At 38.8% G+C, this 131,095-nt stretch overlaps 3 protein-coding genes across 13 annotated transcripts; 1 reads left to right on the forward strand and 2 right to left on the reverse strand.

The window, feature by feature from the left end:
• Positions 1–38,452: 38,452 nt before the first annotated feature.
• On the forward strand, positions 38,453–64,286 carry BMAL1 (basic helix-loop-helix ARNT like 1; the record flags this gene model as incomplete). 9 transcript variants are annotated; one of them, XM_082000057.1, is made up of 17 exons in its annotated part: positions 38,453–38,595; positions 41,873–41,893; positions 42,891–42,929; positions 43,275–43,316; positions 44,260–44,417; positions 45,876–45,955; positions 46,983–47,075; positions 48,019–48,136; positions 50,319–50,468; positions 51,872–52,118; positions 56,397–56,503; positions 56,841–56,991; positions 57,580–57,668; positions 59,607–59,715; positions 61,501–61,594; positions 63,424–63,526; positions 64,126–64,286. In XM_082000057.1, 17 exons carry the CDS (start codon positions 38,456–38,458, stop codon positions 64,284–64,286), a joined length of 1,902 nt encoding a protein of 633 aa, XP_081856183.1. The 9 variants fall into 9 exon arrangements, with proteins under 9 accessions (XP_081856183.1, XP_081856178.1, XP_081856175.1 ...); XM_082000052.1 differs by having other exon boundaries at positions 38,456–38,595; positions 51,875–52,118; XM_082000049.1 differs by lacking the exon at positions 41,873–41,893 and having other exon boundaries at positions 38,456–38,595; positions 57,580–57,677.
• A 1,678-nt stretch (positions 64,287–65,964) lies between these two features.
• On the reverse strand, positions 65,965–88,704 carry BTBD10 (BTB domain containing 10; the record flags this gene model as incomplete). Of its 3 annotated transcripts, XM_082000756.1 has the most annotated exons (9): positions 65,965–66,275; positions 67,764–67,874; positions 69,308–69,505; positions 70,249–70,369; positions 71,113–71,215; positions 73,500–73,785; positions 74,461–74,654; positions 80,782–80,937; positions 88,510–88,704. In XM_082000756.1, the coding sequence occupies 9 exons, from the start codon at positions 88,608–88,610 to the stop codon at positions 65,965–65,967; spliced, it is 1,581 nt and encodes a 526-aa protein (XP_081856882.1). The 3 variants fall into 3 exon arrangements, with proteins under 3 accessions (XP_081856882.1, XP_081856884.1, XP_081856883.1); XM_082000758.1 differs by lacking the exon at positions 80,782–80,937; XM_082000757.1 differs by lacking the exons at positions 80,782–80,937; positions 88,510–88,704 and adding an exon at positions 80,397–80,521.
• Positions 88,705–101,088: 12,384 nt separating this feature from the next.
• On the reverse strand, positions 101,089–102,705 carry PTH (parathyroid hormone; the record flags this gene model as incomplete). Its single annotated transcript, XM_082000124.1, has 2 exons — positions 101,089–101,832; positions 102,620–102,705. 2 exons carry the CDS (start codon positions 102,703–102,705, stop codon positions 101,559–101,561), a joined length of 360 nt encoding a protein of 119 aa, XP_081856250.1. The 3' UTR covers positions 101,089–101,558.
• Between the last annotated feature and the right edge of the window lie 28,390 nt (positions 102,706–131,095).

The raw sequence follows: 131,095 nt of genomic DNA on the forward strand, positions 1-131,095 counted from the left end.
GTTAAGGATACATTAATTACTTAAATTATTTTAAATTTCATTATTATGTCTATGGAAACATCCAAGTACTTAAACTGTAACATTTTAACCAGTATAAAATTCGAAGAAATCCCATTGCTCCATTCTTGAAATGAATTATACAGATAAAACACTATGCATTATGGACTTTCAATAAAACAGCAGTTTCCAAGTGACTAAATATTTTATTTTTAAAATTGGAACAGGTTCCTATGCTGCTTAAACACTTTCAAAAATACTACATCTTTATCTATTTTGCTGGTACAGTATCTGGCTACTAGAACCCACTCCTAATGAGTTACTACTGCACTATGCTAATTACTGCAATACCAGAAATATATTAGAAATATTTCACAAAAATATGGTTTATTACAAAATCCAAATGGATTCCATAGGGATATATGAGATGTAACTTATTGCAGAATGCACTTCTAAGTGTTCCAAGAGAGTCTTGGCTACACTTTATATTTGCATTTTGTGTGTGATGATTTTTTTTTTTTGGTGGTATTTGGGAACTCACTAATTCAATGTTAAGGAGAAACACTGAATGCAATAGGTAGAAATGTTTGACCAGAAGCCAAGTAATAGAAGTCTGGGGTTTTTAATTAGTGACAAATCTTCATATTGTCTAATTAATATAATTACTGATTACCTTAAATTATTATTTGTGGCATTTTAGCCTTTTATCCTCTGAAACCTTAAGCTAGTACCTAATATCACAAACAAAAAGACAACATAAAAAAGAATTAGGTGTACCACAACAGAACACTGGCAAAAAAAGCTTAACAATGATTTGAATTTTTATCTTGTATTTCAGTGGAGAATCTTGAGAGACTTTAAAAATATTAAAAAGGATGCATTGAAGCAATACCCAAAGTAAAGTAATATTCTCCCCATTTAACTACAAACAAACAAAAGGTCAGTGACCCAGATTCAGAAATGTTTAAGTAATTCACTTTGAAAAGAAAGGGCTTGGTCTAAAGTAACTTCATGAGTCTGTGGATCTCTTCTTCTGTGTTCTAGGCATAAGATCACCCTGTAACTTTTAGCATGGGTAGCGAATATTTGTTTACTACGTAGGTATGTACTACTAAAATACAAAAGGAACGTAATTGTGCCTTGTAAATGACAAGCTAGGAACATTGGCAATCTTTCAGCTCTTTTTGTGGACTGCATTTCATTACTCACTAATAACTTGATCTGCATACTTACAGATACCATCTTTGGCTTGAACAAGAGCTTTGTATCCAGTTCCCAATACAACACATAAAAACCTGAAAGAAACACAGAACAACATTTCTTTCTTTCACTAAAGACCTGATCCAAAGATCACTTAGGGGAGACTGTCAATTGACTTAAAGAGATGTAGATCAGATTTCTAAAAAGCAAACGTCCAATTCATGATTTCAGCAACGTGTATGCTGTAATGAATGTATTTATCCACCTTTACTAATCCTTCCATGCTTGGCATTTACACATGCAGTATGTCTTTTATTTTTTTCATAGATTTTAAAGTCATGTAACCAATAGCTGATATTAAACCATAAACAATATATTAGGCAACAGTCATTAAAATCTGGAGTAAAAGGAGCCTGATGAAAGTGGTTGTATTATATTTAAGTAAAATTATACTAGAGATGACATAGGTCTTATTTATGACAGGCTTAGCATTTTCCAAGACAAAATTAAAAGAATTATGTAGGAAAAACTGTACACTACTTTATGCCATCAACATAATTAAGTATGACACAACATAAGGATTATGGGAGCAAACCAAGGAAATTCAAAATACTTGGCTACCCAAGCTGCTACTTCCAACTTGGAGTTTGAATTAATTAAAAGATCAAGCCTAAAATAACAGTAGAAAACCACATACCTAAAAAGATGATTACTCTCCTAAAAAGTCAGAAAAGATTTTTAGCATAGAATTTCTTTTCACAGAAAGAAAAGAGTTCTAGGTATCATACCAACTTTTACACGGAGGCAGGCTCAGCTTGGTTCAGCTCTCTGAGCCAGACAGCCTGCAGGAGGAGCATGTGAAGAACCACTGAATAGGATTTTATTTTGTTGGGTGTTGCAAGTTTGTCTGTCATTAAGTTGTTAAGACTCTCCTATAATCTCATGCACTGCTTCTCAGTCTCTGGTCCATGTGTTGATCCGTAGGACACCTGAAGATGATACAAACCTTTTAAATAAATATAGACAACTTCCCACACATCCAAGTAAGCAAAGAAATGGTAAGGGAAATAAACGTAAATGAGTACGCAGAGTATCCTAAATTTCATTAGCTTTATGTGAAAATCATTGAAGTAATACCGGGCAAGAAGTACAACCAACCACTAGCATTCTTTGATTTAAAAAAGGCAAGTTTTTTGTTTGTTTATTAAAATGTGCTGAGTAACATATCCTGGAGAAACTGGTAGCACTCAGAGCAGGTCATAACCATCTGCTTAGACTGTACCACCTGCAGTGGTCTGGGCCTGTGAAGCAGCCTCCCAGCCCCTTATTCATCTGGCAACAATGAGGCATGCTCCCTCCACTCACTCTGACTGACTCCATGCTCAAGCTCCACTATCACACTTCCAAGAACCTTCAACAGGACTGACTCAAGAACAGTATGAGTATTACCCAGACTCGTCCTCCTATGTCTCCAAACACATGTTCATGGATAGGTCAATGCTCTAAGATGAATAGTGTAACAGGTCACTTTCGTGTTCTTTCTGATCCCACACTGTTGAAGAATATCTTTTTGCTCTTCATGCTGTCTGAAAACTAGTGTTCTTTTCAGAAGTTAAAAGAAAAACTAATTGCTCATAGAGAATAGAAAAATAATTTATATTAGTAGAAATAATTTTACAAAGGCCCTAATTTTCAGCTTTGTGGTCAGATACAGAAATATAAACATCAGATGGATATCAAAGAAGTGCAATATACAATAATAGTTAAAATTTAAACCACTCCCAGTGACATGCACATAATTAAGAATCATATTTCTGAAGTCACTGAAGTGGGTGTGGAGAGGGTGGGACCTGTATCAGATGTGGTAGCTTTGCTTCAAGTACAAATTTACTGCAACACAATAAGGTCAAGATATATGTTTGGAAAGACTCACGGCAAGCTTCATCTCATGTGGCTTGCAGACTCAGAAGCACATACTATACACAGGAAAAAGCAGGCTGGAACTCTGGGCTCGCTCTTCAAGATCAGTCAGTCCAGATTGTTCTGGGGCTGCAGCTGTTTGGGCAACTGCAGGAGAAACAAGTGGCCAATGCAAGTCCAGCATGACACTGGAGCTGAATGACTGGGTGAACGCACTATGAGTCATATGATGCAGAACCTCCTGGCTACCACTAATGGTGAAGAAGTGGAGATTAAAGTCCCCTTGTTTTCCTTCATTAAATCCCTCCCATTAACACCCAAGAGACTGTAGCAACAGTCCTGGTGAGAATTTGTTTAGTATGACATTAGTGCTTAAGATTTCAACAACCAAGGTCAGCTAAACATACAAAGCACAAGGGATGCCAATTCACTCATGCATGAAATAAAATGTTTAAAGAAAAGTAGTTTTCTACCTTTCCTAGCCAAGTTTTTCTGCTGAGAAAAGACTCATATTACCCTTAGAGCACCTGCACTTATCAGTGTAATTATTCTAGTACCTCCCAGCTTCAATTCCCACTCTTCACGTAACACTAGTGCATAGGTCCTGAGCATGCAAGTGAGGCAGCTACACCAGGGCTCAAGGGCTGGTGGGGCCCAGGGATGGTCTATGAAGACCAGGAAGACAGGAAGACAGAAGCATTGCAAGCTGGCTGGACTCATATTGTGGACAAGGGTCCAATGCCTGCCATACCTTAACAGTGCCCGTATTTTGTCCTTTCTTCTCATCAGTCTTTTTCCCAAGACACCTTCAGGAACAGGTGTCTTCAACTTCTGTCATGCCTATTTTGTCATTTGTTTAGAGCTGACTGGGATTCAAAATCCACAAAGATGGAAAAGAATTTCCTCTTTGCATGAACAGATAGATGAAGTCCTAAGACCTTATGGCAACAGGCAAACTACTTTATAGTTGATAGATTCTGGAATAAGGTTGCAACTTGGCATGCGTCTCATATTTATGCAATGTAAATATTTCCAAGTGAATTTAAATCATGTATGTAGCTTGTCTTTGTATATAATTAATTAACACATACTGTCTTTTCTGTTATTTGTGCTAGTTGCTGGAATTTATCCCCCAACATACGTTACTATGGATTCCTTTCTGTTGCCTTTTTCAGTCACTGAAATGGCACATCCATTTTATGGCATATGCTCTCTGTGTGTATGTGTATATATATATACACATATATATATAACATCACAAGAAAACTTTACTGTGGACTAACTTCAATGCTGTTCATACACTGACCTTTTTTTAACATGAAATGGACAGAAAATGTACATGGGAAAAGACAGGGCAGTAAGCTGGAATATGAGTGACTAAGCACAACTATAAGAATAGATTTTACAGGATTATGTTAAGTATCCTTGAGATTGTAAAGATACCAGCTAATGTAAAACTCTAACGTACCCGCTGCTGCCCAAATAGATCACAGGATGAAACTCCCCATGCTGAGCAGGGCTTAAAACCATGCATCTGATGATGCTTGATTTTATATAAACTTCATATAGGTTTTTTATATAATTTTAATATAATCTTTATATAAACTCTTATATAAACTTCACATTTCATGCACTAAGACTTTGCTTTGTCAAATATTCCTGGGGTTGCTATTTTCTGTGAAAAATCTGCAACAGAACAAAAGCACCAAATTGTTTGATTTCTCACGCTTTAAAATGCAGTTGTTATTTTCATGCCACACTCAGAAACTCCCTTCTAGTCTGCTTTGTGATTCATGTGTTTGGCTGAATAACTTTCCTGGAACTCAGAACAAGAGGGAAACCTTCCCTAAGTACTTCCTGTCTTTCTACATGCACTAATAACGAGAGGGAGTCCTCCCACCTTTCCCATTTACAACACACCAGGCACACCTACTGGCTGATATACCAGTAAGTCTCAAAAATAGTCTGGTTTTGCTCTTTTTTAAAAATAGGATGCATTTTCTCTGTTGTTTCTCTAACAATATATATCAAAGCAATATTAATAGACTACTAGTTGTCTGTAGTCAATGGAGAAATCATAGCTCACTGTGAACATAAAAGATGCACTACCCTTTCTCTTTAAAAGATGGTTCCTGTCTATAGCTAATCAAAATGTTGAAAGCATGTTACCTTAAAACAGTCAGGAGTATAGAAACGTGATGTTGAGGGGAATTACAACCTATGTCATGTGCTTAGCCTTGCAGGCTTTACTCTAAATGCATAACGGCATCAGTATGAAAACAATACTGAATTTTGACTGCGTAAGAATTAATAAAAACTTCATAATAAGTTCTAGTACATTTACAAGATGAAATGCAAAAAAAACCCAACCACTGTCCCACTGTCATATTACAGCCTGTCAATCTGGAAATCCTAAAGGAATGGATTCAAATTACACCATCCTCTAAGAAAAACATGGATTGTTAAGTGATCTGCTTTTATTAGAGCCATCAGCACTAACCGTAAATAGAATCAAGTCCCTAGTTTTTAAATATTTCATAGCTTCTTTTCAGAATATGAGTCTTAACCACCATGTTCTCCTTGTATTTAGAAAACAGCTAAAATGTTTTGTGTAACTGATATAGAAAAATAACTAGAGGTGCTGAGTGGCTTACCAAACTCTTTAGAAGGCTGCCAGCGAGGTACTCCAGTTCTAATTGTGGCTTTGCATCTGTCTTAGTATGTGGGTGTAACCCTGGCCAACTCACTTAATCTCCAGGCCTGTTTTTCCAATCTGTAAAAGGGGCGATATTACACTTCTTGAATTAATACAGTCTGTGGCTGTTAAATATTTTAAAAAAAATTACTCTTCAAATATTTAAATGACATTTACAATTCCAGCTATCTCTTTCTGTTCAACTGACTCTGCTTCTTATTAATCCCTTACAACAACCAAATCAAGGCTGGCTGAAATGTTTTCTCTGTTCATTTCGTTACCAACAGGAAAGTCATATTATTGTTTTTTTTCCTTATTCTTACCCTCATTTCAAGTCAAAGCTGCACATGTACTGCCTTGCTCTGGCTATTCTGTGAAACTTAGCTTATAGATTTGATAGATTTTGCTATTCTTAAGTGAAGCTTTAGTCCAATAATAAATTAAGCTTTACCTTACCATAGGAGTGTTGTTACTGTCCTGAAATGCAGCAACTAATGACTAACAGATTTTTTTTCAGTGTTCCAAGACGAAGATTATTTTTTTCATACCACTGTTCAAGTGAAGCTGCCACCTCTCTTACAAGGATGCAAGACAGATAAGAAAAAAAAAGAGCCATAAAAGCTATAGCTTTCCTCACTAGTAAGAAACAGGTTAGTCTTCCTCAAAGATGCAGTTGCCGACAGACCATACAAAACTGTAACACCCCCTCCCAAGAAAAAGTAGTAAAACTCCATCCTGGATCTTAGTATCATCAACAAATCTTGAAGAAGTGCAGACAGCAATTTGAAGAGTGTCTTTGGTCCAATTTTCTCTTAACAAAATGACTTCTAGAATTTTTTTTTTTTTTGTGTGGGGAGGCAAGAATCTCACACCAGCTAACTCTAAGTTTATAAACAATGTGTAAAGAAAGATAAAGTAATATGGAGCTGAATTAAAATTACTCCAGGAATGGGTACAGATTTTTTTTAACCAATAAAAATGGTAAATAAAACTTCAATAAATATTTTTATAACATTTTAGAAAAATGAGAAAAAAAGTAGGAAGACAAGCCCCTAACGGAAAAATGCTGTGATTTGAAAAGGCTGTAATCTTCAAGATTTTTCATTTAAAATATTTTATTCACTAGAATTGTATTAACATATTTAAAATTTGCCATCTCTCCTTCAAGTTCAGACTTCCAGTCTCTGAAAACCTAATTAAATGCCATATATTTTTAATGAAGTAAAAACTCTGAAAGTGCTTCAATCACCATTAAGTTTGAATCCAAAGATAGAAATTCTTCCTCCTGAGCCTTCCATAAAGAGTGAAAAAATATTGCAGAGAAGTACTTAGAATTTCTTAACTCCCTGGCTTTAAGCCTCATTTTCCTCATTAGATTCTTTTTCCCATTCTTGTTATGCTGCCAGATATTGAATTGGCAACTCTTGTGAGTTCCTATTGAGTCTCAGAATATTAATTGGTGTTCTTAAAGACCACAGGGCTGAAATCAATGGATTGTATAAGAATCTTCTCTTTTTTTCTGAAACAAACTTCTAGCCCTTGAAATTATGACAAAGGTTGTGAGGATGAAGAATGGATTTTTAAAAGCTCAGAAGGAAACAGGCATATGAAAAAGTTAACATTTACTGCTTTGTATTTATGATTTTTAATGCTCAAATTTGGAAATATTGTGGTAGGAGTAAGTATACACTCTTTAAAGTAACAAGTGTTTATATAAACAAAAGCAGCACCACCAAATATTCCCCTGGCTTAGGTGCTGTAATGTCTCAAGAACCATGAAAAGAATGAGTAAATAATAGATCATTAAGACAAAACTTTTGTTTTGAAGAGTTTAAGCCAGCCACATGTGAGCTGTGACAGACTACAGCAAATAGACCATCACTGTGGGATTTTTTGCATCGGTGTGCACACAGTACCAAGCCATAGTTTCCAGTTTCTTCTGCCTTCATAACTGGGTTGAAGCATGGCACCAGCTTTGAGTAACAGGATGAGAAATATGGCTCAGTATGTCTCTGGGTTTTTTAAAGTATAGACAGAACAAGAAATCCAGGTATTTGAGTTACTAAGTTTTGCTAATTTTCTGTGAGCTACAAATACTCCTGCTGCAGGTAAGACCACAGTTTGTATGTCAAGAGTCAAATGGAGGAAGAGATTGGATAAAAGGGTAAGACAGGCAAGTTAATATTGCATGTCTGAAAGCCTATAAACAAAAAGGATGTTTAAAATGCTGTAAAGCAGCCGGATCCAGTTAGGTGCTAAAATATATAGCACATCTTGGACATATTTTGGAAGACATTGAAAAATAAACATGTAAAATACCATCTCCAAACTATTTTACAAAAGTTTGTGCTCCAAAGACTCAGAGATTTGTGTCCCTCTGTATCTCTAATTGGGGTCATGAATCATGTTTCAGAGAAAACACAACTAAAACATCAAAGGACTAATTTGGCAGGTTACTTCTGAACATCTGTTGCTGTTCCAGAGATATATCAAGGACTGTTTGAAGACAACCCCCCAAAACAGCCCCCCCAAAAAACTCTATCAGTTGTGGGGTTATCATTTGAGAAACCAGACTCACAGAATCACAGAATCACACAGAATCACTAGGTTGGAAAGGACCTTCAAGATCATCAAGTCCAACCATTAATCCAGCGCCACCATGTCCCCTAAACCATGTCCTGAAGTGCCACATCCACACGTTTTTTGAACACTTCCAGAGATGGTGACTCCACCACCTCCCTGGGCAGCCTGTTCCAATGCCTGACCACCCTCTCAGTGAAGAAATTTTTCCTAATATCCAATCTAAATCTCCCCTGGTGCAACTTGAGGCCATTTCCTCTTGTCCTATCACTAGTTACTTGGGAGAAGAGGCCAACACCCTCATCGCCACAACCCCCTTTCAGGTAGTTGTAGAGAGCGATAAGGTCTCCCCTCAGCCTCCTCTTCTCCAGACTAAACAACCCCAGTTCCCTCAGCCGCTCCTCAGAAGACTTGTGCTCCAGACCCCTCACCAGCTTCATTGCCCTTCTCTGGACACGCTCCAGCACCTCAACATCCTTCTTGTAGTGAGGGGCCCAAAACTGAACACAGTACTCAAGCTGCGGCCTCACCAGTGCCGAGTACAGGGGCACAATCACTTCCCTACTCCTGCTGGCCACACTATTTCTGATACAGACTCCTTTCTGTCCATGTAACTAGATATCTAGATTAAAAAAAAAGAAAAATTGCAGATTCTGAAGTGAAACCACTGACACATAGCTTTATTATACCTTAGGTTGGCTGCATTTAAGACAGATCATACCTGCTGCTCTCCTTGACACAAAGTCAAAATCCTAAGACTAGGAAAATGGTTACTGTACATTCAGATGTGAATACAGTAAAGAAAATCAATCAGTTGGGACGTAGGCTAGTTGTTCCAATATTCTATTAAGAAACACAATTTGCAGTACAATCACCACATAGCACACTCTCTTCCTGTTTTTAAATCATAATTCTAAGCCAGAAATGAGTCAAAATTCTGGTGTTTAAACATGGTGTAACCATTAACATATTAACATAGTTAAGAAGGCAGCTAAATTTCTGCTCAAGACCTAATTTACTACCTTCTTTAAAAAAAGCATAAAATCTGAAAATTAATCAGGTCAGAGTCGATTGTATGAGGAAATGTTTTCGCTATTGTATCAGACACACCTGTGCACAGTGCCCTGAGTAGAGCACACAACTAAGCCGGTCTTTCTAGCACGTTCCACAGTTTGTGGTGTGATCTCAGTTTCAAGTGCTCCTTCAAGTACTACCCGTTAAGGAGACAGTACTCTAGCTTTGTTCAAGCCCTACCTCTTCTATTTGCTTGTTGTGTTTAGAAATGCATGGTAGAAGGGTGATGCAAACTCTTTTCTGGCAACAGAAGCTGAACTTGGATCTCAACTTCAAACTGTCATTTCTTAGATGTTCAGTGATTAATTTTGCACCCTTAAAATTTTAAGATATAATAGACACCTATAAGATGCCTTATTGCTCTTATTACAGAGACAGTCCCGTGCACTGAACTTAAAGAGAAAATCTATTTTAAAGAAAGTAGCAGAATAGGATTGATATATATCATCATATGCTGAAAATCACAATTTGATTAACCAGATGCTGTTATTTTCTTTAATATCTCATGAATAGAAACTACAGTATAAACACAATTCAAAACAATCATTTACTGGGAAATATGACATATGGCCTGCTAAGCTGCTTTCCTACAGAAATAGCTAAAGATCATTACTCTTGGCATCATTCCCTACAACAGTCACTGTTCTCATTGAAACAGACAGTATGTGATTGAGTCCATAAGGACGATTATTTCCACAGGTGGGTAGAAACAATGATGGAAACTAGAAAGACTTGTGAGAAAGAAGTAGTCAAGGAGACTTCTCCACCTCCATAACTTCTGTGCGCTAAAACAAATCAAAGCAGCACCACTAAAACGGTGGAAGAAAAAAGATGCATTTTCTCCCTTTTCTTCATGGTATACATTTCCATCTTGCTAATGTATGGTATTTCATTTAACTTGTTCTGCTGGAGGGTTTTTCCCTGAGTAAGAATATCCTGATGTGAACACAAAGTTTGCATCCAGCAGGGGCCACTTGCTGCCTGTGTTTAGTCCCCATTAAATTAGGTGGAAACCAAACCTTAATGCTGTCATAGGATGAGTTCACATTCTGCCGTAGTGGATTGGAATGACCACCACCACGCTGTGGTGTGATAATACTGCAATGCAAACTTTTCTGGTGATGTTATACTAGTAAATGTAAACCAAACATTTGTGATGTGGCATCACAGGACAGGAAATGTTAAGACAATTATAAGGTGGCAATGATAATCTGATGTAGCAATAATACAATCACACTCAGCAAATTTGAAAGCAGCTATGCTGTGATTATGTTCTTGCACCACATCCCCTCTACATGCCAGCCCTGTTGCGTGGATTATCTAAATTTAGACTGTAACATGGAACAGTAGATGCCTTTACTATGTTCCATCACTGGCCTTTTTCACGTACTGAATAAAATTACTGCTGCTTAGAGCATCAGCATTACATGATCACACTGGGAAATGGCGCATTTATGGTAGTGAAACTGATGGCAGTATTACACACATGCTTCCGAGACATGCTGAAGGGTGCGGTGAGGCTATTGTGTGAGAACACACAAGACATGGTGCACAATGCAACACCAACTTACTGAACGCAGTATTGCATACAGGCATGCATACATACAACACACGAGGCAGACAAAAGGCTGGGATGCGCCAAGGCGGGTTAACATCGGGAGCAACACTGCACCCTGCGCATGCAGCTGAGGTGGTGGTGGGCTAAAAGACACGCACCACCACAAGGCGACGATGGTGACCCCACGGCAAGGAAAGGCGAGCGCAGGGAGCCCATGCCGATGGGGCAAGGCCAGGCAACACGGTCCCCGGCAGACCGAGAGCGGCGCCCGGCTCCCTGAGGCGACCAGGGAGGCCCTCAAGCCCGTGTCTTTGCCACAGAGAGAGGGGGACGTGGCGAGGCCTAAGCACAGGCAGCCACATTGCCGCCTAGGGCACTGACGTCATGGCTGCTGCGCTGACCTTAACGCCTCAAGAGCTGACGTCAAAGCTCAGGCCGCTGTCACACGAATGACGCAGAAGCACGGGCGACCCCAGCGGCGGTACCGAGGCAGGGAAGCGGGAGCTGCTGACAGCGCTCCACCCGCCGCGCCGCCGAGAGATGCCACCGGCAAACCGACGGCGACGCGGGTCACATCCGGGTCCCGCGCGGCAACTAACGGCCCCCAACGGCCCCCCACGCCCCGCCACCGCGCACGCGCCTCTCCCTCCGCCCATCAGCTCCACCCTCGGCCGGGGGGCAGGATCAAAACTAACAGCCGCCTTTCTGATTGGCTCCCACGCCAGGGAGGCCCGGGGATTAGCTGCGGTTCAGGAGGGCGGGCGTTGCCCGCCTGCTGGTCGGCCATTGGGCAAGGCCGCCGGGGAGCCGCTCGCCCGTTGGCGGGCGGGCGCGTCCGGTCTGGGGCCGGAGGAGGGTGCCATTGGCTGGAAAGTAGGTTAGTGGTGCGCCGTTGGGTGGCAAGCCAGGCGGAAAGTAGGTCAGGGACGGGGGCTGCCTGCGCCGGGCGCCGCTCCGGGCGTGCAGCGCGTTGCCGCGGGACGGCGACCCCCTCCCTGCCTCCCCCGGCGAGGTGTGGTGAGAGTGCGCGCGGAGCTCGCGGTGAGCCGCTAACGGGCAGTGAGTGACCGGGGCGGGGGGGCGCTAACGGGCGGGGGGCTGCAGGGTGAGGGCGGTCCGCGTCCCCGGCTGAGGAGGCGGCGCCCCCCCACCACCCCGGAGATTGGGGGGAGGCCGGTGAGGGGCCGCCACGTCGCCGGAGCTGCCGCCTCCGGCAGGCCGTGCGGAGGCTGCCTGCCCCGCGAGGGGTTGGGGGCTGTGGCTTCCGCGACAGGGGGGACGGTGGCGGCGGTGGGACCCTTCCGGCGCCCGCGGCGGCAGTGCCGGGCTGTGTCCCTTGGAGCTGGGACCCCGGTACGGGCTGTCTCGGCGGCGTGACGGGACCCGGAGGTGACGGGGCGGACGCGAGTCGCGGCCGTTTGCAACCGGGCCCGGGCCCGCTGCAGGCGCGGCAGCTCGTCTGGACCCCGGGGGTAGAGCTGGGGCCGGGGGTCGTCTGTCGGTGCTTCCTCGGCGCGGTGGAGGGGGAGGGAAGGGGCAGAACCGGGGCTCCAGGAGCTCAGTGGAGGCAGTGCCAGGCTTGTTCCTCTTGCCGGGTTTGAGTTAGCCACCTCGGGGATATGGAGGCTGAGGCAGAGATGTTGGTGCCCCTTCCTCTGCAACAGGAATGGGTCCCTTCCGCCTCCGTCCCGCAGCTGATCCCTTGGGTCTTCTTCAGTAAACCAGGTGCCTTGTGATACAGCCCGCTTTAGGTGAGGCCCAAGGAGTTTGTGTGTGAAACGCTAAAATGATGGCAGGAGTTGTAAATTTCTATGTGTCGTGCCTCTGTGGCACAGAGGCCAGTCCTCCCTGTAGACACCCAGAGCCAACCCGCCAGTCCCACGCCTGTGGGGTTCTTCGCTTCCTAACAGCGCAGCTGGGAAACCTCCTGAGTGGTTACGGGGAACCCTCGGCTCCCGGGGCTGGCCTCCCTGGTGCGGTCACTTCTCGGGCTGTTTCTGACAGCTGCGTGTGTGTCTTTGCTGTCAACAGGAGAATGAACGTTGTTCTTTGGCAGTGAATGTAGATTACTGGGAACGCTAAGGTGGCTTCCTTCCCGAGGTCGGGATTTTGCGCTTGGGGAGGCAGGGGAATCAGTTTGCATTTTTAATTGCTGAGGTTTCTGTTACTCCGGTGGCTCAATTATAACAGCTTTGGAAAGATTTTAGTACTTGAAAATAACGGTGAAGAAACAAGTGGGTGTGTTTTCATGCTTTTGAAGCAAGCATGCTTACAGCAATTCTTAAGTGTTTTCTTAGTATCCGAGGTAGAAGGGGTCAACTGCAGAGAGCAATTATCTTTTTAAACAGTTTTGAATCTAATATCTTTACAAAATTCATTCAGTCTTTAAGTAGAATTTTTTTCAAAATGCTGATCCTTGAACATTCAAAATAAAACTACATACTCTTCTTTTTTATGTAGGTTAGTATTAAAGTACCTGTCTTGCCTGTTTTAACCTTTTATCAAAAAGACTTTTTAAATGTGAGCGACTGATAATGCACAGGCAAGTTTGTAGGGGAAAAAGGAAAGGTTGTTTGGTTTAATTAACTATTAATACCGGCTCACTGTCTCTGTACATGAACCTGCAGAAGGCTGAGGTTAAACTGTGCCCTCGAAAGAATGTATGTTTTGTATGCTCTAGGAATATGCAAATGTAAATTGCTGTTTGAAGTGCCAGAAACTATAGACCTCTCATCTGAATATTCTAAACCACAGTTGCCTATTAAGGGGAAAGTCTTTACTACTACTGAGTTTTGTGGGTTTGTATGTCTCATGACCATTCATGGTTTTGTATGCCTACTTGTAGAAGTGGAGAGTATAAAATAACCCAATAAAATATTGTGGTTATAGATTAATATGTTGTTTTATCCTGTCTTCACTTTCACACTGTGCATTTCCATTGCCCGTGTGTGACAGTTGTGGTGTATGGTGCTGTGCAGACTCCAGGTCTGTAAGAGAAGTACTTTGGGAGACTGCCTAGACAAGAAGAAAAGTACCTCAGAGAACCTAAAGATAGCTTTTTATGTCTTGTTCTTCCCTACAAGGTCCTTTGGAGGGACATGGGGCTGTCAGTAAATTAACTTAGCTGTGGCTGGGTATCCACAGAGCCAGAGCTGAAGTTAGGGCCTGCTACAAGTCACTGTCACCACCTGCTACCAAGAGACCTGCTGTTTTCGGGTACCGCTGCTAAGGATGTATTAGGAAGGCAATGTTTGTAGGGGGAGTTTATTGGAGATTTTTTTTTTTTCTTCAAATACTTAGTCTCGAAGATTCTTTTGGGAAACCAGGAGTAGGAACAAGTGAACATTCATAGGATTTATTTGGCAGAGCATAAAGTTACACACAGTTCCTTAACACTATGCAAGACTATGATGACAAAGCTGAGACCTAATGTGAAAGCATCAGCCTGCATGCTGCGGGTGAGCAAGACCGTTTTTCAGAGTGACTTGATATCAAGCACACTGGAAATGCCAAGAGACGTGTAGGTTAATTAATTAGATGAATACAGAAGCGCTGTTTTCATGCTGAAATTCAATGTTTTAAGCTGTTCTCCGCACAGAGCCACTTGTCTGTGTGGTTACACTTTGACAGGAGGTACAGGAAAACCTGAAAGAATACATTGTTGTTAAGTAAAACAAAGTGAATTTGTGCATCCCTTAGTGGCTTTCTGTTTTAGTTCTGTAACTTGTACGCGTTTCATTTTTAACCGTTATCATCAGCTTTGTCCATAGTTCTGCTTTTGAAAGAGACCAGAAAAGCAGTAAAAAGCAGCTACCTATATCCCAAAGTATTAGAAAGTTTAAAGTTCTCTAAAGGCAGTTGTCTACTACCTTTAGAGTACTAGAGTACTAGTTCTAGTACTACTACTAGAAAAAGATGTGTGAAGGCATGTAATATGCAAATGATTGCAGAGAAGCCCAAAATAATTACATATTTTTAAGCTTGCATAGCTTCCTTATTCTCAGTAAGTTTACAGAATGCAAAGAATATTTAAGGTTTCTCTGTTTATTATATTAATCGTGGTTTGAAACTTTCATTTTTGGCTGTCATCATACTTAGAAAACTTCAGGCTAAAAATATTTGGTTTTGATGAATGTAGTAGCTGAGATGATATTGACTGGAACTCAGCACTGACTTTTGCACTTAGTTGTTGAAAGCTCTGCTTGATCAGCCTATAGAAATTAGGGTCTGTGTTTTAGAGGTGCTTGAAGATGCAAATAAGGTGTTTAGTGGCATTTTCAAAAGCAGTGAAAGAGCTTTCAATCTGAGTCTTTCAGTCTTTGTAGGAATTGGTGTCTGTTTTAGATAATGGACTAATAATGGACTGAAAAAGTAAAGCAAAGGTATACTCTGCCTGGTGTGTGTAAATAGATATGTATGCATATCTATATATGTGGTGGTCTTGCATTGCCGTAGTAAATATGTTCCAGATTTAGTTAGATCAAATGCAGACTGGTGATTTTTGTATAGTCCTGTTGTGTTATGTAGGTGAAACTCAAGACGCTGAAAGAACAATTTAGAAAGCCTATTTAAGTTTTGTTTGCGATCTTTTTTCTTTTTTTATTTTGTGGGAGGAAGAGATCCTGGTTGTGATTACGAAATTGTTTTTATTTGTATTTAAGGACTTTGAATATTGTCAAATAACCTGTGGTGTATATTTACATGGACTTTACATTGAATGAGATAGATATCAAGGTGAGTGACTTGCTGGCATGAACTGCATAGTGCATATGCCTTTTTTTACCTCAATTTGTTGGAAAAATGAAGTAAGGCTACTTATCCAAGGTCCAGACTTCATCTCCTTGGAAACCTGATCTTTCACCAGACGTTGAGAAATGTACTTTCTTTTTTAATCCATTCTGCAGAAGAACACAGATCAAAATGGCATCTTCAGGCTTTGGTAGGCTGGAATATCCATTAACTAAAAAAACAGTCTGACATTTCAGTCTTTGTCCCAAAGAAGATTGATAGTTTCTGTTGCATTTGATATTATTTCAAATTTATTTTAGCTGTTGCTAAAATTCCTGTGGTTGTATAGTTTAATTCAATTCAAGAACTGGCTGATAATGTTGTCTTCGTGTGTACGGTGCAGGACTGTCTGTGTTCCCTGGCCCTTCCTTACCTGCAAGGATTCATCTTTCTTTTCTATGTTCAGGTCATCTTTTCTCCCTTGCAGCTCAAAAAGATATTTCTTAGCCAAGGCATACAGAATTTGTAACCTTTTCAGTCTCCTGCCATTTGAGAAGCTGTTATTCAATGTCTCTGATGTCAGACACACTTCTAGGTCAGCTGCTGGTGTCAGAACAACTTGTGACCCTGAGCTGAAGCCATGCTATAGTTTAGTAGGTTGGTCTTCTGTAGGAATGGTGCCAGTAGGCTACTTACAGAGCAAGAAATATTGTTGGCAGGATTTTAGAATGGTGAAATAACAAGCCACATTTCTTGTGGTCTCAGATGTTGGCATTCTCTGACTTTAAAGAAACCCATTCATAGTAATATAAGCAGTTGAGGAAGGTGGTTGTAGCTTTCATGTTTGTTTTGGCAGTATTTTCTTTGCAAATGTTAGTAGGCTCTATTTTCCATAGGAACAAGGCAATTTAGTGGCACCGTGTGTAAAGGAAGCAGCAAACATTGCTAAATCCTTAACGGTCCTTACTTAGTGTGGCTGTGATGGAAATACATCGTCCAGCGTGCAGTTGGTATAACACTGGGAAGGGTATGTTTGGCAATTCCTAAGCAGTGTGTATTGGCATGGTGTCTCACAAATCACTTTAATAGGAAGGCATTTTATAGCAAGTTGTATACGCATATGCAATTACAGCCATTTGCCTTACTTCCTTTCTGTGTCAGCTAAAAATAGGCTAATGGAATCCATGTATTTTGAAGATTTGATGTGGTCTTGATACAAGACTACTCAGAAAACTCTAAAGTTAGTCTTACCCATTTGGGGTTGATGTAGGTTTTGGAGGGAGAATGAAATAAGACTATCAGAACTCAGAAATTAGTATTATTTCTGATCTGAAGTTCTTTTTATCTTGCAATCTTCCTTAAAATGGCTTTGCTTTTTCTAATTTGCCTAACAAAAAAGGACAAGATCAGAAAGACTTTAGTAGAAATTGCTAAATAATGCTGTACTGCAGAATATTAATGATGTGAGAAGGAAAAATTACTTCCTGGAAAAAACTCCTTCTCCCCAAAAAAGGAGAAAATAAAACGAATATACTTTTAACTTTTTTTGAATAATGTTTTTTGTGTCTTTAAAACTGTTAGTTTTACAGGTTCCTTGAACTGGTTTGGCTGGTTTTTTTTCTTGAATTGTTATGAATGGATTTCTCTGTGTTATCTAAGGATTTTTTTTTGAGTGTTATGAAATTTAGGGCTCCTGTTCCAATTTGAAGCAAAACTATATAGTAGAAAGTAATAAAACTTTGACCCTTTGTTGCATGTGTGTGTTGTAGTTGTATTCAGAGTGACAGCAAAATGGCTTTGGTTTGAGTTTTACTTTTATTCCTGCCCTTCACTGAAGAACCTCTGATAATTGTATTTTAAATCCCCCTGAGATTTGGAATTTATGCTGCAGTTTGGCTGCGTATTAGTTTTAGTATAACCTTTTAAAATAGTATTTATTTCGCCTGTAGACTTGAATGGCCTAGTCATTTTTCAGCGATAAATTCTGGAGTCCAGAATGCAATGCAAAAAAAAAAAATTAGATGTTAGCTTTGAGGCTTGCGTTAGAATGTGTTTTCTGACCTTGTCTTGACCATGTTGCGTTTTCCAGTTTGCAGTTCTAGAATTGTTGACTGAGAAACAGGATGCATCTATTTATTCCTCTGTTCCCTTTCCCAATGTTTTGTTGCTAAGCCATTTCATGTAATCTTTGAATTTGTGTTTACAAATTGGTATGTTATAAATTAAATTAATTCACTGAGTTAAGGAAAAAACTGTCAGTGTTAACACTGTGCTGTCAACATACTTAAGAGTATTTTTATGTTATACTCGGGATATGGCCCAAATTCATAAATCCGGAAACTTACTTAAGTTTGACCTTAGTAGGCTCTGGTATCTACATTTTTTTTTTTCCGTAGTGATCTGATAAAGCCTCAGAACATTAGGCAAACTTACAGGCCTAGAGTAATGTTATACTCTAGCTTTAGTCTGTACCCAGTTTACTATAGCTTTGTGAGTTTTGAAAAGTCTTCCTCACCTTAATTTTTAACATCTAAGTGAAGTTTTATGATGTTAGATGCCATAAAAGTTCTGTAAACATAAATTTTTTATTTCAATTAACAGTTTTTTACATAGTATTTAATTTGTAGTGATCTTGTGTGAAACTAGGAAATTTTAAATTATGTCTGTTATATCCTTTCATTCTCACAGTGCCATTTTTAGTGGAAAAGTCATATGTGAAGAGGAGTTATGCATTAGCTTAGAAGTTTTTTACTACAAATAGTGTAGTTTCTCCCTATTGTTTTTTTTAAGAATTTATCTTATTTCTCTTATTTGAAAATCTTCTTTTGCTGAATGACCAAATTAGCCACTGAAAATTACAGTTTTAAAATAAACCTGTCAAGTCAGTTCAGTGATTTCTTAGAGGGACTTGTCATGTAAAAACATTAGAGTTGCTGGAAGTGCTTTCCAATTGTTAAAGAAAAATCTGTTCAAAATGTTGTCAAATGCTTGCCATGCAGTTTGGGTCCAAATTCTAGAAGTTATTTGTATTTTAGAAGTATAAAGCCAGAGCTTGAATATTCCTATTTTTGATAGGAAGAGAGGAATAAGAGAAATAAGTTTATGCTAGTTTGGGTTTATTCTGAAATTTTGTGTTTCACCCATGTTAGATGTGGGATAAAAAAGATTATATATAAGCCCTAGAATTTCTAAGACACATGCAACGTGGTCAGCCTCTCTGGCCTGGGAACAGTCTGAAGAAAGATGGGTATTACCCTATTACAGTATTAAAAAACCTAGTTCAGTCTGTTTAAGTTATCCCAGCTGGCAATAAAGAGTTCTCAATTACTGTATTTGGCATTATTTGTTGAATGAAGTAATTCCTGTCCTAATTTATCTGACTTGAGCGTGAGATTCTTCCATAGCAAATGCCGCCTTTATTTTCTTAGCTGGAGTAGTTCTTTATTCGTCTTACTCTAATGCTGTTGTCATTGTCAAGAATAAGGTGATGGGAGGGTGGGGAATAGAGGAGAACATTACAGCAGTTGGCTGTTGTAGCAACTGATGTTTCTGCGTTCCCGGTAGAGGTGAGGTTCTCAACAGCTCAGAGCAAATTTTAACAATTATCCTATACAGCTGATGCCACTGTGTGTTTTCTGACTGTGTCCTTTATATATATGTACCTTCCAAGAATTCTAGTCTGATGAATTTTTGGAGACTTTCAAGGACCTGTGTGGGTAATGTTGTTCCGGGCAGTATCACCAGGGCTGTGCTCAGGTACTTGGAAAGGACAAAAAGAATGCTCTGGTTTTGGTGCCCAGCGGTGTGGTCTATAGTGATACCTGAATCCTTTGCAACATCCATTGGCAGTTGAATGTACTTGGACAGTAGTTTTGATGATCATTTGAACTGGATTCCTATGGACTAGGTCCCATCAATGCTGCAACTCCTTCCTGGCTAACCATTTCCATCCATGTATCCTATCCCTCTGCTCTGTGGTGGCATATGTGTTTGGGTGAGGATTTATGGCAGAATATCTTTGGTTTAAACTGTGTTGGGTCATTTCTTTCATAAAGCTACATAAAAATTAAAAAAAAAAAAAAAAATCTGGTTTTGATACTGATACCCGGAAGCCAGAAAAATAAACAACTCTTTACTTTCATTACTGGATCTACACAGTGGAGCTTTCACTCTTTTTTGTGCCATTTTAAAAATTCTTTTTCATAGCAAGAAAGAGTAACTCAGCTAGACCTCTGACTCTTTGCGCTTTCCCCTTACTGGCCCATGTGCTTCTGGGTTTCCAGATGGACAAATATAGAAGTCTTTCAGATACACAAATCTCTCAAGAGCTCATTCACCACGATCACTTGACTTTACTGGTGCTGCGCACTCACACGTCCAAGTTGTTGTCAAATTGATAATTTATCTAAAAATGGCAGAGACTGAGCAGTACCTCCAGTTAGGCTTGCCAGGATATCTGGTGCAAATGGAATATAGGAAGGAGACTAAAAGGAAGAAATTTTTCTATTCCACCAAGACAATACATGGTTTGGACTTCAGTCCACTAATTGCGCACACCTCTGCTCTCTTTTAGGGAGGGGAGCTGTCTGTTTAAAAAGAACTTTAAAAAACCCTTGAATTGCTCTTCCAGAATGATTCTCTAACTTGGCACAGATCTCATCTTGCTGTCGCTTTGTCTATATATGTTTTCTGGAAGGAAGACTTTCTAAAACCTCCTCAGGCTTCCCTTTAGAGAAATATTGGCACCTTAGTTTGTTCTTGATGTTCTTATAAAATAGCCATTCAGGACAATTGTCCTTGTATTCAGTGACATGAAAATCTGTTTTCTATATGGCTGTGATGTACACTTTTAAAAAAGATTTACTAAAACCTTTGAACTTAATTTGGAATACAAATAGAATGTAAGGAAGGGTTTAAGTCAGCAGATAACAGGAGCATCTGTACAGCCTTCTACTGGAAATGAATTAATAACTTTTTTCTTTTTCCTAGAGCATATGAACACTAGCAAGGACCAAATAGTTGCACATCTCAGAAGCAGGACAAAAAAAAAAAAAAAATCCTCCGTGCAACAAAAAAGCGAGGAAAAAATGCCTATTAGTATCTCATTAGAGACCTAGTTGGCATTGTAGCATATCGATGATCTTCTGTCTCTAGGTCAATTGATCATTCTCCAGCCTTACAAAACTTTTGAGGTTCCTTTAAATGCTTGTGTTTGCCTAAAAAGCACTCGGAACTCCACTAGACTAAATTAATGTGCCTTTTAGATCAGGATTTGCTCAGGCAAGTAGTTAAGCCTCCATGGATTCATTCATGGTGTGCTGTAAACTTGTGTAATCTACTTCCTTTGGCGCGGTTTTCAGATGCATACTCCTTATTTTCTAAAACAAATGTTTTGTCAGTCATCTGACTTGTCTTCTAGTTTTAGGATATTTCTGTGGCTTGCTAGTTCCCTGTAGCCCTAAACATACTGGAATGATCATGTCCCCTGACAACCCTGGGAAAGTACTGGTTTCTGTTACTTGTCAGTGAAACCTGTTTTTTCCATTTTTCTGCTGAATTTTGTTTGATGACTTTGGAAAACCTAGTAACTGGTCTCTTGACTGGTCTCTGACTTTATTTATCAAAAAAGAAAACAAAATTTCCCCCTTAAAGTTGCCTGTGTGTGGCTTTTTGTTACCCTTTTGTCTCAGTTCTGTGAGCACTTTGTTTGCTTGTGTGTGTTTTCTGTGGTGGTAATGGTGTTTTGGAATGATACTGCATTGGCAACCAGGTCAGAGAATAATATTGGTACAAGTTCTCAGGTTTGCCTGCAGGAGTGTCTGGTGAGTGCATTTCAGAGAATTTTGGGAAGCAGAAAAAGGAACTTTCCTGGCCTTCTAACACCTGAAAGAACCTACATGGACTAGCAGGTTTCTACTTAAAGAAGAAGCGTTAGGAATAAACACAGGTAACTTTAAATTTCCCTTTCTACCAAACTTAATTGCATGTTGTAGTAAGTACCATAGTTTTCCATCTTCAAATACAACACAAGGTATCCCTTTTAACTCCTCCCTATGATGTAATTTGGCTGGGTCTTCCTTTGGCAACAGCATGGAAGTTTCTCTTCAATCATTCTTTATGGTGTGGTTCTGTATTTTCCACGCATCCTTCCAAAAGTGTACTCATCAGAATCATTTCCACATGTGAGCTAATCATTGTCTTCTACTCTTAAAAGGGGTGGTCAGTTAGTTCCTGCTGACTTCCTGTATTGTTGTGTTCTGCTCATCTTCGTAGTTCTCGCATTCCTACTCCTCAGTCTGTAAACACCAGTCAACTCAGTACAATTATATTTTGATGTTTTTATGTACCATTCTGTTGGAGATTATAGAAGGCTCTTTTATCAAAAGGAGTAAATTTATTCAAAGCAGCAGCTCACAAAAACCCCCAACAAATACTTTTCAAACTGTTTCTTGAATACTTCTATTACACTGGAGACTTTGTAGGCTTATGCTTGTTATTATATCCCTACAGAAGTTAACTTGTGTGTTCTCATATTCAGGTGTGTGTTTGCTAGGGAAGTTATATGTACACTTACTGTTGAGCTCATCATCTCTCCCCCTCCTTTGTACAATGCTGGTACTTGTTTGACTCCCTGAATCACCTTAGTGTGATCTACTCAGACCTGTAGCTTTTTTAAAAATTATTTTTTGACAGGGTTGGTTTTAATCTATTTTGTGTCTCCGAACAGTTCACTGTCAGGTTAGATAAGTGCCAATGCTATATGGGAGTACGCAGCTGAAAGATGAAACTAGGAGGTTAACAACTCTTGAAGTCACACTTTAGTTGCAAATCCAAACATTTAACCTTTTGTAACTTCTCATCTAATAAAAAAAACCCCCAGTAAGAATTCTATCGCATGTATCTCCCAAAGAGAGGTCTATGCTGCACTGTAAAAACCCATGTAGCCCATATTAAACAAACTAGCTAACTGATTAATACAGTTTTTGTGATCTAAGCAAGGATTAGTCAGCAGCATTGTTTCTGGCAGTTTCCACTTGGCTTTGTCCATGATACTGCACTAGTCTGGATCTGCATCAATTCTATGATGGCAGAAGAGACTCTCACTGGTGAGAGAGCCAAGTGGTGCAGGTTGGTCTGTTTAGTTATCACTCCACCAGCCTATGTGGCTCGATAAGATCTTGCTTAAGAAACACACGTGCCACTTCTAACTAGCTGCCAAACAGTCACGTATCTGTATATCACACTTACAAGATGCAGGTTGGAAGCGGCTGAGGGTGGGAGGACGTTACTGATCGGCAGCTCCCAGCACAGTGTTACAGAGATTTTTTTGGCTTGGTCAACAAGGGTATCAAGCTGGATGCAAAAGCAGTTTGATCTATGTATGATGTTAATTATGTCATAATTTTAGTACTTTCTTGTACTTCATAAAGTGTTTATAGCAAAGTGAGAAGAGTTCAGGGCATGAACTGTTTTCCAAACACAACGTTACAGTGGGAGATCAAACGAATGCAGCTAAACTTAGCTAAAGGAGGAAAAAGCAATTCACTGAATTAATCCTTCAGTTGATGACCTGTTGAGGTTACCTGGTAGGAGAAAATGAAATGAGGTTTAGTAGCTGATAGGTGACCTACTCAAATTCAGACTAGAAAAGTTAGAAGTTTTTAACAAGAGGAACTAAGCTTTGGAACAGAAAAGATAGGAGGAGGGTAATAGATTCTTGCAACATATCTGTTCATCCAGGATATCTTGCCAAAATAAACTTTGGCCTGAATTACAGCATATCAGTTTGTTGTGTAAAACAGTAGATGAGGTTGCCTCCTATTGCAGAGGAGATCAGAATACATGGTCATACAAGGGAACAAATCTGAAAGAATCTGGTATCAGTGTTAAGATAAAACTTGGCGTACTTTTCTCTATGCTGCAATGTGCCTGAGTAGAAGGAAGCTGAGGGACACACACCTTTAATCGGACCGTGAAGGAGAGGGAGGGCCAGAAAAACTTGTAGCAGAGGAGAGGGGACCATCTATAAAGATGCATCTATCTCTTTCAACCTTTCTTCAAAACAACTTAAAAGATTAAAAATACTACTGGAGATTCTCATATTGTTACTCTGTAAGGCATAGATACAATGTAGTATCTAAGAGTTTTGTTCAGCAATGCTAAAAAGCAAAGCAAACCTCACCTTCGATCTGTAATCTTACTAATTAAGGGGAGCAAAATCCAACTTCTCTATTTTGAAATAAGAATAATAAGTTTTAATGCCAATGATTTGAACAAGAACAACATTTCAAGTACTGATACTTGATGGAGGCAAAAGAGGGAGGGAAACCTGAGGGGTTAATGTCCATATTCAGGAAAAAAAAATGTAGTAATTTAACAGGAAGATAATAAAAGGATGTTTATATTTGTCTGTTAAGTTACTGAAGGTAATATTTTCTGTTTAGTCAGTTACTTCAGAATTTACTGAGTATAAACTTAAGCTTGTACCTCTAGGGACAAAGGATAAATTCAACACATATGGAAGGGAAGACAAAACCTTTGAAGACAGCTGAATGGGCTTTAGTAGATGGCCTTAAAAACCATTTCAGTTGAGCACCAGATGAGAGACCGAGGCAAATACACATGCAAAAAGGGTCTGTATTTCTCTAGTAAATCAGGACAAAATAGTGCATGAGACTCTAGATCATGTTCTGAAGTGAACATTGCAGAAAAATAGAACTCTGAAAAAAGCCAGAAATATTTGTATCTAGTGATTAGTATATGATCCCCTGAAATTTGTGGTTCTATTCTGTTAAGTATGTTTGTCTGGTTTGGATTTTCCCCATGTGTTATCAGTGAAAGTTTTGCTACTTTGCTGCCTCCTTTGACCTCTTTAAAAGAGAATTGTGAGCTCTGCTTGATGATTGGAAATTTAAGACTGTAATACTTCAGGTGAGTGGAGAACTGTGTATCTTAACTGAAGTGCTTAACAAGGTGTAGTATGGGACAGCCATCCTGAGTGTTTATTTTGGGTGGTTTGTGCCTACTGACTTTTACATGGTTCCCTGCTCAGTGCTGTTGTCTCTAGGTGGTGCATAGGAATTTCTTTGTTTAAAATGGGTTTGAAATGTCACTTATGAAAGCGGATACATAACATATAAATCTTGTTTCCTATATTAGACTATTTTTATGATAAGCTAAGCTCTTACATTTGCCTTGCTAAACTTAGTATAATGTCGACTGTATGAATTTAAATCTTCCACCTGGTGTTAAGTGATGTTACGGTGATAACTGCAGGTTAGTTGACTTAAACCAGAGGTAACCTACAAAGGTATTTTGAGGATGTTGTATACTTTACACTTGCACTATGGGTATTCCATGTATGTCATTCTTGCAAGTGGACTTCTTCTCTGAGTACTTAAAAATGGAGATAATGTTCTTTTGCTAATACTGAAAGAAGGTAAGAGTGACCGTTCCATGCCATAATGAAGATGCAGTTCCTGTAGAGTCCTGTTTCAAGCAGTGGCTGTGAGGGGCTGCCTGGCAAAGAGTAAGATTAGGGCAAGCGTGTGTCCTCTCATACTGGCCGACAGTTACTTTCAGCTCAGGGACTTCATGAGCCAGATGTGGTGGTAACCCTCAGCAGAATTCCTTCTTATGAACTGGTCCTACCTCTTTTTTGGAAACCACACAAACTTCAAGCCTTCCTGTTATTTGGCAGAGAGTTTCCACAGCCTACCACCTCATGTGTTAAGAGCTGTGTTGTTTTCAGCCTTTCAACCAAGCTTCGTTTGATGTCCTTGTGACATTTGATGATTTTGTAGACCTTGGTCCTGTCAGTTTTCTAAGCTGAAGAGTACTAGCTTGCTTCATTGTTCCTTATACGGAACTTATTGCCTGTCTTGTTCCACTGAGTGAAACTGGAAAGTTTTCCATTTTCTAATAAATTTAATTGCTGTGGATTTGTTGAATGATATCCAAGTCATCCTCTGTACTGTTCAGGAGCTGTAAATAATTATGAGCATTTGTAAGTGGTAACTAAGGGACTGCATTATTAATATTTGGCACAAGCCCACTACTTGCGGAAATAAGATCATCTAAACCTACTTAAACTTTTTTGTGGAGGAATGTGGACTGTCTAGTGATCCTTCCTAGGTCCTTTGGGATCGGACTGCGTAGGTTGTGGAATGTTCTCTTTTGGAATAAAACAATGGGTTGGAAAAACTTCTGCCTGCAACCATTAGTCAGATGTCCCTTTGCTCTGTATTGTATCCCCTCTTCATTTAGAGGGGAAGGGGGTTGTTGCATGGGTGGATCTTTGATCCAAGCAAACGCAATCATTAAAAAAAATAAAAAATGCAGCCTTCAGTTTTACCAAGAGTCCTTTTGTGGTGTGTGTGGCTGTGGTTTGTTTTGGGTTTTTTTATGAGCAAGCTTTCTTTCTCTTTTGCCCATGTTTGGTGTTGGCAGGATTTTTTTATCTGTTTTTTGTCTGTGGATGACACACTGTTCTTCCCCACTTGCTGTATTTTTCTTTATTTTTGTAGCAGTCAAGATGCCTTCATAGCATAAGGACCCTATTAAGTGAATTGCTGGTGTTCCCTGATCATTACTCTGCCTTTATTAAGGGCTGTCTTGATTGGATAGTGTATGTCTTTGTTCTAAATACAACAGCAATTTTAAAACACTTTTTCAGTTTCAGTTGTAACATAAAAATGTGCATTCAAACTTAACTGGATTTAAATTAGAAATAGTGGATTTAAAACCTGCCTGGAAAAATGCAAGTCTGAGGCTCGCATCCAGATGTATCTCTGGCAGCTGAATGTCACAGGTTTGGAAATTTGGTGCTTCAACATCAGCATTCATGTGTAGATGCACAAAAAATAAATGCGTTTCATCATCCATTTCTGCAGAGGGCTTTCCTATTGCTGTAGGCCTTTCTCTAGAAAATAAAGCTTATGCTCCCACTGAAGCACGGAATACAGAGGGGATAGGAATGCTCCTCTACTTGTGCCTATATATTCAGAACTTGTCGTTCACAAAAGAACAAACTCCTGAGCAGAGAAAATGTTACAGTGCAGGTGTGAAGCAGTCAAAAGGTTTCAGCACACCTTGCTTTGCTCAAACCATGCAGGGATTTGCATGTTTGAAACAAGTCCTGCTGGAGTGCTGTGAATAAGCTCAAAGTGCAGTTAAGGGATATAACAAGGAGGTTTTAACTACTCACTGCTGTTGAAAGGGACAGTTCTGCCCCTTCCCCGCTTCTGGCATGTCTTGCCCCCTTGCTTTGCGCTGGTTCTGGGTATCATCTGACCCTTCAGCGAGATGGTTGAGCTTGCTAACCCCCCAGAAGACTGTGCTTTGTGTCCAGTTGTTATTATTCAGCCTGATGAGAAGATTGATTCGTCACACCGCACAGCTAAGCTCTGGGGACCATATAAAGTCTGTGCTGGAGTACTGGAAGGGAAATCTGGGGGAATGGTGACAAGGAACAGGAGAAAAAAGGGAGCGAAGCCACCCCTTTGATGGCACTGTTATATCCACTGTTCTGTGGAACTTTGCTGTGAGATCTTCAAGAGAGTCTTGTGCTTATCCTGAGTTAAGCAAATAAAACTTTTTCCAAGCCATATAGCTGTTATTGAGGTACTGACCACTCTGGACGTGCATGTAAAACACAGGAAATACTCTGCATGGTTTCTCCCTACATTGTCACTTGATTTGCTTAACTGAGTCTTACTTTGAATGCCGTGATTTACAAAGCCTCAGAAGCAAAAATTTCCTCGATGCTGGCTTTAGTGAAGTGCACTTTGTGGGGTATTTGGAGCTCACCTTGGAGATGGGTCACATTGCACAGAAATTCCAGTTTATCCATGTAACGGAGAAGGAAACATAAAAAGTAGCTAGTGCTGTGGCAGAAGCAGCCAAGAGTATGTCACTTATGCATTCACTATATGGTATGATGATACATCTAACTTTACTCTTATGTCCTGTTAAAGGACGACTTTTAATTGTTGTTTTGGTTTCCCAGTCACTTGAAAGTGGTGGAAGTATGATGAGAGATGGGAGGAAGCTGTCCCGCAGTTGTGCTTGCCTTGTCCCGGCGCAGTACTAAGCATGGCTGTCGGTTGGGCCTCTGAATGGATAGTTTTTAGCTATAGCAATTCTGCTCATAATGCACTTTATCGATATTACTGCTGGCTCTAGGGAAGCGTTGGGAGCTTGCCCTACTTCTCGGTGTTCGCTGTTGCTGCCATTCCTGACTGCTTTATGTGAATCTCTCTGAAGAGCAGAGTATTGGATAATATCACAGTATGAGCTGTCGTATCTCTGAAATGCTGCCTTTCTCAGTGTTAGCAGCAGATCGCTCATTTAAAAACCAGGGTTTCAGGGGTGGGGGAGATTATTATTCCTGAAGCGTTGAACAAGACAGAATGGCATGTGTATCTTTTTTTGATGTTTGCGTCTTTGCATATTTTGCAGAAAACATGCAAGTGCTGAATTGTTGCAGTGTCTCAGTTTTCACTAGTTGGATTTGGACTTAAATGGTAAATAGTGTGATTTCAGGAGACCAAATTGCTGAGCTTACTTCTGTTAGTGTTTGTTGCGCTGCATATACCAGGGGGACTCCAGGTGCAGAGACAAGTCGCTGAGACTATCTGCATGAATGTGTGTGGGGAGGGGTTATTTTCTTGAAACTGGAAGTAAATAATTCCAAGTTGTAAGTTTTTCCATTTCCCACATAAGCTTTGTTAACTTAACATATACAGTAGCTATGCTGTCATTTATGTTCTACGGCTTTTTTTATCAGACCACCTACTCATATACTTACCAAAAAGCTGTGATGCTTTCCTATGCAAAAACCAGTGGTATAGTGTGAGAACAAAAATCAAGCTGAGCCTCTCTAATATGGTACTGAGATAGTCGGAAGGAAGAAATATTGATGTTCATATGGATGTGATGCATATGTGTTTGACAGCCGATTTTGTGTAAAGTTAAGTCAAAAAGAGCTTTTAAGAAACCAGTGGCGAAGAATGAACCTGTCAGGGATATGTGTGCTAGAGGATACAGTAGAGAGGCAGCTGAGTGGGGAATACCCCAGCTTGGATCCAGGCAGGCTGAGAATATCTTCCTTTTCACAAGGCTTAGTTTAGGATCGAAGGGGAACTGACAGCCTGTCAACTTTTCTTTGCCAGGCTGGCAGAGTGCTGAGAGCAGGGACGGCTTCTTCCAGCCAGAGGTGGAATTTAGCAGGACCAGAGGGAGTGTACAAAAACTGGAGATGAAAGTATAAGGTATAAATATAACCACTTGCGTCTACACTCCTTTTCGTGATATTTTTGCCCTTTTGTTTCTATGCTGTGTTGCTTAAGACAAAAACTCTTTAGTGGTAGTTTGTTTGCCAGTAGATCTCTGAATGAAAGGTCTCAGGCATGCCAAATGCATTTGGGTTTGTTGTAGTAATAAAGTGACTGGAAAACAGAAGCAACTGTTTGCAGTATGCCTAGCAATATTTGGACCAGGTGAGTCAACCCAAAGGAGAAGGCAGGAAACTAGGTTTGTCACCTTAATAAGTGCACTTCAGAGACTAAAAGAACTGTGTAATGGTTCAGACTATTAAACTGAAAAATGGCTAACATCCCTGAATGCATAAACTTTAAAAGTCAAGTGAGGAAATACTGCTTGGGTAGTATTAGTCGTGCCAGAGATTTAATGTATTGTCTAGTTCTAATGCCTACAATATTCCAGTATGAGGAAGGGTGAAGAAAATGAAAACCTGACAAAAGCACAGAAGCATTTGGTGGCTGGAAGCTGGAGTAACTAATGGAGTACTAAAATAGTGCTTTGCCAGTGAGAACAGTGCATTGAATTAAAGCTTGTTCTTGCTTGAAATCTTTAAATCAAGACGTCCTATTGCAAGTTATACTAAAGCACAAGCAGTGGTTATAAGCCTGAGGAAGAAATCCTAGAATGGGTTCCATGGTGTGCCACATCACCGATCACACTGGGTAAGTATTAGAGTGGTGTGTGACATATAGCTTCTACCTTTGATGTAAATGAGAAAGTGTTTTGCTAGACTGGTGTTTCCTGTGGATACCTTTTTAGAAGACACATTTCTTAGAACTTCTTGTGAGAGGATTTTGCCTTCTCACCATTGAAAGGCAGCTTTGGAGATTATGTACTACAGGAATAATATTTGCCAAATTGTTGAAGATGCAGGAGCTACACTTAGCTACAGTAAGGCAATTAAACTTGCCCAGAGCATGTCATGGTCATAATAATACTTACAATGAACAGTTAGGCTTTGGGACATTTATTCATAAGCTCTAAATTAGAAGATGTGTATTTAACTGCATGAAACTTGGCTTGTTCAGTAAGATACCCCTAAAACTTGTATCTAAAGTATCTGTCTGCTATAAACTAGTGGTCATATTTAGGAGTTAGGTGAAGTCTTGAAACAGAAAGCTGCATCTTTTGGACCACAAGTGCAAAAGGTAGGCATCCCCAGTTGTGAGTGAAAGATGCACTGATTTGTAAATTCTCACTGTTTGTGTAAACATGAGGAGTGACTTAAGTAGCTTACCTACTTGTTATCTTGTATGCTGCTTCTGCTCTGGAAATGTCAGTCCAGGTTGTCGGCAGTCCACTGAAGGAAAAATTTCTAATTTTCTAAAAATTTTTGCTTTGAAGTTGACTCTACAGTGCAGCACAAGATAAGACATCTTATTTTGTTGACAGACCAGAAGCGATGTGTACAACTTGGGAGACTTCACAGAACTACTGCTGCCTCAGTTGAGAGTGTTTTTGTTGTTTTGTGGTGTTTTTTTTTTTAGCTTTCTGATCAAAGCACACTGGAAGTCCATAAGCTACTAAAGAACTCAACAACAACTTTGGTTAGGTTTTTACTTAGAGCATATTAAAGCTGGATAATTGATTTACTCACATGGTAGGATGGATTTCCCTCTATATTTCACCCCACACCTCCTCCAGTCCCTGGGTTGGCTTAGGGTTGATGAAGAAGGATTGCATTCAGTGGTTGTGAAACAGTACATCCTTCACACATTGGAGGCTGGGCCTGGCATGGAAACTCAGTTTGAGATCGTCAATTAAGTTTATACTTTGGTAATTGAGGGAGTAGTTTTTTGTCTGGGTTTGGTTTTTGTGTTGTTTTTTACTTTATCTGTATATGTATATGTCTGTATATGTATATGTCTGTCATCACTAAAAGAATAATTGATTTTAGTGTTAAATGAGTAGAAATAGATATCTGGACTTAAAGTTTCTGTTGTCTATTAATTTTAAGTCTCCCCCCAATTTTGAAAATACAATACTTTGTTCCTTCCCACACATGCGCAAAGGAGAAGAATTGAGAGTGTGTGGATTGTGTTGATAGTTATACCTGTGTGTAATTCTTAGTGTAGTTTTTCTTACTCTTTGCAGGAGATTGTCTGTTATCTTACAGATTTTGTATGACAAAAGCCTCCTAAAAATATCCTTCATCTTGACATTTGAGATGAAATCTGAAAATATGTTCCTAGAATACCTGTGGGGATCTCAGTGTGTCTGTGAAATAAGGCACCCAGTAAAATGTTTGCACAGCTCTGGGGCAGAATTCACTGGTTCCTGCTCTAAGTAGAGACTTCTGAACTGGTTCTTCTCATTCTGGCTGCTGTGGCTGAGCTTAGGAATTACTTCAGACCTGATACAGTTACACTCCGTATCTAGTGTTGTGAGGACCAATACCGGTTGCTTCCAGAAGGCTGTAGGGAGGCTATAGTTCGCTTCATGTGTAGGTAACATCTGTGTTTGGTAGGTCTGCTGCAGAAATCCCTTGAAACCTGGTCTTTCAAGAAAGGCAGGTCCATTTTGTTTTCCTTGTGGAAGCATTTCTGTACAAGACTAAGGAGTACATGTACTGGAGGGCTAGTTATTGAAGCAGGCCAAGTTACTTTGGTAACAGCAGCATGTTAGTGCTGATTTCCAAGAGCGTGCATCACCACCTTTCCACAGGGGCTTGATTAGTTCCTTTGTGATATTTCTTTGTGATGGCTGCCCAAAATGAAATATCTGAATAGGCCAACATAAGCTTACTTCAAAGAGTCTAATCTTGGCTGACGAGAAGCTTATACTAGATCAAGCTTTCAGTAATGATTGCAAACTAGCAAGCTTTGTTGAAACACTCTTAGCTGGGATTCACTGAATAGGTAGAAGCAGATGGTCTTGAGACATGAGAGAAAATTAAATCTCCTGTGTCGGAGAGTAAACCAGTTAGTCAGGATGCCGCTTCTGATGATGATATAGTCTTCAGACCCAGTGGCTGTTCGGTTGAATTGTGTGCTAGACTTTTAACATACAAAGGTATGCGAGAGGTATGTACCAGTCCCCTACTAGGGACGGAAGTACTTCAGCCATAGCGCAGACAGGCCTCTTTTGGTCTAAACAGGTTTGATTCCTGGAGGTGGCATGCGTTGGCTTTGGTTTTGTTCCAGTTTTCATTTTCTTCTGTGAAGGTGGTCCACATCTCCATCTCTAAGGCCTTCCTGTGGGGCTGTACCAGCCTTGTAGCAAACATTTATCTGCTTCACTGAGAGAAGAACATGAGCTAGGATTTTTGGGGGTTGTTAAATCTGTTCAGTTCTCCTTTTTTTTTTTTTTTTTTTTTTAAGAACCAGCGTCTTTTCCTTTCTTTCCATGCTGTCTGAAGCCTCATACTTAGAGATGCAGACAGTACAAACCAGGAAGGAGTGACTGATACACCGCATAGGTGTGCTACCAATCAGAAGGATTGCAACAGGCCAGAGAAAAAGGTCGACAAGAACCTTATAAATAACCTTACAAAGGTCAGCAAAAGGAAATGCAAAGTCCTGCACCTGGAGAGGAAAAACCCCATTCCCCAGTACCGACCAGGGGCTGACCAGCTGAAAGATTGCTTGGAAGAAAAGATCTTGGCGGTCCTTGAGCCAGCAATGGTGCCTTTGCAGCAAAGGCAGCCAACGGCCTCCTGGATTGCACTGGGAGTAGCGTTGCTAGCAGGCTGAGGGAAGTGATGCTTCCCTTTTACTGAGCACTGGTGAGGCATTTCTGGGGTCCTGGAGTTCTGAGCTCCCCAGTGCAAGAGAAAGTTATTTTAATTACCATTTATTCTCAGTTTTGGAGCAACAGAGAAGTCCTTTGTTAAAATAGCTGGAAGTAAAAGTTTTAAGTACTTCCCCTTTTAAGCATGGGGAGATGGGATCTGATGCCCCTCTTGAACTGGAAGTCTAAGTGCTCTATGAACAAGGCAAACTTCAGAATATTGTGCTGTGGCTCCATCAATGACTGTCTAGAAAGCTCCTGCAGGGTGATGCCATGGTATGACTCACTCTGTCTTTTCTCAGAGACCCTAGTGATGAACCTGTTTTCGGTAGGGGAGTGCATGTGGGCAGTGTATTGATCTATTGAGAACCTGCCTTTACATTGTCTTCCTAGAGCTGAAAGATGTTCTTTGTGCCTGTGGAATTTTTTGTCTATTTATTGGAGACTTTTTTTTTCCCTAAATCAAAGTGATTCATCTTGTAGCTTTGTGACTGGTCTAAATTCATGGATGCTTCCCTCCAGCCTGCTACTTTCTCCTTAGGAAAGACAGGGAGCAGCTGTTGGAACAGTAAGTCACTTGAGCAGCTAAAGACTGTGTCTCTGCCATCTGCAGAGCAGGGGATACGTGTGTGGCCCGTGCTGTGAGGGGCTGGGTAGCAGCAGCTGCTAACATGAGAGGTGCAGGACTCCCTTGGATCACTGATGCTCTGTGTGTGTGGTTAAGGATGGAGTCGAAACATGAGCTACCGATGTTGCTAAAAGCTTGGGTCGGGAAGAATTCCAAGACTCGGATGTGAATCGTAGGCTGCCAGGGGTTGGCGAACATGCTGAGTGAGTGAGTAGTAGAAGGATGACCTCAACAAGCAAACCAGGGTAAAATCACTTCTTTGCTCCAGCAGGTGCAGTGAAATGCATCTGCATGTGAGAGGAAGCCACAGGGCTTTTTATCTTTTAGGAGTACAGAGTATTCTTGCAAATAATATTGAGGAGTTCGAGGAACCCAAACGTGCCATTAAAATAAAACAGTGTCAATATATTGGGCAAATACGAAGTATATTCTGACAGCTGCTTCTCGAGTACTGAAGGAAAAGGCAAATACCGGTGCTTTAGTTCAAAGGTCTTCCTTTCATTCCCACAGAGTATTTCATAATAAAGATCCTGATATAGGAACTGCTTGTTGCTTGCAGCAGCTATGCCCATGTGTGCCGGTATGCATCTTGAAATCATTATAGGGACGCTTGCAGTCCTTGGGCTGCTGAGCAGGAATCTCCCACCATTACCGAGTGCGTGCATGCGCATCTGGAGTATACATGCATCTACAGTGCCTCTTGGAGAAATACAGGTAGTGAAGATACATAATCCTATTCTTCTGTGTCTTACTAGTTCATGCTGTGACAGTTAACTTTGGAGATGGAATGCTGCTGTGAAGGGAAGTAGGTGACTTCCTTTTTGTAGCTGTTTTTGGTTTAGTCATAGGGACAGTGAGTATCTTTACAGTTACTTAAGGAAACCACACCACGGTTTTCCTCTGTCATTGCAAAATAGTGCTTTTAAGAGATGAGCCACTTCTGATTCATAAAGTTATGAATTACGGCTCTTTTAGAATATATATGTATGTATGTTGGAGAGAGCTGACTCTTGTCTAGGGGTAACTGAAACTGGGGGTGCTTGTGTAAAGAGGTCTTGACTCCCAGATGGGTGCTTGCAGACGTAGTTGACCTACTTTAGCTCTGACCTTGATTTGCTCAGAGGTGTTTATGTACTCGTGATCAGCTTTGCTGCATGATTAAGCTAGTCACGTGTCATCTAACTTTTTTTTTAAGGGATGAACAGTAAGATTTGTTTTTACTGTCTCATTAGCCTTGTTACAGGGTTCTGGAGACAGATTGAATGCAAGGGAGGGGAATCCTGAAGGCAGTAGTCCCAGACAGGCTGTGGAGGGACGCTGTCATGCGATACAATGGCCAAATATCATTTGGTTCTCATCTGCAGGAGAATTTAAGCAGGAAGTGGACTACCTGGCATTTTTTCAAGTAGGTCCTTGGAGTACTTTGGCAACAGGCTGGGCATCATAAATGGAAGATTTGAACTTTGCTTTTATATATAGGTGTTTTTGTGTTCCTTCCCGGAGGATTTTTTTTGAGCCACTGAACAACTAGCAGCTGGAGGCTGAAAAGATAATAAAATACTCAGTTTTTCAGAATTTTAAGAAAGCCTTGCAACAAGACATTTCTTGAACTGTTCACTATGTATTGTAGTGGGGCATGCTGATTTTTGCTCTGATCATTGGGTTGACATTTTCTTAACTTTAAACCTCATTTCAAGAGACGTGCATGGTTCTTAACTAGCATAATGCTAAAATGTAGGACTGTTAGGTTGTTAGAACTGGGATGAGCATTTGCGACATGGTAGAGAAAGGGCTGACTTGAAAAGAAATAGAGAATTCTGGTTTTTATGTAACTTTTTTTCTGTTTAAATGGTCAAGACACTTAAAATAGCTGCTTTGAAACTATCAAATACAGACACTTGGTTATAATTTAAAATAGCAGCACAGTTGAATGGATACTTGATTTCAGGATTTTTTTTCCATAAAACTGCTTTGAAATTTTTCTTTTGAGGAGAATAACAAAGCTTTTTTTTGTTTGTTTGTTTGCATTAAAGCACTAGTGACTTGTGTAGCATTCTGATTATTAAGCTAAAATGCTGACTGTTGCAGGCATTCTTAAAGGGAAAGGACTGTGTTAAACTTACAAACCCTTTTTTTCCCCTCCTTGTTTCTTTTTTAGTTCTGGCTCATCCCAGCCTTGTGTTTGAGGTCATCATAAGTGGTCCATGAAATTATATTAAACAGCAAAATATGGTTCAACAAGTACGCCCACAGAGGTGTTCAGGAACTTTTGAAAGTTAACTGTGGATGGTTAAGCCAGAAATTTTAGAAGCTACTTGCTTCTAGTATGTGCATTATACAGTGCTTAGGTTTTATATTAGGTTCCAGGACTGAATCATGGCTACACAGTCGTTGGAGAGTGTAAAAAAAAAAAAAAGTGGCATCATAGGTAGTTTGATGTGACAGTACTTTTATCACTGGACTCATTGGGCTTAGCCACAGGCCACACTAAGTTTAGCTATAACTAACTTCTGCACATCAACTGAGCTTGGGGATAAATGTTTTTGGATCTGAACCAAGCACAGATAAATGGTCAGTGACCATGGTTTAACTGGTGGCTTGTAAATTAAGCTGCTGTAATCTCATAAACCACAGTAACATAATTGAGTTTATAGTTGTTGGACTACTTTGAGTAAGAGAGACAAAGCAGACAACTAGGAAAAGGCTGATGTAGGAAGAAAGTAAGGCCTGATCTACAAGTAATTGCATTAGTGTGAATGAAAGCACTGTAAAATAAAATGTGGTTATGAATTCAATGGCAATTTATAATTTGACTTAGATTTGTACAGATTTAGCTTTTGTCAGTGACCTTTTGCTGTCAGCTGGCCCCAACTTCCCTGTACCAGTATGTCCATGCATTCGCAAATACCTGACTCCTTTTTCATTTTTGAGAGAGGACCACAGAGAAGCTGTTGGGCGAGATGGATGATGAGCCCTCAGTTTGGAAGCTCTGCTTCTAGAACAGCAATGATCCTCTGTTCAAAAGTTGGTGGTATTAAGGCACCTTAGATTGCCTGACCTTAGATTTAAGAGCTGTGATCCTGACTGTTATTACTGTAACAGGACCAGCAATTGAGATAATTTCAACTTCTGAAATAAATTCTGAATTTGATGTTCTGGCAGAGCTGAAGAAAATTATACCATCGACTCTGTTTTTTGTGACGTTTCTGTTGGCTTATAACTCTTAACATGTCTATGTATGTGATTCAGTAGAATCTGCTATGATGTGGTCACGTAGGCAGAATATTGGTTGTTTGACTTGCGAACTTCAGAGCATCATGGGAGCTTGCTGATCTGTGTAATTGGGAAGTTCTGCTGTCATCACAGGTTGGAAAGGCAGTCATGATGTTCACAGATGCATTAACCAGAAAACTATGTATCCAAAACACTTTCAAAGTTTTTTTTGCAAGAGGCAGGCTTAGAACAGTTTTTGTCTTGCATAGTAAGTTTTGATAAAAAACTTGTTTTGTGACAGAAATCTGGAAGGGAAGGACACTCATCTGCAGACCAGCCACTAAGTTTACAGTGTCGTTGGGAGACGCAGTTGAGGACTTGAGTTATAGTATGGAGTGTGGATTTTATTTAAAACTTGAAGCCTGCAGAATAGAACAACGTTTAACCACTTTTCCTTTGAAAATGCCAACTGCTCTTACAAAGCGGGGGGCGGGAGGGGGAAGTAAGCCAAACCCAAACTGTGTTACTGCTATGGCCACCTTAAAAGTGAGGCAGCCAGGAGTGAAAGGATAAGTCTGTCTTTTGCGTTGCAACAGCAGTTTGACTCGTTCTGGTAGCACCTGCCAACAAATGTGTTCAGATCTGATCATTCTTTGTGAGTGGAGGGGTTTTATGCGAAGACCAAAGAGCGATAAGCAGGGCCCAAAAGGAAGTGATGCTGAGGAGTTTCCTTCTGTTCCAAAGCTTGGTCCGTTGGAGATGCACATCCCGACGTCTAACCCTTTTGATGGTGTATAAAGCTTCTACACTTTTTGGAAATCAAAATTTGATTCTTGAGTAGAAAACATCTATTTGCTGTTGTAAACTGTGTCTAAAATAGTTGTTCTAGACAAAGTTGTCTTGAAAGTGCTTTTTTAAGCTTGCTGGTTTTCTTCCCATTCAGGTTTTTGAAAGTACTTGACCGACAAAATATGAAGCATGGAAGAGCTTTAAGGTGACCAGTTACTTCAGGCTGAGCACCATCATCTTTCCCCAGGCGGATCTCAGCTTCCGAGACAGGCTTTCAGGTAAAAACTCTTCTGTTTCACAGTTTATGCCATTCAGTAATGAATAAACCTTTCATAAGGTTTCTTCCAACAGTTTAATTATTTGCAGTCTAGAAGATTAAAATGTGTGTGTTTTGGATGAAAAAGCTAATTAGATTTGTTTGTACCTCTAACTAGTCTTCTTAGACTGTCATTGGGTTATTAGTTTTTTATTTGTGGGGTCTGCTGTGGTGGAGGTGTTTGTTCAACCTGATTTTTCTATGGAAATCTTCTAAATTATCTTCCATGAAATTCAGTGAAGTTAGAATTCTCAAAGCTTATGAACTTTTATAATATCTTCAAATGGAGAGACACTAAAACTAGTGTTCCCAGTCAGCGAAAGACAGACAGAACTTACCCTTTATTTATGTTAGGTAGAAGCAGTTGGCTGTCCAGTTAACTTAAGAGTAAACCTGGTTTAGTTAAAGATCCTGCGGACAGTTCTTTAAAAACAATTGTGTTAAGTAATGTGTTATGAGCATGTTCATGGCTTGTGTGCAATATTCAATACACAAGAAACTGGAAAAGGAGAAATTGGCTATTACGTGTTTTACAGCAAAAGGAAATAATACAATTGGGGTTTTTGCAGTTTTTAAGAATACCAAATTTGAGATTTGTGTGTTTTTGGTTAAAAACGTGTAAGTTTCTGCTTCTATTAATGCAATGGTTTTTTGGTTGGGTTTTTTTCTCTCCCCTCCCTCACCCCCCCAATGTTAGACAATCCAATGGCAGACCAAAGGATGGACATATCTTCTACAATTAGTGACTTTATGTCACCAGACCCTGCTGACTTGATCTCCAGTTCCCTTAGCGCTTCAGGAATGGATTGTAATAGGAAAAGAAAGGGAAGCTCTACTGATTACCAGTAAGTTGGATTTCTCTTGATTTAACATTGCTAAAAAGAGCTTGTAACACAACAATACCATGTGGGAGACAATAGAAATATTTATAGCAATTTTTAAATAACGTTTTCTTGACAACCTGTCGTAAAGGTTTTAATAAAGAAAAAAGCTACTATGTACTAAAAGGAAAGTTCATTATTTAATAATAAAAATAAAGCTTTCATCTCAGTGTAGCTAGAATTGAGGGCTATCACATGGGGTAAGGCTGAGGAAAGAAACTTTTGGCTGATGAGGGGGGAAAATAAATTAATACTAATGAAATGTACAGTATGAAGGTTGATTATATTGACCATTTACATAGGAAATAGAATGTCTGACTAGTGGAAGGGAAGATAATAAACTCATTAAAAAGCATAAGCAAAACTGGGAATAGTTCCTTTTCTTCACCTATTTTGTGCCTTTTTAGTCACTTCCTATCAGAGTGCTGCCAACCTTTCCCTGATGAAGCTATTTTAGTCTCCCCGTTGAATATGAATCTGAATAGTCTCTGGTTTGAGGCAGTAGATAATGCCTTTCATTTAATCAACTGATTTAATCTGTTATTGGTCCTCAACTGTAGGCTGTTATTCCTGACAAAATTAAAACTTGGTTTCTTCTAAATCAGAGAGAGAACATGGTTTTGTTACAAGAATGCACCTTCTCTTTAAGGGAAGCTTGCTAATAACAGTTCTCAGAAGCACGGTCCAAGCCATAGTTTTTCTCTTCGGGCAGGTATTTGAAATAGCAAGAAAGCACACCAGCTCGGCTATAGAGTAGTAAACATCATATTACACATTTGGAAATTTGGCAAATTTTACTGTCTTCTGCAGTAGGCACACCAAGACCAACCTACTTGCTCTAAGTCACTATGCAAATCTCATATGTATTGTAACTTTATAAAGTCTAGCTGCAGGTAACTTCTGAACGGGTCCCATCCATTATTAGTACAGCTATGTAGTCAATTTTTGTGTAACTTAGCACAAATTTTATCATTGTGGGCCTTTGGATTGTTGGCAGTTCCTTTTTACAGGGAGGAGTAGAATTTTTAAACCATGCTGAGCATGACCGTTATGAATTAGATGCCCTGTGCATAGGACTTCTTTTTAGGAGAACTTATGCACAAAACTTTTAAGTACTGTTTAAAGACCACAAACATACTGCATATGTAGCTTCTCTAATATGCATTTAGTCTTCCTGAAAAGTACATGACTCCCTCTAGTTGAGTGGACTACTACAAAATTCAGTGAACAGCCTCAATCTTACCAACTTCCTCTTCTCTAGAAAGGATTTCTCCATCTTTATTCTTCTGGGTAGGAAGCATTGCTCAAGTCCTCTTTCCCAAAAGACAGCTTGCTCTTGTAAGTTATAATTCTGCCCTTTAGGTTGTGTGTGCATTTTTTTTAAAATATGTGAAAACACCGTTTCCTTGAATCCTAAGTAAAATAGGTATACAACAGCTGTCGTCATACCCCAGTTCATGTGGTGTTGTAAAGGAAACGGTGGCTAGCAAATATTCCTATTTTAAAATAGAACTTAAGGTAGACTTCCTTGATCCCTCCTTCTATGTGTATGTATTGATAAACATTCAGAAATGCTACTGTTCAGCTTTTTCTGCCTGTTAACAAGTTATTTTTTACATAAATTGTCTGAGTGTCCAGTTTTATGTGTCATTTACCAGGGAAGTCAGGGAGTACGGAAGGCAGAACCTGACTGTTCTAGTGTGGTTCTTTGTTCACCTCTCAAGTACAAGCAAGCATATTGATCACCTGTGCTTTCAGCTCTCCACACCAGCTTTTTTTCAATTCTTTCTCCTGCCACTCCTCCGGGAAAATTCCTGTCCAACCTATTGCTGTCACTTCAGCATGGGTTGTCTGTTCTCCGCTATGGTCTGTTTTAGTCAAATGCTGGAATCCAAGAGTTCATGCACAGGTCTATAATCAGTTAATTTATTTTCTTGGGAGTAATGTTTTCAGTTGAAATGAGATATGATAAGAAAACAAACTATGCTGAAGCATTTGTAACTTACTCTTTAACTCTCTTAAAAAAACAGAGAAAGCAAAATCTAATGCTTGTTGTGACAAAATTAATTTTAGCCTCCTGTAGCTAAAGGTGGCATCACAATTGGAAAGGAACTTGGAAACAAGTTGTTTCTGTCTAAGTCATAGAATCATAGAATAGTTTGGGTTGGAAGGGACCTTCAAAGGCCATCTAGTCCAACCCCCCTGCAGTGAGCAGGGACATCTTCAACTAGAGCAGGTTGCTCAGAGCCCCGTCCAGCCTGACTTGGAATGTTTGCACGGATGGGACATCCACCACCTCCCTGGGCAGCCTGTGCCAGGGTTTCACCTATTCTTTGGTTTCCTACCAAACCAAGTCCTATTCTACACCTGCATGCTGTTTCTTTGTGAGCATCAGAAGTCCTTTGAGCATTGACTAAGACAGTAACTCAAATGTGCAAATTGAGAGATGAAGAAAACCTTAGCATTATTCTAACTTCTTTTAATAACTGATCACAAAGATAATTGATTTAAAGGTGCAGTGAAAAATATATGAAAGACGACCATGTTTATTTTTAAGAAGGCTAATGTCCAGTGTTGAACAGGAATAACTAGTATGTTAATGGTTATTGTGAGAAGATTTTTCATAAGGCTTTTATAAAACAAAGCCTCTTAACATGTTAAAGCTCAGTGGTATTTCAGATCACTTTACAGTCTTGAAGTGGTGCTGGCAGTTAGCTTGCCTGTAGAAATTCTGTTTAATTTACTTATGATATGATAAAGTCTGTATAAAGTTCAGAATTAGGTCTTCAGTACTGACTAAAAGAAAATGTTCATCTGTCCTGCTGGGCAGAATCAAAAACCGAGAAACTTGGGATACTTTAATTTTATTTCTGGCCTTAGAGTCCTCTGAAATCCCATTTATCTAACTACAAGGGCAATAAAGCACAGATCTTTAATTTCTGAAGATGAAACAATATCTCAATGATTTGCATAACATAATTTAGGTTATTTGTTTTGCTGGTGTTTCACATTAGGTGTAGTGAACTATGCTATCTTTTCTTAAAAAATCGGAGTTATTCTTTCAGAAAGTGGATTAATTTGAACAAGCTTGTCTCCTTGGGATATGTTCACTGCTATTGTCTTGTTTTCATTGTGCTTTTCATTCCAAATACAATATAAATTAACTTGAATTTCAGCAGAAAATGTAAGACATTATTCTTATTTCCTATATATGGTGTACTTTATCTTTCTTTCTTTTCAGACTTGATGGCTTTCCTTTTGAGTAAGTATAAATATTTTCATAAGCTGTTTCACTTGAAAAAGATGCTGGGTCTTTTTCCTTGCCTTTCCCTTCCCTCTACCTGAAATTTGCAGGTAAAAATGAAACCAGAATAAACCAGGCTTTAGAGTGCCCATTTAAGCACAGTTGTACAGATTTATATATATCAAAGTGTACTCTTCCTAATTCTTTTGTCTAACAGCGCCGTAGTCCTAGGTGTTCAACTTTTTTCACCAGATATGGCTATGAAAGCTTACGCTTTCCTCTCCTTATTTCTGTACATATGGTTACAATATTAAAATGTAGTAAGTCCTCCTTCCTCTTTTTTTTTCCATGTTGAGACAAAAGCAAGCCATGTATCCACACTGAAAGTTGTACTAATTTAAAATGTGCCTGCTTAGTTTCATACAGTCTCTCATGCTATCTGTGCATTTGGCCATCTCCAGTGGTTCATTGGGCTAGATTATTACCATCTCCTACCCCAAAATCAACTACCATAAAGCAAACTAAAGTGTAGAACACACAGGTACCTGCACAAAGTAATTCAGGGCAATTTGTGAATATTATGCTAGGCACTTTGATAACTGCCTCTGGTTGAACTTTTGACTATAGTAAATGCAAGTTAGTAGTCCTATTTCTGATGAAGGCATGAAAAATATCTGCTTTGATTATGTCCTTTTTTTTTCCCTCTCTAGTTAAGTGAAAAACGCTTTTATAACAGATGATATCTTTGAACTGCAGCATGTTTTACTGTCAAACACATCAAACTGTGCCATTTTGTTAGCTCCGAAGGAAACACAACTAATTTAAGAAAATGTTTTAATATTACAAAAAACACACAACTTCTTTAGTCCTTCCAGGTTCTCACTTTTATATTCTTATTTTTGTATTTATGATTTAAAGATGACAGGAATACTTTATTCTGATTTTATGAGAGTTTGATAACAGTTTTGCTAATCCTGCTTAATTTGTGATCTATTGTTTTATTCTGTTTCTGCAGGGAAGGCATGGATACAGATAAAGATGACCAGCATGGAAGGTACTATTGATAGAGTCACTAAAATGTTGATTCTGCAGTACTAACATAGGATCCTGTGTGTAGATACTGCTTTTCAGTGTCACAGTGGTCATGTGCCCCAAATTGTTTCCTTGCTGGGACAAAGGCTTAAGATTGTTGAACAAATTAAAACAGACAAACAAAAAAAACCCAACACTTTGAGCCACAATATTATAAATAAGGATCTTTTCTGAAGGAAGAACAAATAAATAAATACTCAAATTTTTTAAAACTTATTTTAATGAGGATCAGTAGGTATGTAAGATGCATTAAAAGAATTGGTTTTAGTGTTTTCAGCACTAACTTTGTGATATCATTTCTCAACAGATTGGACTATACAGATCAACAAGGCAGAATAAAAAATGCAAGGTAATACTCTAAACAAGTATATTGAAAGTAATGATTTCTTGTTTTTTTCCATATATGAAATATCTGCATGTGTTTCTTATCCTGAAAATAATTTTTTCTAGTGTTGACCTCTTATTTTTCCATAACTCTGTGCTTGCACATAGTTTTGTGAAAATACTAATTACTAAGTTACTTAAGTTACTAGTTACTAAGGTAAGTTGGTTTTAGTCACTTCATTAACATTGAAATTGAAGTCCGTATGTTTCTTATAATGTTACATTCTTTGTGTTTCTTTCAAACTCAATAGTGGGTTGTAAAACTGTTAACAGTGACTTTTTAATATGGGAAAATTAAAAAAAAAATTATTTAGTGTTTGCTATAATACTTCTGAACTAAACTCTTCCTAATCAGGAAATATCTCAAATACTTAAGTAGAAAGCTATAGGATGAATAGAAGACTTATATTGCCATAGTAAAAGGTAGTTTGAAATGCTTACTACTTTCACATAGTATACCGATTACAAATTCTTGAGTGCTTTATTCAGTATTTATATACACTGAAATTTGCTTCTCTGACTTTTATGATTCCAGTAACGTTTCAGTGTACGTGCTAGGAGCAAAAGTGGTGTACAGCAGTAGAAATCTCTAGATATTTTGTACTTAGTGGATTGCTTCAGAACTGAGGATTCAGTGTACTGTGTGGCCAGCATTGTACATGTTTCCTGGTAAATTAGAACCAAGTGCTGCAGCCTTGTCTGTTGCTTATAACTTACTCACCCAAATAATGAACATAAGATGTCTGAAGAATTCTTTATGTGGATGTCCTTTTTCACAAGGATAAGAGGGTAACTTAATTATCAGGAAGAGGTTAATTTTGTGGTTTTGTTACTCTGTATTTGGGGATTTTTTTAATGATGTACTTTCTCATGCTTTTCTGTTTTTCCTCACCATGTTACTTGTTTAGGGAGGCTCATAGTCAAATTGAAAAAAGGCGTAGAGATAAAATGAACAGTTTTATAGATGAACTGGCATCTTTGGTACCAACGTGCAACGCTATGTCTCGAAAGCTGGATAAACTCACTGTATTGAGAATGGCTGTCCAGCATATGAAAACATTACGTGGTAAGTTGATTGAGGGTGGAGACGGGTGGGATGGGACAGGACTGGACCGGAGGAGGATGACAAAAGGGGATTTCCCCAAAGCCATACATTTTTCTCTCCCTTTTTTGCCCTTTGCCAAGGAGGAGTAAGTTAATACATTCTGTGAGGACTTCTCCCCTTTTCTTGGCATTTGATGCTGCGTATTCTTTTATACCTTACTGGTTCATGGTGCACTGTCCTGATCTGAGTGGGGAATTTGTGGCTGAGAAAAAGAATAGTTTTCCATCATCTGACCTGGTTGGTCACCATTGCTAGATTCAGCAAAAGCAAGGCAGCTGAGGCAGGTGGGGGCAGGGAACGAAGGGCTTAAGTGGCAATGCACAGCCGAGTCTTGTGTAGCACTGAGCAGTGCTCTTAAGCATGCAAAGTGCAAAACATGTTGGATGAGGGGTTAGATTTTAGGTGTAAATAATATTCCTTCAGGACTTCTGAGGTTTTGTGTTCATGCTTTTATTTCTGTGTGAAAGAATGGAGAGTACTTTGAAAATTCAATTTTAGTCTTTTTAAGCAGTTTCTGTTATGAGCACCTGAAGGGAAGCATGCGAGTTTGGAAGAGGTGGGGTTGTTGCAAATTTCTGTAGGTCCTAAAGCTTCATGTAAGAGTGAATCAGTGCTTGGGTACAGTCGGTGATGATGGTGAAAGCTTAAGCCTTCAAGAAATACGCCCTGAGAAAAGACAGTTATGCAGCTAATTTAAAGAAAGTGACTGTTCTAGTTTCTAGGAGACCTGGTGTCTTCCAATCATATTTATCTTGGCGTTTTTGAAAGGTTTAACTTTTTCGGCCACTGTCATTTGATTAGGTTAGTACTTCATAGCACTTCAGTGATTACTAATTTGACTCTCTTTTGTCTTTATGAAAGGAATAGAATGAGAAGAATTACTCTTAATAAATAGCTGCCTCATTTGTTGCTAATTTTTGCCTTTTGGCATTGTGAGTTGATGTCATTGTAATGATGTTTTTTTCTTTGGCATGGAATGAGAGAACTGATTTGTAAGTTCCTAAGTGACAATCTGTTTACATGACCTTGTCATGTTTTACTAAGTTATAAAGAGAAGAAATAGTTTGAAGGTTTTTATTCTTTAATCTCTTATTTTTCATTTCTGATTCTGAGACTTAGACCATAAATCAAGGACAGCATTTGGGTTAAAAAGTATGTCAAGGAACACTTTTATATCTCAGGAGGCATTTAATTTGCATTGCTACATAATGCAGTATTTGTGTTTTAGCAAGAAAACTTCATCCTTTTTTAAGTTAATACCAACAGAGCTCATGTTGATAGTGAAATGAAACCAAAAAACAGTTTTCATTTTAAACAACACCTGCAATGAACAACAGTGTAAGAAGGAGCCAAAGGAAAATTGCTCAATTAAGTATGTATTATTCAGTTTGTGATATGGGGATTGTTTGTTTTCTTTAGGTGCTACAAACCCATATACAGAAGCAAACTACAAGCCTGCTTTTCTATCAGATGATGAATTAAAACATCTTATTCTCAGGGTATGTTTCAACTTTTAATTAAGACCTGTTAATAGCTTTGAATACAACTCTCCCAAAGCAAAACACCAGTATTTTTCTGCCTTGTATCTCAGCTTAAGAATGTTCTGATTCCAGAGGGTAGTGAAGAAATCCACAAGACTACTGCGTAAAGTCAAAGGGTTTTAACCATGACTAGTGCCTTTTAATTTGAGCGGAAAGATTTTAAGAAGGAGGTTTGAGGAGACTGGTATTTTGATTGGAACCATCAAAATATTCAGTTATTTCATGGAATGAACCAAAAGTTCATAAATTGTTTTCTTGAAGACTTTCTGCCATGATCTACCTTGATACATGATTTCCAGCATACAATGATAATACAATGAATGTCTTTTTTTGAGGTCACTGTTGTAGCATGACTTGGTATGTTTGGCTTCTTGCTGTATACTTCTTTTCTAGTGTGGAGAGTATATATATCATTTGTCCATAGTTAAGCTCTTCTAGTAGCTTGTGTAACTTATGAAGCACTGCAGTGTCCAGATGCAGCATATGCAGAACTGAATCTCTGCAGCATTGTGACTCTAAAGCCATGAAATTAGGGCCTAATCCTGCATGCTTGTATGTGACTAAAAAAGAGTGCTATTGAAGTGGCAATTACTTGCAGGCACATAAATAAATATCCAGGTTATGTTTAGTTTCTAAAAAAGGAACTATGGAATAAATACAGTTGAAATAATAGTTTAATTTGAAGGTGTTCCTAAACATAATCATAATATTATTATTATTATTATAAGATATGGATTCTTTCTTCCCAAAAAGTGGTTTTACATTCTGGGCATCGTGCCCAGAATTATGCCAAAAATGTTTGCAGGTGCAAAAAAACCTTCATTGTAATTTCATATTTTGCCTGTTGACTCAGTTATCTCTAAATTTTAAGACAGCTCTCCTAGTGTAGAAATTCTGCTGTATGCAAAGTGGTTTTAAAGGTTATAATGATGCAATGAGGATGTATAGCTTAGGAATTTACTTTTTTTTTCTTTTTCCTAATTAGGCAGCAGATGGATTTCTTTTTGTTGTGGGCTGTGACAGAGGGAAGATACTGTTTGTTTCAGAATCTGTCTTCAAGATCCTCAACTATAGTCAGGTATTCTTTTCCATTTTCAATAATGTTAGGCCTTAAAAGATTTGATAGCTTTTTTATGATTATGCATTTATATGGAAGGTTATTGATGTGAATATTGATGCGATGTCTTGAAAGCTGGGATTTGTTGCAAAGAAAGAGCTTTTCTCTGCCATGTCATTAGAGAAGATTGTTTCTGGTTTCCAGTCAAACTAAGGAGGTGAAAAGGAACTAAATTTACTTTACTGATTGATGCATTCTGATCAGGCATTTACCCTTAGGCTTGTAAAAGCATTATCTAATTGAGAGCGTAAGCAAATATTGAAAAATCAGTCTGAGGTTCTTCCAATAGCTTTGCATGAATTTTTGAAGTTCGTTTTCTTTCTGTCTGTTCTGGTTTTGCTAGCGTAGTTACTGATGGAAGTTGGGAAGTAATTATACCAAAGCCAGGGTTTTAATATATGCTTAATGTGAGGCTTAACTTGCACCATATATTGTATAAAAGATATTCTTCATTCTTTCTGTCGTCTGCTCTCCTTACCAAATTAAAAAACTGTATCAGCGTCAAAAGCTTTCCTCAGCCAGCCTTTAGTTAGGTATATACTGAATACCTACTCATCATGTAAACATTGAAAGGGAACATTTGCAATTACGATTTTTTTTTCCTTCCAATCTGTAGCACATGAAGTGAGACTGAAGAGAAACCAGAATATTTAGTGATGGTGGATTGAGCATGTTACTTCTGCAAAAATCTTACGAAAAATAATGAAATAAATTACTTTGTAATATAGTCCTAACTTAAATATACAGAGAAACATACTTTCCATTAAATCCTGGATCTCAGACATTTGATGTTCCTTGGTTAGACCTATATGTAAAAGGAGTGTTTGTAATAGATGCTAAAATTGGGAAAATATACTGAACACTTTCTTTTTTTTATTTCTGACTGAATATTCAATTTCTACAGAATGATTTGATTGGTCAAAGTTTATTTGATTACCTTCATCCTAAAGATATTGCCAAAGTGAAGGAGCAGCTCTCTTCTTCTGACACTGCACCACGAGAAAGGCTTATAGATGCAAAAAGTAAGTATTACCACCTTTTGAAACAGTGTCATGTAGCCAGATTCAGTGCTTTGGTATATTTGCCTAATGTCAAAAGTTTGTGTGGGGGTTGCTGTTTAGGTTGTGTGTCATGCCAAGGAAGTTTTAGGTTAAAGATGGCGCCGGGAGGCAAGCGTGAAATGGATAACTGAATGGAGAAGCTAGTAGGTTTGGCACGCACCACACTATAGATGTGTTAGTTTAACTGGCTTCACCTGTAAGGTACCGTCTCTTTTTTTTTTTTTTTTTCCAGGCATCAAAGGCTTCATTTTTGCTATTAAAACATATGAAGCATTTGTTCTTATCCATCACTCTCAATGATCAGAATACAGTCAGTATTACTTTGGTAATCCTTAGCTGTCAGTCAAGATTGAGCATTCTGTGTATTTAGTACTTACTGCCACTTCCATTGATGTCCTAACCTTTCTCTTACAAGATTTTTAACCTGGTCACTGGAATAATTCCCTGCTATGTCTCTTAGGTTTATTCCACTCTTGTATTTTAAAGTAGTTCTGTATCTCTGCTGCTTTTGAGGTGAGTGGGTGTTCAATTCACTCTCATAACAGGAGTCTGCATTGCTTAAGTAGAAGATGGTATCTTACAACTGCAGATTTCCAGGTCATTAAGTCTCATGCTTGTCGGGAGCAGAAATCTCTATGATGTCATCTTGAAGAAGCCACCAGCTCAACTTCAGAAACTGAAGCTGAGAGATGTCATTCCAAAGCAGTGAGCCTCGAGGCTCCAGCTGGATCAGCTGAAGTTTTTCTGGCTCCTGGTTTTGTCTGGTTGTCAAGCATGTATATCCAGTGCTAGCTCCTTTTTTGTATGCCTCTGACAAAGTTAGGGCAAAAATAAATACTATGAATTACAGTCTTCCCATCTGCTATGATAGACTGATTGGTAGAATTTCAAGAACTCATATTCTTCAGAGTACTAGTATGTATGTATTTATTTTTATGTTGGCATGAGTGACTCAAGCACAGCTTGTACTCTCGCCACTGAACAGCAGTTTAGAGTGCATGTGGTGCGGGACAGTCTGACCTCCTTGAGGTGACCTCACTCAATTCTAATTTTAAGGGAGGCACATGTTACACTAAAACATTGTCATCGTTGTTTTCCTCCTTATGTTAAAAGTCTACAGGGCCCTGGAAGTTTTTGTATATGTTTATAGGTGTTTGTTTATACATATCCCCATACAGAAATGGTTGAAGTGGATAGCAAGCTGTGGAAAAGCTGCCATGTCATTTAAATCCTCTATCAGCCCTTGGAGCACTGTCCCCTGGAGCTCCAGCTGCATCAGTGGCATTGCTGATACCTCTGCTTCTGATGCATGGCAGGCATCTCCCTGGAGCTCTCTTTGTACCAGCAGTCTGCTGTTGGCTCCCAGAGTTGATGTGTGTTTTGGTACTCTGTTTCTCTGGTTACTTTACACAGAAAAGAATCTAAGAATCTCCTGGAAGAATATGATGAAGGTCAGGAGTTATTGTTAGGGCATGTTCTTATTTCTGTGAGGCTAGAGAGACGTCTTACATGTAACTGGAAGTTTTGGGGATTTGCAGTCCCTGTGTAGGTTACTGCTACCTTTTTTCCTCCTTCCATCAGAACAATGGAAAAAATGTCTAGAAACACACCAGCTGAGATGGACCTGCAATGGCACTGGGCCTCTTCTGCTCTATACGTGCATATGTGCTCTCTGGATGGGTGTTGTGGTAGAAAAGTCTGTCAGTCTGAAGGGTCATAGGCCTATTGAGTGACTATGTATGAAGTACTGCTCTGATTATGGGTAAATAATCTCTCTCTCTTTTATCAGTCGATTGGTGGTCAAAGAAATCACAATGCTTATTGCAAAACTTGTGTGTATTTGTACAATCTTTTGCTAATCTTTGCATTTAGAACCCTGTGTTCTCAAGCTTGCGTCAATGTTTTCACGCTAGAAAGTGTAATCAGAAATTCTAATGTTGATGCGGTCAGTCGAGTCTTGCACATACTCACTTACATGGAAAAATCTCCAAAGTAGGACTTCTGCAGAAGGATATAAAAGGACTTCTGTGCAAGTCCCAGCAAAGTTGAAAGATTGTACGGTTGGGTTGTATGACGTAGTCATTTGTATGGCTAACTTTTTACCTGACAAAGAAGGCTTCCCCCCTTCCTCTGTTTGCTACAGCTGGACTCCCAGTTAAAACTGATATAACACCTGGGCCATCACGACTATGTTCTGGAGCAAGACGGTCCTTCTTTTGTAGGATGAAATGCAATAGGCCTTCAGTGAAAGTAGAAGACAAGGATTTTCCTTCAACCTGTTCAAAGAAGAAAGGTAACAATTACGCATTTTTTATTACCAAATGTAATGGCTGTCAGGCTTTTTTTATACAATCGTTCATTTGCAGTGGTAAAGTTTATGTTTATTGAACATTGTCAATGTTTCTTATTGAGGTATTGAACTTGAACTAGGTCTAGGTCTGTTACTTCTTCATACTTCCTTCCCCACCCCCTAGTAGCTCTTACACACTGTGTTCACATATAAAGCTAAATTCACCTCTCTGCTTTTTGAAATTTTTGCAGGCAGTTTGTGCTGACAGTTCTGGTGGTGTTATTGTGTCTTCTTCAGACATTGATCATATCACATTCAGTCTTGACCTTGTAGCCAGTGTCTCCAACACAGAGGAGCTGTTATCCATTCTGCTTCTCTGCTCTATATTTGACAAGTGATATTTGGATGGATATTGAACATAAATGAGTTTATTCTGAGTTCATCTATGGTTTTGGTACATTCTGAGTACTGGAAACATAGTATTTCTACACCAGAACTATTTGGTCATAACATTATCAAAGTTGGTAATGTTTTTTTTTTTCTCTGCAGGGTACTATTCTAGACATGTTGGAATATATATTTAGTCCAAATTTGAAAGTTCCTTCTTTGAGTACTTTGGATAATACATTTGGTATTAGTTAAAGTGGAAACTGTCAACTAGAGAACAGAAAGCAATTTCAGTGTTTTGTCTCTTGGTGTTACAGCTGCCCCAAGTATTTCCTACTAGGTTCACACACAGCTCCAACCTTGGATCATGCTTTAGTGCTCATCCCTGAGGAAACTAGTTTGTGCAGCTAGGAATAAGCCTTTTACTCTACCTCCCTATGAAAGTCGTCTTCCTTGCAGTTTTAAGGCCTGCTCAGTGCTCAGGAATATGAGTTCTCCTTTCGGATACTGGCTGTATTGCGTGTCATTGTGAACCTTCATCCTTACCCCTATGTACAGCTATGCCCTGTATACCCCAAACAGTGTATATTCTGCCAAACAAATTGTTCCTGTTTTTTGTAGGAGCTTCATGTTAAGTTGAAAAAGACATCTGATTTATTTATTTATTAATATACTAGTTTCTTCAAACAATCCTTTACATTATTTGCATCCTTTGCTGAAATAATAAAATGTGATGCAATTTCTGCTTAAAGATTATCAAAAGTGACCTTGGTCTGAGCTATGTGGTGTTTCAGTATAAACAATGGTTTTGCAGAGATAAATTGTTTATTGAATTATTTTAGATTAGCTGCATTGAAGCAGGAGTGCTGAAAAATCCCCTAGTGAGCAGTATCCGAAATTTCCTGGGTAAGAGAGGACATGCATCATTAGCAGAACTGAGATGAAGTTCTCCAAAGCAATATCCATGACCTAACTGGGTTTTGTTTTGTTTTGTTTTTGTTGTTTTTTTCTTCTTACAGCAGACCGCAAAAGCTTTTGCACTATTCATAGTACAGGATATTTAAAAAGCTGGCCGCCAACAAAAATGGGACTAGATGAAGATAATGAACCAGATAACGAGGGTTGTAATTTAAGCTGTCTGGTTGCAATTGGACGGCTGCATCCTCATGTAGTACCACAGCCAGTCAACGGTGAGATCAGAGTGAAACCTACAGAATATGTTTCTCGACATGCAATAGATGGGAAATTTGTTTTTGTAGATCAGAGGTAAGAATACTTGTAATAACTTCCACAGTAAGTCATTGTCCAATACTGCTTTACTGATGGTGTTAAAGCAGTGTAAATACTATCGAAAAGAGAAATTACTGTTCTTTTCAGCTTTTTACTAAACCCTGACTGCAAATTATTTTGGTTTTTGAGACCGAGCTCAAAGCTAGTACTGTGTATTTATTCAGTACTACTGATTAAATTAAACAAAAAACATCATCCAAAAATATGGCTTACTAGACAGAACAATCCAGGGATCATTTCTGCCGATTTGTTAAGGGAATGTATGTAATTCTCAGAAGAATATGCTGTCCTATTTTGAAACTGGACTTTGTAATTACTACCTCTTTGTTGTTTGAAAACTTTTGCAAACCCTACATAGTTAAGTTATTGCACAGGCTGCGTTAGGCTTTGATAGCATATACATTTATTTAAATATATATTTGGACACATTCTGCTGAATTAATACTTCCGTCTGTGATCTTTTGTATTTATAAGAAAGCAAGCTTTTAATATGGTTACTTTTTGGAAAAGGTTTGAGAACTTGTACCGTCATGGTATCTTCTTTCAAAGATCAATTTTATTTATTATCTAAGAGGCTAATTCTTGTCTTTTCAAAAAGAAATTGCTTGAATTTTCTTAAGTAGCAGAGACATGACCTAGGTCTTCCTTCAAAATAACGGGCATGGTCAAGGGGAAAAAAGGATGTTAATGGAGGGGTTACATTGGGTTGGTTGGAGGGGGCTTGTTTGGTTTCTTTCCTTGTCAAGATGGATTGAGACTGCTCAGATGAGGCTGTTTCAGCTTGCTTGTGGCTTAGGCTCAGTTGCTTGCAATGTAGAGAAGCCCAGGCTCCAAACTGGCAGAATCTGCCTGCTGGAACTTCAGGGGTGTGTCTGGTGTGTCATATGATTTTTTTTTTTTTTTGTGGACTTCGAGAGGAAGTAAAGCTGATAGTCTTGAGAGGAAGTGCAGTAAGGAGAATTTTTTTTTTTTTAACTGTTATCTATCTGGTTGGGCTGGCTGGGTTTTTAATGTTTGTGGTTTGGGTTTTTTGTTTTTAATTTGATAGAAAGCTTGTTAAAATACCAGCTCTTGCAGCAGTGCTTAGAGCTGGTGATCACTCTGGGAGCTGAGCGAGCATTCGTAGCCTTTCTGTTGCTCAGAAAGCATGCCATTCTGTCATGCCGAAGTACGGCAGTTTATGAACGAGTTTTAATTTCCAAAAATCAGACACACTGCCATGATGGATAATTTTGAAGTGTTCTAAAATAAGAAGACTCAGACAATGTTGACCTGTTGGATTTAAATACATATGCTGTTATGTAATTGTTTTCCAGCTGTTGTTTACAGTCCTTGGAATGTGTATACTACCAAGGGCTCTTTGAAAGGGAATTTTTTTTTTTTAGAAGAAAGCTTCATCTGTGGGCTGAAGCTTGGCACCCTATGATCCACGCTTCCACTGGAGAATTTTTAGGCATCTGTAAAAGTTGAAAACTATTAATTTATTTCTATTTTGTGGTTTTTTGTTCATATAGTCTTGCACTGTTCCTTTGTCATTTGTCCAAGGGCATCCAGGAAAGAAACACTTCTTAAACTCTCTGTGACCCTAACTTCTTGTCCTTACGGATTGCATGGTGCCTGGAGGAGAGCTGCCGTAGCTTAGGTACTAACTAGCGGGGCCACAGTCAGAGAACCACTTAACAGTTCGCTGTCAAAATGGCAGGCTACACTGAACAGAGTTTGAGAACCATCCCACCTCTTACTACTTCAGTACTTTTCATGAATCCGGATGGTGAGTTTGAGAGTAAAATTCAGTTGATTATGTATGCAGATGACATCATATACAGCTTCCGAATTCAAAGCTGCCTTGTTAAGTCAGAGAAACAAGCTAAGGAAAAACAGTAAGTAAAGGATGAAATTCAAGAAGGACAAGAACAATTTCCTTCCTTGCTTAATAGAATATAGTCACATATTGAAATCATTAAGTCTTTTGACATCTGCTGTAATTTGGTGCATCTTATCCTTTCCAAAAAGCCTATTTATCCTGCTATGAAAGTAAATGTAAAGGGTTGGACAAGTTGCTTACTGATGCCCATATTGGTTGTTGCCCATATTGGTGGTTACCCATCTATGTCAGGTTTCCCACCACTGCAGTGCTGTTAAAAGGCTTGGTTACTAAAATTCTTGGAAAAATACTGGAATAAGGTTGAATTGGTTCCTAGCTCTCTTTGATAGACTCTACATTTTGCTGCTTTGTGGCTCTCAGCTGTAATTCATCAAAGCAGTCTTTGAGCTGTCAGCAGTTTAAGTGTCCTGGGATAAGGTTCACCAAGCAAAAACCAGTTTGAAAATTTTCTCTCATCTGAATGCTTGTGATATTGCCTTCTCCAAGGCTGAGGCGCTGAATGCTTTTAATGTGTCTGGGGAAAATACAAAAATACCCTGCATTTGAATACTATGTGTTTTGTGCTTCAGTGCTCTTCCTGCTGTTCTTATTCATAGTTACTAATATGTACTAACTTCTGTATTTTATAATACTTAATTTGGGCTTTTTTGGGAGAAGGGGGTTGCAGAAGGGGTGATGATCTACCTAGGTTTGTTCCTCATTACCCTCCTATTTAATATGCACTGGAATAGTTTGGAATTGTGACTCTTACTGTGATTTCTTCAAGGAACTACCATTTTTCCTTCAGTAAATTTTCTTCTAAGAAGTGTGCAAAATCAAAGTTCACTGTAGTTTTTGTTTGCTCGCGACTCTTCTATTGACGATCTCAAACTCAAAACATTCAGCTATGTTACTTTCTATTCTGATGTTCTTGAGCGGTTTCATGAGGGCTCCTGCAGATTCGTTTCTGATAGCGTTCTCTGTCTTCTAAATTAAACGGTGCACACTTCAGGGTCTTCCTGGATGACTTGTCCTGGTTTTGTTCCTTTCTCAACTGTTTCTTCCTTCACCAGGAAATCTTAGAATGATTTCCCTGGGTGGTGGCTGTGTTCTGTGCACCATGGTAGCAGTAATGTACTGTCCCTCCCCAGATACCCTCAAAAGTCTGTCTTATGCTGTCTTTTAGGGGCTGGAGGCAGAGTGTACACATCCCTAATGTACGAGGTGATAGCAATTCTCTTCTGGACAGTCCTCGTCCTCCCCCCCTTATTTTTCCATGTTAGTATTCTGGGCTAGATGAGTTATCCTAATGAAGTTGTTACAGCTTCTAAATCATTAACAACTCAAAAAATAATTCTCGTTGTCTTGTTCTAGCATACAGACCTCTAGGGTGTTCAGCATACTGAAGCACTATAGCTTCTTCCTTGTCAAGAATGACCCTTTCACGTTGTGTTAGGCTGTTGTTTAGCTCATTGTCACTGACCTGCAGTGTTGCTTTGCCTTTCCCCCTCGAACTTAGTTTAAAGCTTGGGTTACCAAGTTGATGCACAAAGTCTCTTTTTCCTCGTTTCCTGAGATGCCTTCCATCCTTGCCAGCAGCTCCTTGAACACTCCCTGAGAGTCAGATCAAGAATCCGTGTCTTTCCCACATTGCAGATCGCGCACGTATTTCATTCTAAAGTTTTCTGATGAGGAAGAAAATGAGTTGACCTTGTGGCTGGTTCTGATGAAACAAAAAATTGGTTTATTTGCTTCATGCTCCTGTTCAATTTAAAACAGAGACACATAGCAGGTCTCTTAGTGCTTATTCAGGAACTTCCAGTTGTTAACCTTTCTTTTTAGGGGTGTGAGTACAGGGTTTGGTGGGGCATGTTTTTGTCCTACTCTTAAGGCTTGTGACTCGAGGGCTCGAGAAGATGCTCCTGAAACACACCGTAGTTGGGCCCATGTGCAGCAGCAGCAGCAGCACTGGGTACACAAAGGAACCCAGCAGTTCTTCAAACCTTTGGTGTCTATTTTTCAATGGCATTTTATGCGGAAAGCTTTGTATTATCTTGTGGCTGCTACAAGGCAGCTTTATTCAGGTTTAAATCCTCAAAATTACAATATACCTCCAAAGCTATTTAGAAGGTCTTACGTACCCTCCAGTGGTGATAGGTCAAATATAATACCTGAGGGCTGTTGGTATTATGTACTTTTTTAATTAACTGAGAATTTAAAAGAGTATTCTTAATGACTTTTTTTACTTTCTAAGCTGAAAATACTTTTCTGCATTACTTGAACCTTACCCAACTTCAGTGTGAGTTTTGGTAATCTGTCACTAATGCTTTGACTTGAAACAAATTTTTTTTTTTTCTCTTACTGCTTTTCCTCTACCTCCCTTTCCCAAGGGCAACAGCCATTCTGGCATACTTACCCCAGGAACTTCTAGGTACTTCGTGTTATGAATATTTTCATCAAGATGATATAGGACATCTTGCAGAATGTCATAGACAAGGTACAGTTATTAATAATTCAGTAAAGACATTTTGTAAAAATATTGGGAACAATTGTGGATTAAGAAAACCGAACAAACTTGAAAAGATTTGGATGTCTCTCTGTTTGCAAATGCTTTAGTCAAGAACGTTGTGCTGCATGTGCCAAACAATGTGATTATCTTAGACTTCCATGGATTTTTAGTGAATATTTGAGGCTCAGGTTGGGTGAGGGGGGTGACTGCAGAAATAGCATTTTTCTTCAGGGGTGAAGGGAGGAATGAACTGAGCTTTCTCTGATAAGGGCTCTGCTTATGTAGTCATGGTGCCTATTTGACACAAAGTTTTGCCTGTTTTTAGTTTTGCAGACAAGAGAAAAAATTACAACTAACTGCTACAAGTTTAAAATAAAAGATGGCTCATTTATTACGTTGCGGAGTCGCTGGTTCAGTTTCATGAACCCTTGGACCAAAGAAGTAGAATACATTGTCTCAACAAATACAGTTGTTTCGTAAGTATTTTTCCCTTAGCAGATGCATGTAAATACTGATTGCTTTGCCCTGTTTCCGGATGAGATTTGACCTAAATACGTGCACATCTTCTATATGACAGTAGGTGTCTTCTCCAGATAACACGCAGAACTGCGTACCTAGGGAGAGGGGAATTAGTTTAATAATTGTGGTAGTTTAATATCTGTTTATTAAAGCCTGCAGAAATAGAAATATTTTCTTTCTTTGGGAAAACCTAGGGTTCTAGTCTTTGTAGGGACTTACAGGAGATGCATTTCTTTGCTTTTGTAGGGACTTCCCCATGCCTTTTTTTCCTTGAGGCTTCTGTACACGTGTAGTGACTTTGCAGTAGAGTAACTGCTTTAGAGGAATTCTCTTGTGAGAGGAGCTCTTTGGGTTCTGCATTGCACACCGAGTTGTAACATGGTGGTTTATTTCTGTTGTTTATCTAGTAAAGGTGCTGCTTTCACAGAGTTGATAGTGACTCACAAACTACTGAAACCCTTAAGCGTTCCATCCTGACGCACTGGCAGAGTGACTGTTTTGCAGGGTTTTCTGTCACTGATTCTTCTAATTCTTGAAATCCACAGCACCAACGTACTTGATAGCGGAGATGCAGCCTTTCCACAGCTTGCGGCTTCTCCACACAGCATGGACAGCGTGCTTCAGGCTGGAGAAGGTAGCTACTGTGCTATGAGGAAATTATTGGCAGTCATGCCTTGTTAGCAGCGGATCCTGCATGCACAAATTTGCTGCGCTTTTGAGAATTTGTCAATATCCTAAAGAAAAATAAGTTTTAGGACAAAAAAGTACTAATGCTGTTCTTGCCTTGTTGAACTTAAATACCAACTTTGGATATAAGCGAATATCCAAGGGATCCAAAGGGAAGCAAATGAGCCAGCTGAAAGAAACAAGTATAAACAGGGTTGGAGGAGTGACCTAGAGGAGAAACGTTTGCCTTCACGGACGGTGCTATTTGTGCATAGTCTAGAGTGACTTCAAGGTCTGTGGCCAGTGCAGATGCCTACTCAGAGGGCGAATATAAGCACAGTTTGGCCATTTTGGGTTTATTGCCCCTCACGTGCCCTTGATTTGACTCTTTATCAAGACATGAAGCCTGACCTCTGATAATCATCATGGGCTTGTTATGAATGCTGCAGATCACTGAATCATCTTTTATAATGGGTGGTGTGCAGCTTAATGTGGAGGAGAGCTTGATTTAATAACAAAGTGTTACTGGAGCAGTGTGGAAGTGAGGTAGAATAGAAGGATGCAGTGACAGCCAACGGATGAAAGACAGGGAAAGAAAGATGGTGATAATACTGAGATTCTTTCCAAAGCACTGGGATCAATTGCTTTTAGAGACCCTATTCACTAGATAGTACTTTTACCGGCTGTGCCTTTATATTGCACGTATGGAATTAGTTCGTACATTGTACATAATACACTTAGCAGAACAGTGCAAGACTTCAGCAAAGCTGGGCTTTTCAGTTATCTCTGTGAAAAATGAGGTTCAGGAAGTCAAACTATGGAGAAGGAAGGGTGGAAAACGTGAGACCACTGAAGGTGGTAGGAAGAGAAGCTGCCACGTAGGAACGATGGAGTACAGTAATGGCAGTAAGGAGGTGTCTGGCCCTTCTGAGAATGGGGAAAAAAACATAGAACAACCTGTTCTATGATAGGATAAGCCTATTCTTGCCACAACACAGCCTTCGGAAAGAAACCATATGTATAATATTGTCAGACTGACAGTTCTTGTCCCCAGAAAAGAAAGTTAATTGAGTGAAGTTTCATTTCAAGCGGTTCTGGCGCTGCTAAAGATTTGCTGACTTTATAGGTGAACCTTCTCACCTCCTGATAGATCTGAGCCATAGATACCGAGGGTTGCTATTGTTAAATATGAATTTCTAAAAGAAGGCAATTATCTGTTACGGAGAAGCAATGCTAAGGGCGTTCCTGCCCTTTCAGTACATGAACTTTGCTGTGCCTTGGAGTATATTGGGCTCCTTCCTGACTACCTCTCAAGTGTTGTGCAAGTGTCAAACCACATTAAAGTAACAGTGAGCTTCTAACTGTTCAGACCTCACTTTTTCCCTCACTTTTAGATACTAGGTACTAGATTATATTATTAGATCTAGATACTAGCAGTTACCTATAGGGACTTTATTTATGTTCATTGGGTAGCTTGGGCTTATCCTGTTATGAATGGAATATGCGCTGGCAAGGTCTTCACATAAAGCAAAGAACGAAACATGTTTGGAGATGAGCCTGTTCAGGCACAGAATAAAGCAGGTCTGACAAGCTATTCTGTACCAGCTCTGGACAAGAGGTACTGCCAGATGCTTGAAACAGCCAGGTTTTGATAAGAGTCAGGATGTGTTGTGTACCTGCTGGCACAGGGGGACATCTAAGAGACATAGCATAGCTCAGTGCAAGTCAGAGCTTTCCACACATTTATAGGTACTCACCAGTTGGAATTGTAAATAAATACAAAGTATTTATAAAGTAAATAAAGTTTAGAAGGTCCTGCAGCTTGTCAAAGCATGCCTAAATACAAACACTTTTTGGATAAGGTTTATAAGCTTTTATCTGACCTGAAGCTATCTACTCATTTCAGGTGGCCCAAAAAGGACCCATCCTACTGTGCCTGGAATTCCAGGTGGAACAAGAGCTGGGGCAGGTAAAATAGGGAGGATGATTGCTGAAGAAATCATGGAGATTCACAGGTGAGAGAAAATGGTATAAAGTTAGAGGAAAATCAGTATTGTTCTTTAAAAGGAAATTAAGGAAGTGTTTCTTCAAGCTGAATACAGAATGATACAATTATATTTTATAAGTGGACAGCTACAGATAACTATTCAGAATACCTGAGGCAGTCAAAGCCCATAGGGAAAGAATGGAAAAGTTTGAGCCTTCCAACTTTCTACTGTAAAAGACTAATATTGGAACATTTTTGTAATAGAGACAATTATCTGTTTATCAGAAACAGTAGTTAAAAAGAACAGCTAACTAGAAACAAACTCCTTTCCAGTGACTTAAAGGTGTAAGTGGTGCAACATCCAAATGCCAAAGGTATTGGCTATGTTCCAAAAAACCAATGTTTATTTTCATGTGATCCACTTTAAAAGCATCTGAGCAGAGTTTTTAGATGTGTAAGTTCAGTTTGTGCAGTTCTCCCACAGCTCTCTGAGCAAGGACACAATGACTAAGCTCGCTCTGCTTTCCCAGGGGCAGGCTCTCTAAAAGTCAAGATGTAGGTTTCTGGTTTAAACCGTAAATCTTGTAGCACCCTTCAGTCAGGGGCTGGAGGAATACATAAATGTTTCTCAGAACAGCCATCTTATTTCTCACCTGTGTAAGCAGCTACTTTCAGTCGGTGTCACTTAATTTCTGCTGGCTAACAATCCCAGTTCTTCATGAATTTCGCCTTGGGAATTGTTCCCTTTCCTATAAAAGTGGTCTCATCCAGAAGATGTTTAGTGTCAGTAATTTAACCATACTGAGCTGCAATTCAGGAAAACATTGAGTCCCTTTCCCATAGCTTTGTTTCTGCTGCAGGCCAGAGACTACTTACATCATTAAGGGAACAGCAGACTTAGCACATATGGCTCCTTTCGTGTCTATAAGAATAGGATAAAGGAGAGAAGAAAAAAACCAAACAAAACAGGGAAAAGAAGAAAGCCCCACCAAGGCTGAACCAATACTTTGAAAGTGAACCATCCCTTTTAGTAGCTGTGAAGCACTTAATTGGCCTGAGTGAGTGTAGTAGTATAGCTTACCACCCATCTTTTCATTTCATTTTAAGACCCTGGGTTAGTTCCAGTCCTTTTTCAGCAGCTGTTACTATCTTCTAAAGCTGCCTTCTGTTCAGCTTTCCCAGAGGAACTCTGCCAAGGATAAGATTCCCATTTCCATTGCTTTTCTCTGTAACCGCCTTTCTCCCCCTAGTCTAGAGATTTGTTGGTTCTACAGTTAATACATTATTCATTAATAAAAAAATTATGTTTGACCAAGGTATTGGAAAATTAAGTGAAAAATGCTGCTTCAGAGTTTTAAAAAAATATTAACTACATAAAATGTCCAGTGTACTTCTGTAGCAGTAGCTCACTTAAGGAGTCTAGGTTTACTGTGACAGAGGCAGCTCAAATTCTTAGCTAGTCTAAATTGAAGTAAAATACAAAAATGAGGCTTTTCTCCATACCCAGGACCTCTTCCTGCTGACTCTGTGAAGACTGTACAGGAACAAATAAGGGGGGGGAGGAGGTAAAGCTTGCAGACCAAGCAAGCTGGACAATTTACACATGACTGTTTTATCTAACTGCAAATAAAAATGTTACTGCTGATTTGAGTAATGATGAAAAAGCAAGGAAATGACAAAAATTAAGTTCATGCCTTTAACACCTTATGCCACCCGACACTAAAGTCAGCATTTGAAATGCCAAGTCTTTGGCACCTGAGTCTAAAGGTTGCCAGTAAATTAATTCCCTATTTTATTTATTCCCATATTTTAGGATAAGGGGATCATCACCTTCTAGCTGCGGTTCAAGTCCACTGAACATTACCAGCACACCACCACCCGACACATCCTCCCCAGGAGGCAAGAAGGTAAGAACAAGCTTTACAAACAGGCTTCTAGCAGTAGAGGCAAGCAACACGAGATCATGCTTATAAAAATTACACGATGTTGAACTCTTCCTGAAACACTCTGACAGCAAGTCTAAGTATTCTGGTGGCTGACATCCCTTTACAGTAGTCCCGAAAGTGTAGAGACCAGTAGTTCTTAAACACTGGCAGCTCTTGAAATCCACCTGCTCTTTAGCTTTTCACTTTTTTTTAACAGAGCTGCAAGAAACGGCTCTCCTCATAGCTCTTGATCCTCCAACAACTCTTTAACACCGCATACTGGTGAACACTGGAAGTGCTATCGTTTGAGCACTGGCTGTGCTCAGATGAATCACAGCAGTTTTACTGTACTGCTGTAGCACAAAGTATGACAATTAAATGCTTTACTGTGCACTGACAGTTTATTTTTAAATCAATACCGTGTACCATGTGTTGTTCTAAGATTGCCTGAGTAGGACTCTCATACTAACACTTAACCACCTCAACACTTGTACTGGCTGCATTTAAGTCATCTAGTAAATTACTACTAATGGTAGTACATTCAAGGGAAGAGGAGCACTTATCCCGATCCTTATTCTGTGCATTTGAACGCTGCCTCAGACTTACTTCACTTTTTTCCCCCAGAAATTATGATGACTATACATAAGAATTGCTTGTACTGCAGCATATAGCTGACAGTAAATATTTGCCTATTCCTGGCTGTCCTTGTTCTTGAAATAAAACTCAAAGTTGGAACAAACTAAGTTATAATTCTCAGAACAGTTATTTTTGCTTCTTCTACCCTACAATAATCCAACACCTAAATATAGTAGGGGCTACAGTAACTGAATAAAGTTGAGCCAGGGGAGGTTTAGATTGGATATTAGGAAAGACTTCTTCACTGAGAGGGTGGTCAGGCATTGGAACAGGCTGCCCAGGGAGGTGGTGGAGTCACCATCTCTGGAAGTGTTCAAAAAACATGTGGATGTGGTGCTTCAGGACATGGTTTAGGGGACATGGTGGCGCTGGATTAATGGGTGGACTTGATGATCTTGAAGGTCCTTTCCAACCTACTGATTCTGTGAAATACACATGGAGAGTTGGGTATGTCGAATAGAGTACCTCCTCAATATTTCTCCTTAGTTAGAAGACTACATTTGCTAGAAACAACCCAAGTTCCAGCTGACGTTGCCCTGAGAAGGGAGCTCACAAGCACTTACTTCCCAGTGTACACACATCTGAGCAGCTGAAAACTATGGTTCAAGTTCAGCTATTCCCTTGCTGTTTAAGAACTCTGGAGAAGGTTCTTCTGTTTCTGGTGAGCTCTAGTGTACACAGTACTGCTGTGCTGCTCTGTACCAAAAAATGGCTGGACTTAGGATCCAGGAGCAATGCTCAGTGCATGCAGTCTGTCTCCACCTGGGAGGATTATACTTGTAAAATTAAGGACCTTAGTTGACTGTACTTTAGTATTTGTTAAGTTCAAAAGCATTCTGTAGGTAGCTGTAATTACTATCACTTGCAGATGGAATACTTACAAAGATGACCCACAGAATTACCCTGAGGACTTTTTCTAGTAGCTTTTCCTAAATTTAGCACATAGTACTGACTTGATCTCTTCCTTTCTGGTGGTGATGTATTATCCATCTGACATCTGCATGATTCTCTGAGGAAATAGCTCCTAGTTGACAACTAGTCTGATTAGCCAGCCTTTAGGTAGTGTTTTTTTCAGGAAACCCATCTTCCCTATATTAAAAATCTCAATATAGGACAATTTAATACTTAATGCAACATCTTATTCCATTTTATGGCTTCTATTTTTTTCTTTCAAGATACTGAACGGTGGCACTCCAGACATTTCCTCAGCTGGGTTACTCTCTGGGCAAATCCAAGATAACTCCAGTTACCCGTATTCTGACAATTCCTCTATTCTTGGTAAGTGAAGTCACACACTAACATGCCTCAACAGCAATTAAACACATATAGACAACTGTAACAAGATGGTTGTTTTTAGCAGTAACTTGCTTTCACTGTCTGCAGGCTATAGCTGAGGCAGGATGCCCATAACCTACCACTGCCTAAAGAGTAGCCTGGCAGTCTATTTTGCTAGCTAGCTTGATCCTGTAATTTTTTTTTTAGATAGTACTTGGAAGCCTCTCTTCTCTTGATGAATCAGTGTGAATTAGCTGAACTCACCTGCTTTTTGTAAATGCTTTTAAACAACTGAAGACAAGCAGAAAGGCTAGACTGACTGCTGGATGTTGATTTAGACTTATTTTTGAAGTACAGCACATAAGGTTGTCCTTATTAGGCATACTGGTCATTTCTGAGGAGTGACCTGCCAGGGTGTCAGAGGACAAAGGTTATCAGTAGTATCCCTGGAACTGTGGCAACCTGGATATCAAACAGATTAATACCCCCAAAAAAGGACAGGTCCCTGAACAGGCTGAACTAAAGTCATATGGCAAGTGCCCAGAGCAAGGTGAGCAAAATAAAACTGAACTTCTGATAACTTGCTGTGTTTATGCTTACAGGGGAGAACTCTCATATAGGCATTGATATGATTGACAATGATCAAGGGTCAAGCAGCCCTAGCAATGATGAAGCAGCAATGGCGGTAATAATGAGCCTTCTTGAAGCAGATGCAGGTCTTGGTGGCCCTGTAGACTTCAGTGATTTGCCATGGCCCTTGTAAATGATGCGCCTGGTTTCAACATCCAAATATCAAAGTGCATTTACTGGTGGAGTTTTACAGTCTGTGAAACTTGTTGGACTGAAAAGCTTTTATGTACAAATTTCATAAAAGCTGTATCAGAATGCAACTCACCCTACCATGTGTAGCTTCAAAGTGGAATAACCTGCTACAGTGTTCTGTGTTGATTTGGTTAGCTGTGTATAGCTTGCAATACTTGTATATTTTGGATTCTGTTGTTTGAAATTTTTTTTACATCACTGTGCAACTCACTGGCATCAGTGGTAGCTTTTATATGCAAATGACCATTTCAGATGTATGGTGTGTTTTTACACTGCAAAACAGTCCCCATGTGGATATTTCTTATACTAATTGTACCATAAAGCTGTTTATTCTTTCTTGTAAGAATCCTTTACTATAAATATTGTTAAAGTGTAATGTATTAGACAGTTAAATATTTTTAAAATAAATGTTTCCCTTGTTCTAAGATGGAGCATTTACTTTGATAAATAAATTTGATAAAACCCTGTTGAAGGTGCATGCTAGACACAATTGCTATTTATCATTTCTTAGCCTTGGGGGAAAAAAGGGAGGAAAAACCCCATGCCTTACAATACATACACTTACAAGACTTTGTCACTACTCTAGAGAAGCTATTATTGCTTACTCTCAGAATCAAGTTTTTCCCAGTATAAACACACCAGTAAGGCAGGTTATGTCAGACTATATCATAACCTAATTTCTCTTTAAGAAATACTTGCTTTTCACTTAGTATTAACCATCTTTCCCTGAGGAAAGAGAAGCAACTACTTTCAAAATTCATCTGTATACTCAATCTCATTCACAAGATAATTCAAACCCATTAAAATAATGGCAACTTTATTTGCATGAAAAACTTGTTTACAATCATTAATAAATGAAGAATGAACAATTTGCATTTTCCTATTTCATGACACTTCTTATGAAAAATGTATTAAATAAATAATTGTGAACAGATTAAGGTAAGGCAGAATTTAAGATAAAGCCCCTATCCATTGTTCACAATTTTTGAACATGGCTCACGCTGCAAACAAGTGAAAAAATTCACTAAAGAACTTTGAGTTTAACAAGATGTTACATGGGTTATTGAATCACATCCTCAATCCAAAAACCCAGTAGTAAGTAGTTTTGTGCTCAACCATATACAGTAACTTTAAAAGGGTCAATCTATTCAGAGCAAAACTATTTACATTTAACACTTTTGATAGAAGCACTTTGTTAGTATTGTGCAATACATTTATAAAAAATGGCTTCAAATTCCATTTCTCAACCATTTATAAAGTGCTACTATCAATTCCAATCCTGCATTCCAACCCCAATGTAACAATACCGATGTACACTAGTCACCAGCATCCCATTGTTTTTGATGGGCTTAAGAGTGAGGACAGTCCAGCATACAAATCACCAATGTCACAAACCTACTGGTAAACACATACATGTACGTAACTGTAACCCCAGGATGTTTGATCTGTACTCTTTCAAAAACAATCACGTACTCCCTTTGGTCTTTTCAAAGGTCTGTACTGCAATATCCTAAACACTGTTACACAATGGAAAAAACTGGAATTGCAGTGTAGTATGAGTTGAGTACAGTCTCACTTTAAAGTAAAGTAGCATGCTTTTGTTTTAGTAAGAGTCTAGATCAGAGTGGTGGGTTTTGTCCCTCAGTATCCATCTCACTGTTACTAGGTGGAGGATGAATAGGCAGAATATCCAGCTCATCTACTTGGGGGGTAGGATGCATTACCACAAGCTGGTCCTGGGGTATATCTGCTGCTGCTGCTGCTAAATTTGTAATAGATTTGCTTTTCACGCACTGAAAGTCAACATGCCGACTCTTTCCTTCCTCCTTCTCCCACGACATCCGAATAAATGGTCTTTGGACGTAGTTGTAAATCACCTCCGGCCTTCCGCCCGGTCGCTTTTTCACTTTCTCTTTGTATGTAGGGTAACCTAAGAAACAAGTACAGCAGAAGTTAATGTCTTCTGCACTGTTTAGCTCAGGGTTTTCTTCTACAAAAAGGGAGCCTGTGGAAGCAGAGCATAGATTAGCAGTCATCACCATCAACATCCTGAATGGAAAGAGATGCCATTGTGGTGTTCTTAATGTTACCTATGCAAGGAGAACACACAGGCAGTGGTTTAACTAACAACCAAACTGTACGGAAAGAGGCTACAGTGCTATTGATAAGGCATACATTGCCACCAGACAACTCTTCCAAACTTCCCAGGCAAAGCTAGTCGCTCCTTCCTTCAGCCAAAGGCACCTGGCTGTTTCTAGAACACTATGACCTAGAAAGCAGGAAATGGGATCTCAAAAGTAGAGAACAGTGTCACTCTGATCTGTGGTTTAAGCTCTCAAGTGGAATGCTACTGCATTCCTCCCAGCTCCCCAAATGATAAAATACATCACTTTAGACCAGTTATCAATTCTGGTTATACTGTGTTCGAGGCATCTCTCCCCTCTGCCTAAGCAATGCTTTTCATTACTACAAAGTTACATATTATTATGGGGCACTAGCATTAAAGTTTAGTCAAACAGTTGTTTTTTGTCTAAGACAAGAAACGCCCCCAGAAGTAATCTGGTATTAGCCACCACAACACACAAAACCAGTTCTTATTTAGTTGAACGGCATGTCAGGCTGAAGGTCTCACCTTGTTCAACTGAACTTACTTATTTTAGGAATCACAGGTAGTTAAAAAGCATTTGCTTTTGGTTGGCAAATTACAAATGTAACTATGACAACTTTGGTGACTGAATGATTGAAATCTTGCAAATTATAAAGGCTGGATTTTTAAATATTTGGGGCAACAATCAGAAAGAAAATGAAACATGAGGAACCCAGTTTTTACTTTCATGATAAAAATCTTAAGACTACTTAATGTAGTTGTCTTTGGCAAAGTAGGGCTGAGATTTTACAGATCAGCCTCCTAACTTAGAACATGTTTATTTCAGATTAGTATTTCTTTGCATTTCAATGATCCATTTGACAGTTTTCTATTTCCTGAAAGAAAATATATACCTGCCACAAGACAAAATTTTTCATTTCAAGCCCTGAAAAGGACACCAGACCATGAACAGAATATACAAAGCTGTAAAAAAAGCATCATTACATCAAATAAAGTACAGAGAAGATTTTGTATGAAAACTGAAGGACAAATGGCATGAGATGCAAGATGTTAGAAACCACCTAAGTTACTCTGCAAACGGTCTAGCAGTGAGAGACACCTTGTAGACCAGTCATGAGCCTGTAGTAGGGTTTTCTAGCTGGACCAGTTGCTTATTGAGTACCACTCCCCCCTCTGGCCCTTTTATCATCTAACATCAATATGAAAGAAAATACCAAGTCTTAGTTTTAAAACTGCAGAGACGATCATAAAAAAAGAGAAGTGAAGCAGACCTTCCTCAAAGAGGTAGCGTGTAAGCAATGCTTCTCTTACCTTCAATGCCCAGTCGGATCTTCTTGAGCCCCCTTTCCTTCAGAACTGATTTGGCCACATCTCGATTTTCAATGTATTTGAAGAATCTATACAACTTTGTGCTGTAAATAACTAAAAATACACTTTAATGAGGAAAAACTATTCAAAGATTAAACTTCTAGTCTTAAAACACAAAGATTCCCCCCCCCCCCCCTTTTGCTTTACTCTGGTATTTCAGAATAGGGGAGAGACTCAAGAACCCTTGAGAAAAACAGCTGAAAGCACTGTGAAATGGGTTGGTTGCACATGTCTTTTTTCCTTATAAATTTAGTCTGTTTTATACACTTAAGTGGGTTTTTTTCTGTTGGGTTTAGGAATGCAATAGGACAATTCACAGTGAAAACCACATTATATACTCCCCAACCCCACCTCCACAAAAAAGGCATCTCAATCTTATTCTGCTTTTTGATGGAATTTCTGCAGACATTTAAAAAAAAAAAAATCTTTCCATTCTGCTTGCCATTATATAAGAGAGATCTTCAAATCAGTTTCAGAAAACGCAGACTTACAAAGCAGAACAAGAGGGACACCTTTGAAATTTAGATTATAACACCTTAAAAGAAGGCATTGGGGCCATCAATCCCATACAGCTGCAGACATCTAAGTCTACTGTTCATGAAAAGTATAAATGTAAAAAAGGCAAGTGTGTGCCTAACTAATTACTTAGGGTAGGGGGTATTTTTAATTGACATCTTTGAGACATAGAGGTCCTAGAAACCTGAGCCAATTGTGTTACTTTATTAGAACAGCCACATTTCATCCATATTCACTCCCTTCTTTAGGAAGGGCTGCAGGTTTGCACCCTCCAAAAATGTAACAGTTGGGTGGGGTTTTTTGGTGGTTTTTGTTTTTTGTTTTTGGTGGTTGGTTTGTTTGTTTTTGTTAAAACAAACAAAACTAATATTTTGAAGAGACTTCTAAGATTTTATACTTTAAGATTTTTTGTACTGGAGTACAAAGAATATCTCAAGTTCTTACATGCCCCCACAAAACCCTGAAATTCAAGTTTTCACACTGAAAGAACATTTTCAGCTACAAGGACAGCACTCATGCAGGGAAGGGCACTCCGTTCACAGGTGCTTCAACTCGTCTATACACCAAACTGTTATACTTCCAAAATACTAATGGATACTTTTTTTTTTTCCCTCCTCAAAAAAAAAAAACATCTAGTTGTTCTCCCACAGTAAACATGACTCCGATCCATTTTTCTCATCAAGCTCTTTCTGAAAAAGAGTATTTCCTTCCCCCTCACTCACTGACTGACAATACCTTAAGAATAAAAATTAGCTTCTCTTTTAAATTAGGTTTGAACATAGCATGCAACATATGCTTCTGTGAAGCAAAATACTAAGCAGAACTACCAAAAGTCAGGTTTTTTTTGTGAGGCATTAGGAATGTTGTAAAGACTTTGCGAACAGCGCTTATGAACAAAAAAGTTAAATCAGCACATTTACTGCTACCTCTACCATAGTGTGGCTTGGTGGAAACAGTGAAAATAAACTTACTTTGTGAATACTCCTCTCCCATTTGTGGAGGATACTCTTCATCCCAGTCAACAACATCATCATCTGTCAGCACAACAATGTGGCACTCCCTCTCACCACTTTGAGCACTGGCTACCATTAATGGAAGAATCATTTCTTCTAGATAAAACTCAAACTGTTTGCGAGCACCATCATTTGATAATTCATGCATGAGAGCACCTGGAACAAAGTTTTAAGCATAGGCACATTTGAAAGCTTGGTTAAAAAAATGAAGGCAGGACTAAGAAACACAGCAGTTCTGTTTATTTTGTAGTATTTACTACAGACAGCTGTAAAGATACGTAATCCATTCTGTCTAAGATCAGAACTTTTTCAAATGTTTACCAGAAGCTACACCAGAAGTTCAAACTAATAGGACTGTCCTGCAGATATTAACATAATGTTGGGCAGACAGAGGAGTGACTCTGAGGAGACCTCCTTCATGTTTTACTACTGCTAAACATTTGGTAATTTTAAGACTCCTCTCAGGCTTCCTAAAAGAAACATTCTTTAAGCCAGTTGCTGAAAGAGTAGAGCATGCACCCTGCTTCTCATAAGCAGTAGCTTAAAAACAAAGCCTCTCAAAACCCTCATAGCATGAGCTGCTAAATCCTTCTGCTAAGAACAAAGTGCACCAAGAATGTGACTCAGCAGGCGACACGCTGTGAGGTCACAGCACTGCCAGTGAAGAAACAGGTACCCCGTGCAGATCTCACAGCTGGAATGCCACAGCTTGATCCTGTGCTGGGCTCTGCACTGCACAAACACCATGAGCTCATAGGATGGATTTTGCTCCTGTAGTGTCAGCCATGTTCCTTACCTCAGTAAAGGATACAACTTGGAATTGATCCCCCTCCACCCCCCCACCTTTCCTTAAGTTAGTCTGTATAATTACAATTGTTTTAATTAAATTCTGTACTTACTGAGATCTCTGCATTTAATAGTACTATACTCAAAAGAGATACAGAGATAGTCACATGCTTCTCTCAATTCAGGAATAGATATCCCATCAGGACAGCGTATCACTCCAGTCTTGTAGTAATCCTACAGTAATGAAGCAAACAAAACCACAATGCACTTCAACGTGCACTGACAGAAACATTTCATCCTTTCATTTATGATGCTTTCTCCACAACCAAACCCCCGAAAATGTAAGAGAGCAACATATGTTAAACTTTGTGAATTTTATTGTCCTCAAATTTATCTATTTTCTGAGCTGCTTTCAGAGCAGTGAGCTCTGGGTAAAATTGTTACTGAAGTGACAACTATCAATACTGATCATTTTAGTGCATGTACACTGTCTCTTATCTGTACTTCACTCAGCTTTTGCTATTCCGATTCTGCTGACAGAGCTCTATTTCCTTGTGTAGATACAAAATACATAAAAGGCCATTTTCTTCTCAGACTGAAGTTTGCTTTTGTCCTGTTACCTGCCATAAGTAAACTTCCAGTACTCTGTTTCATCCATTTTCAACACAAGAACGGCTGAATATATCTGAACTAGGTGAACTATATGCATAGGAGAAAGTGAACAAATTTCTGGCAGGCAGTAGTTTTGTGGTTCATTTCATGTGTGCTTTCTCTCTCCCTGGCTGCCACATGCACATGTCTAGAAAACCCAGGGGTGTTTTCATATCAAACATTTTTTCCCGTCTAGAGAACAATACAGAAGAACAGTATTTGTTCCATCCACAAAATCCAGATATGCAAGTAAGGCTAAATCAAGAAGTTATGCCTCTTAATACTCGTACTGCTTGTCCTAACAGTACTTGTCCCTGAAAACTCACCAGAATAGCACGAAACACAGTGGAACCAATTCCTTCAGCAACTTCATACTCTCCTTTTTCATTAGGACGTGTAAAGTTATGTTCTCTGCCTGATCCAAACATCCTGCTCAAGAATAAAAGTAAGTTGGTTAGAATTCTTTACCATGATTTTTTTTTTTTTAAATTAAAACGTAAAATGTCAAAAATTGTACTGAAATGGCAGGGAAAAAACAGTCTATTCTATCTCGTACGTATGTACACTGTTCAGTTTGGTTTATGTTTAGCAAGACTACTAGAAAATAGAAAGCAGTGTTGTATAACCCAGGGAAGTCTAGTTTTATTCTTCAGTCTTAACTTGCCAATATCCTTTGATCAAAACAAAAGACCAAGCCACTTCCTGGCACCACCCCAAAGGTGGGGGGAACACGAAACAAGTCATCTTTAGCATTTGTATGGTAATGTAGCAGAAGAACAGGTTTTGTTGTGGAATTCTCATTATTTAAAGATATTTGAGGTAGTTTAAGAAACAAAACTTAGTGTTCCGTGCGATTCACCTCAATTTCATTTAAATGATTTAGTTAATCCAAAAGTTAAAATAACATTCTGATAGAAGATACCTGCACTTAAGGGTAGCATGTACAGCATATTTCTCCCTCATAGGATGCAAGGAAAGTTAGGCTAAGGAGAAAACTACAAGCCCCAAACAGTATCTGACTTTTTTAAAAATACACCTCTGATACAGAATTACGCCCTATGCTTACAAAAGGTATTGCCATCTACTCTGTTTTACTTACAAATATACCCTGATGGCAAAGCTTTGCTTTCATACACACAACCCAAAGAAACAGAGTTGTTGTACTGTGTGCATTTATAATGGAGAACGAAGTAACTTTTTTCACTTCATGATCTGACATGTTTTCTAGCCACTCTTCAAGACAAGAAATAATATTTAGGGAAAAGGCAGTCTAACAGGGTATAAGCTTAAGGCAAATAATACATTCTTCTTATAGTTACTTTTACCTCCCAGAACATACTAGCTAAGCTGTTCCTGTTTAGTGTCCTGTGAACTGACACTGGGGGAAAGTCGGTTTATAAATAACTTGCACTTTAGAGCAGTATTTCCACATCTTTATTAACCTACTTTTGAATTAGCAGAAGATAAAATAAGCCTGTTCCTTGAACCAATCCCAAAGGGACAATAGCTCAGCAACACACACACACAGAATCTAGTGCATTAGCCAGCACGACTTACTCTGAGGCTGGGCATGGAAAAGGAAACTTTTCACCACATAACTTCACACTGATACTCTCCCAGTTTGTTAGTCTGGATATTTACATGTATGCATATATTGTATGTATACAAATGCCTTACATCAATGATTTAGTTCTATTAATTATTATTTCTATTTATTTCCCTTTACAGTTTACACAGGAAGCATTTTCTACTTTCTCTGAAACTCTTCACAAAATAGGGAACCAAGGTACTATTTATCCAACACAGTGGTGTTTTAAGCAAAGCAGAAATTCTTTAATCATATTTATTACCTGCCCCTTGGCAAACAGCTCTCTATATATGTTTTTTAAATATGATTATATCCTTATGGGCTGAGAAACAGCCACATTGTAATGAAACAGACAAATCCAAAGTGACATAAACATACACCTTCATTTCTTTCTTGCCCCAAGTTTGTAAGTGGTGCACTCTACATTTGGACAATGCAAAACCAACCAGTATTTGAACATGTAACGTATGGAATCTCTTCCCACAAAGTAAATATGTTAAGTGTGTTGCTTGTTATAGTTTCTACAGAGAATATTACACACACATTGTGGACTTCCATTCAACTATTGACCATTTTGTTAGGTCTCTTTGCTGAGAGGCTCTAATCTGTTATACTGAGTACCTATTTGATATTACTCTGTCCAAAAAGCATTTCAGAAGATAAACGTGCTGAGCTTGAGTGTTGCCAGGCTAACCCCATTAAGCAAAATAAATTCCTTCAAGGTTTCCCTCCTTACTATTCTGAAAGGGACTACCTATATTCACTACTTTGTTTTATGAAGCAACTAGCTTTAAAAACAAGAGATGGAATGAGGCAGACTGAATACAGAATCAATGCCCAGCAAGACAGAAGGAAATGAGTACATCATGAAATGTTAATTCACTTATGAACGCTTTTGTCTCTAGGTAATACACATCTATTGGCATCTCTGCCAAATACAGAGGAGAACCTACATCTGATATTTCACTTAAAGACCTTTGCAATTTGATAATATTAAATGTTAGCAGATCAGCTGTAGCAAAATGAGTTCAACAGCTATTTAAACAGTTTTTACTATCTACAAAGCATCTATGGCTCTCTTCTACAGTTAGAGATTAAGGCAAAAAAGAGAAAAAAAATACAAACCTGCCCAACATTGTATTAGGTTGTGCGGTAAAGATAGAAGGATCTACAACAAATCTGGTGTTATCCACTATGAGTGTTACTCGTTCAGAAGTTCTTACATTCCGAGCTCCCTCTTTTGCATTTTCATATACAAATACCATTTCCCCACCAGCCTTGCAGCTCCCATCTGAACTTGACTGGCTACTGTTTCTGCTGCTGTTCCCCACGCTAACAATGGAACCGTTAGGGGAAGTCTTCTGAGGACGAGGGCTGCTTGGTCGAGATGAACTATGATCCTTTTCTCGATCTTAAGGTAGGACAAGGTGGAAGGAGAAAAAAAAAAACAGAAAGGGAGATTATAGATTTACATGAGCTCTATGTAGTTTGTCTTTCCAGGCACAAAACATGGCAACTTGACAAGTTAAATACAAATTCTTTCAATTAAATCTATTTTATTTAAAGAAACCTTCAAATGTAACTGTCCATATACGAGATCCTGAAGTTTTCTGCCACTTAGACATCAAAGCCACCTCACCTCCCCAAAGCCTTTACAAGAAAAATTTAGCATTCTTGTACTGAAAAAGCAACTCAACATAACACAGAAGCTATGCATCACAGTTGGTGTTTAGTGCTGTAGTTCAAAGAAACAAACCAAGTTTTGTCACTTAAAAAAAAGTGTTTCCTATATTCCTAAATACTGAAACCCTACCAAGTAAAGGGGAAGTGTTCAGTCAATTATCATCGTCAAAAAATTAGACTGTTATTGTGATTTGAACTAAATGAGAGTATCATATAGGAATATACACTGCAGACTGAAGAAAAAGTTATGACCTATCAATAAAGGGTAGTCCCAGCCCCAGGCACATGTAAGAAATCTGTATGTTGTGGCATCAACAAATAATACTTTTTATTGTATTCTTTTAACAAAATAGTGATTAAAATTAAGAATTTTAATCCTGAAATGCTATAGATCTGAACACACCAGAATGATACTGTCTTGTTGGTGAAGTAACATTCCTGATGCATGGAGTGAGCTGAGATTCTGCTCTTTCATGGGATGAGTCACGAGATCTGTCACTTGATCTGCGTCTGTCCCTTGATCTCTCATGTCCACCACTTGCACCATGGAGGCTCATTTTTGTGTAGTCTATTCCTTTAGCAATACGAGATGAGGTGCTGGAAACAGAAATAAGATAAATGTTCAGCATTTCAAAATTTCAGAAACATTATACATTTAAATTTTAAAGGCATTCACACTCCAGGTACATGTCATGAAGATTAATATTATCCACCTCCATTTTCTTTGTTGTACTCATGTTTACATTTACAAACATGCAATGATTTGGAACGTTAAGTACACAGCAAGAATTACCCGTTCGTTGCTGTGTGACCTACAGAGACACTGCCTGATCAGTTGAGCTTGCCTGTGAACCTGTATTCACAAAAATTCCTTCCAGAACACGAGTCAAATACAATTGAGCATTTTATTTTGATTCTTACTGTTAAATTAAATGTTCTAATCAAACCATGAAATTAAGAGTAATTTTTTCCAGTGAAACCTGTTTCGGAAAACCCTTCTCAGAGCACAGGCTTTTAGTACTGTTTTCGGGTTTTTTTGCAATTTGCCCTTTACAAAGGTGGTCAGCCTTAAACTAGTTGATACATCAAGACACACCAGCCAAGGGCTTATTTCTGTTCATTCTTTTTAAAATTTTCAGTTGCTCTCAGAGGGAACAATAGTAAGCCACCACAAATCAGACAGCAAACACATGTACTATATTACTAAAGCAAAGACCTACAGCACTGTCATTAACAAGCAGGACATTTGTTCTAAACTAGCAAATTTTAACCTAACAGTTTAAGATTTTTTTTAGACCGTAATTAAGTTAGGTTACATTCCTTAAGTTAAGATACTGACTACATTTTGCAATTAATTATTAAACCTATCAACAAAACTGGTCAGTTTCAAGATCCAGTACTATCAGAAACCATCAAAAAATTAACTATCAACTTGCAACAGCTATTGTTGAATTTTTTATATCAGGATAGCACAGACTTATCGGTGTCCTTGCACCCTGCTGGAATTCTTAAATCAGTTCCTCTCCTATTTGCCTTTTGAGTGTGGGCATGACAACACTACTTATTTATGGGTTTAATTGAAGAACTTTCCAAAAGTCTCAGGTACTGGATAACAGAGACAGACGTCTGCACAGCTACAAAGTCTGACAGATAAATAAAGGTCATCATTTCCCACAGGAGCCTCAATGTCCCACTTGCTTGCAGCCTGCAAATCCCACAACTTTTACCAAGAGACCTTAAATATGACTGCTAGGAATGTTGTAGGATTCAAGAACACAAAGAGGTAAAAATAATGACCTAGCTAAGAAAAGCACAACAAATTTCAAAAGCATGAACTGTTCAAGAAAGTTGAGCAGAATGTCCTATTTTTAAGTTGCTTAGAAGTAATTATGAATTTAAAAAAAAAATCAAGACTATTAAAAAAGTGAACTTCTAGCATGACATGTTTCAGCTTCAGGTTTCAGTGACTGGTAAGAAGAGGAGCTTAAATCAAAACAAAAAGGTTATGATAGACCTTATGCAGTTTACACTGGCACAAAATGAGTGTTAGCACAGTGTAAAGAATAAGAAATATACCTCTCAGCTAAGGAACACAAGCTTCTCCCCACCCCATTTGAATGAGCGAAGGATCTCCTATCTGATAAAGCAGAAGTTTGGTGCAGAGAATCTACTGCAACACTGTTTCCTGCCAAGCTTAAAATATGCTGTACTAAGACATGCATCTTTAGGATGTGAAGTCAGCCAAAGGTCTATTGAATAAGTTAAGAGAACTGCAAGCCTTGATTATGGCTGGAAATGCTCAGATTTACAGTCAAGAATAAAGATGATCCAACCACTTTCATTAAAAGGACTTCCAATGCAATTCTGAATGTATTAAGATGTATAGCATTTCAGGATGGCTAAGTGTCTCCTTACTTGTTTTACTTCTCTATTACAGAAAGGTAAACACTATATTATGAAAGTGAAACGTTTGCAAGAGTGAGATCTGCAAGCCTCCCTTTCAAGAACATCAACAATTTAGGAAAGCCTTTGTACCTTTTCTTCCATATATACGTGCCTACAAATCATAACCATTTTAGCAGGTACAAAATATGCCCACAAATTATCAGAGATGTGGATTACAGCCTATAATTAAAAACTTGAAACCAAAATCTGAGCCCTGTTTAGACATGATTATATTCATTACTACTACAGCTAAACTTCACAAGAAGTGGTCAAACTTTTTTTTTTTTTAAGAAGAACCTCTGTATCTCATCTGCGCGTTTATATTTGCGCATAATGGTATAACCAACTATCCCACAAACGGCGTAGGGGGAATGTGTATGTGCGTGTGTCAAACGCATACATAGCAGTCCTGTGACAAAATATCTCAGCAAATGCTAATAAAGCCCCATGTGATCAGGCCTTTTTTTAAAGCAGAATTTTGATCCTAGCCCTGATAATATTCCTAACCGTGCTGTGAGAAACCAGAGGTTTGCAAGTGCCACATTTTATAGTATCAAAATGTATGACTCACTATTTCTCAATAGCTAAAGCACTCTAGTTGCTTTAAATAAGGGAAACACTAGAAAATGAAACTGAACCCCTGTAAGTATATGCAGGCTTATCACGCATTTTGGCAGAGTAGACAGGAATTACCCTTTAACAGAGAAGGCAATTAAAATGCGATTCTTAATCCAGAAAACAATCTAAAGCCACATTACCCTCTAAGCAGTGATTCAGAGTTCACACTGAAGTCGGGTGAACCCTAGTTAATAATCTCTTTGCAGGAGTTGAGAAAAACAGGTGCTACAGGAAGTAACACTGACTCAGCTGGCATCATACTTCCTCCTTAGTCATGTCTGAATAAAGGACTAAACACACCAGACACGACTGTTTCAGCTATACCTTCCCAGGGTCAGAACTGGGGCTACTTCTGCCTGGGTACGTACAGCCAGCGAGCCGGGGAGGAGAGGGGCAGCGCGCACTGGTTAATGTGCCTCCTGCTGCCAGCCATGTCCATCCCTTCGGAGCGTGGCCACGTGAGCCATCAAGTCAGCACACCGCACTACCAGAAGAGGCAGAGGCCGCCAGCTGGAGGAGGACAGGATTCTTAAATATTAAATCAATTGTTTCTGAAACAGATTAGTAAATAATTTCTAAGAGCTGTTCAAACTGCAGCTGTCCACACCATTCATTTGCTTGCTTCTATGTTGTACTTTCCTCCCTTTAATATACAGATTAATGCTCTCTGTAAGACTGGCACATGATCTATTAGCCAGAAGATGCAAATGCAAGCCAAAATTGCAAGATTTCTGAGAGTTCAAGCAGTTTGGCTTGAGATAGCACCATCTGAATCATGATTCTTCACTCATTTTAATAACAGCCATCTAAAATGTCAATCTTAAACCTCATCACTGTTGAGTCACTGTACACACACAAAAAAATTATTTCTTTGATCTGTTGGATATATATCTGACAAAATCTGAAGTTCCATTTGTTCAACAGCATGTGCACTCAGATGAATACTACCACTGAAATACAGATTTGCTCTACAATAAGCAAGACAACCAAAATGAGTTTAAATTTGAACAATGAGAAAATGAAGTGGTGGAATCCAGCATTTTCGAAGAGACAGCCACTACCTTAACCCTGCAGTATTTGACTAGGAAAACTGTGTCACTGAGCTACTCTATCAGTTAGTCTGAAAAAGGACCTACATCTGTGGCCAGCACATATGAAAGACGACCCGTGGCTTACATTTTCCTGTGAAGAGGCTTTAGAAGAAGTTACAAGTGTTCAAAAAAATGAAGACATCAGAACTACCAAATAATTTTGATTTTTTTGATAGAACTTGTTAACAATATTATACTTTTCCCCTTAACTTTGTTGGCCATTGGGGACAGGAGGACGGTTCTGCAGGGAAATACAAAAAACCTCCACCTCCATACCAGCGATGCAAAACTTGTTATGAGTTACTATTTCATGCATTACTAAGACCCAAACATTCACTTTCTCTCCACAGTTTTAAAATACTCATTTCTTAAGTTGGCAGTGCACTTTGTTCAAGAAGTCCTAACATTTGTAGAAAATGGAACTTTAACTACAAACCTGTCCCCAGCAATGCAGGCAAGCCAAACTGGCATCCACTAGGGAATCCCACAGTTGTGTCCACACAGCTACCTACCTACACTGATGGAAAAGTGACAAAAGCAGAGCAGTCCCATTTACAAGAACAAGCAAGCCGTTAGGAAGTATTGTCATTCACAGAAGCATTATGCAGATCAGATAAATCACCAGTACTTCTCAAACAGCAGCAAACGCTGATAATTAAAAGTGCCAGGAAGCCATTGGTGTCATGTGGCACCTGGCTGCCATACCATATTAATTTGTAATTTCAGCCTACAACAGTGAATGGTGCTCTGCACAGGGCATTACTTCAAGCCTGGAAGAAAGTCATTATAGTTTCAGATCTCTCTCATTATGAAAAGAAGTATTTGCAATGTCAACTTCAATTCATTTCACAGCTGATGACCACCAACTGCGCACTGTGCCGTGGAAACCATGGGCAATGACTGAGGCACAACACCAGCCTATAGGTAAAATTTTCTCCTGCGTGTAAGAAAAAACCTCACAACATTTTAAACTCACAGCTGCTTTTCCTCATTCACTAAAGCTGGAAAAATCTCATATATGTAGACCATCTAGTACCCAAAAGTTTATAAAGGAAAGGTAAGAGAGTCTTGCTTTATCGATTACTTTGGGGGGGGGGGGCGCGGCAGAGGAGCGGACACCGAACCCCAAACCACCCAACCCTATGAATACTGGTATATTTAGACAATCTTCCTGGCTCCAAAGGAACATTGGGACACTAGCACTGCACCCAACTCAAGAACTTTAGGTCAGTCGTAAAATTTATTTCCCCCCTTCAGTAAGGGATCAAGGAAGCTCTGCCTATGTAAAGGGAAGAAGCATTTTCTTTAAACACAGCTGCCTCACAAAGAAAACCAAATAAGCTCAAGGCTTTACTTAAGGAAACCTATTTAATATGATGTAAAGGAAGACAAAGAATACCATCAAAATGGCACACATGTCATACTGGTATGCTTCCCATTTTTGCAGTAAGGGAAGAGTTGTTTTTAAAAAGTGTAAATGCTCTTCAATTTAATGATGCTTTGGAGTCATCTGTGGAAGGAGAGCTTCAGTTTGTCTTTATACATAACAACATATTGCTCTGAATATATTACTAATGATTAAAAAAAGTCATTAAACTGAATTAATTCTACTGCCAAACAATTAGCATGGATTCCAATACAAAAACTTCATGTGCATCCTAATGAATACCGCCAATAAAAATACTTGTTTTATAAAACAGGCTCTTGTCTACACAGAATTATGGTGCTAAATCAATATACTTATTACACCCAAAACCACCCTAAAACCTTATCTAAATGAAAAGGACACAGCAGTAGAATATTAACAAAGATTTTTACCCTTTTTTCTCCCTTTATCTTCTAAAACTTGTATTAACTAACTCTTCCTAAAATATAAACTTAGATCCAACCCTTTCCTAGCACAGTTCACATAATCAACACTTGTAGAATAGGGCTACAGAGCTTTATCTATACACTAAGTTACAGATATAATGCTATAAGGCTTTAGAAGAAAGGAAATCTGTTCTGCTCACATTGCTAGGACTTACACAATGACAATGCTTATGCCCCTCTTCCTCCCCCTTAATTCTGTTCTTTGTCAGCAGACATTTCAATTGACCAGTGCACACAAAGGACAGTACTTTTGCTTTTCCTCATTATTCTCCTGAATAATGCCCACAGATTATTCCTGTTAATAGATACGCACCTTCCTCTTGTATCTATCAGGGAGGAAACACAAAAGCATGGAAATAATTTTGAAATCAGAGCACAAAGGAATTCTGTTCCTTCCAAGAAGACAGCTTTGAAAGCCAGATCAGCATCCTTTGGCATTACTTGTTAAGTTCAGCATATTTGGTATTTCCATCATTTCTTCAGTAGTTCACTGCACCATCAGCGAGCCTTACTTTTTCCTCCATCATCTTCCCCTCAAGGATAAGAGATTGTAGCTATACAGTCCATTAAGCGTTCAAAGACGCAAACCTCTCTAGGTATTAATTCAATTCAATTTCTCTCAGTCACTGACTCAGCCATGCGTAGTGCAATACTGACGTCTGACCTCGCAGCCTCCTGTGAGCTGAATTCATACTTGCCGTTTCCCCATCTCTAGGCAGCCATTGGGTACCGCGATTGACAGGCAGGGTGGGGAGCGCGCGAGAGGAGAGCTGCTCGGTACCGTGCCAAGTACCATCTGCCAAGCTATTTCTAGTCCTGCCAGCTTGTCGGGTTTCAGCACACAAACACCACATCTGAAAAGGTTATTGCTAACTTTCTCTTGTCACATCTCTCATTCGTGTTCGCGATCGTTCAAGATAGACAAACCCGTGCGAGTTTCAGGGGACGGTGAATTTGTTCCTGTAGTCTGCCCCAATTAATATTTAAAATGAATTCACCTTTGACTGAGTTCATAAAGAAGTACAGTGATAGCCTTTTGAGAACAAGGCAGTACAGCCTCCATTTTTTAACTACAAACATCCCTTTTCTAGCAAGTCTAAGCCAGGAAAAATGTACTATGCTTTATGACAACCTAAAGATTAGTATATAATTACACTAATCAGTATGCCTACTGACCAGAAATCAATTCACCAAGTCCTGATGTAGTGCATCTTCACATCAATAGGTCATCAAATGCCTGACAAAAAGTCAAGCCCACCGAGCACAAAAAGCAACAAAGCAAATTAATACACGTCAGGATAAAATTTTCTAAAGGTTTTTTCTTTGGGGGAAGATAAGTAAGCATTATGCTACAGCTCTTTTTAAATGATTCTTTTTAGAATTTGTAGGCTGTTTTAAGGAGCCACAATACACTAGAGGAATAGTTTAAAAGCAAGCCTTACAATAAATAAAAATCAAGATGTTGTAAGTGGTAGGGTGGAAATTAAAATATGATGAAAGCTGAAGGAATAAGGGGGATTGTTCAGCAAAAGGTTGCTGTTATAAAGAGGAAGTCAGTAAGAAAAACAAGACACTTGTGATTAGACAGGCAGAAGAGCATCGGCATTCTAGATTGAAGAGTCAGCTCTTTAGACATGGAAGGAAAATTTCTGCCAACACAATTTCACTTACCTGAACCAGTGAATTTTCTCCTGTTTTTAGGGTTTTTTGAAGGTTCGCACAACCACCCTCTCCATGCCCCAGGGGTAGAAAAACCATCACAGTCTCATTAGACTTTTCTTCCCTTCAAAATAAGCCATGAAAGACACAGCTATAAGCAGCTATATAGAAGGTTTTTCCAGCATGCTTGCTTTCTTAGGCATTTTTTTGCCTCCAACAGAACTGACCTCCAGCAGCAAGAAAAAGTGCAATTGTACCCAGGTTCTTTCAGCACTGGTTCCCTATATGGGGTCTTTTCTCTATACAGAAATTAACATGTTTTGTTCTCCTTTAGTCCTCTTTCAGGTAGAAAAAACATGCCATGGATGGATGAACTCCCGATTCCCACAAAACTACCCCTCAGGCCAGGACCTGCATCCACCAAAATCTTGTAGAAGCATAACCCAGCAGTCACGCTTAACTTGGGGCTCCACCTCCAGTAAGGAAGCCCTTGAAAAAAATTCTCCCTGCTTCATCTGGGGAGTGCTACAGGGTCTTCCCTCAGCTCAACACAGCAACTCTGTGAACATACTCCTGCTCCAAAATTCTTATTCACATAATTTTGGTCTTCACTGGGATCTCTCCACCATGAGTAATATATTTCTTAGTAGTTCAATTCCACCTCAGGATGGAAACAACAAAAAAAAAATTGCCATGAGTCTTCAGCTGCCAAAGTGAATTTTCAAGCAGCACGGAATTAACCTTTAGGTAGGTATACATTCACACCTTATGACTTCTGTCAAGCTACCCAAATACATGACCTCCATGAAAGAATACTGGTTGCCTTTATTTATATATCAATTCCTACTCTATTTTCAAAACAGGATTTAGGTTAAAAAAAAAAATCAAAGTTTAAGAAACTCAGAAGCATATTCTCCTTGGAACTGTGAAATACCTCCATCTATTAAAAACCAGCTTCAAAAGTTCACATGCAAAAGAACTCCAAAAACTTACTGAACCTGTATATAGTCATTATAGTTCCTACTCTCAGATAAGAAAGGAGCAGATAGCAATACAGAAAAGAGTTGTCAATAAAAATTCCAGGGTATGATAGTTCTGCACATAATCACTTCACCTCTAAAGTGCTTTGTGTCTTAATTCAAAGTCAGGGTCTGATCAAGTTTTGCATGATGCTAAAGTCCACCACAAATAGTATCTAATGATATTTGGAAAAGGTCAGTGGTGTGCTGGAGAGGTTCATGAGGATTTAGTGTATGCTTCTGCTCAGAAAGTGTTTGCAAGCTGCCATTTCAGAAATGAAGGATATAAAAAAGGAAGGGGGAGAAAAAAAAGGAACAAACAACTGTTTAAGACCACTCATTGTACCTTAGATACCACTACCGATCTTTTGTAAGGTGTTTTTGAAAGCCACCACACCAAGTGCAGCCCATTTTGCTAGATTCCAAGAACACCTCTTCCCAGCCCATCCTGGTTTCTTCTGACAGCTTTATATGCTGGTGCCAGTAAAATCTAGATAAAGAGATCTTGATCTGCTGATACCAGGTTGCAATTAAAAGCAGGCATGTTTGCATTTACAGAATCACAGAATCATTAAGGTTGGAAAAGACCTTCAAGATCATCAAGTCCAACTGTTAACCCAATGCCACCATGCCCCCTAAACCACGTCCCGAAGCGCAACGTCCACATGTTTTTTGAATGCTTCCAGTGATGGTGAGTGACTCCACCACCTCCCTGGGCAGCCTGTTCCAATGCTTGACCACTCGATCAGTGAAGAAATTTTTCCAAATATCTAATGTAAACCTCCCCTGGTGCAACCTGAGGCCATTTCCTGTCGTCCTATCGCTTGTTACCTGGGAGAAGAGACCAACACCCATGTCACCACAACCCCCTTTCAGGTAGTTGTTGAGAGCAATAAGGTCTCCCCTCAGCCTCCTCTTCTTCAGACTGAACAACCCCAGTTCCCTCAGCCACTCCTCAGAAGACTTGTGCTCCAGACCCCTCACCAGCTTTGTTGCCCTTCTCAGGACACGCTCCAGCACCTCAGCATCCTTCTTGCAGTGAGGGGCCCAAAGCTGAACACAGTATTTGAGGTGCGGCCTCACCAGTGCCGCCTACAGGGGTACAATCACTTCCCTACTCCTGCTGGCCACACTATTGCTGACACAGGCCAGGACGCTGTTGGCCTTCTTGGCCACCTGGGCACACTGCCGGCTCATGTTCAGCCGTCTGTCAACCAGTGCTCCCAGGTACCTTTCCACCCGGCAGCTCTCCAGCCACTTCTCCCCAAGCCTGTAGCGCTGTATGGGGTTGTTGTGACCCAAGTGCAGGACCCGGCACTTGGCCTTATTAAACCTCACACAGTTAACTTAAAGCAGATGTTGCACGGTAGTTCACAGACTGTGACCTGAGCCCATGGCGAAAGTAGGCCTAATTACTTTCCTGTCACACAGACTATGGCCCACTCCATGCTATAAAAATGTTCAACTGCAGAAATCCGATTTACATGAAGAGAAATAAAGCCTGTCCTGCAGTGGAAAACAGATTATACATTCTGGTATCATTCCAGAGATGAGAAAAGTATCCTTCTGGGGATGCTTCATGTACTTACAAAATGCTGAGGCAAGTGGCACTTCCATTCACAACCCACGAATGCATCCTCACAGCATGCAAAACTAATATTAGGGGAAAAAAATTCTCAGCATTTAGCATCTGCACAATAACTTGTCATCTATGGAAAATTTTTCAAAGAAGTTGAATACTTTCAAAGAGTCAAGAGGTTCAAGAGTCATGACAACAGAATCGCAGCGCAGACATTTTGTTCATTAATGCAGGTAGGGGCAGGCACGACTTTGAATCTAATACTATCTAAAAAGAATGAACAAACAAGGAACTATCAAATGGGACTAAAACAGAAGCAGATTTAGATAATTAAATCCAGGACAAACCTTAAGGAAGAGGCAAATTTAAGCCACGGATTATTCATGACAACTCCAGAGAAAGCACTTAGTACAACACAATTAGAATTAAAGTCTTCCAACAACAATAAAAATACATCACTATAGAGAAATTACATGTGGGAAGCTAATAACCAATGAAAAATTAAATAGAAAATACAGAACAGCAATACTTAATGATGAAAATATGAATTCAGAGACCATTTACTTGAATCTTAGCCACCGTTCGGTCAATGTACGGTTCTTGAAAGTTTTCTTCCATCTTATTTGGTACATAAATAAAAAGCATCTCAAAGATTTTTGTAATATCTTGCACAAACAAGACTGACTGTATCATTTCACAACTGGCACAGGTTGCCCAGAGAGGTGGTGGATGCCTCATGCCTGGAAACATTCAAGGTCAGGTTGGACGGGGCTCTGAGCAACCTGATCTAATTGAAGATGTCCCTGCTCACTGCAGGGAGGCTGGACTAGATGACCTTTAAAGGTCCCTTTCAACCCAAAGATTCTATGATTCTACGATTAGTTACAGTCAGCTTTAACACCATATAATTGCATCCTGTCAGGCTCTTCAGATTTGTAGCAGAGACCATTTGCATTGTATTTTTGGTCTTTATTTTCTGAATCTCTCCCTTCTGAGTTTTCTGTTACGTTGCCCATCTCAGAACAAGTAAAAAAAAGGAGGAGAGAAAACAACGGTACAACTTGCCAGAAGTTTCAAAAATTGGACACTCACCAAACTAGAAAGAAAAGATGTAATGCTAACCTGCATAACTATTTGATACATGCACTCCCTTAGACAGTTTTGCCACACGTCCTTTGCCTCAAACGGATGGCCGAGTCCCGCGGCCATCCTTAGTGCCACATAAGCCTCACACACAGAAGGATGGCTCACAGTCCTAGAGTATGTTTTCTATGAGTCTAGAAAGTTATCTAAGCTATTTTAAGAATGTTAAGGCTGGAGGATTAAACACTACAAAGCAAGAAGTGACAAGCTAAGCATCTACCTTAAATATCACTCCCTTGTTGTAATAAATTTCTTATTTCACCATTACACTTTTCAAACCTGAAGTATTTTTTTTCCTTATGATATTAAGGCATATTTTGAAAGAGCAAGACAAATAAGACTGCAGTACTCAAAGTACTCAAATCTTTTAACAAAGTAGTTCTGTTCCAGTTATATCATTAAAACTTATGTTTCCAAAAGCATTTTTTCCCCACCTCACACCGCATTTTGCACAAACACTTGCACTTGTCTAGAGAAAAAGTGATAATTAAGTCAGAAATTATAGTAATACGCCTATATTCAGCCACCTAAAATCCAATTATTTTGTCTAGGCTTTTGAATAAAGTACACTATTTTCCAGTAATTGGATTCTCTGAAGTAATCAAGTATCTCAGAGGAACAAGGTAACAAAACATTTCTTCTTACTGTATCCCTTATTATATTACAACCCCAAACTATTAGTTGGATTCTCAAAGATTTCAAAAATGGATCTACATTATTTGCGATTAAAAAAAATAAAAAAAATCAGATGATAGTTTGAATACTATACCCCTACCATACACATTAAAAGCTTCCATAAAATGCTGGCTGTTTATCATTTTATTGAGAATACAAATTGTGTTTTGCCAGAAATATGTGCAACTTAGCTGCAATTATTCTAGAGGTATAGATTTCACCCTGATTTGCAAACCTTGAATTCAGATGGTACAAAGTGATCAACAGCAGCCTTTCTGAAAGGCATAGGCCATAGACTTCCTTGAGTTAACTGCTATCTGCATCAGATAATCTTTTCAGAAAGCTGCACAGCTTTTTATTTAAACATTTCCCCAAAATAGATAATCCACACCAGACCATGCATGGTTAGACACGTGCACTGTTTCTCTGGCCTGGATTTACCTAGCTTCAGCTTCCAACTACTACTGTTTATTACAAATTTGCCTACTGACTAAAGCTCATCATCATAATGCTGTTTCTGCAAGAACCTTTAGAGACTGACCAAGACGTCATTAATTAACCTTTGAGTTTTCCCTGTCTCAAAAGATTGAGTCTTCACAATCCCCTCTAATCAAAATCTTTCCTTGAACTGCTGATACCAGACTTCCAATAACTCTACTATGCATCCAACAGCTGCATTAGCCCTTTTGACCATATGAAGTCACTGGAGACTCCTGTTCAAGTGACTACCCATTACGACTGTGTTCTCTACAGTGCCAATACTAACAATGATTGCAAGTTGATGTAGTCTACAAAAAAGGCCTACATTCTTTGTTCCTAAATGTTTAACTCTGTATTTAATCATATGAAGAACGTATGGTTATTTGCACTCAGTTTATCAAACCACACAGATCCCATGCTATTAACGAGTCCTTTTCACTATTTAAAACTCCCCATCAAGGGTCATCTACATCAATATCAGTTTTAGGTTTTATTCCAGATCAGCAGTTATGGGAGGCAGCACAGGATCACAAATGAACTACATGAACTGGACTCAGCAATAAATCACCCATTTACAATAACACTCTGAGACCCAAGAGTGAACAGTCCCCAACTCACATACAACGCCCTATTATGCCTATAGAGTGAACAGTCCCCAACTCACATACAACGCCCTATTATGCCTATACTGTTCATTTGCAATACAGCGCCACATTTTGATCCTAAGTAAAAAGCACACATCAACCACCTACCAGACACCATCACCTTCATAAAAATGTCAACTGTACAAAACTATATTCCATAAGCCTATATTGACCAGTAGCACCAGCCACACTCTTCAGTTCTGTGTTAACCGTTCCATTATTCACATCACAGACAGGCCTATAATTATGTGGGTCTTCCTGTGAGCCTTTTAATAACTGGTGCATTCTTTTTTCCTGCTCTCTTGTATGTCTTACAATTATCTAAGATTTAATAACATGGGACTAACCCACAATATTAATTGCCCATAGAATACTTTTTGGGCAACACTTGAGTCCAGTTTATCTAAATCTATACAATAAAAACGTGAAGTAAGTTGCTGTTATTGAATGTGCTCCTTAGCTCTTTTCCCATCATCTTGCAAATGGGAAAGCTTAAATCACTAACAATTTTAGCTAGCTAACAGAGATGTTTTACTTATATTTAGCACTTCTAAAAGGGCAAAGTACTTGGAAGATACACACTTATTTGGATGCTTATATATACTTCCAGCAATATGCTTCTTCACATACATTTGCTAGGTGACTAACTGCTTTACTTAGTTCATTTTTGAACACTATATGCTGGAAAAACACTAATTAACTTCATAATGTCTTCAAATCGAGGCATTTAAAAAAAAACATTCTTACAGTAAGGGATGCAAAAGCAAGATCTGACACACAGCTTTACAAAGAAAGTGCTATCAAGTATGACACTAGCGTGCAAGCAAATATTAGTTATCACCATGAACAAGTTGCCCTTATTTTAAGTGCGCTACTTAACAGAGTACCAAAAACTAAAGAGTGACGAACAGGAAGTAACTCCTACTAAGCACTCCCAAAATATTCATATATTTTGCCACTCAACTGGTGTCTTGATATGCACACACGGTATTTAGTTTTTTAAAAAAAGATTAAAATACCACCCGTGGCAAAACAAATCTATGCACAGATTAGGGAAGCTGACAAATCAGTTATGTTAGAAAATATCTTTTAAAATAATTAAGAAGTGTTCCTTTTAAGAAGAACTACAAAATTTATGACAGGACTTGCCACAACCAGATACAGTAGCCTTTAGAATGGACTTTTATTGTAATTTTTGAGATGCAATAGATGGTACACAGCACCTACCTTGAATGTTTACAAAGTTTACGAGGTCTATTATGCAATTTCCGATCCCAATTCTCTGGATCACTGGAGTTACTGTCATAAGGATGAGGCCGTCCTGCCATTCCACTGCCAGCTTCCTCACACTACTGCTCTGAAAAGCACACATGCAGCACTCACAACCTACATTAAGAGAGCAGTGTTTACCTTTAAATAATACCACACAGAAAAAAAAAAATTAGACATGCAGAATTTAGTGTGGTTAGGTTTTGCTTCTTTAAATAAAGAAGACAGAAAATAGGATATACTGAAGCACAACTTCTAAATTGCATGACAATAATCTTCTATACATTTTGCTGATACCTGCACTAAAAGATTATTTTGTTATAAGAAAAATAGTTCTATAAATGTTGGCAGACATCTTCAAGCTTGCCACAATTAACTTCCCTGTGTCCAAACAGAAAGTCACTGGTTATAAAACACAAGGCAAACACATAATTTTCTTTCAAATGTATAAAGTTAATTCAAAGAAAGTTCCCAACTGTAGGAGAGAGACCAGCAGTTTTACAATTTGAATGGCTGCCCAAGAGGAAAACAGAATTAAGATTAACGAACAGTTATAGCTGAGTCCTTATTCCAAAATGGAATCAACAGCAATACTTAGAAACACTCAATGTAGCCCAACTTCACGGACTTTTGCAGAAGTCACAAAAATTTAATAGAAAAATAGACATTATTAGCCTACCCTTTTTTGATTGGGATCCAGTATTATGTTCAACTCCCACTAAAATTCACTCATAGATAAAATACCTTGTGACTGTCAATAAAGATAGCCAATCTTAAATGACTGGTGTTCAAGTCATACCTATAAGTGACACTTGTGTCAAGAGAGTTGTACAGTTCAGAATGAGCTGGTTACAAAAAAAAAAAGTAGCCACAAGTGAACAGCTGTTGATTGTACAGCATCTGGAAAAAATCGAATTACAGATAAGCCTACTAGGTAATGGAAAGATAAGCATACAATGTTCCTCTAAAATTTTAACCTAAGCATTTTAGAAACATCGTCTCTCCACACACATCCCTTTATTATATTTCTATTACATTCAATGAAACGTATCCTTTTTGGAAGCGAGTCCCAAAGGATTTGAGACTTCTTTAAAACAAGGTAGCTTCTCAAATAAAATGTCCCTCTAGTCATGGAAAATAGAAAAGCTCTTCTGACAAATTTAGATTCTCTTAGCTAAATTTAGACCCAAAAATTTTTATTGCAGGGGAATGGTAGAGAACAAGCTTCTTAAAAGTGTTAGTTGCATACGAGTTTTTCCTTCATGTTCAATTCTAACAAAGAAAACAGATTTTATACCAAGTATACAATCTCCACCACAGGGTTGGGTTTTTTCCTGTTACAGTTTCTGTAAGTAAACACACTTTGATTGGAAGACTCACGGTCAGGTGTCTATATAGAGTCAGGAAAGGAAAAAGCATTTTATTTAAAATTACAGGAAATACTCAACTTTCTCATGAACAAAAAAAAAAGGGGGGAGGGGGAGCAAAAAGCCCCAAAAAGCATTTCATTGTGTATTACCTGGAAATTCAGGTTATCAAGGCATGGTCAATGTGTGATGATATTACACAAACAGAGAAGGTTATAGGATTTACACACATTTATCAGGTGTGTTTAGATGCTTAACAAGGAGAAACCTACAACCTATTTCAGAACAGTATTGTTAATGAGACAAGGGAAGGAAGGCTAGTTTATAAGTCCAGGCGTGAGTTACTTCAGCAGTCATTCAGAACTCAGGTGCAACATAATGTACCGTTTTCACACACAAACAATACAAAAATAAAGATATCTTTTATCTTGAATTGAAACAAATTGTGTTCATTAGACTAAGTCACTCAAGCAAGATATACAGCGAGTCTTACTACTTGTGGCAACAACACGGTTTAGAACAAAAAAGGGAAGACCAGCAATTCTGCAGTCACTCCCAGCTACTGACTACTACAGGGTCCTGCTTCAACTCAGTATTTGCTGAAGCACCACAGTGATGGGCTCATTTAGCACCACACGTTCTTTTCAAGCTTTTATTTGCTTCCACAAATTCTCTCTTCTGTTTAAAACAATCTAAGAGACTTATAAACACCTAACTCTCTCAGGTATGTACCAAAGCAGGTGCCTTATCAGAAACAGGCTGTCATCCAGCAGCTAGTTCTTACTCATTTCATTAAGATATCAGTATTTTAATTTAGCTTTCGGACTGCAGAGACATGTAAAAGTGCCTGTTTTTATGAGAACTGCAGCTGAATGGACAATTTAAAGTCACTATCTTCAATTTTCTCACACTTTCTGCCTTCTCCCCATCTTTCATTTAATGAAAGAAACAGATTCAGCAGGAGGGTATAGATTCACATACACTTCAAAGAAAAAGACTGTTTTAAGTAGGATCAATTCCTCAGTCTGCTAGGATCGGTTCTTCAATCTGCTTTGCTATGCAGCTACATGCTTAAGCCATTACAAGCAATAGGTGACATAGAAGGACAGGAACAAACAAATGGGACTGCCCCTCATGAACAACAGTGTTCCCTTTTCCCAGCTTAAAGCATATGACAAACCCCAGCAGCATCACTGATGAAGTACCGGACATGCACACAACCCAGAACCAGAGCACAGGTATGAAAAGAAGATAAAACAATCTGAAAGCATCCAAAGCCACATCTTGTGAAACTTCTAATACAGTTCCAAACATGTCACACTATGAACTTGTGAACAAGCAGCAGTCTTCCCTCCATCCTCCACTCAGCAGGATCTTAACAAGTAACACTTCCCTAAGAAACATTTGCTGTAATGCAGCCAATTATCTTTCTTGACCACTGTATAGTCAGCACAAAAGTGCTATCAAAACAAATGTATTTATCAATTTTATTTCAGGTTTTAACAAACGTATAAGACCATAAGTAATATTTTGATGCTTTTCTGTATTGAAAGAATTTAACTGAAATATTCAATTGATAGATTGAATAGAGATTTTAATTAGCAAATGCTGTAAAGTAACTAACTAGTCCTCCTGATTAATTTTTAAACACTTCTGCAAATCCACTTTTTTTCTGCAATAGAAAAGAATGTTTCAGCTGTGGTTTTTTTTTTTTTTTTTTTGCATAGATTCACACTGTGGGCAATAAAGCAAGCATTTTTTGTGGAACATCCTGGCCTTGTGTGTAAAACAAAGAAGTGCAAGAGTACATGGCCCTAAGTACTATTCAATGCTTCCCATGAAATCCAAGGAACTGCATCTGAAAAGTTGGTAAAGGCAAAAAGGCACATAAAATAAAGGAAAAAAAATCAAATCCAAATATCCTTTGTAGATCACAAAACACTGTCATATTGACCAAACTGATGGGCATTCTAATTAGCTAATAAGCAATTCTCCAGGTGTAAAGAATGATTTCTTATCCCTCTGCAGAAAGCTAATGCTCCAGAGAATTAGCACAGGGAATAATTGTTTAAAATAGGAAAGCAGGAAGCAGACTTTAATTTACAAAGCTTTCAACACAGACACCTAGAACACTTCATATTTGCTAACATCAACTTGACTCCAGAATCATCACTAGTTTATGAAAGTTGCAGGCTACTGAAATACAAGGAAATTGTAAAAAAGACAGACACCCAGTGGGTTTGAGAAGTTAATAGTCCATGTGGTAGAGCCACCCCAGGCATTGCAAAATACAGTAATTAATGTGTTTACACTACTACCTGAAGAGCTCATGAAAGGATGTATCATACACTAACTTGTGATAGCTGTAGAATAATTATGTTAAATAATACTTGAAGCATATTCAGTTGTGCCATGACAAAATACAATGCACAGAAGATGCATAGCAGATTAAGCAAGGTTTGGACATCGTCAGATGCTGGACAGAAGTGGACATACACTTTTGTGAGATGCAGCACTTGCAATCTTCAAGGTACTGCAGGTGGTGGTGGGGGAAATGTTCTTTGGAAATCTTTCAGGAAAGAAGAAAAGCTAATCTCAACCAATAGCAATACATTTCAAGCCAGCCAGCCACACTATATTTATTGAGAATACTTGGAAGGCTGCAAGGCACTGCAGTCTTACTAAAAAAGATTATTAAAATAGCCTGAAATTTTGAGGCAGAGGCCCAAGATGTCATCTTCTGGACACCAGCTTATCAGATGGAACACAGAACTGATTGCTCCAGCTGTCAGTACAGAAGACAACATTCAGAAAACTAACACGTAACACTTCAGGCAGCTACTCGGCTTTAAGCCTTGGTCTGAAGCATTTCCTGCAGTAGGACAGGTTTCAGAAGCTCATCTGCTCTAACCTGCTCCATCAGTGAAATACACTGTAAAGGTGAACCAAGATAATAGAAAAGATCCAATAGACAAGTAACCATCTAGGACAAAACCTGGCATTAGCTGTGACAGAGAAATTCCAAGAGACTTTCTGAAAGGGGTGATAGACTGCTGTTTGCTGCCTGTAGTCATCAAAGCACAAATGCAGCAACAACAAAAACTAACTTACAAGTAAGACTTACTGGGAATGCAAGCACGGTGACACTACATCCTAATTAAGAAACACAGTTCAAAGTACACATGCTCATAATGCAAACACCATATATCATGGAAGTCCATACCTGCCGAGTGAGTTTCTCGCAAACTAGAGCAGACATCAGCCACATAAAGTAGCTCTGTAAATTATCATCATTGAAATGTTATCAAACTGACACTGATTAAAGCATAGCCAAGAAACATCCTTTGCAATACAGTCTCAACGTTAACACAGTAGGTCATGATTGAAGATTCTCTTAATGAGTAAGTGGTAAAAAGAAAAGCAAGGGAAAACAAAATATTGACCAGTCATGTGAAGCTGATGATATTCCTATTTCTACAGCAGCATGAGAAACAGTTATCTGGTGAGTATCTTGCAGGCTTTAACTTCCTAATTCCTAAAAGGAACATGACGATAAAACACCTAATATGATTTCAAAAGCCTAAAAAGCAAGAGGCAAATGATTCCCAACTTCCCCTCTTTATCAGGACTCACTGTGTAAAATCAGCCTAGGGTCTACCTGTAAAAAGCTCAGTGGATTGAGCACCTTCTCCCACACAAAAGCAGAATCGTCGTTATCACTGCAGGAAAAAGGAGTAGAACTTAACTTCTTGCTGCTACTACCAGACCCATCCCCTACGGCCCACCAATATAGCAGACAGACACTGGCTTCATCAGTGACAAGATGAACAGCACAAAACAGAGCATCAGGCAGATTTCTTGAAGAAACAAGCGAGGTCTATACCCATGGTTACACCCAGCAGTAACAATACATCTCAGTGAGCAAGAAAATCCCAAATAATTTTTTACATTTTAAATGAATTCTAAATTAACTTTCAATTTTATACATATTTTAAAGAGATACACTCATTTATTGATAAGCAACAGGCCAAGATTTAAACAACAGTGCTAAAGGAAAGCTGTGCTGAAAGAAATTAGCAAATAATGAGATTTTTATTTTTGTGTATGCATACAGGACAAAACAGCCCAAGCCTCAAGTGTAAAAATCTACAAAAACATAGCTTATAACAAAGTGACAGCAAAACCAACAGTGATGACATTTGTGACTAATTTAATAAGCAGTGTCATCCACACATCAGCTGTTTACCATTTTCAAATGCAATGGCATCTAAAAGGAAAACTGGGCTTCAAGAAGGAATTTAATGTGTGATACGAGAGATGCTTTAACTTGTTGTCTTTCTTAACCTCCAGTTTCCCTAGCACTAACACACTGGGCAAAACACAAATACAGAAAATACAGATGTGTCCTGAAAAAAACTCGTAAGAACAGTCTCAAACAGCATCATCAGTAGATGGCAACGATGACCACAGGCAGGATGTAATAGACTACAGTGAGTTTTTGAGACAGAAATGAGACAAATCGAGACATAATATGCAAAGGCTTTTGGCAGATTTGTGTGTCTTAATAGAAAAAAAATCGCTGATGTTTTGCAAGAAAGAGACCTAGTCAAAGACAAATCCACACTGACAGACCTATAAAACAAATACAGTGGAACAGTTTTCCTTACTACACAGAAATGGTTAAAAAACAGAAAAAAAGAATCAGCCAGTTCCTTTTGACTATATGTGTGTTCAAGCCATATGAATTCAAGGTAACCTACACGAGACAATGCAGAGACAGATTTTTAGTTCAGATAAAATACAGTAAGTGTGAACTATCAGGTTATGAACTGTGAAGTTGGTAATTTGCATTGTATTTCTGGGTCATCTAATTCAACAGCAAATTGAAGAGAAAGAGGGTCTTCCAGGGAAAGGATCACCAAAGCTGAAGCAACAACAGAGTTAAGTTGCCTTCAAATGAATCACTGAAGATGATTCACAAAGAAAAAAGGCAGACAAAAATAAGGAGAGCGGAAGATAACAGTTAAAAGGCTACCAAGGAGCCAAGTTTTAAGCGTGTAATCAAAATTGTAAGAGGCAGACAACAATAAAGAACAAAAATATACAGCGCTTAACCACTATTTTGGACAAAGACGACAGACAAGTGACAGAAACAAACCTGGAAAAGATCTGTGATGAAGCTGGATCCAAATTCTGAAAGAAGAGAGTTCTAAAGTGACATGTTTGATGGGATCAGAGATAAAAAGGAAAAAGACACAGCAGCAATAGCTAGAAACAAAAGTAAATTTAAAAGGAAAAAAGTAACGATGGGCAACTGCAAAACATAATTGTACTATGACAGATTCATCATACCAGGAATTGATATTTTCTGCAAATAAAATATGGTTATGTGGAAAAAAGTTCTATAAAAATATTGAATTCATCGTGAAGTCATTTGAGTAGGTAAATCAATGCTCAGGGATTATGCAAATAGGTGTGCTCAGAAATTACACAATAGCTGTCAGGCAGTCCTAAGCAACAATACTGTTTCTGTACAGACCTCATAGTAATTGCAGGTTTTACCGACAAACATTATATGATTAAAACTAGTAATTTAAGCAGTGTTGAGCCTATTCATGACCCCACAGGTAACAGAGTTACCCAGGCACAGTGACCTGACGAAGCTACTCTTCCTACGACGCTTTGAAAGTGCAAAAGCTTCAGCACACGGTCTGTCTCAGGCGACAGGGAAACGCGAAGCAGGGCCGGCGGTGAGATGCCATGCCTCACGAGGCCGGCTGAAGCACTGAAACGCCTGTGGGCGACGACAGCACCGCTCCAGTCCCTCACCGGGGCAAGGGCGGCCGCCACTCGCCCGGGCAGGTTGCACGGCAGAGGCACGGACTGCCCGGCCTCCCGCAAGCCCTGAGGGGGGACAGCCCAGGAGCCGCGGCCGAGAGCCGCTCCGGAGCGGCACGCCGCCTCCCACAGCCTCCGCCGGCTCCGCCGCAGCGGTAACGGCCCTGGCCGCGGGGGAGCGGCCCGGCAGCCCCGGCACACAGCCTCCGCAGACCGGCGTTTCGCGCAACCCGACCGAGCCGGGCCCTCAGTTGCCCCTCCTCGTCGCGCCGCCTCCGCCCGCCACTCACCCGCGCGGCGCCGCGGCCGAGCCACCGTCTCCCGCCGCCACCGGCCGCTGCGTTCAGGCCCGGCAACAGCCACCACCACCACCTCTCGCGAGAACCACCCAGCGCGCAGAGGAAGAGGAGGCGGTGGCGCCGAGACCTCACGAGACTTGGGGGGTAGGGGGCGGGGCGAGGCGCAAGGCGACGCCGTTGCTAGGGGCGGGCTGGCGCAGTGAGGCGGCCGTCGCTAGGCTGTGGCCGACCGGCGCCTGCGGGCCGAGTCCGGGGGGCTGCCTGAGGGCCGCTGCCGCCTCGGAGGGCCGCGCCGCGCCGGGGGCAGCGGGCGGGGACCAGATCGCCATCCCGCCGGGCGCCGCCGCAGGGTGTGCGGCCAAACAGGCGGAGCCTCCGCCGAGGGTGGAGGCTGCCGGTCTGAGGGCCTGAGAGGCGGCTCTGGAGAGCGAGCGCCGCCCGCCGGCGGAAAAAGCTGCTCCTCGCCTGCCGCCTGCCGCCGCGGAAAGGTAATTGGGAAAGGTGAGACAGATGAGCCAAACTTTCCCCTACGGAGCTACACTGAGGGGATGATAACTGGGCAGCTGCCTTTCCGCTGGAGCGCTGTCAGTGTTTACACACAGGTGTTGTGAGGAACAACCGTTACCGCTTTTACATGGCAGCAGGTACCCAGCACCCAGGCCTCTAGTCTAGCCCCGTGGTCCTCTGGCACCGTCATCCATCTGTCTCTGCCTGGCACAGAAGTAAAAGCCAAAGAAGGATATAATATCGTTTAGATAGATGAGCTGACATCTCTGCTATTTCATCCTAAAACTGATTCCTGATTTAAATTACAACTATAATTTTTAGGTTTGTACAGCCCTATTGGTTATATAGAGTCCGTGTAATCTGCAGTCTATTTAGGAATATAATTAGTGGATGTGGCTTCCATTCCATAATCGAATTACCTCGGCAGCCTATCATGTCCCACATTGCAGGCAACCTCAGTCTATTACATGTCACAGTTGTTGAGATGACACTAAGCCCTTTGCACTCCTCATGGCGGGAGAACAAACTGATACCAAGCTCCAACTGTATTCAGATCTAAAGACAGCATTTGTCTCTATTCTAACATATTCTCTATAGCATCATTATTAAATACAGGCAGAGCTTGACTTCCACGTCAGGTAAAAGGACCATACAACTCTAGACAATAAATATATTGAAGCAAATTTGAATTAGTGGAGAGTTTGGGAGGAGGAAGAGAAGGAGCAAATCTCTTCTCCTTTATGCCCTGTGGGAAGCCAGTTTGGTTGCACAGTGGATATTTTGGGGCAGCCCTACTGTGAAGATCAACCACCATGTATGGGTTCTTGTCAGAGTCTCATAAAATGCTATTTTAAGCCACTGTTGGGCCAGACCTCTCAGGGAAAACATGCAGATAAGAGGGAACATGAATCTATATCCTACTGATGAGTATATCAACCTTGAGCAGGGGTTCTGATTTAACCTCTGGTGGAGGGGGTTGACAAATTTACTATCGGATTCCAGAGACTGGAACTCTACAGCCAATGCGTCTCATGTTTTTCTTATATATCTTACAGAGCATCCTCCTCTTTCAGGGACACCTAAGTATTAATTTAAAGATTCAGAGACTGTACTGGACTTGCCTGATGCATTAGCAGATCTTGACTGCTTCGGGTGGCGAATATTAGATAGACAAATTGTACACCTCATGCACATTGGGGAGTGGAGGGAAAGAGGGGGCAAGAGAGCAAGGATTTTTGTCTTTGCTATATTGAAATGCCCCATAAAAGACAGGAGCTTTGCTACAATATACAGCAAAACATGAATCTGTTAAATCCTCTTCCATACTTCAACAATAACCACAGAGATAAACCACACAGTTCTGGAAATTCACCAGTAGAACAATGACGGCCAAGCAGCTCGCACAAAAGCTGTTAGAATGCGCTAACTAGGCGAGGAGTCAGATGTTACGTGCTGTTTAACAGTGAGCTGAGCAATATTTAACAGCAGTATTTACAGCAGCCAAAGTTAGAAGCAGCTAAGAAAGCCAAAACACTGGCAGTTAACTCACCAGCAATAGGTTTTACCTACAGATCTTACAATTTGCCTAGTTTTTATTAAAGTTCTTGTGATTTTGGCTTTGTTAATTTTTCATGGATTTGGGCTTTTTTTCTTCACATGCTTTACTTCCCCTGAGGATAGGTATTGATATTTGTGCTTGTTGTTTCAGTGATGAGTTGTGAGTGAGAAACACGATTGTATTTCTTTTCACTGAGAATTTTATAAAAACCAGGTGTGTACAATAGATATCCATCTGCACAGGATAGGTCTTTGAGGACACAGGTCTTAGTAAAAAGCTCTCGTCAGACCAAAACGCAAGGTTTTCTTCCTTGAAAGGAAGTATGTGCATAGAAATCACATTCTTCAGGAAGGAAAGAGGCCTTCTAGAGACACCTCATCTTTGGAAGGCTGATCCTGTGGATGTGAAGGGATACAGACCTAATACTTCTCTAACCTTATCTCACTATAACAGGGGACATAGGAAGTCTCCTCTGGCAGCCATATGCATCTCTGAGTCTGTTGTGAAGTGCAAGCTCACTTAGATTTACATTGTTTACATGGAAGTATACAACCTGGCGTAGACTTAAGGCACGTTCCAGTGCATGTATGGGAAAAGAACTTGAGCATACCCAAGAGTCATGCCACTGTCTCCTCCAGAGACGTTGGGTGGAGATGAGATTTTGGCTCATACCAGCTAAAAGCTTCATATTCAGCCATGTGCAAGCTCAATTCTTTGCCTCTGTTTCCTTTTCCTCTTAGAAGGATAGGTAGGCAATACCATTTATCTCATGGTACTGTTCATTCTTCATATTTTTATCATGCCTTTTTATTTATTTATTTTCTGACTGCTGTTGTTACCATTTATTATCATATGTAAGTGTTTCAGTGGCTCTGTTATTTCTTACTATCCTCTTTCTAGTCCCCTTAATTTGTGAGAGAGAGATGACCAAAACTGCATATGTTAGTCCAGGTGAAGATGAATCTTTGCAATATATCGTGGTATTAAAGTATTTTTTATAACATCTTCTGCCCCACTTTAAACATTTTTCTGTTTTGACTGCTGCTACACTAATTAGAGGTTTAAGCTGAAAAGTCATAACGAGTCTGTTTTCTAGAGAATTACAATTAGTAATTTCATTCAAATTCCATCTTTTTTCTCATGGGCATTACCTAGCACTAATTCATCTACCACTGTGCTGTCTTTAGTCCTTCTGAAGAATCATACTGTATGTGGGCAAAGCAAATGAGACAATGCTGAGCATAGTTTGTCTGTGGCCATATTTCTAGCTAAAAGATGTTCAGTGGTGTATCGTCAGTCTCTGACCCTGAAGCCCTTTGTAAGCAACAAGTATTTTTTTAAGTGTACAGAAAATTTAAATGTTTGTGTAAGCATCTTTCATCTACTGGATAGCTGAAAATGAAGAAGAACAAGTTGCTTAGATAATAGAATTCTTTGTTTAGATCAAAAGGAAACAGTTTATGAATTCAGCACTTGAAGATTATATATTGTTTCTGCATGTGTGTCATTATTGTCGGGGACATAAATAGGTTTGTGCTAGGTAAACATCTCTTTAGGTTTAACAATCAATATGATTTTGTGTGCAGGAAAGACAAAAGGAAAAATAAAAATTGCTTTCATCATTATTTTTGTATTTATATTGCTGTAATAAAATAAAATGGCTTAATAATCTTGCCCCAAAAGCTAAATTATATCAGAATAGTTACAGGTCAGTCAGTTATTATGCTTTAAAATAATGTCCAAGAGCTTTTGGTCCACTTTATTTGGTAATACATAAGTGAGACATAGGTACAAAAATGCATTTTTATTTCTTTAAGTTAGCACAGATGTCTGATAAAAGAATAAATAAAAAGTGCACTTTAAGGCCCTGATTCTACAAATAGGCAAGTGGCATGGAATCCTTGCCTGTGTGTGGGGCGCACCAATGTGCATAGGCATACCATCTGCTTGCAGCATCAGGGCCTCTACATTACTAAAAGTATAGCCGAGATTATGAGCTATAGTTCTCTAGTTACAAGTATCTTTCTAGCCTCCAGCAGACTGCATTTATATTTGTAATCATTTATGAGCTTTTTATTAGGTTCCCCAAGGTGTGCTAGACATCAAACAAACAAATAAGAAGGGATATAGGAACATACATAGAGACACTTTGGCTTAGAACAGCAATTCATCTAGGTTTGAGCTCTGGCAATGGCAAATTTGGAGAAAACCACCATTAATCCTACTGAGAAAATTTTCTTATTAGTCATAAATGATTGAGGGTCCTAAGCACATATCGGCATATACTATTCAAAATTATTTCATATTTGCTGCTTTTTTTATAAATTGTTTTCATAATAGATTTTTCCCCATCCGTATTTATGTCTGATTCTTTTAAAATCCTGCTTCAAGTTTGAATATATTACAGCAAATGGTTCCTCTTCCAGGTGTTGAATTCTACATGTTAATAGTTCTCATTTTTTGGATTTGGCAAACTGCAAAAAATTGCATATGAAGATGAGTAATTTTATTTATGAGAGCCACTGATCTCACAAACAAAAAATACTTACACGAGGCCTAACACAACATACAGAAATTCAGAGATAGTTTACAGAGAAAATGGGGGACAAAAAAAAAAATACTGCAAGATTTTTGTTTCAGTTGTAATTATCTGGTATAGAATAATTTCCCAGTTCTGTTGTTAGGGCCAAGCTTAGATACGTGCTACCTTCTCTGCTCCCACTGTTTCTGTATAAGTTATCATCTTTTGGAGGAGGGGAAGGTAATCAAACCTTCCCTTCATTACAGTATTTTGCAAAGTTTAATTCTTCTATTTCATACAGAATTTGTTTTAATTTTTTCCCATTTTACTTTAATCTTAACCTATGCCTTCCTACTTGTATTTTTTATGTTTGCACTCTTTAATCCTGAATTATTATCATGCAGTTTTTGCTATGCAGTTAATATACATCTGATTTTAGGCCTTCTTGTGAAAATAAATGTGCACTTAAGTTTACATATCTTAATTAGTACAAAGTTAAACAAAATTTAACCCTAGGCAAAATGGTGCCCTGTTGTGGAGGCAGGTTATACTGCATTTATTCATTGCTTGTTAACAGTACAAGTAGGCCTAGTTACTACATACAAATGCTGTCCATGTAAAAGTAGTAGAACTGGTCTTAAACAATTTTTCAACTTTTTTTTTTTTTTTCTTTTTATGCTGGAATTTTATAAAATGCATTTAAAAGATATCCCAGAATTAGCAGCAATGGTCATGGGTGGACTGTAAATATATTTTATTATTTGGTTGTGAAATGTCTAACTCAATGGGGCTACAATCTTGAACTATGCCTTTAATCCTTATTGCAGTTTGAATAAATAATAGTAAAATGCCCTACTTGATCAATGGTCTACAGACACGTGCTTACTTGGACAGACATAATGCTCTGGCTTTTTTCATTATGGCTTTGTTTTAAAGAGTACATCCATGTAAGCTTTGTCCAGATTGACGGATTTCTTCTGCATTGCTGCCCGCAAATGCTCAGGGAGCAGCCTCCGACCTCTTATCTCACCCAGAACAATATCATCCTTGTTTCGAGGCCTCTGGGTCCTAGCATCCTCGAGGGCACTGTGCACATCCTGCAGTTTCATCTGAAGCCAGTCCTGTCTCTCCACAGTGTGTCGATGCTCTCCAAGATTATGCATTAATTGCATCTCACTCACTGATCTTTTCCTGCATGAAAGAAAAGCAGAGACAGACACTTATTGTGGCCCTTCTTGAATTCTAGATCTTCACTCAAAAACCCAGGTTTGGGATCTTTTGTGCAGTATCGCAATATAGAGCCATGGAACCTATCTTTCTAATCTGTAAGGGATAGAATGACATCTGGAGAAGAGAAGAAAGGTGAATGGTGATTTGTTATTGGTAATGGATATATAAGTGAGAAGGCATCAAAAATGGGAAGTAGTCCAATTTTGTGACAAAACATTGACTATATCATTTATTTTAGCTGTTGTAGATGAGCTTAGGGCTTATACAACAATAGGTAACTGATTAATAAAACTATGGCATTTAGTCAGTGGTAGTTTTCTGTGAACACTAGAGCTAAGGAAGGATGATTTCCTCTGGATTTGTGTCTCAATGCTGATTGATGTTAGTGTCTAAGTGTGAGTTCCAGCTAGATTCTGGCACAGTAAAAAAGGATGCTGTCCTGTGTAGACCCCCCAAGCGTCTAATAAAGAATGCAGCTTACCCAATGATATTCCTAAGAGAACACTTACATGAGTTTTCTTCTTCTCCCCAGCTACCTATTTTCAAAAAATGTGTAAGAACTCAGAATATCTGAGATCTCTACAGCTGTATCTAGAGGACAGAATTTGGCCAGCTTAGCCAAAGGGTTCAAAAGCAGGGACAGAAAGACTCTCTTAGATGTAAACTTATACACAGACAAACTGACGATGCTCTCAAGAGCAGCTAAAGTCATCCTCCAAACTTTGGAAGTGTATAATAATCTACTTACATCATTGGTCTTCCATCAGAGTTTGTAAAAAAGCATATGGCATATAAAATGATTGCAGTCCTGGCCAGATTTTTTATAGAAGTCATTTTCTCTACAAAGATAGAAATGAATACATGTATAAATCTGTATTTCAAGTAAGTTCTGTTAATTCCAAAGAAGTTTAGCTTAGGAAAAAAAAAATATATCAGAGAAGTGATTTTGAATTTTTTTTTTTGTGTGTGAAATGGGTTAGAGCAAGGAATGCAAATTAAAAATTTAGTTCTAATACTAATTTTGTGAACAACCTCCTGTTACTTCATAGGCAAGTCTAAGAACTTTGGTCAGACGTAGTTGCCCTGCATCATCATCATATAGGTACCTGTCTCTTGGATAATTGGGTGAAAAGCACCATGTTTTTTTTATATTATTGTTGTTGTTGTTTTTGCTAAATGCACTAATACTTGATGTGCTCCAGGTATGTTGAAACACTTGTACATAGCTATGCGAGTGAAAAGTTTTGTTCTTTTATCCATTTCTTTTGCATATTCTTTAGAATAAAGAGGCTGACACTTTTCTTGACGATTTTACATAGAGGCATAACTGTACCTGAGTTATGTCATTCCCCAGTTAATTACATGAGAGAAATCAGAATTGAGCTCCTCGTTTTTGTCAATGATAATCCTGCATTGCCAGTATGAATTCCATTCTACTTTGCACATCATCAGCAAAACTGTCACTTGGGTTATATTTGAAAAATGTTTATTACTGATGATACTACAACAGGCAGAAATGACACAGTCCAAACATCAGTTTCAGCATTGGATTTTCAGCACTGGCAGCCAGAAAAGGCATATTTTTGTGATAGCTTAAGAAATTTGATACTGAGTAACTGAAACTTAAGAAATGTAAAACTCCACAATGCCATTTTTGCAATATTTTCTGCAGTTTTCCTCTAGGTCAGAAAAGCATTTATTACATGGTATCTTACATGATAGTATGAATGCAGTCCTAGCAGTCCTTCTAACTCAATATTATAAATTCAGGAGTTGGATTCACGTCAAGATATTTCTAACTCACTGTCTCAGATTTTTTCATTTCACAAATTTGGTTCAGATAATAAAAAAGTTTGATCTTACTTACATTCACTTTATTTTTAAGATAGTCTGAAAGGAAACTAATATAAAAATGAATAAAGAGTCAATGCTAAACTTTCTAGCTAAGTCTTCTAGAGAACTTGGAAATAAAATAGAGTATACTTACCAGATAGTATCTTAAAGAGATTTCTGGTTTGGGTATGTCGGCAGATGACTGTCTCTTGATGTCAAGTATATTTAAAGACTACTGAATTGGTTTAGTGGACCCCTTAAATGTAACTTTAAAATAGAGCTTCTAAGTCACTTAGAAGCCCTTTTATTGTCTCAGTTGATGTCACTCTCAACACACACCCTCCTGACCCTCATGTACCCACCCTCGGATGCTTTTGTTAATTTGGCATTTACAGGGAAAAGAAAGGTCTCAGCAAAAAGAAAGTAGCCTGGGTAGCTGCGAAGAAGTTTGACTTTTAAATTCAGATTCCCTACTACTCATAGATATGTGCCCAAGATAACATGATCGCTGAAGCTGTTGGAAGGATTTGCAAAGAAAACTTTGTGTTGTTAAATGCAGGCAGGTAAAACTTAAATTAGGCAGTGAGGTTAGTGATCTACAAATGCAAGATTAAAATAAGATATTGAAAAGCTAACATCTATAATACTTGTAGGAAAAAAGAATAGTCACTTCAAATCAGATACTAGGTTTCTTTGTGAAAGAATATACTGGAGAGGAGCAGAAGCCCCAAGATGATAGAGGATCATGTTTTTACTGAGAAGCTGGTGATACTGAAAAGTTGTTAAAATACAGTGTTAGACCCTCACTGTTCTGTTATACCTATACCTATACCTATGAATATTCCCTGAATATATCAAATGCACTAGAAAAAATGGAAGCATTTGAAGACGGTGCAATATAAATTAGTACTATATAAATTTTGAAAAAGAAATATAGAACTCTTTGCCTACATTCTTAGAAGTGAAATGTGTAAATCAGCAATACTTTCCCATATGTATGAAGGAAGATTATTTTTGGCTGCAAGATATTTTACCTACATTAGATGCTGCTTCTGAGTTCCAGCGTATTTCTCCAGGAAAAAGAAGTTTACATCTGCACATTTTAACACACCACTTGGAAGCCATTATTGCTTTTACCATGAATGCTTTTTTGGTATGCTATATACCTGTTGTATTTCAGAAAGAGATAAAAAAGATATTTTATAGTATTGATTTACATAGTAAATTGGTATTCTTATGGGGAAAGGAAGGAAAGAACCTGAAACTCCAAAAAGCTCTAAAGAGATCTCATGGTTCCCTCGGTACATCGTAAACTGAGAAGTAAAGAAATAATCCACTTAAACAAATTCAAGGAAAACAGGGTAGAGATGGCTACCAATATTATACTGTCAATATCATTCCACCTACACAGAAAGAAAACATACAGAGGTTTACAGGGATGATATGTTTTCTTAGGAGTTTTGTATCTTATGTGGCCGCTGGGGTTACGAGCCTGAACTCTGTAGTGACTGAAAATGTACAATGGACATGGCATACCAGGAAAGGATTTGAAAAATCTCTACGCAGTTGATAAAGAAAGGCTCAATTTTTTTAGATTTTACCATAGCAAACATATGCAAAACCTTTAACGCAAAGCCTCCAGGCAGTATTTTTACAGAGACCTGGCATTCGTATGGAACCTCTAGCCTATAACAGCAAAGCCTTAACTAAAGGACAAGTATTAGAAAATCTAGTGTCTGTATACAAAAAAATTATGCTTTCATATAAACTGGCAGCAACTAATAGCAAAAATTGTCAAGCAGACATTAGTAAAAATTGCAAAATGAGTGCTAGCAGGCTTGAGTTGCTGATGTTACTCTTTTAGTTGTAGTTGCATCCCTTTCAACACACATGTAAATCTGGAAGAGACCCCAGGCTGAAGCTTTGAATAAAACTGAGACAGAGAAAACACCAGAGTATGATGCTGTAATTGAAAATACTTCATCCACTTCAGACAACTTATAGTATATTAGTGCAGATGCCCTTAAACAAGATGTAATTTTATCTGGCTTATTTGCTGCACACCTAGTCTTTAAAACAACTCTGAAATAGGATTTCTTATTCGTTGTCATTTTTATTCAAAGGTACTAAGTAGGTCATACCTAACATCTCAAGCAAAGATTGCTAAACTTGATACTTTAAAGATTTTCACATGTGAAAAAATATACAAGACAAATTAGAATTGCACTGTTTGCCTCAGATGAGTGAAGATACAAAAATAATATAATAAAAATGTGAAATATATACCACAGTATTTATAAACAAATAGAGCCTGTGGTGGTAATTAAAGAAATTTTAAATTACAGGTCAAAATTGGCATAGCTTTATCTGTATGTGCAGAAAAAATAACATATTTGTTTTGGATTATTATCCCTGATTTCCAGAAATGATGGTATTTGAAAATACAGCTACTAATAACTTATCCCATGTCATCTATATTTGCTAAACTTGGAAGGTCAAATGTGGGAATGGCATATAATGGACCAAGTGAATGTAGTGCTTTTACAAAATACTGTAATTGTGTACATTTTTCTCTGGACACAGCATGTCCACTTTGTAATAATCAGCTGAAAATGGTATTGAGCTCTTCTAATGTTTTAGAAAGATGAAGATTTATGTTCAGATTCAAATTTTTCTCTTTCTTAAGCATCCCTTTAAAAAATTCTGATCTCTTTTGGGCACTACTTAATGGAGGAGCCAAACCCAGGAAACAAGGGCTAACCCCTGCTGAAATGTTGTTCAGTAGGAGGCTTAAGACTACCCAAATTTATAGACACTATGGTGAAAAAGAGGTATATAAACTGTTATGGTAGAAAGAAAATATATTCTCTCCTCAGTGAAAAGGCATTTCATGATCCTTTGTAGGTATAAGACTCTATATAAATACAATAGCAAAATATGGATTAAAAAAACCCCAAGTTTCTTAGGAGATTGCTTTCTACTAGTGAGGGTACATTTCTAGTGCTTCCAAATGAGGACTGACCTACAGGAAACAATTTTTCTTCTCTTGGAATAAGAGGAGAAAAACCACAGTGGATTCTGAGTTTCCACATTCTGAAAACAGCAGGCTATGAATGAACCAATACATAAAACAGTGGGTACAGCTGAATAGAGCAGTCAAGAAACTATAAACCATTAAAAGTTTTGGGTATCTGCCAGACAAAGGCCACTGATTCAGAAATTGGTTGCAAACAATTGGTGTATATGTTGCATTATCAATACTGAAATTTCTTTTCCTTTGAAAGAAATAAGTGAGAGTGCGTAACTACTTCTGAGACTCAGGCTGAAATACAATAATGCTTAGAAGATTATATTTCAAATTTGTGGTTATTTCTTCATGTACACCAGCAAACTGTCTCAGGCTATATCTAAGCTTGAACTGAGTGTTCTCTTTTATCATCTAAAACCATAGAATGTTATACTGGAAATGAGACAATATAGCGGTATACTCCAGAGTTTATTACAGTAATGGCTTCTCTATGCCATAAGGCATTATAGACATCAAACAAGGGCATGGCACTTCTGAAGAAGAGGGAAAGGGCTGAAGAAGTGAAGATGACGGAATCATAGTGTGTGAGGGAAGAGCTGACCACAGCCTTTTCCTCTGACAAGACTTTTTCGTGATCAGTTAGAGAACTACCCTTCCCTGACCTTCCCTTATAGATTGTACAGATACTTGAATCAACTGTGCATGAAAAAATCTCTGTGTTTCTTTGTTTGCAGGTGGCATACCACTTACTTTGAATTTCTGCCATTGAATGTAGTCAGACTTCAGGGTTGAAAACAAGTGGAAAGTAATTAGAAAGATTTTACAGTCAGGTAGGTGAACAATGGCCATATTCTAAAAAATCTGAATTCTTTATAATCTATTTCATATATTTTATTAATTTTTTCAGGGAAAAATACTAAACTGCATCTTGAAATTAAACACATCCTGAGGTACATACATTACTGGAATATGGTTAGACAACTCAAAGCTTTCTGGAACTATATTCTTAAGTGACTAAAACATAGTTGCACAAATCAATTATGTAATCTGGTATATTAATATTCCTACAGAATTCTTCATCCTCTAGATTTAATGCTTAAATACTGCAGTCAAATTGTTTCCGTGTTGTTTACAAAACCGGGCTTTTTGCACTTCGCTTGTTCCTGTAGGTAGTTCCAGATAAAATGCATTCTAACCGCAACTATGGCTAAGAGAATATTAGTAGGTCATTGAGCAAGGGAACAAAGTAATTGGTGACACACAGGATGACTGGTGAGGCAACCTTTCTAAATGTGTCCAAGGAATGTTTCTGCCTTGACACAATGAAGATCCAAAGTGACAGTCAGTAAACTCTTTAGAACTTCATTTGATTGACAAGATTTGTGGCTTTTCAAATACCACAGCAGCATGTTTGGTAATTTATGTAAGCAATGTTGGGTATCTTTAGGTGCTTTTTGGGTTCTTGCAGCTAGATGAAGCTTTGACCACATGCCAGTTTTCAATTAGATAAAAACCAGCACAGAAACTTATGTGAAAATCAAAAGGTGGCCTATCACAGTTTTAGTTTGTGTCCAATCTGCTTCATACAATGTGTTTTTAGCAGCTACTGGCAAATGTGAATTTGGAAATAATTGCTTGCCAGTATATCTTTCTCCAGTTACATAAAATCTTTCATCTGAGAATGACAATGTTCTGAATCTCCATGATTTATTTCTGAGGAAAGTAAATACTGATGATGTTTGTTTCTAGGTTATGGACATTTAGGCAAAGACAGATTAAATGCAAACATCACTGAGAAAAAGATCAGAGAGAAAACAGAGGCTGGTAGATTCTAGTCCCAGTCACCCAACTTTAGGTACACTTGCTTACCTAGGGAGATAAACTGGACGCTGTAATGATAATTGTGATCCAGATTATTTCTAGAGCTTTCACTGATTAAGTGAAACATATACAAGGTCTCAATGGACACCCATTTCTGCTCTCAGTGTAACTTAGTCATGTTATCTAGCAGAGCTATCCAGTTTATCATGGAACTTCTCTATTGACCTATCATGGACATGCCAGGCTTTGATGATATGATCATGAATGTATGAGTGTTTGCTCTCTGCATGCCACCCTATACCATGGCTGCATAGAATTTCACATAGCATTACATGGCTGTTTTGAAGCCTAAATGGAGAGCCCTGCTTACCTCATCTCTCTCTCATGAGAAGAATCTGAAGCTTGATGAAACAGCCTAGAGCAGCCTGGAGGAATGTTAAAATGGCTGTTAAGGAAAGTCATGAAGATGAGGTACCTCTTAGTCTCTACAGAGACATATTTCAGTGGTCAGTAACAAAAATGCTATTGTGCATCAGGAACAATAAAAAAAGCCATGGTTAGTTTCAACACATACATTTTGACACATTTTTAAAGTACTGTTAGTGAATTGTAAACCAAATATGTAAATATTTGTAGAATTTGTGGGAAAGTGTAGGTTTTACTTTGGATTTAAAAGTTCTGGTAAATTATTTTACCGTCAATAACTACCTAGTGGGATCTTAGCCCTGATGACACTGAAATGCCATGTTGTCAATTCTTTCATGAATTCATTGCTATAATGAACAATACAGTACTTTATAACCTTTTTCAGTAGATAGGAAGCTGGTACAGTACTAAAAACTGCTGTTGGATCATCAGACTTTTGGGATCAATAGCTAACTGAATTATGCATGTGTGTATGTACACACATATATAGTCATGTATAGGCCAGAGTGTTTATTGGCCTATTATGGGCCCTAAATACTTTGTGCAGGCTTGAGTTCCCTTTTAATGACATGCAGTATAGTTGGAGGTCTAATGAGGGCTCATGTTCTTTTTTGCTATCCTTGAAACCAACATGGCATCCCTGAAAAGCCACACAAGGAGACCAGTTTTGAGAGCACAAGTAATCCCAGAGGGAAATGCATCTAACATTAGAAACAGGGGTGAGTCTAAAATCCACCACCCCCTCCTTTTCCAGTCTGAAGCACCTCACTCAAGGCTTCAGGATTCAGGAACCCTTTTTTCAGCATACATCTGCACACACAGGCACATATGTGCACATTCTACAGATCATAATTTTAAAAGTAATTAGGACATCTACGAATTAATCAAATATTAGTGTTGACATGATCCTGAAGGTGGGAGGTAGGAAGCTGCAGATACCTACAAGTATTAAGTTTGTCCTAACAAAACTGTCATAAGAATGGATGTGCTAGCTTTGTATAAAATAACCATGAAGACTCAGGATGATATAGGATGGAACAATGAAGGCCTGCATGTTTTATGCAGGTAGACACATATTTTTCTATCCTTTCTACTTAAAAGACATTTCAAGTTCATATTCCCATATTTTTTGCAGTCACTGCAGATGAGCAGATAGCATCCAAGTAAGCAATGTGGAGCTTGATGAAATCTCATGAGAATGCCACGTACAATTTACAAATGAATGATGACATTTCAGATCTTTTCTTCAATCCAGCAAATGTCCTGAAAAAATTTTAGTCCATGGTCAGCTGAAAAACTTTACAACATAAAGAACTGGTAAAAATAATTGTTTTATTTGAGATTTGAAAGAAAATATTGTGCTAGGTGCTATGCAAATATGCAAGAAGATGCAGACCCTCTAATAATGGTGTTCCTAAGGACAAAAAATATATTGTATTTTATACAAAACTTTTCATTATTTGAGATATTAATTACAGCAGATAACATGTTTTAAGCTATATATTAAAGACCTTGTCCCAAGGTCCTTTGGCTATTCATCACTTGCCTGAGCAAGTCACTTAATTTTCCATGCTTCACAGTCCTTATTAAAATGGTCATCCCTATAGAGTCCTGCCCCTAACTTGATTTTTTGTGTGGTAACCCCTATGTTAGGAGCAGGATTTCCTCCATTAGCCAGATAACTTTCCTCCTCTTGTCTCCTTTGCCTTCTTCTTACTGCCCACTACCAAAACAATTGACTGTTTTTCAGTATTTAAGAAAAGGTAACAATGACTATATAGAGACATATATATATATATATATATATAAAAGCAGAATCTATAAGAAGCAGCGCAAACCTACACTATCCTACTGCAAACTGTTCCTTCCCTTTCTGTAAGTTGTCTAATTCTGCATGACCTCAAGATTCTGAACTCTTTGGGTATGGACCATATCTTTTCATTAATTCTTATGCACATTTATCATCCTGTAGCAGTAACAATGGGCTTCATAGTTTTGCAGTGATCCTACAAACGCATCTTAGAAAACAGAATCATGTAAAGGAAGCATTCTGCCATCATCCCTAGCAGCTTTGTGAAATTAGCTAGAAAAATAATTTAGGCAATTACTGCATTAGTTTTCCGAAGAGTAGTGCCCCTTCTCCTCTCTCATACTCTGGGAAACTCCTTTAAAAGGAGTCTCTGCATATCTCCGTAACACAAATGACCTGAAAAACAAAGGCATGGTCAGAAGCTAATAGGAAATAGGGCATACCAATGTGCAAACAGATGCTGAGGCAATAGTAGCATCCTAGACCCCCAAATCTCTTTGTACCTGAGAGGTCTATAAACATTTGTGAGAGTATAAATTTACCAAGGTGCACAGAGGAGACAGGTTGAGCTAACAGTTTGTTTTTGTTCCATCTGCTAGCATCTGTGCTGTAACTATAGGAACGGACTCTATAAATAGCCCAACCCAGTTACCTTTTTCAGAACTTCAGGGATGGCTAATCCCCAAAATAGATGAATTACATAACTCGGTTCTTTAAACGTGCTTGTTCACTCCGCAAATTGGGTTCTTTGCGCACCACTGTAAAATTAGTGCATCCCTGTAGTTTACATTCAATACTCACTGGAGCACTTGTTCAGTTGACATAGTTGTACTAACTCAAAAGAGCAATGCTAATTTTCAGCATCCGAGGATTTGGACTTTGGCTGCAAAAACCAAAAATAAGATGTTTGTTAAAGTGCATTTAAAAAGAAGATCAGATCTGAAATATCAGACTATAACACCGATTCTAAAGTTAAATTAGGTAGGGTCAAAAAGGTGTATTTTTGATGCACCAGGCTGGATGCACATGGCCGAGTTATATTTGGGGGAGCAAATATTCAAACTGAATCATGCACATTTGCAAGACTATCCTTGCACTTAAGATTACAACAGAAGCCAGAGAAGTGTATCTTCCTCTGGAAAACAGTGGTATTTAAGAAAAACCTTCTACTAAAGGAAGGATCTCATTCTGGAGTTCTATAATCTGTCCTTAAAGCAGCAACTGTACACAAATCCGGTCCCAGTGTATTATTAAGTGGAAATGCTATTCTTGGATCAAATGCTAACTCCCTAAGACTCTAAGGGCCTTTTGCAATGAAGTAGTGTATTGGAAGTATTTGCAAACAGAATACCACAGGAGTCCTTAATGCGTGCAATTTTATGTCCCGTTACTGCCTTCTCAAGCTAAGCAATCACATACGTCACTGCTACAGTGGCCTGGCATCCTATTAATGTAAAAAGAGGACACTGCATTGGAATGGGCGGATCTGAAGACACACATGCTCAAATATTACCTCATCACATTAAGGATATACTTAGAGGTATAGTATCCTTCCAGGAAAGAGTGCTTTACAGCTATGTTATCACTAACGCCTGAAGAGGTCTCTTGATCATGGTAATTCTCATACCATCTTTGAGGGAAAAGTTACTTTACCCATCTTACAGATGAACAAACAGAAATAGGAAAAACTATGTCCACAAACCTCGGAGCTGAAATCTACCAGGAATGATAGGGAATATCAGCAAAAGGCCCCTGCATCACTGCTTGTAAGTGGAGATACTTTCCCATAAAAGTAGTCCACACTGTGTAACGTTATGGTTGTAGAGACCAAAAGCTGAACTTGTTTGGTATGTGAAATCCTGCATTCCAGGCAACAGTGCAGACCACAGGGATGTGAGTCTATTACTGCTCTATTATGTAATGTTTACAAGCTCTCTTTGCCACAAGTGATCTAACACCTGCAAGAGGCACATATTTCCCACTCTACTAGGGTTGTAACCTCATCTTTTCTTCTCTGTATTGATCTTCACAGAGGAATTACACTAAATCTACAGACTGTTTTTTTAAGCTTCTTGGATGTTAGTAAATTTTCACTCTATGTGTGTCTCATGTTTTGTACTCTCCAGACATACTTATTTTCTTTCCATCACCCTTCACTATTTTATCCATGTCTGTTATGGTTCTCTCCTGGGTTTTTATTCCTAATTTATAATCAGCCACATGGCACACTACCTCCCATATTTCTGAAGAAATACTAATACATATTGTTCTGCTTAATTTATAGCTCTGTTCTTTTGAAGCATGAGGTAAAAGCTTCAAAAGCTCTCTGCAAAAATATGAACACTGAATGGAATGATTGTCATTTTTTGGATTTCTGGGGAGCCTCACACTGACAGCTGTTATTGCTGGTGCCAATCCCACCTCCATGTAATCAAACACTTCTCTCTATTCTCTCACTGCACAAGTATGATAAATACTTTGTTACAGGCATTTACTTACATCCTTGTCCTTCTGTGATGGTGAAACACAGGTGTTAACAAGTCACTCAGCTTCTGTGGCTGCATTGTAAATACCATTAGACTAACCAGGTGATGATATCACATCAATATTTTGCATTTGCAAAGAAATATCTTGCATTTTTATTTGAGTACAGACCATGAAACAATACAAATGGCTTTTCAAATTTCTCAATGTTCAGGAGAGATTACTGTCTATATAATATTTCTAAAAGAAGAGGCTTTCAACTATCTCCTGTTTCACAGAATCGTTTAGATTCTCGGAGGTCCTGTTGTCCAATGGCCTGCTCAAAGCTGGGTCAACAATGAATTCAGACCAGGGCTTAATCCATCTGGGTCTTGAAAATCTGCAAAGACAAAGGTCCCAGAAACTTTCTGGGCAGCCTGTTTCAGTGGTTAATTACCTTGAAGGGGAAACTATTTTCCCTTAGTCAGAATCCCACATATTTCAATTTGTAGCCACTGTCTCTCATTGTCTTTCATTGTCTCACAATGCACCTTAGTAAAAAGCCTGGCTCTGTCTTCCTGATAACCTACTCTTAGGTACAGAAAGGCTTTTATTAGGCCCTTCTAAGCCTTTTCCAGGCTGAATAAGCTTTTCTCATCTGCTCTTTACAGGGCAACTGCTTTAAGCCCCTGACCATCATGGTGGTCTTCTGCTGGATTTGCTCAGTTTGTTAAGCTTTTCTGTACTGGGGGCCCCAAAACTGGACACAGTATTCCAGGTGCAGTCTAATGTGTGTTGAGTAACAGGGGATAATCACGTCTGTCAGTCTGCTGGCTGTGCTGCTGTTGATAGAACCCAGTATGCTGTTAGCCTTCATTGCTGCCAGGGCATACTGCTGAATGATATTTAGCTCACTGTCCACTAGGACCCTGAGGTCCTTTTCAGCAGTGTTATCTCTATCCAGTCAGTCTCCAGACTTTACTACTGCAAAGATTAGTCCATCCCAGCTGCAGGACTTAGCATTTGTCCCTCTGAACTTAATGAGGTTTCTGTAAACCCATTCCTCTAACCTAATTCTAGGTCCTGCTGAATGGAAAACCTGCTTTTGAGCTATCAGCTGCACCCCCAGGTTGGTGTCACTGACAGGTTTGCAGAAGACACATTCTGTCTAATCCTCCGGATCATTGATGAAGTTATGAAAAAAGGTGCCAGACTAGACCCCTGAGGAAATCCACTTGTAATCAGCCCCCAGGTGAAGTACAAACCATTAACCACTGTTCTTTGAGCTTGATGATCCAGGCAGTTTTTCATCCATCCAGTAGTCCATCTGTCTAGACTGAGTCCCATCTTGGTACAAGAATACTGTGGAAGATTGTTTCAAAAGTTTTGCTAAAGTCAAAATAGACAACATCCCACAGTCCTTTCGTTATGGAAGGTAATCAGGTTGGTCAATGCCATGATGGGTATTCCCTGTCACTTTTCTCCTTATGTGCCCAGAAATGGCTTCCAAGACTCATGCTATGATTGTACAGGAACAAAAGGGAGGCTGATTGACCTGTAGGTCCTTCCTGAAGCAAAGGAAAAAATATGCAAGACATGCAGACAAGTTAGTTAGCAGACAGTTGCCCCTATGTCTCTGCAGCAAATTAAAAAAATAAATTAATTCTAGGCTGAGGTAGTTACATAGCAGCTTCATATCCAAAATAAAAAGCATGCAAAAATAATATAAGATATTTAAAGATATATAAAGAGAGGTTAATTGACAATAATGAGTTTTAGCTCTACAAAGGAAGGTGAACTAGGCATTTCAAATGTCATTAATTTACAAGGAAAGTGATATAGTAACTAGAGAAAGAAACAAATTATGTAAGGTAGTTAAAGGATCTTCAGTATTTAGTTTTGTTTACACTAAGCAAACCATTCAATAGAAATAGCCTCTGTTCTGGAGGACAGGGAACCGGTTGTATCAGTCTTTGAAAAAGGCTCTTGGCGTGATCTGGCATATTATACAATAGTAAGCTTTATTTAGGTACATTGGTTGCCTTAAAAATTAAAATGGAATAACAAAACATTGCAAGTTTAAGCAAAATGAACAAAGAAGATCACGCCTTACTTACCTCTCTGAATTATTTGAATATACTAATAAAAGTAGTATTAGTATTAGTAGATAGAGAAGACAAAGTGGACCTTGAGTATGACCTGATTTAGTAATTTCTGTATTGCTAAGAATATCACATGTCAAGAGATGTCATCCACTGGAGCATGAGTTTTCCACAAGGATTTTGTTCCCTCACTTTCTGTTTTCATCAGAAAAAGAATTGAGATACTGAACAAGTATTTCTTTTGAAAGGAAAGAATACTTGTGCCTTTAATTTTTTTTAATCAATGTGGTTTACCTCATTTGGGATTTTTATCATATAATATCTTGGCTACAAGTTAGCTTTGGCAAATTTCATAGAAAATTATTTCCCCTCAAGGGGTTTCAGCAAGCACTGACAAAATATTTAAATACAAAAGCTTTTGAAAATCTGATGGATTTGCAGCATCTCAACAATAAGTTGCTCCATTATAATTAAAACTATACCCTTAGTCATGAATATTTGTAATCAAGGGTGAATCTGCTGAGATGGGTGTATCACAAAGGTCATTCTTTGCCTAGCGTGCATTTTCATTGGCTCACGTTATCATTGCATCTGTACAGATAATTGATTTCTTCAGATATCTTTCTTAGAACCAGAAAAACAAATCAAAAATACAAAATATTATGTGGGAGGAGTTGTCATTTGAACTTACCATACCATCTAAATCACACATGCAACAAGGAGAAGCAGGACTTTAGAATGCTTTTCTGTTCACCAAGTGTGTGCACACAGAATAGGTATTTTTGTTTTCTGACCCAAAAGTGGCAGCGGCTTCCTTCAATATAAATTAGATGGACTGAATTTTCTTAAGTGGCCTGTGAAACCGGACTGCCAGGATGTTTCTTTTTTTTATTGGCACAGTTTCACAAGCACAGAACTTCATGTAAGTTTTCTCAGAGAGCACTGCTCTTACAGGCCTAGCATTCCCACTGGGGAAACTCCCTTCACTTGTGCCAGTGATCCGAAAAGGAGAATTTGTCCTAAAGATCAAATTCCCTAGCTCCCAGATTTCTGTTCTGAGAGGCAACCAGGCACTGATTAATGACAGTTCTTTTACCATTGTAAAGGTAGGGGTGCACAGCAGGAAGCCTAGTCTCAGTAAAGTAAATTTTGTATTAAATTCTGAAACATGCAAGTTTAAATTTAAAAAAAAAAGGTCTGTAAATTGTGCCCCTGCAGAGCTGGTGAAATTTTAGGGAGGCCATGGGTTTCTAAGAGACCGCCTCTAACTCCTAAGTTCTGGAACTTAGGGTTTAACGGATGTTTGACCTGAGGACCTTCTTTTCTATGGCTGTTTCCTTTGATGACATCTACAATAAAAGACTGAAGTGTCTCATGTACTACTAGCATAGGATAGGAGTTTACTTGCTGGGGAAATGAGAAAAAATGGTAAGAAGCTTAGGGGGAAAATTGCTTATCATCTTTGCATCGATATTCTTCAGTTCTTCCACAGATTAGAAAGCTGAGAAAGGTTACTTTTTGTGTATATCAGGGACTAATTTGTGTGCTATCAAACAAGTTTTTTTCCAGATTGTAGTGCTAGAGGGGACATGATAGGTGGCAAAATATCTATATAGAGAAAACATTTTCCTTTGTATTCTATTTTATTTTTAAAACCTTTCTCTATTACACACACAAAAGTTGCAGAACAAATAGTTACGTGCTGAGTGACATCGAAAAAAGCACGTGAGTGCAGGCGCAGGGCTGCATCTGAGTATGCCGTTAGCAACGCTGCCTTCTCGTGGAGAGCAGGGAAAGGGTTTCTTTAACTTCGCTTCTTGGCCATCAGCAAGAACACAGTGAAAGGGTTTGCTTTTGCTACTGAAACCAAAAATATGGTATGCCTTACTCATGTGTGTACAGATAGCCTTCAAGGAAAAATAGCTGAACAATTTGCTATGCAAATAATATAGAATATGACAAAACATTTGCACGGTCACTCCTGTATCAACAAAGAGAAACTGGGCTAAGTAAACCCTGCAGTACTTCTCATGAAGTCAATGAACAGAGGTTGCAGAGGTTGAATCCGGACTGTGATGTAGCTAATTTCTGTGTTCGATTTAAGTGTTGACAAATGAACTCTTACAGATTTAGATACAATGCTTTAGGATGTTACCACCTTACCTTGTTGACTCCTTCTCCCAACTAGATGTCACTGCCACAAATACCGAGCTGCATGAATTAGGCATATCAGCAGTTCTCATCAGCTGCAAAGACTGTCAGATTTCTATCCAGAATAAACCAACAGAAACCAGGCCTATATAAAAAATTTGTATATATTTGAGATAAATCGGGTATAAGTAACAAGTAGATGTCGTAATAGTGATTCACACAATATCTTATTCACACAATCATACTTATATCAGTATTCTAATGCAGTGATACAATCTTAACCTCCAAAATCACTTATCTCCAAAGATCTGTCATTATGAAAACAGACTCTTAAACTGTTCCTTATTCATAACTATCACATGGTTTTCACAGAAATAGAACTTCAAATACGTTAAAAACATGTAATTAAGAAGCTTTTGAAAAAGTTTATCTTTCACTTTTTTAGGACTTGGGCTATATCACGTGATCCAACATATGACTGAGAACCATTGATCTATGTTAAAGTAATTTTCCTACTCTCTGCCTAGTTCTCCCAGTAAAAAAACAACGAAACAAAAAACCCCAAAACCCATAACATACAGAAACCAAATACCCTGACAGTTTCTTATTTTCCAATGAGAAAAAAATTTTACTTGTATATCTTTTATGTTGATTTCCCTACGGAGATTCACATATATCCTCAAGGATATAATTTGATCCTTAAAATAGCCTTGATTTCAGTCATCTTCTGGTATCATTAGACCTGGAATTATTCTTTAAGTAGATTTCAGCTGCAATCCCAAAAAATTCTTAACTCTCTTCCAACTTTCAAAGTTAACTTTGTCCTCTGCTAGACTTACAAGGAGTGGACACAACTGCAACTTGTGACATTTTGTCAAGTGACATTTGTTGCTAGCACTGTGCTGCTAGACTGACAGTTCAGGTGCTCATCCTGACAAAGGGAAGAGCATTACAAATCAATACTGTGAAAGCTGACTTGTAGTGCCACCCGCATCTTCGAAGGTGATATTGCAAAAAAGTCACATTTCTGTGGAAAGGGTGTTCAGATTAGTGTCTTCTGGTTTTCGTGGACTCCTGTAATTTAACAGGAAGCTAAATCCAGTCAAGCTGCAGAGAACATATGCTACATACTCAACCCTCTGCAGGTGCTGTGTGCAGGCCACATGATTTCCAGACATAAACCTAAAACAAAAAGTAATCCCTGACCTCTCAGACTTTATTCTCCTTAGCAAACATAAGGAAGCACTAAAAGTACAAAGTGTAAAAAATGTTTTAACAATAAAGTTAAGAGCTTATCTACCCTAAGAAACTTCATGATGACAGAAAAGGAGATAGTGACATCCCAGAGAAAGAAAGTAAAAGGCTGAATAATTGAAAGAATTTTTTTCACTAAAAGGTCATTAAAAATTTTTTTAGCTCCTGTTTAACCTGAAAACAGTGAATCAATTGGAGAAGGAAACAATTGTTTGAGATTTGTCATCTCACTGCCCATGTGTACAGTGCAAGATCAAAAGGGGACACGCCTGTCTCCAGGAGGAGATTAAGCAAGACCTGACAAAGTTGGTAAAATTAAGTGAGGGGAGAGGGAGGAACGTGGGAGGAGAAAGGAACTCTTTCTCTTGGGGGAAAAAAAAAAAAGGCCTTTTGTTTTTCCTTTAGCCATTGTCAAGAAACAAAAAAGAATAATTGCAGTTTTTAGAAAGTCCTTTGCTGGTCTCCTTTAAATGTTGCTCACAGTAATTTACCCCTTATTAAGTATGGAGCGATGTAGAAGGAAATAGAGTTACAGGAAGAGAAAGAGCAAGAAGAGGAAAATGAAAGGGCTCCAAAGTCAGGGGACTGCATTACCCTAGTTTGGAAGAATCCTCTTAACCACTGAGTATTGCTGTGGTATCAGTGGGACTACACTGAATTTACAAACTAGGCTGCAGTGCCGTAATCTCTCTACCTGGATCATGTCTGCACAGCTAGGTGAAGTTGAAAAAGCAATTGGATAAGCACATTCAGGCCACTTTTAATCCAGCTACTTATACAGCAAGCATAATGAAGGCCTGGTGGCACAAGCTTCACCATGGCATGGCAACCCAAAAGCAAGCTCTCTGAAGATGTTCTTATTGATGCTCGTGTGGCTTGAGCTAACTATAATACAGCTGGTGTGGAAGTACCTATCAAGCTAAAATGACACTTTCTCTGGGCTGGATTGGCATAAGTAATTGGTTAACTGCAAATTTCATACAACAATGTGTTTTTTTGAGAGTGGGTGTTAATTTGGGAATGTTTATTAAAAGCATATTGAACATGACTCTGGAAGCACTTAGAATAGAATTCTGAAAGAAAAAATAATTACCTAAGGAACTGGTATGTAGTTATACTTAAGCAAAATATGTATTATTAGCTAACAGCTATTTAATGAGAATTTTTTCAGGTGTTTTAATGGTGTCTGAGATCTACACATTTCCTCCACACCTTAAGGAGAGTACCTTTGTGAAAATATAGCTCTAGCAGGTCTAGGATGTAGAACTGAATTAAAACGTGATTTTTCCATGACAGAGATGTAGTTATACTTTGTGATACTACACAGCCCATAGTAACTTAGGAATCTGGTCATCCTTCTGACAGATTCAGAAGCCATATAGTTAGTATTATTGCCCCTGTCTAATTGGTCTTTTCATGGCAGCTGTGCATACTGTGGAATTACTTCAGAATCTTATGGATGCAACTGACAGTTGTTAAGACAGTAGGCTCATTGTCTATTACATAAAACAAAAGTATATAGGCACAATTTTCCACTCATACCTATTGTAGCATCCTGTGTTTCTTTTCACAAGGTGCAGCAAGATGTTTCACAGTGAAAAATCAAAATCCTCTAAGGAGTCATAAACATGTCCTGTATTCCTAAATATGAAGTTCTGGACACACAGGGCTTACTTTATTTCTCATTCATTGCACTTTAAACCCAAGGTACTCTACAATTTCAATGGGATTACAACTGGTTTGCCTGTGCAAAAGAGTTGTCAAGCCATGTAATACCTAACAACTCTAATAATCCTCTATCAGGTATTAACTATATATTTAAGCACAACCTCACAAATGGTCAAAATAGAAACAAATGTTTTTTCCTGCATGTGAAAAGACATCTAAATGTGCTCAGGTGGATGCTAACAGTGGAGTATTCTAGTATAGGACTGTTGCTTGAAGAAGTCTTTGTGTTAACACCTGTCTCAGACTGGAGCATACAGAGCAACTGTAATCATGCTTCCAGAGAACTGGCAGAAAGGCTGCATCATTCTTCAACCATGGGTGTCATGAAATTATTGTACTTTTTTAACTGCTGATTTCTTATATCTCTCTGCAAAAGTTACTGGAGATTTCACACCAGTTTATTCCATTTCACAACAATAAATAGTGTAGGAGAAAAAAAAATCCCTTAACACAGAGAAATTTGAGATTTCTCAAAGCATTCTCAAATTAAATTCAAATGAAATTCAAAAGCAATTTGTCAATTTATTACAATATTGGGCACACTTAGCCTGGTACAGGGCATGTTATTTGCCTCTAGATGGTGCTCTCATGTTGAGATGAAAAAGTTCCATTAGCTTTTTCATTACAATTTTCATAATTGTCTCAAAATCAACATAAACCCTCTCAAAAGAGCAAGAAAAAAAGACTTGCTAGAATGCATATGAGTGTACCATATGTTAGTTTCAGATAACTTATATCCCCCATATTGTATAAGGAAGTGATTTTAATTCTAGGAAAATCGGCACTGAAACCACATAATACTCTAATATAAAGATGCAAATTCTAGAAACGTTAAACCATTTAATGAGCATTAGTTAAATAATGCCTTCATGGTGAAATAATATCAGTTCCAGGCAGGTAATAGTCCAGCATTACAAGCTGGAAAACAAAGGCAAAGGGACTAACTTGTTTTGCTCAAAGCCTTGAAAATTGTGCTTAGAGTGTGCGTGTAGGTGATTTAACACTTACTCTTAAACAGAGACCACATCTATTGATTTCCATGTTACTGAAGTGTCCTTCTTCGATGTCTTTCTAGGGAGGAAGTATGAGTAGGCTCTGCTTTGTAGCGTAGGAGCACAGCCAAGGGCCTTCCAGTTGAGGAGCCATAGTTTTCCTGGGGAAGTAGGAGAGCTACATATCGTCACAGCAATACCAGCTTGTACAGCTGTGCAACACGTCCACATTTCACTCTCTTTGTGTCCACAACTTTTCTGGTGCTGGAATTGCTCCCTTGCAATTACCACTATTACTAGCTGCACATGTGTGATCTTTGAGTGTCTCAAACTAGTACAGGACTCAGGTCATAACTTTGGCATTTTTGTAATGAAGCTCAATACTTTCTTCTAAGAATGAATTCTACTGTTGGCTGTGTGGTTTGCATGGATCTGTACTTGCATATTTCTACTCAGCATTCTCCTTCATATTGGTGCAAATATTATGGCAGAAGATAGATGTGAGTCATGTGTGTCAGGGATTTCTGACAATGCCCATTGTCTTTCAGCAGAAGCCAAGTTTTTACATCATTTATAAATGCTGTGCCTTCGTTTGGTTTCTTTTTATTTTCAACAAGAAACTCTTGCATGTTCCTTCCCAGAGAGAGCTCTAATTGAGGTGGCATTCATCAGGTAAGAGGCTCTCTTGGTCCCACCATTTGCTTCCTATTTCTTCTGCTATGTGCAGCTGTGGCACACAGGAACATTTTGCTTAAAAATTAAACAAAGGAAGATTTTGGAGGCCAGCACTGTCTTGCTGATAAGTCTGAATTTAGGTTTACTCTTAGGGAATGAGTAGCTGTGCCTATTTTTTGTAGTAGCTTAGTATCCATTCCAAACATTTTTTCTGTCCTCTCTCCCACGTATTGACAGCTATGCAGGGTGCATCTTGTTCCTTTCATTCTCAGCTCACATTAGAGTAAGCTCTATAGCAACATATCATCCTTTATCCCTTCCCTTCCTTTCTGTCAGGTCAAGTCTGTTTGTACAAGCTGTTCCAGTTCTAGGTAAAGTGGAGCACCCAATTGTTCATGATGAAGATCAGATTGTCAAATTCTTTTTCAGCAGACACAGTGTTCCCGCATGTAAAGAGTCTGGTTATTTTCACGTTGCATAAGATCAGAGCTGTAAATTATCTGAAGCTGGCATTTAGTGTGCCCTTTACCTTTAACATCCAAATGCATTGGACAAAAGCAACTGAAACTATAGTTTGTGCTAATCCCAGTTAACAAAGAAAAGAAAGCTAAAACTTGGCGATTGCAATGTGAGAGACTCTAGAAAATACTGTATGAAGCATTGTTTCATGACAGGAATGACTCAACAGCTGCTTTTCTAACCTTAACGTGACACTGTTAGTGAATAAAGCTATACAGTGAGAACACTCAAGAATATTTGTTCACTGTGGTTCTAGTATTGGATTTTTTTTCCTGTAAGACTTGATATTAGGAGTAACTTAGCTTCTGTTCTCTAGGATCTGCTCCATTAGCCACTTTTAAAACAGATCACTTTTGCTCTAAGTTTTTCTGCTTGCAATAATTTAAAATAGTAAATCATTTAAACATAGGGAAATTGTAAAAGCATTCCCAGCAAAGTCCCAGACAAAGTTACTGGTGCATCAAAAAGTGTATGCTTCTTACGAGCATGATAGCCATCTCCTTAACTCAACATACGCAAATCTTTTTCATCTTTCAGGATTCAGATACATCAGGAAATCAGTGCACATAGAATTATGAGTGTCCATGCTCCAATATTAATATTTCCTCCAGTAGTGACTTTGATGTTAGAGGAGTGATTACCTTGAATTCTTTGTATGAAACGAAAAATCAAATGGAAGGTACAAATCTATTGAGTTATTTCCACTTCCTGTAGTTTTATCTGTAGAAATACAGATTTAATTAACCAAGTAGTATTTTTTAGGAAACTGCATTAAGAGTAAGGGGTACAGGTTAGATTATTTTTAACAGTAATGACTTTAGCATGACATCAGTCTATTGCAGTATCCTCCATAATAGTAAATTTATTAATCATCTTTCAGAAATACTTTCATAGTTTTCTCTACATGAAAAACTAAGATGGCAGATACCGCTTATATGACTGAAATGCTGATGCCACTTCCTCACCATGCTGCTTCCCAGATTTGCCTCTAAACTGCTCCTCAGAGTATTACCCCTGGGTATCCACTGGCATAGCTGTTGCAGGCTGGTATTTGTCCAACATTATGGCTTCTCTAATGGTGGTTTCTATTTTATTAACCCCTCAGTTTTCTCTGTCCTCATGTCCTCTCTGACCTCCTAGCTGCAGCAGAGAATCACACAGACATCACATGGTGAAAGGGTTAAATGTCAGTCACATATTTCTAATCTAGCAAGTAGACTGTGTGCAGAGGGAGCAAGTAGGAAGAAACGGAGTAGAGGTGAGAGCAAAATGACACTAAAAGACTGACTGTGTGCAGCTGCACTTGCACTCACCATCAAAATTGGTTGGTCAGAGCCCATCATAGTGCAGCTGTAATCCATTTCCCTAGCTGGGAAAGAGAGCACAGGTCTGAAGCAAGTATAAAGCTCATGTATATATAAGCCAGATGGACAGTGGCGAATTAATGACTTAAAGGTTTAACTTACAGTGCACACAGACTCCTTGTGTCTCTGCCCACATATTGACGTAACACATTAATGCGTAAACTTCACATTAGAGTTGCTTGTTTAGCTTCTCGCCTTAAGGTATCACATTGTTTAAAATATGTACATTTATCTAGGTAAAGGCAGTGTGATTCATGTTGTCAGTGGCAGTTTCTTGCAGTTAACTGCTATTAGTCTAACAAGTTGATTTAAAGTCAGTGGGAGAGGAGCTGAGGCCTATAAATCGTGTTAAAGTTGTATGAACATGCTTTATAATATGCACAGTCATTTTCTGAGTCATCTTTGTGAATGAAAAGATGTTTCTCTTCTCCCTTCTAAGAATAAGGTTCATAATTTCCTTGAGAAAGATAACATTAGTACTCAGTATTTAGCATGACTCATACAGATATTCAGGTAGCCATTTCATTGGATTCTGTTTTCCTGTGATCAGTACATAGTACAGAGCATCATTTATTGTCCTTAGTATTGAGTTTTGTCATCAGTAACAATCCACAATATACAGTTTGCTCTACTTGTGACTAGCACATTCATGAATATGACTTACTTTATGTGGATGGCTCTATCAGGCATACAACTTCTTATCAATAATAAGTTGTACAGAGCAAAATGAATTAAAGAAAACTGACATTCCAGCTACATTTCTTCTCTTTGGACAAAACCTGCCCAGCACTCTCACTGTTTGCTGAGAGAAAGCAAATGTATTCAAAAAGACTCACCTAATCAGACTGAGGAAAACAAAAGAATACATGTCTTGTGAGAGAGGACACTCAGGGTGAGTTTTGGACACACAGAGCACAACCAACTCAGATGCTGCACCACCTCTACATGAGAGTCCTAAGATTTAAAGTCATACTTATTAAAATGCCTGAATATGCACTCAGCACACAGAAGTTCAGTGTGACAACGGTACTCAGTTAAGTTACTGCACTTTGTATTAATCATAATCTTGTATAATTTTAGGGGCAGGTGTGATCAAAAAATTTAAGGTTTAAAGCTATCACTGTAGATGCACCCATTTTGCTCACAGAGCTCCTCTAATGTAATCTGGCCTACTCTGGTCCATATACTAACCCCAAATATGGGAGAACTAAGATAAATGTAAAGCAGACTATGTCCTCACAATCCCAGTTGTGCATCAGAAGAAATATAACTTAAAATATAGGCGAATATTTCAATAGCAGGCGCATGCTAATATCTGCAGGGCACACCAGGCTGCACAACAGCCAGGGTCACTCTATGTGGGAAGATTCAAGAGTATACTGTACATATTTCTTTCTTCTACATGTATCTTCTCTCCAGGGCTGTAGGACTTTCAGCAGCAGCCTTTCCATGTAATCAGCTGTTCAGTAATCATGGCTATGTTTGGTGAAGTCATTAGATAAGCCTAATGCTATAGTATTTTTATATGTATGTAGAGAAGAGTTGGATGCAGTTTGGCTTAGAAAGAAGAGCAGCAACTGTGGACTTAGGAGGCTGAATCTTACTCTTAACCTTGTCAGGCTGTTTAGCCTTCAGCCAAGTCAGTTTTAACCTTTCTGTGTCTCAGTTTCACTATCAGTAAAACTGAAGTAGTAACCTAATTTCTTTATAAATGTTGTTGAGTCCAAGGAACCAAATATACTATAGCAAGGATAAATCTTGGCAAGTAGATATGTCCTGGCCATTGGAATAAAGTGTACTCTCCTCAACATGTGATCTTGTCTCAGGCTTGTGGAGTGCAGCCTATTCACGCAGCAACTGGATCAGTTCTGCTTTTCTGCCTATGATGCTGAATCATTGGAGAGAGAACTGTAAAAGCACTACAGAAGCCTGTGATTTTACAAGCCCAAATAATTATCACATATCTAGGGTGTAGTGTTTCATGAAACTACAGTCACTGCATGCTATTTACTTTCATGCAGAATGGAAGAGTTAATAGAATACAATTTATAGCCCTGTTTATGTGTCATCCTTTTTGTAACAACAATTTCCCCAAGTTCTTTTTTTTCTTAATGCCTAGAAGAAATATTTCATCCTTGTATAAACATCCACAATGAAACTGGTTTGTTTAGATATCCGTGATGAAACCAACATTTGCAATTAGTGCAATCCAACACGCTCTAAAAAGGAATCTCATGCTTTTTCTCATATGTACTATTTAATGAGTAGAGATGGCAAGTGTGATTATACATAGACAAAACCATGCACATATATCCATGACTGTGGCCTTGTTTGTATCAGCAAGTGCCATGGCACTGCAGGAATGGATCTGTAATGAAAAACACTTGATGCTGTGGGTCAGATTTCAGTCTATAAGTGTCTTGGGAGGAGGTTACTCCAGACGAACTGTAGTGCTATCAACTGAATTATTGTTGTTGGGGCACATTATGAGGGCTCCCAGGGTAAATTTCTAGTTTCAGGTTACTCCACTGCATGAACCAAAGCATGGTAACTGGAGAGGATAGGAGATTTACTTTGGATGTGCATGCCTAATCTGAAGTAAAATGCTAATGTAGCTGCACCCTAAATCATCACAACTCTTACTGCTTCTAAATGAACATCCAAAGGCTGAGCTGAACAAGATTTGTTTTGATCTACACTCTCCAGAGGAAACCTAAATGTCACATGCCATCATCCTTTGAGTTTATGAAGTTATGCCCTCAGCTTTTAATAAGAAAATAGATTTCCAGATATCAGAAAGGTAAGTGCTGAGTTCTAGCATACAATAAGCAAATCTTACTCAGTGGAGTTCCAAATATGCAGTTGGATTTCTCTGTTATCTTCAGTTTGGACTCTGGAACATAGCTTTGGATATGGCATATAGGATCCTTTCTGAATCAGTTTTGAGATTTTTTTTTTCCTTCTGGCAGAAGTAGTCAGCTTGCTCTTATTTTCTTACATTTTAAGCCTGCCAGGAAAAACAAGAAACTGAGTCCTCCCTAACTTTGTCACTTCTTCCATCACAGAAGGATTTAAACAACTTTAGCTAAAAAAGAAACATTCTGTGAACCAAAAACCTCCTTATCCTCATGCAACAACTTGAATATCTAAGAAAATAACAAGTTCCAGCAACTTTCTAGGCTCTTTTATTGTTTAGAGCTTCCTGTATTAATTGTCCTCCCCTTTGTGCCAAAGTTACATGTGTATACCTTCCCTTTTTACCTGGCAACACTGAGAATTTCCCTGTGAGGAGGGAAGTTTTCTTCCTTTCAGCTAGAATTAGCCTTAACTTCTTTATACTTCCCTCAGTGTGGACTATGTCAATTCCATCACACAGCCATGAGCAAGAAAATAGATAATGACGAGTGACATTTTTCTAACTTTCCTTAATGAAAAGCTCCATGGATTTTACAAGCAAATTCGCTCAAATGTTTCATTGAGCTATTCTTTGCTAAGAATTACTAGGCAAATGTTTTCCTTCTAGAGAACTCCATTCAGCAGTGATGAATCTTCTTCTGTGTTTTATGAGATACTTCTATAAACAATTACTGGTTTCACCCAAGATTATGTCTTTAATATTTACCAAAAATGTGGCAAGTAACAGCTTTCTGAGACATCTGTCACACTCAAAGAACAGCATCCTCTATTTCAAGGGAGTGCTTTATTTAACATGAAAAGCCATCTGAAGTATTTCAATAATACTCACATATTTTCAAACCAAATTATCTTTATCACAATCATTTTCAAAACACAGCATTTTCTGTTGCCATGTTCATTTCACACAGGTGAGCCATCACTGTGAAAGTTTTTAAAGAAGCTATCAGATTAAATACGATGCAAACGTTAGTTTTCTAAACACAAGTTTTAACAAATGGGAAAATCAGTATAAATGCTTCTTTAATGTGTTTTAAAATATCAGCAGGAACAAATGAATATTTTATTACTTGAAAGATGAACTCCTCATCATTCAGCTGGGATTATATAACTTTAAATTGCATCTGAGCACAAGTCTTCTACCACTGTCTAGGCAGTAGAAATAGCCTAACTTGGGAATAAAAAAGACCCTGAATCCCAGCAGCACCGTATTGCCTGTCACAAGAAAACCACAATCAAAAACGGTTCAGGAGCTGCAAATGAAGTGGCTTTATAAACAATAAAGTATTCTGGAGAAAGCTCCAGGATATGGTAAATGTGTCTGAAGAACTAGAAGAGTATGTCTGGAATAATCAGGCTGCAGCACTTATTAAAAGGAAGTATGTAAGAAACTATGAATTCAGACAGAAAGACACAACTCCTAAATAATAGAACATCCTGGAGAAACTGAAGATAGCAGCTTAGGAAAGGGCAGAGGATGCTAATGTGTATGGCAAGATTCCTCCAGAAACTGGAGTAAGTGAAGGTTGTAAGGGTTGGTAATTTGGGTAGTCTTTTGGAAATTTTGGAAAGTAACTCTGACCCTCAACTAAAGGATAAGGCTGAACAAATCAAATATGGCTGAACAAATCAATATGGTAGCCTTGATTACACTGAGAAATGCAGTATAAAAAGCTAGCCACTAATGCACCAGGGACTAACAAAAAGGGTTATTGCAGCTAGGACAAGCAGTCCTTGTAAAATGAATGCCCTGCTATGGGATAAATCCTTGCAGAATGCCAAACCAAATGCCTTTGATGAAGAATTAGGATATGGCCCCAGACATAAATTATAAGCAAGATTAGCCTGCCAAAAAGTAACAACAACAAGCAATAGCACCTTTGACTGGAGGGCCACAAAGAACACTCATGAAGAAATACTGTGGTGGCTGGGACAAAGAGTAACTGCAAGTTCTTCCAAAATAAGATTAAAGAGGTAGATGACAGAGAAGATGGGTGAAACTATACGTTGCATATGACATGTGAAAGCCAAAATGAAAAACAAAAAATCCAACCGTTTCTCAGCCTGGAAAAGCTGAAACCTTGTAACAGAAACTCAAAGTCTTTTGTGGTAGAGTAGGGCTAAAAATAAGTTCTTTCATATTTAAAAATATGGTCCTATATGTATAAACAAGGGAAGAAGAATAAAAGCACATTTTTCCATTTACATCTTTGGACAACTTTTGGATGCACGAAGACTTTCATAACTATTCTGGAAAACTGGAAATTAGTAAAGAAGTCTAGAAAGGAGCTTCTCTGTAGGAAGAAAAACTTTAAAAGAAATGTGAGGGAAAAGCCGTGGAGACTGTTTCAAAAATCTATATTGAAGGTGTGCACTGTGGTGAACCTCAGAGTCCCTGTCCCCTGACTGCATAGCTAGAGAAGTTAACGAGTGCTGCAGCCTCTTTCTAATGCACAGCCCCTGATTTTTTCCCATTTAAACCAAGGCATGAAAGAAGAGGACAGAAGTGATGATATATAGTCAAGTCACACCCTGATGTTGAATCAGGATACAGCAGAGCTCACATCTGTATTTCTGAGCCCAAAGGCATTCCCAGACTGTCAGTCTACACATAGAAAAGAAAAGAAACAGTACACTAGAAAGACAGAACCAGCCAAACTTTCTGTATGTGCAGAAGTCAGCAAGTTTGACCAGTGAGGAAAGCCTAGCACATTTTCTTAGTTCCAGTGTGACTAAACAGCTCACTCTGTCATCTAATTTTTTATAGATTCTGTCATATTGAAGAGAATATGTGACTTTGTCCAGAGCATAGGCTTTTGGGAGTTCAACTTTCAACTATTTCTGTTGCAGCATTTAAAATTAAAAGATGGCCAAAGTGTTTTTTCAGACTTTCAGACAAAAAGTAAGTAAAAAATTGGGAAGGGAAACAATTAGGCCAGCGTCCCTTAAAAGGTATATGTATGTCTGTTCCAGACTACTGAGATATCAGATAGCCCAGCTGGCTGTGCTAACCCCAGAACTGGAATCAGTATCATTGCATCCTCATGGAACTGCACTCAAACTAATTAGCTGGGCGATGAGAGATAGGGCTTTTTCAGCTTGCCATGTGGTTTATAATATATTATAGCTTAAGCTAAATGTCTCCACTCTGCTTGCTTCTGGGACATGTGTCTCAGCCTGATGGGAGTTTGCTTAGGGGTCTTTGCGTGCTGCCTCCTGTGGGGTGCTGTCAGGCCCTGAGCAGACAACCCTAGATGACTGGGTAGGGCCTTGGAATGGACAGAGGCCTCTAAGAGGGAGTGCAAGAAGAGCACAAGGTTGCCTGCACCTTCAACTGGAGGCACAGCCCCATTTAATGACATTTCTAAGGGAAAGAAGTAGATATTGATCTGCCTGTAGCTCTCAGCATAGCTGGCTACTAGTCTTCTAACTTACTGACAGGCATCTGATCCTGGTAGAAAAGCCACGAGGTCAGTGCTGTTGCTATGCTTTGAGAACTGTCTGCATCCTTCTCTTCCCGTGTCAGTGATGTTAGCAGTCAAGCAGAGGCATTTCACTAAATAAAATTTAACCAGAGATCACAAACCTTAGAATGTCTTTACCTGCCACTCCCATAATTTCTGGTATCACCACTGAGTGTCAGAGCTGCACTGCTCTATCCTGACATAGTTTGATTTTCTTTTCAAAGCAACGTTTGTTTTGAACTTTCTTGCTTTGTAATACTTGGATTGAGGATCTCTGTAGTGTATTTTGCCTTAAATTACTGCTGGGTGCACTTACCTGTATGGTAATTTAGGGTTTGGAAATTACAGAACTTCACAATGCTGTGGTTGCACATGATCCTTTGTTCACAGATGCACAGCAGAACTCACCACCTACACACTCTGGCAAAGAACAAAATGAAACACCCAAGCTCTATGCCTAGAGTGTGTCTAGGTTAATTCCAAAACAACTACATCCCCTTTATCATGCATAAGCATTTACAGAAACAATAGAGATGAGATCAGTGTAAATTCAGGTAACAGAAGGAGGGGGATTTGCAGCCAGAGCAGCCAGATTTATCTTTGAAGTTGGTGAAACCTTGGAGTTGGATTTGCTTTGAGTGGGGGGTTCGACCAGATGAGGTTCCTTCTAAGTAAAATTTT

Source organism: Phaethon aethereus, assembly GCF_964289735.1.
Source record: "Phaethon aethereus genome assembly, chromosome: 5".
Taxonomy (NCBI): Eukaryota; Metazoa; Chordata; class Aves; order Phaethontiformes; family Phaethontidae; genus Phaethon; species Phaethon aethereus.